At 41.4% G+C, this 121896-nt stretch overlaps 1 protein-coding gene across 2 annotated transcripts; it reads left to right on the plus strand.

Moving 5' to 3' along the window:
- Window positions 1-30536: 30536 nt before the first annotated feature.
- On the plus strand, window positions 30537-121379 carry PRKAR2B (protein kinase cAMP-dependent type II regulatory subunit beta). Of its 2 annotated transcripts, XM_032304099.1 has the most exons (12): window positions 30537-31018; window positions 56268-56303; window positions 89797-89849; window positions 97893-97976; window positions 104641-104747; window positions 107545-107698; window positions 112763-112864; window positions 114552-114626; window positions 116973-117038; window positions 117169-117307; window positions 117759-117898; window positions 119371-119528. In XM_032304099.1, the coding sequence occupies exons 1-12, from the start codon at window positions 30709-30711 to the stop codon at window positions 119422-119424; spliced, it is 1320 nt and encodes a 439-aa protein (XP_032159990.1). In that variant the 5' UTR covers window positions 30537-30708; the 3' UTR covers window positions 119425-119528. The 2 variants fall into 2 exon arrangements, with proteins under 2 accessions (XP_032159990.1, XP_032159991.1); XM_032304100.1 differs by lacking the exon at window positions 117759-117898 and having other exon boundaries at window positions 30560-31018; window positions 119371-121379.
- Window positions 121380-121896: the final 517 nt, after the last annotated feature.

Here is a 121896-nt window from a genome sequence, read left to right on the forward strand (position 1 = left end):
CAACAAAAACAACACGTGCCAACTGGTGTCAATACAGAAGCAGATTGTTGAAACCAACTGCCTTTTGTTAGGCCAGACATCAAAGAGATTGCAAAATGGAAAACAATGCCATTCTTCCCACCTAATGTGTTTTGTCTTTGCAAAATACTGTTATCTGTCAAAAAGTATGTATTTATGTTAATATGTTACAGGTCTTTATTGTTACTTTAAAATGAAATAGTATTTTTTAAATTTCTTTTTTTTAAGATTTTTTGTTTATTTATTTGACAGAGATCACAAGTAGGCAGAGAGGCAGGCAGAGAGAAAGGAAGGGAAGCAGGCTTCCCGCTGAGCAGAGAGCCCGGTGCAGTGCGATGTGGGCCTCCATCCCAGGACCCTGGGAACATGACCCGAGCTGAAGGCAGAGGCTTTAACCCACTGAGCCACCCAGGTGCCTTCATTTTTTAAACTTCTAATATGGCAAGCAGCAATAGATAAAATTCATATACCCAAAAGCTCTTCAGAATCCTCGATGAATTTTTTAAAGGAATCTTGACACTAAAAATTTGAGATTTGGGTGAAAGAATAAAGCCTTCATTAGAAAAGCAAGTCAAATCATATTATTAAAAGAATAATAAGGATGGATTTGAAATTAAAATGAAGATCACTGTTGTAGTTCACTGTTACCAAATTTTTTAAAAAAAGATATTTTCAATAAAAGTAAGAAAGAAAATAATGTTTTAGGCAAAAGATCCATATGCAAGGACCAAGGAATATGGAAAAACAAAAATCAGACAAGGGCACTCTACACCTGAGACTTTCATAACAACTTGTTTTTGAAGGGGAATTTGGGTGTATTTGCACTATGAACTAATAGCAAAATCACTGGGAAAGAAGAGAGTTGTTAGCAATGGAAGTATTATGGATAGATCAAAATATAGGTCTAAATCTGTCAGCTAAATTAACATGAGACCTCAGGCTCATACACAAATCGATTTTAATTAAAAAAACAAGTCAGGATACAACCTGTTTACTAATTATGAATTGGTTAAATAAAGTGATACATCCTTATGGTACATATTTAGCCAATTATGTTCTAGAAAGAACATTTAATAACTTAGAAAAATGTTCACAAATATAAAGAGCAGGTTACAAAACAATATTTAGAAAAATATAAGTAGGAAAAGAGGAGCGCCTGGGTTGCTCGGTCGGTTAAGTGTCTCTTTTTTTCAGCTCAGGTCATGATCTCATGGGTCATGAGATTGAGCCCCACATGAGGCTCCAAGAGAGTCTGCTTGAAGATTCCCTCTGCCCCTCCCCCATTCTCTCTCACTTTCTCAAATAAGTAAGTTTATAAAGAAATTATTTATTTCAGAGAGAGAGAGGGAACAGAAGCGGGGGGGCGCAGAGGGAGAGGGACAAGCAGACTCCTCACAGAGCAAGGGAGCCTAATGAGGGGCGGATCCCAGGACCCCGAGATCATGACCCAAACTGAAGTCAGATGCTTAACTGATGGAACCACCAGGTACCCCAATAAATAAATCTTAAAAAAAAAAAAGAGAGAGAGAGAGAGACAGACAGACAGACAGGAAGGCTATATACCAAAATGTTAAAATACATTATCTCTGAATGATGATGTGATTTTCATTAGTTTTTTTGTATTTTATTGTATATTTAAATTTCCCCCCAAATAATAATAACAGCAGTGATAATCCAACAACACATTTGTTTTTACAGAGCTATCTAACTTTCTTGTTTTCTTCGTGCACTGGGCAAGCCGGAGCCATCTCTCCCCAGGCAGGGCACACCCACTGACTCCTCCCTGGTTTTAATAAATAGCCCCAGGAAGTCAGTCCCTTCCTTCCCCTTCCAAGGGCCATAGGAGCACTCTGTTCTGCTTTTGAATTCAGCCACTCCAGCATGTGCTAATTGATTTTATTCTACGAATTTAGAATCAGGTAGTTGGGAGCCTCATGAACTCTCCCTGAAATAATGAATGCAAATTAATGTGAAAGTATATCCCCAGGATTTCCTGTAAGAATCTTTTATTACAGTGACAGTGAGGAGTTTTTACAAGTACTTATCATAAATAATGTATTGCCTCTGGTGGCAGGCTAGATCCCTTACGTGACTGTTACTATGGGAACATCAATGTCCATATACAGTTTAATTCTATTCCCAGAAGCTGAAGTGAAAGTCGGCATTATCTTAATGTTGCAGATGTGAGAATTTAGGCATTCAAAAGCTAAGTAGCCAGCCCGGAACCAACAACAAATCAGAGGAAGAAGAGCTGGAAAGAGTCTGCTGACATCGAACCCAGGACACTTTTGGCCAAAGCTGGGAGTCTTCACGTCATGTGTGTGGTGGGCTCGGTTTCCATGGACTCTCCTGTCCTAGTGTGACTCCAGGGGAGCCTCTCACAAGCCTAGGGTGGGCACCAACAGTCTTGTTACCTGGAGGCAGTTTATAGGAGGAAGAGGCTGCCCCTCCAAGGCTCTGAATTACCCAGAGGGGTGAAAATCAACAGACAAAGGCACTCACCCTTTACCCTTGCTTTGCCCAAGTAGGAGAAGCCAGGGCAAGCAGGAAGCAAAGAGATTTATGTGTGCATGAAAGAGAATGTCGCTAAGAAGCATTTAGACAAGTCAAAGAAAGGCTATTTCATTTTAAATAAATGTGGCCCAGGGAAGAAAGGCGGGGTTCATTTAGATGGAAGGCTAAGAGGTTTTTAAAATTGTCACAGAGCTGGAGTGACAACAGAGTAACTTTTCTCCTGCTGTCCCCATTTGTCACAGGGGAATGATGACCCTTCCCCAGCTCATCTTCTGATCCTCTGTTTTGGGCACAAAGGAAAAAAAAAAAAAAAAACTTTGAAAGACCCTAGAAAATCTACATAGGGAAGGTCCTCATTTTATGTGGAAGTGATAGTCTAGGAAAACAAATTTATTACAGTCATATGACTTAACAAAAGAGAATTACTCTCTTACAAAATTGATATAAAAATCTACCCTCTCGTCCCATCACTTTTCATCCCTTAATGTTGTTTAGCAATCCCAATAAATAATACTTCATAATACTTTACATAAATAACAAATTATTAATAAAAAAGACTCTAATACTTACACCATGACACTTTTTACTTCTGGCCTTAATGAAAGAATTATAGGTCACTCAAAACCTGGGGTCAATGAATATTTTCTTTAAAGGGCCAGATGGCAAATATTTTAGGCTTTGCAGGTTATACTGAAAGACCCGCGGGTCCCCTTACCCAAGAATCCAACACTGCCACTGGATGCAAACAGCAAGACGTTTATTGGGATGCAGGTACCGGCGGGTGGTCGGCAGCTCCAGCTAACCGAGCACACCGACTGAGGGGAAAGCGGGGTTTTTATAGACAGGTACAAACAAGTTTTGGGTGGGGACGGCGCTGATTGATTGATCCTTTGAACAGGCATACTTGGCGTCAGTGGATTGGGTCAGGGGACCCCGCGCGAAAAGCAGACAAAGCAATCTTACAGAAGCAGAACTGGCCGGTTAGCCCACGCATGCGGAAAAAAAAGCACTACCAGGATATTGAAGGCCTGGTTACTTATCAAGTAAAGACAATTGGGAGTCTCCTGGTGGAATGTTACATTCCTGCCATCAAGCATCCTTGTTAATGAGATTTAGGTTTAGAAGAAATTCAACTTTATTTACTTTTCCTTCCACTTCCACCTCCTTCGGTTTTTATGGAGGGGAGGGTGACATTAGGGCTATTGATAAGGTAACTTCTTTGTTCTAAATCTCAAGGACATTTGCAAACCAAAGGAGACTCCTACCTTGCAGGACTGTGATCTCTGCAAGATAACCATTTGCCCTTCTTTTAGGGCAGTCAGGGGTGCCTGAGGAATGCCACACACATGGAGGGGAGCGGATGAAGGGGGGGGGTGCAAGGCGCCAGCTTTTGCTTTGTCTTCAGCCAGCCTCCTGCTCCCTCATCATTCCCCCCTGAACAATTTTGACCCTTAAATCTTTAAGGTGGTTGAAGGTGGAAGGTCTCATCTTCTGTAACTTCTTCGTGCTGAATAGGGGCGTAGAGCTGTCCCTACCTGCTCGGGTCAATATTGATCAGGGTAGGAACGTATAGGGGAGTTACAAAAGGTGGAGGCAGCTGAATCCGGCGCTGACAGTGAAGAGGCGTCCTCGCGTGCGATAAGGATCGTCTGTCATGGTGTAGTCATTGTAACAATGGAGTCTTGGCACCAAGTAGAGAAACATGGAACAAAGCAACATATTAAGGTTAATAGGGCGATAAGAATGAGAAGCCCGAAAAGGAGATTCGGCCATAGTCCTCCTTCAAACCAGGAACTTAACCATTCGCTGAGAGAGAGAAGAATCTTGTAGGGCCTTAGTTTGGGTATTCATATCTTTTATTAGTCCTGTGACATTTTTGTGATAGTCTGGGATGTACACACAACATTCTGTCTTGATAATTGCACATGTGCCACCCTGGGCTGCTGTCAGGACATCTAAAGCCATCCTATTTATCTCTTAAGGGAGGGGACTCTCCAGGGCAGGGGTCTTTCAATACAGGATCTCTTTAAAAATGTAAAAATCATACTTAGCTGAGATGTACAAAAATGTAATTTGCCATCCCCACCCTAAGCTATGGCAGTCAATGTAAGAGCCATAAAGGGCAGGAGACCAGAGTGGACAGGCCACCCATATCCACCTCCATCATTTCCACAGACTTAGTCTGTCCTGTTCTCATTGTAGCTCCAGCCCCTCAAATGGTGCCTAGTGGCCATTAGTCCTAAATATGTGGTTGCTGATTCAGTAAATGATGGCTGGGCTCAGAGGGCTGGAGTTGCAACGTGTTGAAAGTCTGCCATTGGCGTTGATTCTTTTCTACTAGGAATCTGAGTGTTGAGAGTCCATCATATTGTGTCTTTGCTCTCTCCTGGCCAACAGGAGTATTATCAATAATGAAACAACTAAATATTATGACTTACAGCACAATAGGTCCTACATGTATGAGCATCTCAGTGGAAAATGGTATAAAAAGGGAGTTATGTAACAGAGGCCTCTCTTACGTACAAATCATCCTGGATAGAGGAACACAGGTATTTCCTGATGGAGTGGAAGGAAACTAACAGTTCCTGAGCCAACTTTATGTTAATGTGTTTAACACATTATTTCATATTATCCTCATACGTCATTGCAAGGTAGAGGATGTTACATTTATGGGTAGAAAACTGAGCTCAAGGGGGCAAAATAACTTGTTCAGGCTCCAAAAATAAATATGTACCAAACCAGGATTCAAATCCAAGCCTGCCTGGCCCCAAACTTCAGGCTCCTTCTACTCTACCTGACTATGGTAGGGGTAGTATTTTTAGTTCTACCAACAATTTGCCTTGGGACCTTTGAGATGATCACGTCACCTCATTCATTAAACACAAATGTAAGTAGCTACCCATCTCTCAGTGAGTCGAAAGAATTCATGAATGTTGCAAAACCAAGCACACAGCACTACCTTGCACCCAATAAATACCTGCCTAATTTGAATTACGTTGAACATCTGAATTGGCTGACACCCAGGAGAAAGGAGAGAAGACTATGGGGAGGAAATGTCTGATTTATCACCCGAGAGGGAGGAGGAAAAAAGTATGAAATGTAATTCAATGATTATGTAGACGGGGTTATAGGTTCAGGCAAAGTAGGTGCAAGGCAGGATCTAGAGAGTAGAAGAACTTGAGTTTCTAGGAGAGCTAATGTAGGCATTGCACTGATTTTCAAAGGATTTTTGTTAGGAACAGAGCCTTTCTTCTGAAACCTTATTTTGAAGCCCAGTATAGAAAACAAATACAGAGCTATTCTTAGCCCTGCTTTCTGGTTTCCATGGTGTCCCCTAAGGAACTTTTATAGAACCCCTCAGGCCAGCTCAGGGCATGGTTTGAAACTTCCTGGTCTTCTATCTGCCTTCTCGCTCAACGCCCAATCAAATATAGTATTTACAATTGACGGAGGGTGGCTGTTCCCTTTATCCTAATAATGGTACAAGAGATCTACTCTGGAGAGTGTCGCTGCTGGTTGTAACATTCAGGGGTGGGGGTTACCGTAGCCTGGTCTGATTCAGGTTTCCAACTATGGAGTCAGGAATATGTCTCTCTCTGTTTTTCGATACCGTGTTCTCTGTGAAGATGCCAGTTCTTTCTACTCAGGACAGAGATGGCCACCAACAGTTTCAGACCTCTATCATCCCTGTTATCTACAGTCTCAGGAAAAAACAACTCTTGGTTAATAGCACAAGACCTCTTGAAGGATCCATCACCGTCAGTCATGTGCTCATCCTGACAGTGCAGTTACTATGGGTGGAGCCATTCAGAATTATGATCAGCCAGGCCTGGCTGATGCTCCCACCTCTAGAGTCAGGAGGGAGGCCAGTGCCACCAGCACACATGGATCAAGAAGAATGGGAGTGAAGGGTGATGCCCCAAAGTGATACTGAGCACAGAAAAACATAGGCCCCGTCCAGTGATCAGAGACATGATCATGATGGTAAGCAAGCCCAGGATGGGGGAGATTGGATTGACGGGGTTGACTGAAGTACTGATATAAGAAAAAGGTAGAAGTAGAATTCAGGCACAAGCAAGCTAAGAGAAAAGGCGAGAGATGTGTCCCGTTAATGTGGACCTGCATTTCCACAGGGGAAGAAAGATGTCTTCAGTCCCTGAAGGAAAGGCAAGTCGACTGTGAAGCCATCCAGAAGACTATTTGTCATCAGGCTAAGATGAAAAGTGGTCAACAAGTGTCTGCATGAGGAGGTTGTGTGGGAACTCAGATTATAAAGTCACTGGGGAAGACTTCAAGAGACATTTTTGCAGTGATTCAGTTGCCAAGGGTGAGAGGGCGGAAAAGAGCAAGACTCAAGCCTCAGGAGTAGAGCGATTTCTTATTTATTTTGGACACAGTATCCACAGTGAAAGATTTTGAGTGTTGACTGGACACAAATAGCACTGAGTCAACCAAAGAGAAAGACGCATCTGTGGTAGTGTGGCCCAGCAGTTAGATGTTCCAGTTCTGGAATCAAGTAGATCTGGGTTTAAATATTGACTCCTCCCCCGTGGGTGGTATGACCTAGACACATCACGTATTCTCTCTGGACCAAGGCTTCCTTATCTGGAAAATAAGGATGTTATTCGCTTCTAGTTCATGGGCTTTTGTGATTTAGTATTAACAGAGATAACATTTGCAGAGAACTTTGTACAGTGGCCAGCATATAAGTGTACATAAATGGTGGTGTTCACAGGATATAGAAACAAAATGGCTGCTGGACACAATGCAGATATTGTATAAATGGTACAAAACATGTAGCCTAAATCAACTGAGTGAAAAATTGAATTGCCTCAGAGGAAAAAAGCTGGAAAGAGAAGGGAGAGCAGAGCACTGCAAAGAATTATCCAGGATACCTGATTTTTTTTTTACTTGAAATAGATAAGTTATTGCAGTTTATTTTTTCATGCATGCATTCCGGAACTTTTCGATAAGAGCCATTAAGTGTTAGGCACTTAATGTGCAAGCTGCCAGGGATATAAAGGAGAGGTTAAAACTCCCAGCCTTAAAGAGCTCACAGTCTAGAAGAGGAGAGAGAGAAGAACATAAATGGTGTTAGGACAGCATGATGAGAACGATGTAGGTTTGCTCAGAGTGTGTGAGGGGAGCAGGGCAATGAGCAGCCAGTTCCATAGGACCTTCTCTGGCTCCAGAGGGCATTCAACTATGATCTGTTGTATACGTTCATACTGGAGGTGGAGCTCAGTAATATATAGCCTTAGAAGGTCATATTTACAAACAAAATTGTCAAATGTTAATAATCGTTGAAGCTGGGTGATAGGAATTCTTTCCACTGTTCTCCCTACTTTTGAAAATATGCATTGTAGAACTTTTTTCTTTTTTTCCTGAAGTATCACTGATACACAACATTACATAATTTCCAGTGTTCGACAGAATACTTCAACAAGTCTCTATGTTACGTTGTGCTGTGCTCATCACAAGTATAGCTACCTTGTGTTGTCATACAACCCTGTTACCATACCATTGACTCTATTCCCTGTGCTGTACCTTTCAATCTTGCAACTTATTCCATAATTGGAGGCCGGTACCTCCCACTCCCTTCACCCATTTTGCCTATCCCCCCATCTCCCTAGAGCTTTTTGAAATGGCACATGAGACCTAAATTCTCAGAGCCAGAAAAGAACAGTTAGGCGAAGGAGCCCTTGGCAGCAGCCATAACCAGGAACTTACAAACTTTTTGAGAAAAGAGGAAAGTTGTGCTTCACCTGCTGTGGATGGAGGAGTAAATGGAACAAAGCAAGGGGCAGGAAGCTGGGAAAGACAGTGATAGCAAGGGGAAAGGCATAGAGATGGAAAGACAAATTGGAGCAAAAAGGGAAAACGTATAAAAACCAGGAACTCTGAATACCCACTTACCAAAATAAATAAATAAATACAAGGAAAGAAGGAAAGAAGAAAATGTGCTGAAAATAGGTTGGGGTGAAAGAATTATAGAGAAACTGAATGACAAAGGCTAATGCACAAGTAAAAATATTATCAGAGATAGAAAGGGATTAGGATTCTGTTCCAAAAGAGGAATCGTGAAAACAGAAGACAGAAGGACGCCCCATGAGGACACCAAGCACAGTGGGAGAGCCAGAGTTCCAAATGAGCTAGCCAGCAGGATGTTGACATAAGGTGCTGCAGTTTAAAGAAAATTTTCAGAGTGAGGTTAGGGGGCTTTGGGGAACATCCACATATATAAGTTCATTCTTTTTTTTTTTTTTTTTTAAGATTTTATTTATTTATTTGACAGAGAAAGATCACAAGTAGGCAGAGAGAGAGAGAGAGAGGGAAGCAGGCTCCCCGCTGAGCAGAGAGCCCGATGCGGGACTCGATCCCAGGACCCCAAGATCATGACCTGAGCCGAAGGCAGCGGCTTAACCCACTGAGCCACCCAGGTGCCCCATAAGTTCATTCTTGACAAGTTCATACATTCATTTATTCGTTCGTTCATTCATTTCAACAAATAGTTATTAATCTTGTTTTCTGGCAATAAACTGACCTGTCAGTCACGTTCCCTAGAGCCTAACAATGGAGACGAACAATGAAACAAGCAATTCTACATTATAATGAAATGTGACCAATGCCAACAAAGGTCAGGCCCTCATGGGGTGCCTTCATTCCCATGCAGGGTGTTTCCCCAATTCCGGGGTTGGCCCTTGGGATGTTGTAGGTACAGAACCATGATCTGCTTCCACACCTACATGCATCTCTTGGGGATGGACATACCCTAAGCAAGCTCACAAAGGCATAACCACCAGAAGGCCAATTTACTGACTTAGAGTAAGAAAGATAAAGATGAACGATTTGGGTATTTGCATTCTCTGATGAGCACATTCTTTCATGATAGACATATCAAAGTGAGAGTCAGATTACCAGTCCAAGATTACTCAAAGAGAATGGATTACAGCAAAGGAGGGGTGAGCTGGATGACCTTAATGCCCAGTGTCACTTCTAAGTCATTTTCTGCCTCACAGAAGATATTGGTATTCATGGGTCAGGATACATCCCTCCGGTCACTGCTAGAGGACTTGTCATATTCTATCTTTTTCAATTTCTTTTTCATAGACTCCCCTACTTTTGTGTATACATTCATTCTCCAGACATGGTACAATATAATTAACTGAATGTAATCTTTCTTAGATATAATCACAATCCAGTCCTGTCCCCGTTAATGTGATACACAGATTACTCAAATTCTATCTGGGCACTCAAAATCTATTGGGTCATCTCTATGTAAGTCTGATTTTACCAATAATGTTTTAATTATTCCTAACTTCTTATTCAAAGTGTAATTTAATCTCATTTTGTGCTGCCTATTTTCCATTCATTAGATCTATCCTCTAGCCAGCTAAAGTTGGGTTTGTCCAATAAATGGGCCATCAAAGATCAGAGGGAAGGAGGGAAAGGAAGTAGCGGTATTTGATTCCTCAGCTCTCTTCTTATGGGGTCACTGCAAATAGCCTACTTCTCCAGACCAATGATCACAGCTTTTGTCGCAAGAGTCCTCTCTGTTTCTGAGTTTTGGTAATAGCTCTCATCCTTTTTTTGGCCTTGGGGTGGTAACAATTCCCCAGTGTTGCTAGCCCCAACATAACTCACTAGACCTGGTTGGTTTCCCTAAATCCTGCCCACACCATTGTAACAGTCTCTTTATTAAACTTTCCTAATTTTCTCCTTTGGACATGCCATCTCTTTCCTCTTGGGACCCTGATAGGGGTTGGTATTGACTTTAAACTCATATGTTACCAATGGACGGTAAAGGCTGGAGCAAATATATGTAGCCAACTAATTATTTAGTGATAAAGACCCAAAGAACTAGGAATTTAATCTTTGGGGCTCTGAAAGAAGAAATGTTATATATTACTTTCTTGAAAAATAAATGAATGAAATTAAATAGAATGTTGAGTTAAAAAACAACCTTAAAGAGTGTCAGGTTTCTAGACAGTGCATAAAACCCAGGCAAGTAAGATTCAGTGGCTCGGGGCGCCTGGGTGGCTCAGTGGGTTGAGGCCTCTGCCTTCGGCTCAGGTCATGATCCCAGGGTCCTGGGATCGAGCCCCACATCAGGCTCTCTGCCTGGCGGGGAGTCTGCTTCCTCCTCTCCCTCTCTGCCTGCCTCTCTGCCTACGTGTGATCTCTGTCTGCCAAATAAATAAATAAATAAATAAAATATTTAAAAAAAAAAAAAAAAGATTCAGTGGCTCACCCACAATCACAAAGTCCCTTAACTACAGAATTGAGAATAAATTTGGCTTTCTGGTTCCTAGACCTCTGCTACTCCTTTTCGCCTGGGCATACTATTTTGATTCCCTGAAGAAGAAAGCAACATGGGTGTCCTACAAACAAGAGTTCTAAAAAGAAAGGAAGAAGGTGGTAGGTGTGGTAATTTTAAAACATGCTCACAGGGGCACCTGGTGGCTCAGTCTTTGAGTGTCTGCCTTTGGCTTGGGTCATGATTCCAGTGTCCTGGGATCAAGCCCCCATTGGGATCCTTGCTCCACGGGAGGCCTGCTTCTCCCTCTCCCATTGTGTTCTTTCCCTGGCTGTTTCTCTGTCAAAGAAATAAATAAAATCTTAAAAAAAATAAAATATGCCCATAATTTCTTAGATAATTCTCTATTCAAGAAGTGGATCTAGGTTCCTGTTCTCTTGAGTGTAGACTGGATTTCCTGACTTGCTTCTAACTAACAGAATACGGTAGAAGAGATGGTGTATTTTTTCCAAGACTAGGTCATAAAAGGAAATATGACTTCCTCCTTGCTCTCTCCCTTGGACACTTGCTCTGGGGGTCAGCCGCTGCCACGTTGTGTGGCAACTCAAGCAACCTTATGGAGAGGAAGCAAGACCAACCGTCAATAGCCCTTCAAGTACACCATCTTAGAAGCAGATTCTCTAACCCCAGTCTAGACTTCAGATGATTACAGCCCCTAAACTTCAGTCCAGACCCAGAACCACCCCTCTAAGCTTTTCCTGAATTCCTAACCTAGAGAAACTATGAAATAATAAATGTTTGGTGTTTTAAGCTGCTAAGCTTGAAGGCAATTTGTTACATAGCAATAGTTGACTAATAAAGACAGGAAGATGAAAGAAGGCAGAAAAGAGAAAGAAGGAAGATAAAGTAGTCAGAAAAAAATTCTGCTTGTAAAATATTCTTGCATAGCACAGCCAAAAATTGTTCAGAGAACCACTACATTAAACACAGAAGGCTGATGATTTGGAGAGTTACTGACTCAACATATTTGGAGCATGGAATGTCATGGTTTCTGTATGAATACCAAAAAAAAGTTTCACAATTTAAAAACTTGCAAAGTGTCACTTTGGTCAGATCATGGTCTGTATGAGCCCAATGTTCTATTTATGATGGCGGAACAAGATGTGGGAAAACATGAGTATTTTTTATGGCTTCGATCTCTAAAATCACAATAATGTATTCAACTAATGTCAATATATGTATGTATACAGAAAGAACTTTCTTTCTTTCTTTTTTTTTTTTTAAGACTTTATTTATTTATTTGCCAGAGAGAGAGTACTTGTACAAGCAGCAGAGGGACAGGGAGAACCAGGCTCTTCGCTGATCAAGGATCCCAATGTGGGACTCCATTCCAGGACCCTGGGATCATGACCTGAGCCAAAGGCAGACACTTAACCAACTGACCCACCCAGTTGTCCCAAGACCCTTTTAAAAATATTATTTTCTATCCTTTTTTTTTTTTTCCTCTAACACTTCCTCCAAGCTCTGAGGGTTGATCCCTCCATCTAAAATTCCTGTGACAGTCTTTGCTGGAAGATCTGGAAACCTAGAGGCTAGAGGAAACTCTGTTAATTCAATGTTAATATTTGGGGAGGGAATGGCTAGCTGAAACTATTAAGGCCACAATAAAACAACCAAAGTTACAGTCATTACCCATCTCAACAATAGATTCAATCTCCTTGAAGATAAGTTGTTTATCTTGTCAATTCTATGGTTTGGGTCTTCACAAAAAACACAAGGGTTTTTTGTTTGTTTTTTAACTTTGTTTTTAGTAATCTATACACTGGGTGTGGGGCTCAAACTCCAGACTCTGAGATCAAGAGTCACATGCTCTTCCGACTGAGCTGGCCAGGCACCCCTCTATGAAGTTCTTCTTGCTACATATATATCTGATCTCTCTTTCTGTGGCTTTCTGTTACATCTAATATTACGTTACATCTAATTACATCGAATTTAGAGAACGAGTGGTCCTCTAAACTTTCTGCTGCAAGGCCCCCAATTGTTGCATCTGATATTTCGTGGATGTTGTTCATCCTCAATGTGGATTATTTCTTTTACAATCCTTGATTCCTTTTCCATTCAGCTTTCATCTTCTCAGACTCAACAATGGACAGACATTAAAGGAAGAAAGCAAAAATAAAGACGTAGGAATATCATAAAAAGTAAAGCTGAATGCTTGTGATGAGCATAGCATTGATGAGGGAGCAGGAGGCTGGCTGAGGACAAAGCAAAAGCTGGCACCTTGCACCCCGTCTCCACCCACTCCCCTCGGTAATACGTGTGACATTCCTCAGGCACCTCTGGCTGCCCTAAAAGAAAAACAAATAGTTAACTTGCAGAGATCACACTCCTGCAAGACAGAAGTCTCCTTTGGTTTACAACAAAGAAGCTATCTAACAATAGCACAATTTCCAGAGGCAAATAACTCAGTTCCTCAAGCCCTAAATAAAGTTAAATTTCTTCTAAACCCAAATCTCACTAACAAGGACACTTGATAGGAGAAATGTGAAACTTTATCTCTAAATCTCCAAGATAGTGTCGAGAATCATTCCCAAGCATATGGCCCACTGATATACATCTAAAGGGTCTCACAAGAAGATTTTTACTACTAGTAATGAATAACCTTTCTCCGAACAATAGCTAGCCCCTCAAGGTCCTGGAGACCTTGCTTCCAAAATTCCTTAGAAACTAACATCACCCCTTTTGTCCTCACCTACCCAACTCCTGTGTATATAATCAGCCACTCCTCAGGATAACGGTGCAGCATCTCCGTCTGCCCACGGGTCCTGTCCCCGTGCTCTAATAAACCATGTTTTTGCATCAAAGACGTCTTAAGAATTCTTTCTTAGCCATCGGATCCAAACCTCACCCCATTGAACCTCACCTAGGTTCAAGAATTTCATCAGCATATGGCTGAGTTGTGCCATCACTATGTTGTACACCTGTAACTAATGTAGCAATGCGTGTCAATGATGCTTCAATAAAACAAGAAAGGGGAAGTTGAATTTTTCTGAAAGGTGTAGCGTAAAAGCTAATGATTTGCTCCTTAACATGCAAGGATGTGTGGTAAGAGAGTAGCTGTGCTTCAGGCTTGGAATCAGAAGAGCAGGTGAGTAAAATGCCGAGGCTATCATAGATGAGATTGGGGAGCAATGTCAGATGCTGGTATAGAATGGCAAGGAGAAGGCAGGCAGGCTGGGGAGGGGGGATCTGTGTGTGACACCAAGGAGGCAGTCAGCCGAGTGGGAATCCATCAAGGAGAAGAAGAAATCCCTGAAAGTAAGGAAGACATAAGCAAGCAAGTTTAAGAAAGCTGAAGGAGGGTGTGGACTCCGGCAAGTTTCATTGAGGAACATTCTAACCTAAGTAAGTCAGATAAAGGAGAAAACAGTCCAAGGTTTGACAGACAGCTGCATAGTTATCTAGCTAAGTGAGAAAATAAATAAGCACATAAATACGTATCAGTAAAAAGAAAAGAGGAATAGAGGGTAATAGAGTTCATCGCATGCTGTCTGTTTTCCCCAGAGAAAGGAGAAGTCTGTAATACCTTGTGAGTGACAGCGAGGATGACCATCCACGTGGCCCAGCTCTGAAAAGAGAACCTCTCCTGATTATGCAAGTCTTTGGGGCCAAAACAGGACTCTGCCTAATGCTCTGGGGTTACACAGTTTATTTTCCTAATGGGAGACTGGATTTTCAGTGGCAGAGGCAAATGTCTGAGAGCTGGAAAGCATAATAAAGTTCAGGAGGGAAAAGAGAGTTCCTGGAACAGATTGGCTTACCACTGCATTTGCAAATAATTCCCCTGCCGTTAAAATCAGCCTTTGGCAGATATACTTGGTTTGATTCCGGAGAAAAGGGAAATAATAAATTCCATGACACCTGTGCTTTGGACTCTCTCATTTAAGGAAGCTAGCAAAAGAATAGCGATAATTGGAGGTACTCAACATCTTTGGATGCAGATTAAAATTTTTTTTCATAATCTCATTGCAAAGGCTAGGAGTGGCAAGTGACCAGAATAATAGTTCTGGCCTAAAATTATGCTACATAAAGATGACAGACTTGACCTTCCAGTATGTTCAGAGGGACCCAAAAGGGTCTGAACAGTGCCTTTGTCCCTGGAGACAGTCGTCAATACAATGAAGCATAAATCTTTTAAAAATAGAGCCAGCATATGGGTTGCCTTCTAACTGTGTGAAGTATATAAAAATGCTAGGGAAATGTGATTAGAATTCCAATACATTATGGATAAAGCTTGAAATAAGGCAAGAATATTCATGCACCCCTCTGTGATATGCATAACAATAGAAACTGAAAATACACTGCATGAGAAAATGCTAATGAAACATTAATAAGCAAAAATTTCTGTGCATAATCAGGGAAAGTAGAGGGTTATTAAAGATTGGAAATCCACTGTTTAGGGAAAAGTGAAGCTATGTAAATAAAGAGGACAGAATTAGAAACGGTAGAAGCAATCTGTTTTGTGTATCAAAGGATCAAGAGAAAATAATATATAATGTATGATCCCAAATCTCTTTTTAAAAAATGCCAGCTGCTGGCTCTGGATATTGGGAATATGGGAATTTCTAATTTTTTCTTCAGGCTTTCTTGTTTTTCAAATCATCTCATGTCTTACTATTTAAAAATATTACTTTTAAAAATTGTGATGCAGGGGCACCTGGGTGGCTCAGTGGGTTGGAGCCTCTGCCTTCAGCTCAGGTCATGATCCCAGGGTCCTGGGATCGAGCCCGGCATCGGGCTCTCTGCTCCGTGGATAAGCCTGCTTCCTCCTCTCTCTCTCTGCCTGCCTCTCCGCCTACTTGTGATACCTCTCTCTGTCAAATAGATAAATAAAATCTTTAAAAAAAAAATTGTGATGCAGATTTAAGGCCATATATCATTATGAGATTGACACAAATGAATGGATTCTGTTTTCATTTTGGTAACAAATACGTAGGTCTAGATTCAATGTAAACAACTATAGAAAGATTGAGGCAGAGAAGAGGAAAACAGATAAAAAGAATAAGAAAAGAAGAAATATCTTCGTTAGAATTTTAAGTCAGTCTTTAAAAGACAAAAGGATGGGGTGCCTGGGTGGCTCAGTGGGTTAAAGCCTCTGCCTTTGGCCCAGGTCATGATCTCAGGGTCCTGGGATTGAGCCCCCACATCGGGCTCTCTGCTCAGCAGGGAGCCTGCTTCCTCCTCTCTCTAACTGCCTCTCTGCCTACTTGTGATCTCTCTCTCTCTCTCTCTCTGTCAAATAAATAAATAAAATCTTAAAAAAAAAGGTAAAAGGATGCAAGACAATACTTGGAAGAGATATTAAATAAAAAGAATATTCATCAGAGTTGCTTTCCTATAGTATACAAATGTAAAATGTATGTGCGTTGTATAGCGTGTTGTTTCTTTTGAGACATCCACGGAATCATAGAACTCTAGCCTTAAAGAGAACCTTAGAGATTATCTAGTATCAATTCCTGCATTTTATAGAAAAAAACTGAGACCCAAAAAGTCAAAGTGAGCCCAGCCTAGTTAGAGGGAGTTTGGGATCTGAACATAGAATTCAGCATTTGGGGCTCCCTTAACCTGTTTTGACTGTAGTTTTAGGCTGCCTGTGAGCACTGCAGTCTTCCTCTTACAACATCCAGAAGAGGAACATTCATTAGGGTAGGCCATGACATGATAAAGGCATATTTTAAAGAGATATGTTCAACTTCACAAAACTGGAAAGGACTGGATAACTAACCAGGAACTAAAAGAAAGAGAAATTGCTTCCAGACTGAAATGGAGAGAGTGGGGCTTGGGGGCCACGAGGGGTGTCAATGAACTCAAACTTAGAAAGTATGAGTAAGAGAGCCTAACCAAACCAGTAAGACTGGTCTTGAATCAAGGGAGGGAATGGATAAAACGGCGGTAGCCCTCTATAGAAAATTGATGGCTGATGAAAACAATGACTTTTGAGGTGTTTGGGGTCTCTGTTGGTAGAAAGATGGCTAATCATCAATAATTTTTTATGAATAGCCAAATAGCAAAGTGTTCTGAAAGTCATAAGTGGAAAACAGAAGGTTAATGGAATTCTTCTGTTCAGAGAAGTATCACTTGAATGCAAAATAGGAAGTAGAAAGAGGGTAGAACAATTAGGAGAAGTGTGACAGAGGACACTGAACACAAGACCCAGAACTAAGTCGGATTTTCAAGGAATTATTTGACCTGAAATAGTGCATCCAAGCCTTAGGAAGAAAATTCTCTCTAAATGAGTGGAAATAAAAATGTACAAACGACAACAAAAATGTATGACGAGATGGGGATATTTAAATTCAGGGTTCTGTTTTATTAACAATGAATAAACCTGAACCATAAAAATGAATAGAAGCTCATCAAGATAGAAACAACAACGAAAGGAGAAAAGATCGTCTCTCGATAAATATGATTGTGCGAGTTTCAAGTTTCCTCTCTTTTTATATCAGCCAGAAAAAGCGTTTTAAATTAAAAATATTTATGAGGTTTTGTGACTAAAGCATTGGCAGCTGAAAGTTTAAAAAAAAAAAAATAGACTGTCAAGTATTTTCTTCCTGACTGGCGCTAACCTGCCTGTCCCACTTCCCAGGAGAACCGGAGGCTCCTGCAATTACATAGTCAAGCTGGCTGGGGAGGACCGCACAGGAGCCCCGCTCACTGCGGGAGGACGCGTTTTCGGGGAGGTAGTCCTAGGGAAGATGGCTACCTTTTGCCAACTGCTGTCTCTGGAGCTTTGGCTCTGAGCCAGGGATCTGCATCATGCTCTCCTTGCTTGGGCAGCCCAGCTAACATTCTCTGGCTCTATTCAGCAGCAAAACATGGCGTGTCTATACCCAATATACATACCCAGCAGTCAACAGAGGACGCTCACCTCCAAATTTATTAGGTTTCCTCATCTATACTCTCGTAGACCTTCGTATATTTCTGCATGATTGTGCAATCTGTTTTCTATTTATTTGTTTAACATCAGCCCCCTCCCCCACTGCTGTCCCCTCCTCTCCCCCCACCCCCAACCAGAATGTAAAGACAGGACCGTTTTACTTCTCTCCTAACTGTCCCTTTGTGTAACTGTAACTCCTCGACTCGTGCCTGTGCACAGAAGAGTTGCCACAAATAATGGAGACCTCATGGATGCATTCCTTCTGGGATGACCACCACCGTGACTAAGGAAACGTTCCTTAATCTATGTCAAACAGGTAACTTTCTGTATTTTTGAATCCTGGAAAATGGTTGCATTACAAAGATCTTTCAAGGCTTCTTCTTATTCATTTTGCTTCATGCAACTCTCAGCATTAATATTTTTGATTCTTTGGGATGCGCTCCAAAAATAGGAAATCAGATCTAAACACATCAATTGGCTCAGGAAGCGGCATCCTGAACATGTTATTATTCTTATTGATGATGAACTCTCTTGCCAATAGCTTCCCATCCTCCCCGGATTATCGCATGCCAAAAAAGGCATGCTTCACAGAGCTCTTAGTTCTTTAAGTGGCAGCTTCTATTTAAATACATAGATAAGGCTTGTCAGGCTGAGCTGCTCTTGAAGCATGAACTACTACTGTAAAGTCACATTGCAATGGAAACAATACTTCTGGTAGCTTTCCATGTTCCTTTAATCCTTTCTCATTTTTCAGAAACCTTGGGAACTTAAAGGCCTGGTTTAAAAGAAATTTCAATGGAAAAAAAAATCAAATACTAAGCAATAGCTAGAAATGAAATTATAATCTTACCATCAGACGTGCCAGCAAGCACGAGTAGCAAATGAATTCGGTATTCTAACGACTGCGTGATCTACTTCGATCTAGTCTCTGAGATATTATGGGGAATACTATATGCTCAAATTTTCACTCAATACTTACATTTTGTGGAGTTTGTATGATTTGTAGCTTGTGTCCAACACTTTAAGACAACCGGCTTATGCTATTAGATCTGTGGTGAACAACACATTTCCTTAGAAAACAAAATCTTTCATAGTCTTGAAGTACCAGACAGTGCCTGGAAGAAATGATTTAACAAGATTTAACCTTAGGTGCCCTCACTGAGTTACTATGATTCATTTCAGATGTTATCTTAATTTTCCCAACAGCAGGGTAATGTCTTAAAGGATGAGGTCGCTAAGCTGCTCTACAAATAAGTCTTTCCGATGGATACAGTTTATATATATCTTGCTGATTCTGTTTCTGCTACTAAATAGTTGGGAAACCTTGGGAATGTCATTTTTTAATCTCCATCTGGCCTCGTTTTTCTCATTTACAGAAGGAAGGAGTTGAATGAGATCAATGGTTTCAAGTATTTGGCAACAAAACCCTTTCTTCAAATAAAATATTTTGTCAAAGCCTGAGGTATGGTATAGAATATGGCTCCAATTAACATAGCTTGAAAATCACTAATCTAAATGTTATCTTATGTCAATTTGACTATGAAAGATTATAATTCCCATTAATAGATTCATGGTTCATAGCAACAAGTAGTCACTGAATGTTCTCAGGTGTCAGGTTCAAGGGACTCTGCTATACTCTGTACAAGCCAGGCCATTACCCATTTTTGCCAGCAGACCATTTTCCAGAGGGAGACCCCAAAATCCCACAAATAAAAAATAAAGTATGAAATGATACACAAAATAGGGATTGATTACTTTTGGCCAGGGCATCAAAGAAGTGTTCATGAGAAGGTGGCAGCCTTTGGCCAAGAGGCAGGACTTTTGTCCTGGTGAATATGAGTGATTCCAAGTGGGGCAAATATAGTAAGCAAAGGTTTGGAGGCAGGAAATTGAAAGACATGTTGAGAAAGGCAGTGTTTCAGTTGGTTGTGTTATTAATGGTATGATGGGGACTCTGAGTTACAACTGCGAAATTAGGTTAGAATCAGATTATCAGAGACCTTGAATTTCAAGTTAATGAGGTTTGCCTTTATTCTCTGGGAAACAAAAAGTCATTGGAGGTAGGGATTTTTTTTTTTTAAAGTAGGAAGTGACATAAACAGAAATGTAGCTAGAAAAAGATTTCTCAGAATAATATGTAACTAGAAGTGGGAAAAATTGGAGACAAGAAGGTGAATTGGAAGACAACAGTCCAGCAAGAAGTGATTGGAGACCCAGCCTGGTGCAGTGCTAGGAACCGAAATGTCTCATCCTAAAATGTGTATGTTGAAGCCCCATCCCACAATGTGACTGCCTTTGGAGATAGGGTTTTGGGAAGGTTATCAAGGTTAAATGAGGTCATAAAGGTTGGCTTCTAATCCCATCAAATTAGTGTCCTATAAGAAAAAGGAGAGTGATCAGTCTTTCCAAGTGCATGGACTGAGGGAAGGCTACATGAGACTCAGAGAGAAGGGGGCTATATCTACAAGCCAGGATGAGAGTCCTCACCTCACCTGACCATGCCGGCATTCTGATCTGACTTCCAGCCTTCAGAACTGTGAGAAAACAAATTGCTGTCGTTCAAGTCACCAAGTCCATGGTAGTTTGTTATGGTGGCCATGAGCAGACTAAGACAGACAGTGACATTAGGAATGGCAGGGACAGGACAAGTGTCAGCAAGTCACCATGGAAATAGAATCAACAGGATTTGACGACAAGCCCACTTGGGAATGTGAGAGGCAAAGGTCAACAGTGGCTGTGAGTCCAAGTCAGTGACTTAGACTGCCATTTGCAGATTCAGAGAACAGAGGGAGAAGAACAATTCTGCGGGAGAAGAGCTTAATTTTTGTTTCTGAAAAATTTGGTGAACGAATTAGAGGTGTTGGCAACATAAACACGCAGAGTCTTTCAGCAGCCAGCAAACAGAACTATGGATTTGGTGGTTAAGAGAGAAGACGGAACTAAAAATATAATTGATTTTGGAGTCATCTGCAGAAGGATACCACCAAGGGCTGGTCACGGGTGAACAAAAATATTCATGCACAAAAAGATCTACATGAGCCTGAGACTACCGAGAATGATACCTATCTCTATGTTTGCTACCTAGGCCTGGGTTACATGTGATTTTTACAAATTCTAGAACTTGTGCTATAAAACAGCATTGGGGATGTAGAAGATCTACCTTTGAAATGGTAAATAAAATGTAGTGTAAACACCCCAAGTATCCCCCTCTGCTTTGATACGTGTGTAATTTGTTTCTGTTGGTAAGAGGACCAAACAGAATTTATGAGGCCGTACAGTTCAACAAACAAGATACCATGACCCTGAAGCAGGGTAAAGGGCCAACTGTTCTTCAGATAAAGTACACACTAGCTCTAAGAGGACTAAAAGCAAAAATGGAACATTCCATTCCATAGGGATGTGGATTAGCAAGAGAATTCGACACCAGGGAATCCTGGTTCTTGAATTTCACAAGTGATGATGGAGTAACTAACTTGGAGAGAGACAATAAGGAACAAAAAAAGAAAATAAAGGGGTGCCTGGGTGGCTCAGTCAGTTAAGCTTCTGCCTTCGGCTCAGGTCATGATCCCAGCTCCTGGGATCGAGTCCTGCATCCGGCTCCCTGCTTAGGGGGAAGCCTGTTTCTCCCTCTTCCTCTCCTGCTCCCCCTGCTTGTGCGCCTGCGCTCTCTCTCTCTCTCTGTCAAATAAATAAATAAATAAAATCTTAAACAAAAAAAAGGAAGAAAAGAAAGTAGAACAAGATTACTATAATAAAACAAAAGAAAGTTTCACAAATATTTAAGGTATTGCTAGCTTGAGGAAGTAAGCAGCCATGTGAAATGCTTTCTTCACTTCCTTTATAAATATACCTTTAAGGTCCTTCTTGTAAAAAGTGGTCACCTGTCTTAAGCACAACTTTTTTTTAAATATTTTTTTAAATTTATTCATTTGAGAGAGAGAGAGAGAGAGTGAGAAGGAACATGAGAGGGAGGAGTCAAGGGAGAAGCAGACTCCCCATTGAGCTGTGAGCCCGATGTGGGGCTCGATCCCAGGACTCCAGGATCATGACCTGAGCTGAAGGCAGAGGCTTTAACCCCCTGAGCCACCCAGATGCCCCAAGCACAACTGATTTCTAAAATTCATGGAACTTGAAGATGCAGGCTTAGGACTTCCCATTAGATGGGCCACTAAACAGGAACTAGAAAATCTTAGCCATGTGGTCTCTTGAGCCAAGAAATAGAGTTCCATGAAACATGGGGATTCCTTTAACTTAATACCTGCTGTAGAAATCCATAGTCTTTAACAAATATGTGTATATCATTCCCATTTCCCAGAAGCAATGGCTTTCAATTATCTAAGCTATTTCTTTTGCTAGTTAGTGACATATTTCTAAATTATATATATATGTTACTATTTCTGGACTCTCCAACTTAAACATTTCTGTTGACTTCCTGCTATGGAACGTCAGGATTTAGTGCTCTTATTCTATCCTCCTGCAACAGAGACACACAGACAGACACAGACACACATTGTTCTCTTTCTCTTTTTCTGCCCAACTTGGTCAAACCATACCTTATGGTCATATCAGTTCTCATTGTTCTCATTGTTATGACTCCATAAATCCTGCTCAGGGCTGAGCCTTCTAGGCTTCTTTGATTTTATTTCCTTGCCTATTCTACCTCCTGTTTTCCCTGGAGTGGTTTGTGCTGCTGTTTTCTTTAATTGTCTGATTTTCTCTGAAACTATCCTTTATTCATTTCCCAAGCTCTCTGCCAAAGGTGTTGTATTTCTCAGTATAATCAAACACATTAGATAATTGACCAGTGCCTTTCTTTTGCCTTGGCAATCTCCCTCTGCATGTCTTTGATTTCCTGCTTCATTTGGACCTGGTTGATCTCCAGATCTGCAAACAGCTGCTGGCCCAGGTCCTTGTTCACATTGATCCTAAGAACTGCCTTAGTCTTTCTTCTGCATGCATTGCCCTCCCCCACAACTTTTTTCTTTCTTTTCCCCCTCCTTCGTTCTTTTTACTCAATAATACTGAGTGCCCACTATGTTCCAGGCATCGTTCTCAGCGCTGTGGATAGAGCAGAGCTAGTAATAAAGATTTCAGGTTTGGGCATGCTGAGCCAGAGGTACCTTTTAAACAATTCGAGGCAGTTGGACGTGGAATTATGGAGTTCAGGGAGGAGGTTAGGGCTGGAGGCATTCATTTGAGAATCATGCACATATAAATGGTATTTAAAGCCAGTGCACTTGATGAGGGCACCCAGGGAGTGAGCGTGAAAAAAGGAGCTATCTGGAATGCATCAACGTTTAGAGGCAGAAAGGAGGATAAGGAATATCCAGTAAAAGAGAATGAGAAGTGGTCAGGGAGGTAGAAAAACAAAGAAAAAGTGGTGAAGTGAAGAAAGCATTTCACATGGCTGCTTACTTCCTCAAGCTAGCAAGGAAACTCCCTGCCTATCAGGGAGGCCCCAGTTCCTTCTTACAGAGTTTTCAGCTGATTACATCAAGCCTTGGATAAACTCCTTGATTGACTCAAAACCAACTGCTTTGGGACCTTAATTCATGTGCAAAATTCCCTCACTCTTGCCAGATGATAATTGCCTAGAAGGAAGCAAGAAGGGCCACTCACACTCAGGGAAGAGGATTCTACAGGGCTTGAAAAACAGGGGTCCAGAATCAGGGGTCCCCTAGAGTCTGTTCACCACTGAGCGGTTCAGTGGAAAGGGAAACAATGATGACTGACAAGAGAGGTGGCCATTGCAGAAGCAATTTACTTGCATCGGTCAGAGGGAACAGGATAGAGCACAGTTAGAGCTCAGCCCTCTGAGTTATCAGGCAGAAGGTAGAATATGTGAGTCCAGGTGCAAATAGGCCGGTTGACATGGTGGTGGGGGCTGATGTTAGTTCCTGTCCCTTGCTGGATCCTCTATATTCCTACTCCTCAGGCGGTCTCCTTGTTTTCATAAAACTTACTCCAATTCTTTCTTTTCTTTTCTTTTCTTTTAAGATTTTATTTGTCAGAGAGAAGAGCATGCACAAGCAGGGAGAGTGGCAGGTGGAGGGAGAAGCAGGCTGAGCACGGGCCTGATGTGGGGCTCTATCCCAGGATCCTAGAATCATGACCTGAGCCAAAGGCAAACACCTGACTGAGCCACCCGGGTGTCCCTTATTCCAATTCTTGAGAAAGGATAATAGGAGTCTATATTTTCTGAAACTTGACATATCTGCAAATACCCTTATTCTACCTTGCATTTGCTGGATACAGAATTCTGGGTAGGAAATAACTTTCCCTTAGTGTTTTCAAGATATTGTTCCATTGTCTCCTAGCTTCCAGTGCCACTGCTAAAAAGTCTGATGATAGTCTAAGCTTTTATACTCTTCTGTGTTCTGAAATACTGAAATGTTAGTATTATAAGCCTGCTGAGGGTGTTTTTCTTTATTGTCTTATGGGCCTGTGCATGGGATCCTCCAGTCTAGAAACTCACATCCTTCAATTCTGAGGAAAATTCCTGTATGATTTTTTTAACAATTTTCTCCATTTATCCTTGTCTTGTTTTCTTTCTTGAACGCCTATCATTAGATATCATGCTTTCTGAGTCAATTCTGATTTTCTTATTTTCTATTTCATTTTCTAGATTTTTCTCTTTTATTTTCTGCTAAGTGTCCTCACCTTTATCTTGATCCATTTTATGGATTATATTTTTCCTTTCAAAGTTTTAATTCCTGGGAGTTCTTATTCCTTTCATTTATAGAATATTGGCTATAGAGCCAGACTGCCTGGGGTCTCATCCCAATACCATTTACAAACTGTGTGATCTTGGACAAATTACTTCATCTCTGTGTCTCCGTTTATTCATGTGCATTGTTGTAGTACACACATCATAGGGTTGTTGTGAACAATGAGTTAATAGATACAAAGTGCTTAGTATCTATTCATGTTTACATGAATAAATGTTAACATAAATAAATGTTAACAATTACTTTTGTTGTTATTATTGTATATCTGAGGATAGTAAAGTGCTTTCAGAATTTTTCTTCTCTTCACTACAGTCTTTACTTCTCTGAGTTTATCTTTTCAGTTCATTTCTTTTGGTCCCAGTGTGTCATACTAAAAGTTTTTCTTGGAAATCTGATGATTCCTGCTGAATTCATGTTTGTGAGGTATGTGGGGGTGGTAGAGGGTGTTGACTGGTGAACTTCAAAATAGGGTGAAGAGACAGAGAACCGGGCTCTCGAATGTCAGCATCTGTATGTCTTGACTCCTGAGCTGGTCAGTTCCCTCAAGAGGAATCCTCCGATTTCCTGCCTGGAAGGGTGTACTTTAGGGAGTCCATAGGGGGAAAGAGGCCACTGATCAGTAGTTCACCAAATTAGAATCAATCCCTTCTCCTCCGTGCCACATCTGATACCCCACAATCAGCTGTGCAAATCTCAAGTGAGCCCCTCCACCTCCAGCTGGGAATGAAGGAGCACAGTTGCTTGCTTACATAGGGCAGAGGAGGGCCAGAGGTGTTACCAGGCCAGCTGGTAACAGTGTTACCAGCTCCTTCTACAAACATTTCATTAATCCTTGCTCCTTATTGCTTTTCAGAGGCACCTGGTGTCTCCAGATTCCGAGCTTTTGCGCTCTGTGATACAAATGTGATCTTGCTACTCACTGGCTTCCTTCACTGAGCCCTCACCCAAGCTTAGGCTCCAGTGTTCTCCACACTTCGCTAAGTTAGTTCCAAAATTTTAGTAGACAACTCTCATCTGCTCTTGTCTCTTTTCCTGTTCCTTTTCCCTTTTTTTTACATCTTATTTATTTATTTGAGAGAGGGAACGAGCACGAGCAGGGAGAGAGGCAGAGGGAGAGAGATACATAGATATCCCACTCAATGGGGAGTCGACACTGGGCTCTGTCCCAGGACCCCAAGATCAGAACCGAAGTCAGATGCTTAACCAACCGAGCCACCCAGGTGCCCCTTCCTGTTCCTTTTCTAAAAATTAAATAATTAAACAAATTTTTAGTTGTGGTAAATTACATATAACAAAGTTTATCATCTTAACCATTTTTCAGTCTATAGTTCAAGTTCAGTAGTGTGAAGTACACTCATATTCACAACAAACCTCAGAAGTTTTTCATCTTGCAAAACTGAAACTCTTTGCCCATTAAACAGCTCCCCATTTCCCCCTCCCCTCAGCTCCCGACAGCCACCATTCTACTTTCTGTTTCTATGACTCTGACTACTCATTTGAGTGGAGTCATACAGTGTTTGTCTGTTTTGACTGGCTTATTTAACGTTTTGACTGGCTTATTTAACTTATCATAATGTCCTCAAGGTTCAGCCATATTGCAGTGTACGCCAGAATTCCCCTCCTTTTTAAGGCTAAGTAATTTAAATTTTTTATTATCATTTAAAATTTTTATTATAGTTCTCTTGTTCTTTTGTCCTTATAAGTTTATAATTTTGTTTTATCTCCCCCATTCCTTTAGTCATGGTTTCAGTGCAGCTTTAGGAAGCAGAGATAAACTTGTGAGCCCGACCTCGTCCTTAAGAGGAAACCCATATTCTATTTATGAATTGTAGCATTTAAGAATATATTCTCTGTTACTTCTGAGAATCTCTTTAGCTGTATAAGACTTCTTAAAGGAGAACAGAATAATGAAGTTGCATTTAGGTTCCATTTAGCCAGAGAAAAACTCATGCTTTGATGTTAAGCAGAAAAGTTACTTCAAGCAGTTGTCTTCTCAGTATGAGTATAAGGTCCCTGTTGGGAGAATCGAGTGTAGTGGGTCCCCAAGTGTGGTCCCCAGACCTGCAGCAGAAGCATCCCCTAGGAGTTTGACAGAAAGGCAAATCCTCAGGTCCCACTTCTGACCTACTGAATCTGAAAGTTGGGGGTACACACCTGCATCTAGACATGAATCATTTTATTTAGTCTTAGCCCAAACATTTCCAAGATTTCCGGGCTATGAAGTGGCCATCTTTCCTAAGTCATGAAGGTACCTATGCCACCAGCAGTGTCCATGTTTGGGACTTTTTGCTGAAGACGTAGGTGTTGGTATGTGTTTATTTATGCTACCCAGCCCCTTCTTTATCCTGCATGTCACTGGCCACATGGACTGAATCAGGAGAGAAACTCTCATGCAAGGCCAGCCCATCCACTGGATGGTCAAGACCAAATTAACTGGATTCCCTCTCTTCCGGATATGAACTAGAGACACCGAAACCATAGCTGGTACTGAACTGGTAAAGGTATATAAAACTAAGAGAGACAGCTAGCATGGGCTCTGTGTAGGCACAACCCCCCAAGTCCTTTCCATTTGTCTTTTTGCCTCGAACAGGTATATATTTCTTTAGCCAAAGAGACATGGTCACAATACCTAGTAACTATTGGCAAGAAATGCTGTCTGATTGATTGCTCACAGTTACGATTCTCCATCATAACCTATGGCTTGTCGTCCTGTGTTGGTGGCTGCATATAAACAAATTGATGTCTCTGTCCAATATCTTAATTTATGTTCCATGAGTGAACACAAATTTGGTAGCATTCTTATTTGATTCCAATGCTGAACTCTAAGAGTTCTTTTGCAATTGCTTCAGCTTCTCTGAGAAACTAGTGAAAATTGCTTGGTAAATCAACAACCAAAGAATCAATTTCAGTGATGTTTTTTGAGAATCCAAAGATAAATATTCCCCATAGGCCACTGTTACTGCCCTCCAAGGTTTGGAAGGACATATTCCGAAAATGAAAGCAAAGGAAATCACACCATATTAACCCAAATAGATACGGGGTAGGGAATAAAAGCCAGAATAGGAGTTTAGAAGTGAACGTTGGTTCTGAGAACAATATTAACATAATAGGACTTACCAGGATCAAGCTTTAATTTTTTTTTAAAGATTTTATTTATTTATTTGACAGAGAGAGATCACAAGTAGGCAGAGAGGCAGGCAGAGAGAGAGAGAGGAGGAAGCAGACTCCCTGCTGAGCAGAGAGCCTGATGCGGGACTCGATCCCAGGACCCTGAGATCATGACCTGAGCCGAAGGCAGCGGCTTAACCCACTGAGCCACCCAGGCACCCTCAAGCTTTAATTTTTCAGGTCATGTTTACTGATTTACGAACTGACGCAAATAAAACTTGTTATCAGAGAGCTGTTTGCAAAGATGTTTTAAATCCCACATGTCTTCTTTTAATATTATACTGTTGTAGAATATCCCAGGATGGGAGAGACCACATAGGTCATCTAATCCCATTACGCATTTCATGCCTGACTCACTTCTAAACCCCTAAAGAAATGACAGCCGTATGCCCCTAGCATTGCCATTGATGACAGAGCCATGCACCTTGCCTTATATAGTAAATCTACAAAAACAAAACAACAACAACAACAATAAACTACTCTGAAACACAGAATATGCTACTTTGAAATACGGTTTTGTAAATGTTTGGAAAAGTAGCTCTTATTTTCCCCTGTCATTCCTGGAGGAGAGTGTTAACCATTTGGCAGACACTGGTTATTGTCCCCAGAACAGGTTCTCAATTTCCAAATGTTTGCTTGGCCCATGGCTGTTCAAAATAAAGACTACATTCCCAAGCTTTCCTTTTGGCTACGTGTTTCAGTCCTATTGCTGTGTTACAAATTATCCCAAAACTCTGAGGCTTAAAACAACCTTTTTGTTATGCTCACAGGTTCTGTGGGTTAGGATTTGGGGCACGGTATCACAGAACAGGCTACTTCTTGTCATCCTGACATGATTTCTTTCAAAGCAGTCACAGACCCATCCAGATTCAAGAGGAGGGGAGTTAAGGTTTCAACCCTTGATGGGGGAGTGGCAAGGCCACACTCTAGAAGAACACAAGGGACAGGAGATATTTTTGGAGTCACCTTTGGAAAATGCAATCCAGCATCCATCACAATGTGGCCATCTTGACTAAGTTCTGGCCAAGAATATACGAGGAATTGGTGTGTTTAACTTCCTGAAAGCATTCTGAGAGGTGTATGTGTGTGTGTGTGTGTGTGTGTGTGTGTATGGGAGATGTGGGAAAGGAGGAGAGGGTGGAATCCCTTTCTTTCCCGCTTTTCTCCCGGCTTAAACATGAATAAGATGACTGAAGGTAGGGCAACAATTTTGGACCACAATCTGAGGATTACAGAGCCATGAGCTAGAAGGAGCCTGCATACCTGAAGATCATGAAACCACCATACACCAGTCCTGCTTACCTTTACATTACAGAAAAATAAGCTTCTATCTTGCTTAAGCTACTGTAGTTGGCATTTTCTGCCACATGTGAGCAAAGCTAATCTTAATAAAAACATCATCATAAATGAAGGCAGACAATGAAAATCCACTTTAATTACTGGATCTATAAAGATAATAATGCTTATATGGTTTATAGAACACTTACATGATAAAGAGTTGGACTAATATTATCCTCTATGAGGATCATGATATTTAATAAAAACTTACTGCTTACAGTGCCTGGCATTGTAGAAGTACTTTACTATAATTAAAAACAATATACTATTATGAGGTTGATTAAGAAACAGAAATCAAGAAATACATTCACTAATGGAGCAGTTACAAGCTGGATTATAAGCAAAGGATTACTACGAAGATGAATTTTTATAAATGTGATATCTCGATTTCTAGGCTTTGAATTTCCTGAGTCATGTATGTACTCTTTTTTTTTTTTTTCAAGATTGGAAAGATAAATCAGAATAATTGAGCTTGTTCTTTACAATTTTATTTATTTATTTTATGACCATTTATTTTATGGTCATTGTAGAAAATGAAATACTTGTTTTAAAAAACCATTTACTTGGTAAAAAGCAATCTAATTCAAAACTGTAAATATTTGCAGAATAAGCCTCATTTTAAAAACAAGGACGTCTACACTAATGGCACACGTCTCTAGTTCCATTTCTCTTTATGTTAAGTAACCTATTTTGGAGATACAATTCGATTAGCTCCAAGTGTAATGTAAAGTTTTAAAATAAATAATAAGAGCCTCATCAGGCAAAGCGTTTTTTACTATCGGACCGTCCGTCTTGACTCTGACATTTTATTCAAATTGCTGCACTATCATGTTTGAAGGGCCTCATAATAAATGGTGCATTTGTCTTAATAAATAGTAGTAAGTGCATCGCATTAGTACCAGTAAAGCAAAACATCATAAACAGGATGTATGGAGAAAGGCTGGGTAAAATGCAGCGAAGGAGAAAGAAAGGTGTCACAAGGATGGGCTATTATTTTTTTGTCCAAAACAAAACCGGTAGCACAGAGGACTTTCAACAAAAGACACTGCCAACACTTAACAATGCAACTAGATTCCCGGAGGAAAAGAAAATGCCGCTACCGAGGTGGAGGCTGAAGTTTGGGGCCAATCGCGTGGCAGCAGCTCCGCGCGGCTCGCCGTGCTGACTGACTTGTGGAATTCGGCCGGGCGACCCGCCCGCCCCCAGGCGCGGACAGGTGGACGGCAGGGCGCGCCTGGGGCCCCCTGGGGCAGCGCCTAGCGGGGCCCGGGCCCCGCGCGCGCGGAGGCGCGGCTCCCGTCAGCCAGCCGCCGCCCGCCGGCGTCTTCAGCACCGCAACCTTCCCAGAGGCGGTGCGCGGCGCCCGCCGGCGGAGGTTGCCATGGTTTCCGGGGGTCACGTGGGCGCGCTCCGACGCCCCCTCCCGCGCGGCGCGGCGGGGCGGGGGCGGGGCGGCCCCGGCGCGGGGGAGGGGTGGGGAGAGGAGCGGCCGCGGCGGGAGCGGGAGGAGCCGGAGATGCTGCCAGCCCTCCCGGGGCCGCGCTCGCTCAGCCGTCGCCGCCGCACGGAGCAGCCGCGCGCCGGGAGCCGCGGGCCGGGCCAGCCGGGCCGCCGGGGCCCACAGCGCCGCGCTAGCAGCGGGTAGCGCCTCCAGCGCCGTCCACGCTCGCTTGGCGGCCGCGGGGCCGCAGGCCGGTCCAGGGAGGCGGCGAGGGCGGCGCCCAGGCGCCCGCCGCCGGGCAGGCAGGATGAGCATCGAGATCCCCGCGGGACTGACGGAGCTGCTGCAGGGCTTCACGGTGGAGGTGCTGAGGCACCAGCCCGCGGACCTGCTGGAGTTCGCGCTGCAGCACTTCACGCGCCTGCAGCAGGAGAACGAGCGCAAAGGCGCCGCGCGCTTCGGCCATGAGGGCAGGACCTGGGGGGACGCGGGCGCCGCCGCCGGGGGCGGCACCCCCAGTAAGGGGGTCAACTTCGCGGAGGAGCCCATGCACACCGACTCCGAGAACGGGGAGGAGGAGGAGGAGGAGGCGCCCGCGGACGCCGGGGCGTTCAACGGTGAGGACCCGACCCCCTGCGCGCCCCCGCTCGCCCGCGCCGTTGCCCCTTTGCTCTAGAACCCCCAGCTTTGTTCACCCGCTTCTCCCCGCGTTCGCCACCTTCCCTACCTTCCCATCTCGCCCACCTCCTCAGCATCCATTTCTGTCTCTCCCACTCGCCCACCTTCCTACTCTGCTTTCGTGTCGTGCCCTCCCCCTCTTTCCCTCCTCTGGAGGTGGGGCGCCGAGAGGTTAAGGCTCTCGGTCCCCGTGCACCCCTCTGGTCCTGGACAGGCCGACAGAGGACCAGCGGTGTGGGGTGGGCATCCAAGACAGCTGTCACTGTGGGTGGACAGATTTCGCGGCTCGGATACCATTGTGCGTAAAGGAAACTGGCCCACTTGGCATCCTCTTGCCGCTCTTGTATTTATTAATGGAGTGTCCAAAGAGAAAAGGCGAAGGGTATTCAGTTGGATTGGCTTTGCTGTCGTTAGGACTGTATATTCACTAAAAGGAGCATGAAATTGGACTCCTTGGGGCAGAACAAAATTTATGGCAATAACTTTGACGTTCTTGGAAGCAGAGTAATCTGTTATTTTCCAATTTACCAATACCGCGTTGTGTTATTTTTGGACATACAACAAAGGATCGTGTTTAGCCTGCAACTCATGGGGTCTTTGGAATGAGGAAACGGGCTAATGGTTTGCTTTTTATTTAAAACAAATAGTCAATGATTTGGTGCCTTAAAAAAAAAAAAGTATGTGAAAACCCCTGTAGGAAGTTCTGAAAGCTTGTTGGTTGTCTTTAGAATGAAAAGTCAGTGAGTAATTGTAAGGATTGTGCCAGACACAAGCTAAAAAGAATGAATGAGAAAGAAAAAGGAATTTTCTGCAATAGTTGATCTTGGCAAGTCCCACCCCTTCTGCTTACAACCCTCTTTCCCCAACACACACAGACACACACACACAGTCACAGCCTCCTGTATTTACACCACATGCCTAAATCCCATCTTTATGGCATCCCAAGCTAAAATACCATGGTGTGCAAGTGTTTTCTCTTTGTGGTGGAAGACAAACAAGCATTTCAGCATTGCACCAGTCTGTATTTATTTACACTGCTTGTGGTTTGTGTGTCTGCAGTGTATTCCATATAATGAAAACGTTTTAAGGTGTCATTTCTTTGAGTAGGTTCCTAGGAAGGTGTTTTCTTTGCAAATTTGTTGAAATATGCTTTAAAATTAATGTATTTTTAGCTTGTCTGAAACAATCACAAAAACCCTGGACATCAGTGTTCAATGAAGATAAAAAGGAAAACCGTTACTTAAAAAATGTTTATTTTAGACTTTTTAGTGTTTCCAGGGATAAGATGGTCATAGTCTTACTCGTTCCTTTTGCACAAGAATTTAATCAAATGCTTTCCTTGCTAGAACTAAGAAAAAGGGAAAAGAAGGCATACTTTAAATAGAGGGGAAGGAGAAGCCATTAACAGATGACACAGAAAGGGCAGAAGCATCTAATACTTCTTTTATGCTCCTGGCACGTCCACGCACACTTACGTACATGCACTTGCACACACACAAAGGAAAAAAAAAAGACTTGTTTCCCAGATGGGAGGAAACTAGGAACTAAGGGAGGTGGTTAAAAAAAAAAAACCCAAAAAACCCTATAAGTGTTTGATATGATTTATTGTTAGTATAACTATTTTCTTTGTAGTAGAATGCTTTGGAAGTACTTTGCATTGATGATTCCATTTTCTCCTTACAACAGTGTAGATTGTACACAAAACAGATTTTATTTCCATTTTGTAATGAATAAGCCATTAACTTCTAAACAGCAGGGATCATTTTATATGGTTTTATGTTCTCCAAGGCACCTTTATTGTAAAAATTACTCCATGTGAGTTTTAATGAATACTCATTAGCCAATTGCGCTATTTATTTCCCACCCCTACCCACAAGGACTTTAAAACTTTCTGACTACAGCCAAATACAATTTGATCATTATCCAATACACATATATGCGTATATAAAAGACTTTGTTAATGGTACGTCCCTCTATTATGTGCATTAGAAAATATCTATTGAGTCTCTCCTATTTTAATTAATTCTCACTTATTATCACTATTTTTTAAGTATGTAAATTGTGTTGAGACTTGCAGTTTCAAAAAAGTATAGGCTACCGGGGGTTGACACACGTTTTTGTAAAGGACTAGATAGTAAATATTTTAGGCTTTGTGAACGATATATGGTCTTCATTGAATATTCCTTTTTTTTTTTTTTTTTTTTAACATTTTAAACACGTATTTCCTCTGGAAGTTGGGGTTGTGCAAAATTGGCCAAACCAAGGCCATAGTTTGCTGGCTCCTGGCTAGAGGGAGGAAAAGTCAGAATAGAGCTGTTGGGGGAAAAAATTATAAGTGAGCCTGTCAGTTTAATGTTTAGATGCAAAAATAGCCAAAATAGGAAAACATCAGATCCTGGGTAATTCTCCTAGCGTAGCATAGTAAAGAGTAAGTACTACAAGACAAATCTTAATTTACTGTGACCCAGCATAAAACCAACTGGGTCCCTAATTTCTAAAATTTTAGAATGCATCTCAAGGAAGTCTGATTTAGAAATGAGTATTACCTGGCACTGCTCTTGAAGAGCTTTTTTGAATAGGTTGGGAAGGTGGGACATGGGGTCTTTTTTTTTTTTTTTTAATGTATTTATTTAATTGACAGAGAGAAACACAGCAAGAGAGGGAACACAGCAGGGTAAGTGAGAGAGGGAGAAGCAGGCTTCCCACCAAGCAGGCAGCCCCATGTGGGGCTTGATCCCAGGACCATGGGATTGTGACCTGAGTTGAGGGCAGACACTTAACAAGTGAGCCACCCAGGTGGCCCCCCCTTTTTTAAACAGACATCCTAGGTCATTCTGATATTCATAGTTCTCTGATCACACCGTGAGAAACACTGATCGACAGATAGTGATGATAGTAATGTCTTTGTCTTACCAACATTTAAAAAACATTTGCCATGTGCTAGGCATTACCTAAATGCTCTTATTCATTATCCCAGCTGTGTGAGAAGGACGAGGCTGTCACTTGCCCAGTGTTTCATAGCTAGTGTGTTTCCAAACTGGGATTGAAACACAGGTGTGTTCCAGAGCCTGGCTCTGGCCCTCAGCTCTTAACTCCCAGGTTTTATGTCTGGGAGGGGCTGGGGCCAACATTACTTGAGCATCCCTTTTGTGTCAAACTCTACCTGAGACCTTTGATGTGTTTTATCTATAAGACTCTGAAAAATGAACTTGTCCAGGATTACACATGGGACTAGTAAGTAGCAGAGCATAGTTTCTTTTTTCTTTTCTTTCTTTCTTTCTTTCTTTCTTTTTTTTTTTTTAAGATTTTATTTATATATTTGACAGAGAGACACAGTGAGAGGGGGAACACAAGCAGGGGGAGTGGGAGGAGGAGAAGCAGGGTTCCCGCAGAGCAGGGAGCCTGATGTGGGACTCGATCCCAAGACCCTGGGATCATGACCTGAGCGGAAGGCAGACTCATTAATGACTGAGCCACCCTGGTGCCCCCAGAAAGTAGTTTCTTACTCACATCTGACCAACTCAGGGCCATCAGAGTGTTCATCCTAAATGAAATTTGTCCAATGGACTGACTCACAAATCGGGTTTTCCTGGTTATTTTTCCAGCAATGGTGATGAATTTGCATGGATTGGTTTGTATTCACTTTCATGAATCCCTTTAGGACAACTGATGGTATTTATGAAAGGTTGGGCAAATTTTTCACCATGAGACTGCTGTCCATTTGACTCACGTGGGGATCCAGCATATGACCTTGATCTCAGTGTAGTGGTGGAATCAAATAAGTGAACTAGGGTCTGGTAGCATGGCCATTGATAGCACTGGGCCAAATGGGCAGAGAATCCCTTTTTCCACGGGTAGCTGTCCTATCTCTCTCCTGTTTTCTAATTTTATTAATTCTGTTCATTTCAGTTTGCTATCAGTTCTGGTTAAAAGGGCTGCCTTTAGGTATTAGAATGATAATGACGTATGGCAATAACCCTTCCAGGGAACTGTTTAAGTTTTGAAAGAAACTACAGTGGAGATTGCCTCCCTCATCCCCATCCAAGGGAAAGCAAGTAAAGCATGACATGTTGCAGACGTGTAGTGTCCCCAGGCTTAGAATATATTCAAAGGGTTAACTGCAGGCCAAAGAGTTGGATCAGTACTAATTTGGAGTGGAATTGTAATTAATGGTTTCATGCAGGCATCATTGTGAGATCTTGTGTTGCTCAGTAATTTCTTTAGTGAAATTGCTGAAATTATAAAACGAAGTAAATAAAATTCCAAATTACCCCTATAAATTGACAAGTGGTCAGAAAAAAATTAAATTACATGTGGGTACATGAAGAGCAATCAAACTGGAAGAAAAAGAAGCTACTGTATATAAAATACAGAAGAACTAATTTTCCATATTGTGGGAAAAAAGACATCCAGAGTTCAAAGTGGATACATCCGAAATTCAGAATACCTTATAAGGCAAGCATGTCAAGATAAAGTTATAGAAATTCACCATGTACACACTGTGACTCAATCCTCTTAATTCTGACCTATGTCAAACCTTGATTTTTTTTTTTTACAATTTAAAGGGAATACGGGGAATTTATAAGAGATCCTTAAAATCACACAAAATATTGGAAAGTTGGAGCTGGTGGGGGTAGTCGGGGGAGATTGAGAGAAAAAAATTTCTTTCATGAGAAGACTAGGTTGCTTTAGGAGCAATTGGAAGAATAGTCACCTGTCTAAGACGTTTTCTTAGAGGATTATGAGCAAAATATTCTTTATCTCTCTATCTCTGTTGCAGCATCAGAAGAACTAAGCTTCATTGGAACTTGAAGCATAGGGCTCAGAAGTTGAGCTGTCTGAAGTGGTTTATGTGGTCTTCCTGAAATGAGTTGGCCAAAGGAGTCCCAGCAGTAGATATATTGGCTCCCAAAGAACCTGCTGTGCGAATGTTCTTCACCGTGCCCAAACCGGGAGTATGAAACACTTTGGCCAATTGACTTTTTGGGCAGTAATCCCAGCTCTAATGAAGTGCTCCTTTGGCTGATTTATTAGGCTCCCTGTTATCTCTGCATTCTTCCTTAAGGACCTGCTCTCTTGGTGCCTACTAGAGATGATGAGGAGACAAAGCAGCCAATTTTTAGCTCTTCATTCCCCTCTTCAGTACACTTCATTGGCTTGAAAATGTTCGTGAAAGTCAGACAACGTTCATTTCCCTTCATGTATGAAACGCTGTGCTTGGCATATTGACGTATTATCATACTAATAATCCTTACCTCGTAAGGTTGTTAGTGGATAAATGGATTAATATTTATAAGGGCCTCAGGACCAGTGCACATAGCCAGCATTGTTTCCGTGTAAGACAAATGATCTCATTAACACGAAACGTTTCAGAAGTGTAAACTTCTTGCAGAATAGCAATTTCATTGTTATTTTGTGGAAATGAATCTCGTGTTTGCACTTTTTAGAGAAATGAAGTAGGAAATGAGCTTACGTGGCATTTCCCACTTAGGATTTAATGTGAAGTTATGTTGCATGGTAATAAAACCCACATCCTTTCAGCTTGTAATTTGTAGCTAAGAGCTGCAGAATTTTATAATTAATGAGGCTTTATGGTCTTTGGCTATTAGAAATTTATATTGTAAGTTTTAAATTTATATTGTACTTTTGAATCCTTTGAACCGGAATCCCATCATTCATGACAATGGCTAAAATATTGAAGCCACTATTTTAATTATGAGCATAAAACAATAATAGAGAAGATTTTAGAAATACTGAGTTTAGATGGTAATTGTGATTTTCAGAGTAGAACAGTGAAGAACATTATTCATTTTAATAGTAGTATTAAGTGAATAACTTAGGGAAATCAAAGGACTTGAAATAGTGTCCTTTCTCAAACTCTTACCCATCAGTTAGCCTTAGGCTTGGGGAAGAGGGAGGGAGGGAGGAAGGAAGAGAGGGGTAACATCAGTTGGGACGTGTGGAAGGTTCTTTGACTAACTTATACTTTGAAGAGTTCATAGAATAAAAACACGTGAACAAAAAGTGAAGGATACTTTAATTTGTCTACCTTCTTAAAAATCAAACCGTTTTGCCATTATTTAATGTAAGACAGTGATAAGCTTTCCATTTGAGGTTGAACCTACAGTGATGTGCTGTGTCTGGGTGGGATGGAGTAAATATTTAATGGTGGTTATTGTTGCAAATCTCATTCCTTGGGTTCCAGTAAATTTCCAGCTGTCAAGATTTTGTTCCTAGCTGCCTCAAGAAAAGCAAATGTGTTTCTTTTTCAGCTGTGTAAATACCAACAAGAGACCTTTGAATTCCTCAATGAGAAGCTTATTTGTGACCCATTAAGGAAGTCATTTAATGAGGGTAGTAGCAATTAGAGAAAAGCCTGTGGTGGAGGTTGGGATTCAGTGAAGGAGTTTGGCCGTCTGCAGGGTCCCCTGAGTGGTGTCTACACTCGTTGATACCAGGACGGGGCTGGGACCTGGGGTGGCCTGTTAGCAGAAGGGATGTATGAAAAGTTGAAGGGAGAATGCTTCGCTCATTCACTCACTCATTTATTCACTGCAGAAATATCGACTGGGTGCCAACTCCTTCCTTCCTTCCTTTTTTTTTTTTTTTTAAATTTAAAGAAAAAAATTATTATTCTCTTAAGTTTACCATCTCTGGACTTAGGAAACGATAGTTTTGTCAGGTACTGTCTTCTAGATAGTATATGTAATCTCTTTCATTTAGTAGGTGGGTCAGCTGAGAGCCCTGGAAGCTCCTTGCCCCAGTTTAGTTGATTTTGGTCTTTGTTCATAGCACTAACCCTTACATTATTGATATTAACTTACATATAAGTTCTCTCTGTCTTCCATCAAGGTGGTAGTTACAGTTTGAAAGCCTAGGCTAATGAGAAGTACTTTTGTACTCTTACCTTTGGAATTACCACTTTTTTTGTTCTTTGATTTATTTTTGTTGTTGTAGTGAAATATAATACAGGCTTTATTTTTATGTCAATTGCTTAAGGATGGACAATGGGAAAGAAAACAGAGTGCAGTGATTTTTCTGAGTTGAACGGATTATCACTATGTTCTTGGTCCTATTCTTACAGTCCTCTCAGTTTTATCCATACTATTTAGGTATGGTTGAAATAGTAAAAAACAAAAACAGAAAACCATATAGAAACCTCGCTATGATGCTGATCACTATCTTTATTTTATGGGAGCAAGTTTTGTATTTCAGAAACTCAAAATGACTCAGATTGTTCCATTATGTAATTATTTTGTGGAAAGAATTTGAGCTAAATTTTTTAGGTCATGGCTTATATGAAAACAAAACAATCTAAAAAAAATCAGAACTATAAACACAGTTGGTGTAACATTTATAAATGTTTCAGCAATGGGCACTGCCATGTGTAACTTAATATGTTTGGAAACTTAAAAAAAAGCCATTCCAGTTGCTGCTGTTTAAAAATGTCTCTGCATTAAAAAAAAAAGACAAAAGGTCAAAATGTAAACACATGTTCCTCATGAAAGTGAAGCCAAGAAGATATACTGTATACAGTTATTCCCGTATCCGTTTGGCTAGGGCCTGACATTGTTTAATTTACATTAGCTGTTCCAAGACCAAATAGTTCATGGGAGTGATATTGAGGGAATTTTTTTAATACAAAAAAGAAGGCAAAAAGCTTCCATGTGTTTAAATACATTTCAGTTGGACCCAAAAAGCATCTTTCCAAAAGGTGAAGCCGAATTAAAACATGGCTCTGCTGTTTCATTTCAGTTTCTGTAGAAAGCTAGTTTTTAAATGATGCTCCTTTTATTTAATAATAATGATCAACATTTTTGGCAGCTTAAGTGCCAGACACTGAACAAGGCCATTTATAAATGCGCCATTTAGCCCTCCCCAAGTAGGGGATGGAGTCAGGATATGAACCTGACCTTGGGTTCAGAGCCCATCTCCTTAATCGTGGTACACTTCATTTTCAGTAACTCTCATAGCAGGAATATGGTTAAAAAGAACCACATAGCAAAAAATGAGCTCTCTACTTTTGTCTATAAAAATGTAGAGCCCAGGGACGCCTGGGTGGCTCAGTTGGTTGGACGACTGCCTTCGGCTCAGGTCATGATCCCGGAGTCCCGGGATCGAGTCCCGCATCGGGCTCCCAGCTCCGTGGGGAGTCTGCTTCTCCCTCTGACCTTCTCCTCGCTCATGCTCTCTCTCACTGTCTCTCTCTCAAATAAATAAAATCTTTAAAAAAAAAAAATGTATAGCCCAGCCTAATACTGATCTGTCCCTTTTACAATTTGTTTTCTCTGTTTCACTCAAATTAGCCCTTCGTATACTTTAGAAACTTGATAAAGTATTTATTTTTAGAAATTAACACCTGATATACTGAGCTGTTTAATTCTCAAAACTTTTTAAATTCTGTACCCTCACTGGCAGAAGGTATCTGAGTATGCACTCCTTTATGAGTATGCACTTTAAAGACATACTGAGTATGTCTTTAAAAATGTTATACATGTACCCTTCTACTTTTGTGTGTTAGAGCACCCCACTGTATAAACTTTGAAAGAAAGAAGTAAAAAGTAATTGTAAGCAAGTTCTGATTTTTTCCTGCATGCCAAAGATTGCTTTATGCTCTGCCTTAGGGTACGTGAGCCATTTTGGAGACCACAGCTTTACTTGATAGTCTGTTAATACGTAAAATACGTCTGCTCAATTTTGCTTTCCTGATTTAAGCTGCTAGATTATAAAGGACCTGCAGGTACGTAGGGTCGTGCGCGTGCACGTGTGTGCGTGTTTTAATAGACATTCATTAGGTAAGTTAATTGACTCAACAGAAGTTTGGCTGCATAAAGAGGAAAATCCTATCTTATAAAAAGGAAATAAGGTAAGATCCAGGCTTTTTCTTTTAAACCTGTATTCCTGTCCGCATCTCGAAGTCCAGCCGAGATTGTAGAGTACTTGTTTTTTGGGGGGATGTGACCAAGAGAAGCCTATCCTGTTACAGGTGCTTAGTTAGGAATCACTAAATCATGGAAACACCAATCAGAATTAGAAGAAAAAGTTTAAACAGTTTACAGAAATGTGGTTTTTTTTTTTTAATTTTTATTTATTTATTTGACAGAGATCACAAGTAGATGGAGAGGCAGGCAAAGAGAGAGAGGAGGATGCAGGCCCCCTTTTGAGGAGAGAGGCCGATGCGGGGCTCGATCCCAGGAACCTGGGAACATGACCTGAGCTGAAGGCAGAGGCCCTAACCCACTGAGCCACCCAGGTGCCCCCAGAAATGTGGTTTTATAGAGTATCTCAGGAGGGGCAGCTGGAGAGATGATAGTTGGTCAGGAGGGAGACTTTTCAAGATCTCCTTTTTGGTAACTTTTGAAAAAATGTTTATGATATACTTGTATTGCCTACTAAATAAATTTTAACTAGAAAAATATGTGAAAGGAAGGCAAGTCCCTTACAGGGATTCATCACGTGAAACAGAGCCCTGAGAGGCACGAGGCAGGGTGCTCAGTGGATTTAATCTTCAGAAATACTCCTGTGTGAGTTATCTTCTTGGTTCTTAGTGCCCAGTCCTCTTTCCTTAACGTTCTGCCAAATCCCACTCTTTCTTCAGAGGTTAACTTGCATATTTCACCCTCCCAGTAATCTTCACAAAGTTCTGGTTGGCACTAATGCCATCCGTCGGGCAGGATGAATATGCCGTATGCATCAGCGTAAGCTTTGCAGACGGAGGTGTCCTCACTCCAGGCGGGCGGGAATAGGTAGGCACGGGCTCTCTCCCTCCAAGACTTTCCCTGCCCATAGTAGGTGCTCCAGTTGAATACTAATTGTGTCATAATTGTAAATGTCCACACATGTATATTTCTGGAGTGATTGAAGCCTTCTGAAGGCATGTAAACATTTAAAATAGTCTTCTAATAACCCGTTCCATTAATGCATTTTAAAACGTTTTCATGAAATGGAAACGCCTTAGCCTATTTTCAGTTTCATAGATTTATACCGCATTATATTAAAAATGAGGCTTTATCTGATATTGGCCTGATATTTGGTCATTCTGCAGAATGCAAAAGCGCACAGGCACAGAGGATTTCTAATAGAGTGTTTCTTGTTTTTTTTTAAAGATTTGTTCTAGAGAGAGAGAGAGTGGGGTGCGGGGGAGCAGAGGGAAAGGCTCTCAGGCAGACTGAGAGTCATGATGGTGGGATCATGACCTGAGCGGAAATCAAGGGGCGGCAGCTTAACTGACAGAGCCACCCAGGTGCCCCTCTGATGGAAGGTTTCTCATCGAGGACACATTCTGACCCACCCAGACTTCATGTAGCTGCTTCTGCTTTATATGAGCCCCATGCTAAATCCAAAACTTGTCTGTGGCCCTGAACCTGCTTTGTCCTTTCTTTTTTTTAATCTCTTGGCCTTCCGTTGTCATTCCTACCGCCTTTATTGCATGAGTCCTGCCCACCTCTCAAGGCTTGTTTGCCCTTTGGCTTTCCCCCCAGCACCAGCCCAGACCTCCCGTCTTTGAGATTCAGACCCATGTGTCTGTCTGCCTCCCAGCCCTCTCCACTTAAAGGCTCCAGATAGTTTCGTCCTCAGCTGAAAATGTGATCTCCTGCCTCAGCGCCTCCCTGTACTACCACATCATTCTCTCTCTCTCTCTCTCTCTCTCTCTCTCTTTTTTTTTGTCCCTCCACTGATGTGAGAAACATGGTCGTAGAGCCCCTTGTGCTCTGCCTCACATTGGTTAAACCCAGTAGTTTGTGGAAAACACATAGATTGTGTTTAGTTGCTGAAACACATAGATTGTGTTTTTCATGTCAAGTAGTGACATGAAAAATCAGAAACAATGGAAATTAAAAAAAAAAAAATAGGACTGACTTTGGCACGGATTCTGGATCTGAATCCTGGCTCTGCCACTGATAACTTCTGGCACTCTGAGCAAGTTCCTTTGCCATCTGTGTCTCAGTTTCTTTCTCCATGAAATGGGAATAACAGTAGTACCTACCAGAGAGGGTTGTTGTGAGTATAAAGTGAGATGACAGTGTTACTAAGCGTTATATTTAAGTATGTTAAAGAGAGGGAGGATGAATGAAAGGGAGAATGGGAGAACTTTACAAGTCAGTGAGAGGGACCCCCGGGTGGCTCAGCTGGTTAAGCGTCTGCCTTCAGCTCTGCTCGTGATTCTGGGGTCCTGGGATGGATACCCGTATGGGGCTTCCTTCTTATTAGGGAGCCTGCTTCTCCCTCTGCCTGCTTCTCGCCCTGCCTGCTTCTCGTCCTGCTGGTGCTCTCTGTTGCTCTCTCTCTCTCTCTGACAAAATTAAAAATCTCAAAAAAAAAAAAAGTCAGAAAAATGAAAGTTTTTAAAAATAAAGTTTGATTGGAAATATAAGAATCTAGAGATTGCTTTCAAGGCAGTATCATGGTGGTACTTGAAAAAAAAGTTATTAATGAAAAGTATAAAAGTAAAGTCTTTAGATCATTTAGCTAAGTGTTTCATACTTTAACAAGCTCGTGCTCCTTTAAATCTCAAGCCTTCTTGAATTCCATTTGAAATGCAAGGTAAATAGTCCAACTTAAAAAAAAAAATTTAAAAAAGCAATGGTATGAAGCTTTGCTCTGTTTTCACACCTTCCCTTCCCTTGAGAACCCATGTTTAACTGGCAGAATAAATAAGTTCGTGTGTGTAGAAGCTCCCATGTTTATGGTTTCATTAAAGTATTCACAAGTCATTTTAAAACATCTTAGTAAAATGTAGGTAGGAGTCTTGAAAATAGTCACTTTATTTAAATGAGGCAGATGCTTATAGTAAAAATAGGAATATGTGCCTAAAATATAAATTAATTGGAGAAAATTTGTTGTATTAAATTGATAGCTTGTTGCCATTTCCTCTTGTCATAATATTTGTGAAAGTAAGCTTGTGGTGGGACAGATCTCTACCTCCCGAAGTTTTACATTACAATGCAGTTTTATGCTGAAAACTCAGAGTTCTCTGCTTGCTCCACTACACATTGCTATCTGTATATATTTTAGAAGGAAAAAAAGACCATCCTCTTGGATATCTTTGTCCCTGGAGTTGTTCACAGGACTTTGATTTCTTTGACTGTCACTAATGACCATTTACGACAAAGCAGTATTAGGACTTTTGATTCATAAAAAGTCTTAAAATTATTTCATTGTAATCCCTTAAAAAGAACTCAGAAGGTATGTCAGTATTTGAATTCTAATAAAAACTCATTTGTAAAAAGAGTGTTTTGTGAAAAATATTTTAAGAGTACATTTAGCATCAAAAGGGTACAAAGTTTCAGTTAACACAAGATGAAAGGGTTCTGGAGATCTGCCTCACGGCATCCTGATACTAGAGCTGCCAGTACTGTGTCATATACTTGAAATTGGCTCGGAGGATAGGTGTTAAGTTAAATTTGCGCGCACACACACACACACACACACACACACACACAAGGGTAGCTACACAGAGGTGATGGCAAAGTTATTTAGCTTAACTGGAGTGATCTTTTCAAGACATATATCAAAACATCAAGTTGTATATCTTAAATATCTAGTTTTTCCATGTCAAAGATAAAGTTAAAAATTCACAGTGTGAATTAATTCTGGTAGTGTTAGAGCATATTTGAGAGATTTTTTTCTGCCAACGCTAATTAGACCAGACCTTTTATTCCCCTTTGTTTATTGTGAGATATTTCCACTCTACAGAAAGGAACAGACACTGAGGAACTCTCACACAAGTCATCTCCTGGCTTTTACAAATTTTAACATTTTTTAATGTTTATTTTAATCTTTCTGAGAGAGAGAGAGAGAGTGAGGGAGCATGCATACAAAGGTTGGGAGAGGCAGAGGGAGACAGAGAGAGAATCCCAAGCAGGCTTCACACCCAGCACGGAGCCCATCGCAGGGCTCTGTCTCAAGACCCTGAGATCATGACCTGAGCTGAAATCAAGAGTCAGATGCTTAACTGACTGAGCCACCCAGGCGTCCCTGTTTTTCATATTTTCAAAGCTTGTATGAATTACGTCACTTAACAGAAGTTTCATTTATGTAAATTATAATTTTCCACTTTATTTTTTTTCCCAAAGATTTTATGATTTATTTGACAGGGATCACAAGTAGGCAGAGAGGCTGGCAGAGAGAGAGAGAGAGGGAAGCAGGCTGAGCAGAGAGCCCGATATGGGGCTCGATCCCAGGACCCCGGGATCATGACCTGAGTCGAAGGCAGAAGATTTAACCCACTGAGCCACCCAGGGGCCCCCACTTTATTTTTGAGAACAGTTTTTGAGATGATGTTCCATTGATTCATGTAGCTTTAGTTCATTTATTTTAGACTGCTATGTAGTATGCCTTTGTGTAAATGGAAGCTTTATCTACTCTTTGACAAATACTTTGGGTATTTCCAATTTGTTGGAAACAAATTATAGTGCTGTAGTGAACTGTGTGTGTGTGTGTGTGTGTGTGTGTGTGTGTGTGTGTGTGTATGTGTGTGTGTGTTATGCACATGTACTAGAATTTTAAAGATGGTTTTCAAAGTGTGATCTGGGGACCCCTTGAAGGATCATTCCCTCCCAATCCTAGACTTTTTCAGGGAGTCTGTAGGGTGAAAGCTATAACAACAACAATGTTCTTTGCCGTTTTCCCCTTCTCATTCTGTCGTGTGAATGGTGGAGTTTTTTAGAGGGTACATGATATGTGATATTGTAACACATCTGAAAGTGGAAGCAGATGTGAGAACCCAGTTTTCTCCCATTATATGCGATTTGCAAAAAAGTAAAACAAAGTCATTCTTTTTACAAAATTTTGCTTGTTTTGGGAAGTATAGTTATTTTCCCTAAAAATATGTTATTTATAATACCATGCATTGTTTTGTTGTTGGTAGTTTTAAGTGAAATACTGTTCTAATTTAGCAGTTTTAATTTCTAGTACAACAAATTGCAGTGGATAGGACCCATAAAAGCAAATAATTTTTAAGAGTGGACAGAGGTTTTGAGACCAAAAAGTTTGAGAACTGCTACCCGAGGATATATACGTAGGTGTGGAGAGGGTGGTTGTAAGTCATGCATAGCCGTAACTACCCCCTCACACTGGCATTTTGTGGCGTAGAGTTGTTAAACTACTTCGCATTCTCAGCAGAGTGGAAGAGTTCCTGGTTCTCCACGTTCAAGCTGACATTTGCTTTTGTTGGATTTTAACAAGCTTTGCCAGTAGCCGGATGTTAGATGGAATCCCATCGTGAATTTAATTTGCTTTTTCCTGATTACTAGTAACACGGAGTATCTTTTTATGTTTGTTGACCATATTTGTAGGTTGTCTTCTGTGGAAAACTTTTTCGTTCTGTGCCATTTTTCTTATCCAACTGATGATGTTTTTCTTCCTGATTTGTAGGAGGATTTCTTTCCTTCCCTCCTTTCTTTCTTTTTCTTTCTTCATATTAATATTCTGGTTATTAATCCTTTGTTGGTAACATGCAGTGGAAGAATCTTCCTCCAGTCTTGCGTTTTTTTTCATTTCGTTTATGGTAATTTTGGTTGAACAGAATTTTTTAATATTAAGTTTCTTAATTTCTAAATTTTAAGTTAAGTTTCATACTTAAGATTTTAATCCTTTGATAATATATTTCAGTGTATGGTTTGAGAAGGGAATTTCATTTTATTTTTTAAAATAGGCATCATTTATTACCTTTTCCCCCACTGATTTTTAAATATCAATTTTCCATATATTTTGTGAATGTACTTAACATCTCTAGTCTATTCTGTTGTTTTTTCTTTTATCACTACCTCTTTACCTAATTAAGATTAATATGACTTTATATGGTCTTCATATGGTAAAGAGGGTAAGTCTCACCTTGTTTTGTTTTGTTTTTGGTCCCAGAATTGTTTATTCATAGGTTCTTCTTATTCCATAGATCTTTTAGGATAAGCTTAAAATTTTGGAAAATTTTATTGGGAGTTTTACTGGAATTGAACTTATAAACAAATTTGGAGAGAAAAGACATTTTAATAGTATTGAGTCTTGAACTTTCCATGAACATGGAAATTTTATTTCTAAGTAATTTATCATTTCTAAGTTTTCTTTCTTTCTTTTTTTTTTTTTTTTAAAGATTTTATTTATTTATTTGACAGGCAGAGATCACGAGTAGGTAGAGAGGCAGGCAGAGAGAGAGAGAGAAGGAAGCAGGCTCCCTGCTGAGCAGAGAGCCCGATGCGGGACTCGATCCCAGGACCCTGAGATCATGACCTGAGCCGAAGGCAGCGGCTTAACCCACTGAGCCACCCAGGCGCCCCCTGAGTTTTATTTCTAAGTAACTTATCATTTTTCTTCCTACAAATTAGGATTTTTTTCTATTTTATATTCTATCATTGTCATTACTGAAAAAGGAACTGTTAAAACTCAATAATGAAAAGCTCCAATCAAACTGAGTAAAAGACTTGAATAGTTCAATGAAAAAGACATCAAAATGGCCAGTAAGACAGAGGCTGGTGCTCAGTATTTTTAGTTATCAAGGATATGAAAATGAAAACCACAATGAGACACTGTTCAGCACACACAAGAATGACTAAAATAAGAACATTCCCGACCTTGTCAAGGAATAACTAGAACTCTCATATATTGCCTGTGAGAATGGTACAAACGCTTAGGAAAACTGTGGGTTTTTATAAAGTTAAACATTTCCCACCTATGACCCAGCAATCCCACTCTAGGCATTTACTCAAGAGAAATAAACACATATGTTCACAAAAAGGCTTATATATAAATATTTATAGACACTTTATTCAAAATAACTCCAACTGGAAACAACCCAAATGCCCATCAACAAGAGAGTGGGTAAATAAATTGTGATGTATTTATGCGATGGAATACCCTTAGCAATAAAAAAGAACAAACTATTGATCCTCTCAACAGCTGGAATGAATCTCAGTCTATATGAAATTCAAAGGAAGGCAAAGCTTAACTGTGGTCATAGAGATCCTAACAGTAGCTTCCTGTGGGATAGCGGGGATTGACTGTGTCAGGGGGCTCAGGGCACCATCTCAGGGTGTTGGCAATGTTTATATCTTTTTTTTTTAAGATTTTATTTTTGAATAATCTCTATACCGAACGTGGGGCATGAATTTTCAACCCCAAGATTAAGAGCTGTACATTCTACTGACTGAGCCAGGCAGGCAAAATGTTTATATCTTGATGGGAGTGTTGGTTACGTAGATGTATAAATTGTCAAAATCCTTCATACTGTGCGTTTCATTGTATATCAAGTTCACCTTGATTTTTAAAAAAGTTGGACACCTGGATCTTTTGAAGTGCTCTTTTCCACATTTTAAGTAAGAAGTACCATTGTTTTCTGCACTGATTATCTTGTGAAATTTTTTATTATTTCTCTTGGACACTAACATCTGGGTTATATTTTCATAATTATGAAGCATAAATGGGATTGCTTTTTGCTACTTGTACAAAAAGCCAAAGGTTAGTTAAGCTCTACTATTTCTAAGTATATTTTATATTTTCACCCAATACTGTATTTTAACTTACAGGTTTCATGAATTTAACACTTCTATGAATATTATATTTGTCCATATAATCACTGTCAGGAAGCACCCCTATTGTATTAATTGCCATTAGCACTACTCATTTGGTATTAATTGAACCTAATATATTTCAAGCAGTGTTTTAGACACCGGGGAGACAGTAGTGAAGCCGACAGACAAGAAAGGACCCTTCCCTCACAGAGTTTGCAGAGTCAGGGGCCGGGGAGAAGGAAGCTGACAATAAACATAATGCCTTTAATCCCTTGAGACACCACTTACAGCGCTGCAGGGAACTCTTTTTTTTTAAAGGTTTTATTTATCTATTTGAGCGAGAAAGAGAGCACAAGTTAGGAGGTGAGGAGGGGCAGAGGGCGAGGGAGAAGCAGACTTCCCGCTGAGTAGGGAGCTGGGTGCCTATGCCGCTCGGGGTTCCATCCCAGGACCCGACCCGAGATCATGACTGATCCAAAGGCAGACGCTTGAAGGACTGAGCCCCCCAGGTGCCCCTGGGAGGAGCTCTTGAGGGGAACTGGAGGGAGCTACTTTCAATCTTGCTTTCACAGAGAGGCTTCAGACGGGGCATCTGAGGGGAGACTAGAATAGCAGGAAAGTCTCTTCCTTCTGTGAAGTTATGGAGAGGATCTGAATGTAGGTATTTGCTCTAACTGACCTTTATGATTAGACCAACCTTAATCATATACCCGAATTTTTCCTTAGCTGTTCTCCATTTCAGAGCCCTTCTATTTTTCTTAATTATGTTTTCTGAGTCTGTTTTGTTGTGACTTTATGAATGTGTGACACTTTGAACCCTTACAACTCTGGGCTCTCCTGATGGCAGTAGTAGTGCAGTCTGGATGGTCAGCTCTTACCAGCAGGCCATTCATCTCCACGAATATGCCCTTTGCACACATTTGACACCTAGGTTCAGAAGAGACAGTCCGCGGACCTTGGGTGGCTCAGTTGGCTGAGCATCCCGATCTGGATTTCAGCTCAGGCTAGCTCCGCGTGTGAGATGGAGCCCTGGGTGAGGGTTCCGGCTGTGTGGGGAGCCTGCTGAGATTTTAATTCTCCTCCTCCCCTTCCTTGCCTTGCTTTCACACATGCGCATGTTTGCTCTCAAAAAAAAAGAAAAAAAAAAAAAAAAGGAAAAAGGAAGGAAAAAAAAGCTGTTAGAAGAGACCGTTTCAATATGCGCAGAAGCAGAGATGGAATTTAGGAACCTTTGACAGTGGCCCTTCTTATATCTTACTTCTCTTCTGAGCCAAGATTTTAGAATCCTGAAAGTACTTGGGATCCTCTCTCTCAGCACTGTAACTGCATCCACTCTCCGAGTTCTGTAAGTTCGGCAACCTCAGAACTCTCCTAGCCAAAACTATGTTTTTCTTTTCCTTAGAGGACATTTTGAGTGAAGTTCTCATGAATTAAAAAGTTGAGAATCAAGTTCATTTATAAGCAAAAACAAGTGGGTGTAGTTTTTTATTCCTAGTGTAATAATTATACTTTATTGGTATTTTATTTTATTTTTATTTTTTTAAAGATTTTATTAATTTATCTGACACAGAGAGATCACTAGTAATCAGAGGCAGGCAGAGAGAGAGGGGGAAGCAGGCTCCCCGCAGAGCAGAGAGCCCGATGCGGGGCTCGATCCCACCACCCCGAGACCATGACCTGAGCTGAAGGCAGAGGCTTAACCCACTGAGCCACCCAGGTGCCCCTATATTTTATTGGTATTTTAAAATATCAGTTATATTTTGAGGACTTTAGTTCATGAATAGAAAGAATGAAAATGCGCATCTTTTTAGTGGTCCTGCAAGCTGGTACTTTCTTTCTTTTTTTTTTTTTTTTTTTAAAGATTTTATTTATTTATTTGACAGAGAGAGATCACAAGTAGACAGAGAGGCAGGCAGAGAGAGAGAGGGAAGCAGGCTCCCCGCTGAGCAGAGAGCCCGATGCGGGCCTCGATCCCAGGACCCTGAGATCATGACCTGAGCCAAAGGCAGCGGCTTAACCCACTGAGCCACCCAGGCGCCCAAGCTGGTACTTTCTAAAAGCTTGAGTGTCTGTATTTCATCGGACTCTGCCAGACTCCATCCGTGCCCCCTATGTCTAGGTGGTTGGACCCCTGACCTCAGGCTGTATAATCAGAAGGGAAGAAGCAAATTGGTTCCCCAATGCCTGCCTTTCCAACAGTTCCCATTATGTCTGGTCACAAGTACTTTGAGGGTACACAGCTTATAATCTGTGTCTCCTTGGAGCCAAGACTGGGACACTCTGGAGAGTACCCCCCAACTGTAGCTCTTTCCTAGTCCCCCACAGCTCCTCTAGGGGCCAAATCCCAGTGCAGTCTTGGGCACCATGCGTCCACCTGGAAACGAACTCAGAGGCTCACAGGGACAGTGGCAACAGCAAGAGTAATCAGAGTGTCTCTGACTACCTACAAAGGTGGTCAAGTCTCCTCATCCTTTAATAAAAATAACTGGTCCTTTTCAGTGTCAGGAATTAAATTTGTATAAGAAAGTTTGCAATGGTGCTTTTTAGGTTAATGAACAATATATTTCAGGTTTTGTTGTTTATTTGCTGTCTCCTAAAAGAGGTGATTCTTCCTTGGTTCAAGGGTGAAGCTTACTTCATTTTTAATTTTCAAAACACAAGCGTAAGAGAATTTAATTCATTCTGAGCTAAGTGTTTACTGTGTCAAAAATAATTAGCTAACATGGTCTCAATTTACATAATTTCTAGAATCTTTTATTTAGACATTTAACAGATTCAGAAAGTGTTTACTGCTAGAAAAAGCAACTAATAGTAGAATAGGGATGCTAATTATTTGGTCGACTCCAAGATTACTCTGTACATCTCACTTCGGGGTATAGGAACACTTCTGCCAAAGGGCTATGTCACCAATGCAGTTTCAGTATAGACATGGTGAGAGTGTGTGTGTGTGTGTGTGTGTGTGTGTGTGTGTGTGTGTGTGTGTTGACCAAACACACAACTCAGGGCTCTTACTTCTTTAACCTGGAGCTTCTTTCCCAGTATTATGCTCAAAGATGCAAACTCTGTGCATTGCTGTCAGTGGGTATAGCTTTTTTGAAGACCAGACTCATTGGATCATGCTTTCAATTGACTGCTTTTGTTTTTTAGTGTTTTTTTTTGTTTTTGTTTTTTGGTAGGCAGCAAATCGAAGTTTCTTGAGCAATACTACAGAGTTTATTGAGTGGTAGTACAAAGCTCCCAAAAAGGGATGCCTGGGTGGCTCAGTGGGTTAAGTGTCTGCCTTTGGCTCAGGCCATGATTCTAGGGTCCTGGGATCGAGCCCCGCATCGGGCTCCCTGCTCAGCGGGAAGCCTGCTTCTCCCTCTCCTCCCAGCTTTTGCTGTCTCTCACTCTCTCTGTCTCTCAAATAAATAAATCAGATCTTCAAACAAAACAAAGCTTCTGAAGAGGAAGGGGGGAGAGTTGTCCCGACTGCTTTTATTTTTATAGAATTTAAGTTGTTTTAGTCTTCTGTAGAATTTCTAATTTACCCAAATTTTTTGGTTAGGTAGCTTCTTGGCGTGGTGTAAGCCATTGTATTTGGAAATACAACTAGACTTGGTCAAACTCTTCAGGGACTCTTAGCTGTCCAGGGCCCCACGTCCAACCTCAGTAAAGCAAGTAAAATGACCGGGACAGGGAGACTTGCTCTATTGATTTCACAGTTTATTGATTAATGATGAGGTGTTCACTTAGCAGCACTTGTCTGCCAGGCATAAAGAGGTGAGAAGATAAGCAGGTCTTGCTGGTACCAGTGAGGGCCCAAGTTACAGGTGTGGGAAGGTCCTTTCGCTGCCGGGAATAGAGAAGCTCATTCAAGCTACATCACCTTGTGGAGCATTTTTCTTGTAAGGATGCTCTGACATGACGGAAGGCTTGAATCAGTTCTACTTCTGGGTCTCCTGGGAGCAGAGGAATTAAGACTAATCTGGTGGAATATAGTTTGGGAAGGGAGCGGATCTCTGGTTAGACAAGCATGTAGATATTCGGAGGAACACAGGCCTCTCAGTAATCCCCTGGGATGGCATTTGGGAGAAAGTCAAACCTGTATAAATTATTTCTGTATTTTTCCTTCGGGATTCACTAAGATCTGAGGAGTCACTAAGATCTAAAAATGTTAGGAGTTTAGTATACTCTTAAATCATATTTGCTTGGTTTTTTCAGGCAGATAATACATTTCCTATTTATTTCCTTCTTTATTATCCTAGTCTCCAGTATTTGTGTGTGTGTGTTTGTGTGTGTGTGTGCGTGTGCATAAGTAAATACACACAGCATACCCACAGGATAGGAAAATCTGAAGGTGGAAACCGAGAGTCTGGGAAAACTAAATTTGACTTGTCACATTTGAAAACATCATCTGTTAACCTTTTTTGTGTGTGATTTTATACTGCTGCTTAGTGTATTTTGAAAGTGGTAATATTAAAACTGATCATATTAGCTCACAATAAATAAACATCAACCTCTCACATTTGAATAGGAATTTATAGCTTATGGGCATGTTCAAAGATTTTTTTTCTTTTTTTTTAACTTATTCAGTGTTTTGGGATTTTGGGGGGGGGTTGGTTCTTTTCTGAAGTTCTTTTAAAATTCTTTCCTAAAACCTCCCTGAAAGGAGGCAGGCAGGTCTTAACTTTTCCTATTTTCAAAGTTGAGAATTTAAGTCAACAGTGTGACTCCATGCATCCCAGGGCCCCTGACTCCAGTTGGTAGCCCTGCCCATGTGGCAGGCTCTCCGGGGTACAGAATGTCGGCAGTGTCCTTTCTCGCCTTCTGCCTATTCCCCTTCTCTCTACTTAGTTCCTGAGAATCAGAGAAGCAGGCACACCAGAGCCGGATGTTCATTACTTGCTTCAGCAGCAAGGCTTCCACAACCTTCTTCCCTATTTCGGCAGCTAGACTAAAAAAATCTAGAGAGACTGTGTAGGTTACTGTTAGCTTGCCAAAAGTTTGTGCAGGGAACACCTGTGCTTCATATCTGCACGTGAGTACGGAGGGTTGTGGGTATAAGGGATTGAGTTCTTGGTAATTGTCATCCAAACCCAGTGTTGACTTGGGCACCAGGGTGGCTCAGTTGGCTAAGCATTGGCTTTCGGCTCAGGTCATGATCCCAGGGTCCTGGGATCGAGTTCTGCATCGGGTTCCCTGCTCAGCGGGGAGCCTGCTTCTCCCTCTCCCTCTGTCTGGTGCTCCCTCTGCTTGTGCTGTCTCTCTTTAATAAATAAATAACATCTTAAAAAAAGAAAGAAAGAAAGAAAGAAAGAAAGAAAGAAAACTAACACAAAACCCAGTGTTTACCTTGACTGCTGCAAATCACTTGCCTGGTGCTTCCCTGTTCCTAACTGCCCCATCGCAAACCCCATTCACTACTGGGAGGTGGAAACCATAGTTGTATAAGCTGTCGACTCACATAAATTGTGGACTCAATTTAAACACTGAGACAGTTTCTAGCAAAAGTATAAAGGAGGCATAAAGGAAAGTAATCTACTTTCAGTAAAGTGAGGGCATTTTTACAGTCAAGCTAAGATCCTGATTTGCTTTAGATCAGTGTATCAGCAGGTGTGCACCCAAGTATGTTCATGGAAGACATAATGTAGTTAGGATTCTCCCCCTTACGGTGTGGTACCACGAAGAATATAAAAGCTGCAGATGTCATCCGACCAGGTGTATCATACTGGTTGATTCAGACACCTTAAGTGGCTTTGCAGCAATGCCCTGATCTTTTGAAATGCTGAATATCTATTAGTAAAATTCCAAGCAAAACAAAATACACAAAACACCCCAGAAAACTCTTTGGATTAATGTTGTAGCTGTTCTGTGGAAAATTCAATGCAAAACTGTGTAAAATAACTGTGTTTATATATAAACACTGTTAGGATCTAGGATCTGATGGTTATAAGCCGACTCTGGCCAACCTGAATGTCCAGATGTCTGGTGAGATACTTGAAAGCAGTGCAGGATACAGGAGTGGGGTTTCAGGAGGTCCAGATGCCAGCAACCTCCTGTGAATTACTGTGACAATTGAAAAGATTGCCCCCCCTCAAATTAGAATACACCTTCGAGATGGTGATGGCACTTGGTGTTGCAAAGCTCTGCCTTACATAGGTCAGAAAGACCTGGAAACCTAAGGGATCCCAAGGGAACAAAGACTGCCCACCATTTCGGATCAGAAGCTCCTCATGCTGTAATTTCATTGTCTCGAGAGGTTGGAGAGGGCAGGAGGAGAATGTCTGCTCTAATTTTTCTCCAAGGCTGACAGGTTTTCTGCCTTCCTCTGCCTTTGTCAGCCTGCACTATCTCCTCTGCCTGCGTTCTTGCCGGGAAGTGCTTTGCACCGTCTCCATTCCCTGTCCTTGGAGCTTGCTGGGGAGCCTTTCTTCAGGCTCGGTTCCCGAGGAACTGTGAAGAAGGGGTTTGAAAGCGTTCAAGAAAACTGGTGGAAAGTTGTTTGTTTTTTTTTCTTTTTCCTCTTATGTGGTGAATGTACATACCATACAGGTTACCCGTTTCAAGGTTTTCAATAAGTAATTTGTCACTTTGCAAGTATATGTCTAAAGTATTCTGGTATATAAATAACAGTTTTATCTTGCTTGGTCAGTTTGAAAGATACGATTTTCTATAAACCATAGCATTTTATTTTAAGATTTTATTTATTTGACAGAGAGAGAGAGATCACAAGTAGGCAGAGAGGCAGGCAGAGAGGGGGGAAGCAGGCTCTCTGCTGAGCAGAGAGCCTGATGTGGGGCTCGATTCCAGGACCCTGGGATCATGACCTGAGCTGAAGGCAGAAGCTTAACCCACTGAGCCACTCAGGCGCCCCAACCATAGCATTTTAATAATAATTGAGCTTGTGACTCACGTTAACAAATGAATCGTTGATAACAGTGGGAATCAATATGGAAGGATGTATTTACTTGTCGCAGTGTAACTTCAGAAGTCAGTAGTTTTGCTTCCTGTTCTCTGTGAGGCAGCATTTTGGTACTAGCGGTGTCTAGGTTCAAGTCCTCCAGCTCTGCCGCAGAGTGGCTTTGTGATCTGGAGCAAATCAGAATCTTGGAGCTTTATCATAAAAATGTCCTCATCGGTAATGTGATGTCGGTGTTTAATACAGTGGTTGCAAGGATTAATGTCGAACATTGACACAGTCCTCTTCTAATACTCATTCCTATGCATCCACTTTTTTTCGTTTTCTAGCCACAGTGCATGTAAAATCTTTGTCTTCCTTTTTCACTTGACCTAGTGTAAACAATTTTTATAATTACCATTTTCAAAGTATTAAAATTCAGTATTATGGTATATAATGACATTCTGCCACTAACTATACTGTGGACATGTTGTGCTCTCTGTGTATAATATGAACCTTAAATTTACCTGCTTACTTCAAGAAATAAAGTTTTTCAAAACCTCCCTTCTTGACTTAAGGGTAAGCAAAACTGGGAGGAGACAACAACCTGAGTTGAGTCTGGGCCGTGGCCCATGGGAGGCTTCCCAGGTGAGGGACGGTAGGCTTCCACACGCCACCTTGAAATTGCAGCCTTCAGTATACAGATCTGGAGGCCTTGACCTCTGGGTTGCACAGAAATGATTAAAACTATAACTATTAAATCTGAGAATATCAAGGATATACTCAATAATGATTTCAGTACACACAAGCATTTTTCATTTTGTTTCCTTTTTTTTTTTTTTATTGTAAAAATCATGCTGCTGAATAGAAGTATACTGTTGACCAGGAAAGAATGAAAATTTAAGCAAACAGGTGTTTTTTGGGGCAATTAGAATTGCAGTTCAGGAGACACAGACACAGGTAGGAGCCTGAATCTGAGGAAGCCAAAGAGAGGGCAGGGTTAGAGAGTCAAAGGGCTGAGAGTGTAGTTCTCGTTCAGGTCTTCCGTGCGAGAGAGAGAGAGAGAGAGAGAGAGAGGGGAAAGAAGTGAGTGGGTATTGGTTGGGGTAATGTGCCGATGAGGGGTTGAAGCTTTGCTAAACTGCTTTGGCTCCTTTTGAAGTGAAGAGTGAGGAGGATTCAGGTGTCCTGATGAGAAGAAAGGAAGTCCCAGCTGAGAGCTTGCAGCTGGCTGAAGGGGTCTTCAGAAAAATTTGTGGTTTTCCCGGTGAGGGTGTGAATAAATTCCTCTACCTTTATGGCCTCCCGATCCCATTTTAAGCGACTCTGTTAGCTAGGGTTACTAGCTGTGTTTTGAAATCTCCTTTGACAAGACATACTGATTTTTCTTTCTCTAGTAGTATTTCTGTAGCATAAATCTCTAAAAGTAGAATTACTTTATTAGAGGACACAAGAACCTTGTATGGCCCACGATGTGATTGCCAAATTGTTTCCAAAGATATTACATGGATTTACATACACAGATCCTCAGTTAAGTAGTTTCAGCTGTATATAAGGCGAGCTTTTTTTTTTTTAAATTTCAGGTGCTTTAAAAAAAGAAATTTCAGGTGCTTTGTGGGGGACTAATTTACCAGGTGAAATACTGATTTTAATTTCTCTTTCTTGGCTACTGGTGAATTTAAACAATCTTCACATATTTGTGATATTTCCTCTTGCATTTCTTACTCATTCGTTTTTTTCCTCTTTTTAGCTTAAGTAATATGTATAATAATGTGTAACCATATTCTGCTTTTTCTCTTTTAGCTCCGGTAATAAACCGATTCACAAGGCGTGCCTCGGGTAAGTCAGATCATATTATGGATTTTGCTTATTAATGGTGACATTTCTTAAGTAATAATTGCTGTAGAGTAATGATGTATTTGTCGGTCGTTTTCCCGGAGAACCAACCATCGGATATAATCAAGGATGAGGCCGTAATTGGAAACAACCTCTGTGTGGCTGAACTTAAACCCACCCTGTGCACTGAGACTGATGCACCTTTTAATTTTTTTTATTTTTATTTATTTACTTTTAAAGATTTTATTTATTTATTTGACGGAGATCACAAGTAGGCAGAGAGGCAGGCAGGAGGGGGTGCGGGGAAGCAGGCTCCCACCTGAGCAGAGAGCCCGATTCGGGTCTCGATTCCAGGACCCTGGGATCATGACCTACGCTGAAGGCAGCGGCTTTAACCCACTGAGCCACCCAGGTGCCCCTGATGCACCTTTTTAAATGGAACCTCTCACCCCGATTTGTGTATTCTTGCTCTTGATCAGTTATTATCTGCCCGGTTCCTGGATGTGTCAGGCACGGTTCAGAAGCAGTGATGTAGAAGATCGGCTAAGGACATCCTAGAAACGGTGGTGAATGAGCGATAGGAAAAGGGACAAGGAACAGGGAACGAGGATAAGGGACAGTGGATAAGGGACAGGAAAACTCTGAAAATGTACGTACAGGAACCTGTCTTCATGGTGCCCTTTGAAAGAGGAGGGAATTGCTCTGCCTTTGTTAATGGCCCTGAGGCTCTTGCTCTCTTCAAGATAGCGCAGTAACCTAACATATGTTCACTGTGAGAGATCGCAGGCACTAACAGATGCTTGAGTTAGATTCACAAATACTGTACCACCTGCATTGGTGGGGAGTACCGGCCACAGCCGAGAACAGTTCTGTCCACAGTGGTTTAAGTAAAGTGAGCTTGGGCATTGAAGTGGATGAAATTTACTTCTGTGGAATGCCTTCCTCTCTGAACATAGAGGACAAATGAAGTGTTAACTGTGTTTGATGTGAGAAAATTACTCTTTCTTTTAAGTACTCTAGAATTTTTTGTTGTTGATGAACATTTTGACTAGATCATTTCTGACGTCTATATGATACAATTGAGTAATTTAATCGAATTACCTTGTTTCCATTGTGCTAGATTATTAAAGATGTTTTAAAGATTAAAGATTATTAAAGATGTTTTAAGGTTAAGTTTTATTTTTAATTTGTCGGCAGTTACTGATACAATTTATTCTTATTATGTAGTGACTGGCTATAAGAGGAAAAAGACCAGGATTGAGAAAATGTGCTATATTGGGATAGTGTCTACTTTATCCTGCTGAGCTTTTTGTAATCTGAAGACATTTATTTTGTTTTATTTTTTAATTTTTTTTTAAAGATTTATTTTTTATTTATTTGACAGAGAGAGAGATCACAAGTAGGCAGAGAGGCAGGCAGAGAGAGAGAGAGAGAGAGGCAGAAGCAGGCTCCCTGCCGAGCAGAAAACCCGATGCGGGGCTCGATCCCAGGACCTTGAGATCATGACCTGAGCTGAAGGCAGAGGCTTAACCCACTGAGCCACCCAGGCGCCCCAAGACATATTTATTTTAAATGGTGCAAACAAAGAGTGGATTGTAGTGACTTCAGTGGAATGAGGAATCATGTTTATGTCAGCAAGACATCAGATGATATCCCAAAGCAGAGCCATTGAGCATTGGTGTTGTAGTTTAGGGATATGGTCTTTTGTGAGCAGTGGTGGGAATAAGAGAGGAGCAGTAAGAGAGTCCGTCGTGTGGTATCTTGTCTTCATGGTATAAAATTCTCTCCATGGCTGCATAGTTAGGAGTCTTAGAATAGATCATCTCTCTTTCTGTCTCAAACTGTAGACATGAGACACATGTATCTGGGCAAGTTGCATTAGCATTTGTTGTAGGATCAACTTAACCTCAATCAATGGGTTAGAGGCTCTAGTGTGTAGGGTAGCTTTGAAACATCATTATTTTAGTTTCTCCACCACCACTAAATCTGTGTCCAGTGTATCTCAGTAAGACTTGGCTGGAAATGTAGGGAAGATGGAATGCCAGCAAAGAAGCCCACAGTAAAGTCAGATGTTGTGTTTATTTCTAGAATGACAGGCATAGGAAATGTCGATGAAAAAAGAGGAAACAATTTGATTTAAAGAAAAAGAAACAAGGTGATATCAAGTTCAGGAGTTGTGTTATATCTAGCAATAAGCCTTAAAAGGAGTGAAAATTGTTACCGTAGGAATATAACACACTGGAATCCATTATGAGAATGAATTTTGACATTGATTATTTTATGTGCATCTTCAGTCTTTCAGGCAAGGGAAATAAAATTATATTTACTACCTTAGATACAAAGAGCAGTGGTATAGGAAGGAAAAAAAGAAATGAGACCTATTAATCATCTACCTATCTGTAATTTATTTGACCTTCTTATTTTTTATAAAAGTTTCTCTAAAACTTTTCTGGCAAAGGAGAATACAGAAACAGTCTTAAGCCATCTTGAGGAGGAAATCCTATAGTTCTCTTTGTTAACTCAGTGGCCAGAAGGAATTTAATTTAGTAGTAGAGATACACATCAATTTATTTGGAAGTATCATTTCCTGAAAATAATAAATGTTTACTTAAAATGTAGAAATTCATATTTGATAGTTAATATTTTTTAGCATGTCTTTTTCTTTTCTTTTTTTTTAAAGATTTTTTTATTTATTGTCAGAGAGAGCACAAGTAGGCAGAGTCGCAGGCAGAGGCAGAGAGAGAAAGCAGGCTCCCTGTTGGGACAAGGAGCCTGATGAGGGACTTGACCGCAGGACCCTGGGATCATGACCCAAGCCGAAGGCAGCAGCTTAACCGACCAAGCCACCCAGGTGTCCCAGTATGTCTTTTTCTAATGGAGTTTTATTTCAGAAAAACTTTTTTCTTTTCTGAAATGAACTACATAAAACCTGTCATTTCGGGGAAAAAAAAAGTCAGGTAAAATCAACCAGAAGTTTATGTGATATGACAGTTTGTTTCCTTTTTTTTTTTTTTTTTTTTTAAAGATTTTTATTTATTTGAGAGAGAGAGAAAGAGAGGTCACAAGTAGGCAGAGAGGCAGAAGCAGGCTCCCCACTGAGCAGAGAGCCCGATGCAGGCCTCGATCCCAGGACCCCGAGATCATGACCTGAGCCAAAGGCAGAGGCCCAACCCACTGAGCCACCCAGGAGCCTGACAGTTTGTTTCTTATTCGTCTATTTTTTAATAATGATTTCAACAACAAAAGCTGTGTAATATACAATAATATACTACCTGTGGTGCGCGGTAATCAGTCACTGTTGATGGAATGAAAGTGGAAAAGAATATGTTACAATGAATTTCTAAATCTTTGAGGTTTTGTCTTTTGCTATTCCTACTGTATCTTAGAAAAATAAATACTACAACTGTAGTGATTTAAACAAAACATTTCTTTTATTATACTTCTGGAGGATGAGGGGATGTTTACATTAAGAAAGTGTTTAACAAATACATTACTTTGGATCATTTTTACACCTTCCGCCACACTTTCTGTGAAACTCTCTTCATGTGCTCTCAGTGCCTGCCTACAAACCTGTCATTTTTCATTTCTGTAAGTAGACGTGTCACTCAGCATTTTCAAATGGATTTCAAATGGAGTTTGTGGAGGTTTCAGGGTTTCCTAAGCTCATTTTCCACTAGGTGGAGGAATGAAAGGCATACAGTAGGGGATGACTTATGGCAGCAAACACAGGTGGGCGTTAAATTGGTTACGTTCTACAACACAGGATCGAAACTGTCAGGTGTATTCTGAAATCTAGATGAGGAGGTATCTTTGGATATCTTCCTGACAGCACCCCATAGCCTTAATTTTATCACTTTTTTTTTTTAATATTTATTGTTCATTGAGCTGTAGTTGACATAGAACACTGTGCGGTGTGTTGGTTTCACACATTTATATAATGCAGTGTCACTATCCACAGCCTTATTTTTAAGCAGCACCCCATAATCTTCTTTTGAACAAATGAAGTACTACTTTTGTTTTTTTTTTTAACTCATTTCTACTCTCAGTATATCAATATGTCTTTTTTAAATACACAGAAGCCACACATAATCTATTCTGTAATCACATAAGCTATATTGTGATTATATATAACATACATAAAATTAACAGAAAATACACATACTGTCTTGGAATGTTGATGGAATTAGAATTAACATGGACAGTTTGGAGTATTTTGGAAGGTTATTTTTCTTGGTGGAATAATGGAGATATACCATTTATTATAATTATTATTAAAAATTAATGGTAGGGGCATCTGGGTGGCTCAGTGGGTTAAAGCCTCTGCCTTCGGCTCGGGTCATGATCCTGGGGTCCTGGGATTGATCCCCGCATCGGGCTCTCTGCTCTATGGGGAGCCTGCTTCCTCCTCTCTCTCTGTCTGCCTCTCTGCCTACTTGTGATCTCTGTCTGTCAAATAAATAAATACAATCTTTAATTAAAAAAAATTAATGGTAGTGGTAGACATAGTCATTGGATAAATTTTTGAAGAGTAAAACATGACAACAGTCCTGTTGCTTCTCTGTTCCTCTAGTACATTATGTAGGAAAGACTCCCGAGTGTGGGGTTTCAAAGACTTGAGGTCATACCACCCATACTGTGCAAATTTGCTTGTAAGTAATTTTGCACATTGAGTTTTACTTTCTTATTTTCACTTTCTTTCATTTTGGGATCATAAGAGCTATAATCCCTCTTGTTCTTATGGTTAAGCTAGATGGTTTTTATAAAGCAGAGTGGCTAGGCTCTCAGAAATGTTAGTGGTCAACCATCTTCTGAACACAGTTTAAAACAAAACAAAACAGTAAGACCCTCACTGCTGTGCCTTAGCCTTTCATGAATAAGCCTGAGGGAGTCATAATACTCTTTGATACCATCCTTTAATATGGGGCATCTCCTTTTACTGTTTGCATGTTACGGTTTTTAGAAAGATCATAATGGTTTTCCTCTGTGGTTTTGTCTCTGAATTGGAAAAAAGAAAAAGTAAAAGAAATTTCTTGTTAACTCTTGAGACAGTGCCTTGCAGTATGAACTCGGACCACACTCTCTGATTTTGTTTTAAACCCAGGATTTTATTTTGGAATAAGTCAAGCTTATAGAAAAGTTTGAAGAATTGTTCAGTGATCACTTTTCTCTGGATTTTCTGGTTCATATTTTGCCACATTTGTAGACACCCCCCCTCCCCCGTCCTTCCTTGCGCCCGCTCATATACACACTTCATTTTTTCACTGGGTTTTTAGGAATTCTGAATACTTCATTTGTGTCTCCTAAGAACAAGGTCATTCTTTTGCATAATATTACCCTTAAGGAATTTAACCTTGATACAGTGCTGTTATCTACATAGAGTCTAATGTCCTTTGTTGTCTTGGTGAAGCCTCTGTTCCTCTCTTTATCTAAGCTGATTCAAGGATTTTTAGATTGCATTTAATTTTCATGGCTCCATTTTTCTAATCTTTCATAAACCGACTCCCTAAAATTTTTGAAGTCTGCTTCTCTTGACGTTCTGAAGTTTCTCCTTCCCAATGAAACCATTCCCATTATCACCGGTTATGAATTCTTAGTTCGCTTGGGCGTAGCCGCTGTCTGGTCACCGTGCCCCGCTGGGTGTTGGTGAAGCCTTAGCATTTAGCATTGCTTTATTTAGTACTGCTTTCCCGGACTGCTGTTGAGCGTTACTTGCTCTAATGCATAATTATTTCTTATAATAGAAGTGAAAATGGAACTCCAAATTATGAATTTGGTAATTTTCTTTTCTCATGTAGATAATTAGCCACACTTCAATTTTTAGCCATAATGTGAGCATTGAATTTTATAGTATATTTTTAACAGAGCTAAAATTTTATAATTTTCCCTACATTAGCATTTGGAGTAATTCAGAGGTGAAATTAAGTCTTTAAATTTCACACACCCACTGTGTAAAATGATATATTAAAAATTGAGTAAAATCACCCAAACCAGAAAATGATTAGTCCCCAAGATAGTAGTGAAACAACAGAAGTTCAGATCTTTTATTGACTCCAATTCAGGGAACATATGCTTCCTTGATTCAGGGAACATATGCTTCCTTTTGTTTTGTCATGGAAATATTTTGTAGCATTGGTGTTCATTGTTTTTTTCTTTAAAGTTTTTTGATGAGAGCTTTTAACCTTCCCATTTTTTTTTTTTCCCAAGATGTCATTCTCATGTCAGGCCAGTTTGCTGGAGTGATTATATTTACATTTGTACTTTATTTTTGAAATGAGCTTCAGTTTGAAAACTCATTTGAAGCTTGGTCATGACCAACACCAGATGACAGCCACCGGGAGCATATTCCTTGAACTGATTTCCTAATTCATTCTGCCGACATTTACTGCAGCCCTACTGTGTGCCAGATACAGGGCGAGGCATGCAAGAGGAGTAGGACACGGCCCTCCAGAAGTTCACAATCTAGCAGGGGAGCTGGCTGTGACTGACTTGGTATGGTGAACACTGTAATGTCCACAAACAAAACAAAACAAAAAACAAATCCTACAATTGTTGCAGGGCATGGTTCACAGAAAGGGGGCTAGTCATTAGGGCTTATAAGGTGGGTTTCAACAGAAGAACAAGGTGCGTGGTTGTGCCTTATCACGAATATCCAGCTGTTTTTATCATGACGTCCCCGTGTGCTGCTCTGCACCTTGCCCCAGCATTGAGACCTGTGGCACGGAGTAAGCAGATGCCCACGGCCATGGGCTGCAGGGGCTTAAAGCCAGGATTTGCTTCTGCCTTTAACTTACCATTCCTTCCCAACCTTAGGGTCTCTGATGTCAGAGGAGGCAGGAGAGGCTCTGGCCTCCGAGAGACTTGTGCTGGAATGCAGCTCTGCTACTCCTGTATCCACTTACTAAAAGTGTGGGGGGGCCCCGGGGCTTCGTCATCTTGCTGAGGCTCGGTTTCTTCAGGTGTAAAATGGGAATAGTCCATACCTCACGAGATTATCGTAGTGATCAGACAGTGGGTGATACGTGAAAAACACGACACAGTGTTCTCTCCGGTTCAGTTTCCCGGTGTGAGCCTGTTGTCCAGTTGTGTCTCCTGCATAACAGGGCTGCCAGGAGCCGGGCCGGGACGGAAAGGCGGGTCCGAAGTAGCTGAGAAGGCTTGACATGGATACTTGTTAGAAGGGGGACCCCCCCAGGATTAGGCCAAAAGCAAGGGGCAGACGGTTCAGCTGAGGCAGCAGGATGAACCCAGAGGGCCCGGCCCTGGTCAGGTGGACCGAGTCTCGAGGGTGGAGGGTGGAGCTGGAGAGCTGCTCTGAGATGCCAAGTGTAGCCCCCAGGCCGCTCCCTCGGGGGGACTGGAAGTGGTTCCAGGCCGCTTTATGCACCTGTTGGCTCTTTGTGCCCAGACTAGCTCTCCCCTGTGGTTCTCCACAAATAAAACCAAGTGAGCAGAGGAAGCTGCTCCCGTCTCGGCCCATCCTCTTCCCTCCCCTCCTGTCATCCCCTGGCAGCACTGATTTCCTGGCCCTTGTAAGCGTGGCCGTTCTTGGGTGCATTAGCGTGCTGTGAGGAAGAGAGCCTCGTGCAATCCGTGGGCAGTGTTGAGTCCCTGGTTTTGTTTTTGTTTTTGTTTTTTAATAAGGATTTTATTTATGTATTTGACAGACAGAGATCGCAAGTAGGCAGAGAGGCACACAGAGAGAGAGGGGGAAGCAGGGTCCTCACTGAGCAGAGAGCCCGATGGGGCTCGATCCCAGAACCCTGGAATCATGACCTAAGCCGAAGGCAGAAGCTTTTTTTTTTTTTTTTTTTTTAAAGATTTCATTCATCCACCTGACAGAGAGATCACAAGCAGGCAGAGAGGCAGGCAGAGAGAGAGGGAAGCAGAGAGCTTGATGGGGGCTTGATCCCAGGACGCTGAGATCATGACCTGAGCCGAAGGCAGAGGTTTAATTCACTGAGCCACCCAGGCACCCCAACCGAAGGCAGAAGCTTGAATCCACTAAGCCACCCAGGTGACCAAGTCCCTGATTCTTTTTTGTTAGGCCCAGGAATGCTGATAGGCATTCTCAAGGCCAGTGAGAAATTCAGTTTTCTTGAACTTAACTGCATTTTCTTCAAAGTTCTCTTTGAGTCCCCCAGGGAGTGGGGAAAGGAAGGAGGTAGTAGAAACATGCTCAGCAGTTCAGGGCAGAGGTGGGGCGCAGGACAGGTTCTCTTCTCCTGCTCCCAGGGTGGTGTCCTGTGTCCTCAGACTCTTCACATCTGCAGTGGGAGAGGGGCTTGGCAGATGGCCCGCTGGGGTCCTTGTGCATCCTGGTTACTGGACACTGCCCTGTAGAGCAGATGTGAGTAGATAGAAGGCGGCACGGCCATTCTCTGATTATGATCAGAGTTCAGGTCCCTGTTCCACAAACCGAATGAAGGATCAGCCTCTCTGCCCCCGAATCCGTGGCAGACCAGTACTTTTATACAGTAGGATAAGATTGCCGCTGCTGTAGCCACATGCTGCAGTGGCCCCAAAGCTCTCTCACTCTCAGGTCTCTCCCTGTGGACTGCTGTGCATTCGTGGTCTTGACTGGTGTGCTCTGTGGGAGATCGGAATCTTCTCATAAAGGAAAATTACCATTCATCCCCAGATAACTGACTATTAAACCAAAACCAGAACCCTTATTTTACTACTTTGGCATCTTGTAAGAACAGACGGCAGTGTGAGTGGTGTCCTCTGGAGAGGGAGAATGGTGGCAGGTGGCCGCCCGGCCCAGGCCCCGGGGACACATGTTGCTGCCACTGCCTGGTACCTGCCTGTTCACCCTAGGAGCGCTCTGGAGGCTTCGCTTCTCTGCCTCCCTGCCGCTCACCCCCAGCCACGTCCCCTTGCCCCTCAGCATCCTTCCTGTCTCTCTTCGTGCCCCCTATGTATAGAGGGGGTACTCAGGCTGCTGTTACTGTTCACACAGCACTTAATGCCGTGGTTGTTTGTTCATACATCTCGTTCCCTCCTAAACTGTGTGCATTGTAGTTAACAGACTGAGGAGAAAGAAGGGGCAGGATGAACAGTAAGGAAGTGGGAGTCCTAAAAGAACCGGGAGATTTGGCCAGATATGCGCAGTGGGGTTTAAGATTCCTGAGGGAAGGACCAGCTGGTGTGTGGTTACAGGTGAGGCTGAGGCTAAGGAGACGGGGTGGGCTTGGACCCCAGAGTTGTCTCTGGGGATGGCGGAAGTGGAATGTGAAGAGCACGGAGCTGGAGACGTGTGAGGAGGGGCGCCTGCACCCGTGAATCTCAGATATGCCCCCGCGTAGCGTGAGGGTACCAGGTAGAGGTGTGGGTGCCCATGTGGGGAGCCACAAGGGTCCCTCGCTGTCTTACGGGTCCTGCTGTGTGCACGGAGCCGGGGATATGTTGGGAGTGCTTTGTAACCGCACGCGAGGGTGTGGGGAAAGCGTTGGGAAGGAAGGTGGGAAAGGACGGGAGGATCCTGCAGGTCAGAAGTTCAGTTGAGCAGGTTTTTATTGAGCAGTTACTGTTGCCAGGCACTGTACAGGGACCGTTGCCCTGGGAAGGGTAGCAGCAAATGCTCCCTGACCTTGAGATGCTGCAGTCCAGTGGGAGAAGTTTGAAGGAGTGTGGACATGAACTTGGGGAGAAGGTGGTTCTCTGGAGCCTTGCCTGTTGTGGATGACCGAGGTGAGAGAGCAAAGCGGGCATGGCCGGATCAGGGGTCTTCAGGGAATAATGGACTCACTCTGGATACGTGTTTAAACTTTCTTTAAAGCTAATTCTATCAGGTTTACAATGAGAGACTTCTACTGCCTGATGTTTTATCTTAATTACAATGGACAGTATGGCGTAGAAGTGAAGAGCTTGGATTTGAGGTCATTCTGTCATTTCTTGATCAAATAGCCAGTGAGGGCCTGTGATGATGGGTTTGGTGTGGTGCCCAGGCAGACGACATTGTTTAGGATTTGGCTACACAATGTATCAGCTGTGTGACCTTCAGCAATGTACTTAAACCCAAGCCTTCTGTAGAACTGGGTTGTTGTAATTCATGAAGTGAATTCAGGCAAAGCTTTTTTTTTTTCTTTTTTTTCTTTTTTTTAATCACAATGCCTGGCATAGAGGGAATGCTAAATCAACATTTCCATATCCTTAGGCTCAATTTGTTATATTTTACTCTAGCAAAAATACTGTAATATTAGTATCTCTGCTATTTTCTCCTGTAATTTATGGCACTGACTTTTAATTGGCCAGAGTACATAATTCTGTGTGTCTCCTCCAGCAAATTCTCCTACCCTAAACTTGGATTTGATATAACATTGTATCAGCATTTGACGGAGAAGGGAAAGATTTCTCTCAGATGTAACATCCTTTGGATATTTAGATAAAGTCAGAAAAACAACTTTAGTCTCCTCTAGATTGTAAACTGTATTCTTAGACTTTTATTTTGAAGATAGATTGATCTGACTTTTTAAATTTAACCTTTAATTTTAATCAGGTCTGTGTAGATGCAGGTGCCCCCTCCACCCCCCCCCCCCACCCCCCCCCGCCCCGTCGCCACTAGATTTGGACCAGCTGTGCCCAGGAGCTGATTGCTAGGAGTGTTACTATTACTGGGTTCTGAGTCTCTGAGAGCCAGCAGTGTGTTTTATACAGCTAATCATTTGATCATGTTTTCTCATATTTAAAAAATTAATGACACAACTGAAAACCAAAAAGTGAATCTCAATCTTCTCTTTCTTTTACCATCTTCAGCCTCGAATTACTAAAACTGCAGAACACTGATTTCATAGTTGTTTTACTAAGGCAATATAATTAAACTCCTAAAAAACTAAAATACAGATTAATGGTATATTGTTTTCAAAATGTTGGAAAAAAGGAGCCTTTCATTTGAAAAACCAAATAGCTTAAATAATTGTGGTGTTAGACTTGTTTCAAGGAATGATGAATATTATCTTTACTGACCTCAATCAGAAAAGGTAGAGCTGCCCCTCCTCTCTTTAGGTATTTTAAAACAATTCCAAGTTGTAGCTCCCATTTAAAAGCAAACCTAGGTAGTTTAATATGCTCTGCTCATTGCATAACATAAAATAACACGGTACCAGACAAGGTATTTCAGAAAAGGAACATGGCTTTCTGCTGTGAGGTCATTTTCAGAACTGAGTTTCCACAGGTTGCTGGGTAATACTTGTAGTAGAAACTAAAAACTTAAACTTACCATGGTACTCAGGTGGCTTTCTAAAATAAACTGCTACTTTTGGGGCTCCTGGCTGGTTCAGTTGGAGGAACATGCGACTCTTGATCTCATGGCTGTGAGTTCGAGCCTCACTTTGGGTGTAGAGATTACTAAGAAAAATAAACTTAAAAAAAAATTAAAAATAGGGGCGCATGGGTGGCTCAATCGTTAAGCTTCTGCCTTGGGCTCAGGTCATGATCCCAGGGTCCTGGGATCGAGCCCCGCCTCCGGCTCCCTGCTCTGCGGAAAGCCTGTTCTGTTCTCCCTCTCCCACTCCCTCTGCTTGTGTTCCCTCTCTCTGTGTGTGTCTCTCTGTCAAAAAAAAAAAAAGAAAGAAAGAAACTTTAAGAAATTAAAAATAAAAATAAACTGCTGCTTTCAAGTTACCTTTTTATTTGGTCTTTTCACTTTTTTCGGTTCTTTTGGCCCTATTAAAGTATTGCTTTTCTTTCTTCAGTGCCTTACCATGAAGGGGAGAGTTTAATTTAGGTATATTTCTTAGATTAAGAGCTGTTCTTAGAATTAGAATAATGAGAAAGTTTATAATCCCGGATTATATTTTTAGGGATTAAAAAATAAATATTTATGTCCTATCACAAAGACAGAGAAGTGTGAAGTTAAATGAAAGCAAATTTTTTCTTTAGTAAAATTGTGTTTTAGAAAGGACTGTTGATGTTAAACTATATAGTTGGTGGGACTGAAATCTCTTGGATGGTTTTCTTAGCTGTAGGAGAGTCACACTGCATATCTCATCCTGGACAGTCACACTGCGTGTCCCACCCTGGGCAGTGTCACATGGTGTGTCCCGCAACTGGACAGAGTCACACTGCATGTTCCATCCTGGACAGAGTCACACTCCATGTCCTGCTCTGGACAGAAATTCTGAGGCAGAGGTCATTATATGTTTTAAAGGCAGCCTGTAAGTCCTGTTAAAAGCTAAACTGAGGCATATTAAAAATTTGAAGAGTTTATTTTATGAGCAAAAATCTATTCAAATCACGCAGCATCCAGTCTAACAGATAGAAAGGAGCTCCGAGGAGCTATACAAAAAAATAGAGACTTGTAGGCAGAAGGGAGCGGAAACAAGGAAGTTATGTGTGGCAGAAAAGTAGATTGGTTACTGCGGGGTCACTTTTTTATAGGGAATGACAGGGGTTTGCCTCACTGGTGCTGACTAGGCAATTCCTGACTGGCATAAGAGTCCATCGCAGGGGCAGCTGAAACTGTCATCAAGTCTCGGTTTGGTGACATGGGACTTAGCATAAGTGACTCCATTTTGGGCCTTTTGTTTTTCACAATCCCAAATGTTTCTCGTGAAGTTGTAATTCCCAGAGCTTTTTTCCCTCACTTTTGTCAAAGAATAAATTTCTCTAACAAGAGAAGTAGTTCAAAAGTGTGACTAAGGATCAGTTATTTTGATTATGAACCTTAGCAGTCTCATCTGTGAAAGCAGATGATGGTGGTGGTAAAATGTGCTCAGGGTCGCCTGTGTGCCGGGCCCTGTTGCTCAGCTTTGCTTTCCCCGAGATAATCTATGACAGTCACGACCACCATCTTTGAAAGGACGTTTTCTTAGTGTCTTGAAAAGGGACGGGGGATAATACTTAAATTTAGATCAAAATTAATCTGATTAGTGATGTCGAGGGGCAGGGAATGTACAAGTCACACCAGAAACTGCTTATTATACATTTTTGCACAGGCTGAAATCAAGAGTCCAACACTCAACTGACTGAGATACCCACACGCTCATATTTAAAGACTTTTTTAAGGAATGCCAGCATGACTCAGTCAGTTAAGTGACTGCCTTCAGCTCAGGTCATGATCCCAGGGTCCTGGGATTGAGTCCTCCATCGGGCTCCTTGCTCAGTGGGGAGCCTGCTTCTCCCTCTCCCTCTGCCTGCCGCTCGCCCTGCTTGTGCACACATATTCTCTATCTCTGACAAATAAATAAATAGACACAGTCTTTAAAAAAATTTTTTTTAATGATAAAATGTGTGTATGTTCATGATAAAAGTCAAATATTATAATAAAATGAAAATTAAAGGTGCTTTTTTCTCCTGCTGTTCCCAGTTCCAGCCCTAGAGATCGCCACAGTTAACACTTTCTTGAGTATTTTCCTGGACATCTTAGGCACATGCATATTTAGTTGGAATTTAAATGATATCCAACTTTCCACGTTGTCTTTTTTACCTAAGAGCATATCCTGGACTACTTTTCATGTCTTTGCATCTAGAGGTGCCTCATTCTTACTGGAATGCTTGAATTCCATTGAATTCCATTATATGGCTGTGTTTAAATTTATGTAACAGGGGTGTCTAAAAATTTCAGGTACGTGTAGTTTTGCATAACTGTGCCAGTAAAACTATAAATGGGATTGCATAGTCAATGGTATGAGCATGTACAAGTGGACAATTCTTGTCAAACTGTCCCCTGTGATGGCATTACCCATTGATACTCTCATCTTTAACATAGTGTGAAACACGCAGTACTACAGAATTTTTAAATGTTTATCAATTGACTAGGTCCATTATGTTTTTAGTTGGCATTTTTAAAGATTTGTGAGTGAGGCTTAGTATTTTTTCATCACCATTGACCATTTGTTTTTGTTGTTGTTGTTTGTTTTGTTTTTTGGTGAAGCGCCTGTTCAGTTTTTTACCCTTCCTGATTTGGTAAGTGTTTGAGGTTGGAGGTCAGATGGCTTTGTGTTCATATCTGGTCTTTGCTACTCACTAGTTGTTTAACCTTGAGAGGGTTATTTTGTCTCTTTGAACTTTAGTTCTCTGTAAAATTGGTGGTTAATGTACTTAACTCATAGGGTATTGTTAAGTGATTAATGAGCTGATCAGTGTAAAATGCTTAACACATTTCCTAAAGTACAGTAAGAGTATAGATTTATTAGTAGCATTACTAATACTACTGAGATCTTTTAAAAATAAGAGTGGTATTTGTCAAATGCCTTCATACAGTCATATGATCATTTGGTTTTTGTCTTTTAACATAAGGATATGGTATTGTGTTAATGGACTTTTTTTTTTTTTAAGATTTTATTTATTTATTTGACAGAGAGAGAAATCACAAGTAGGCAGAGGCAGGTAGAGAGAGAGGGAGAAGCAGGCTCCCCACTGAGTGAGGCTTGATCCCAGGACCCCGAGATCATGACCTGAGCTGAAGGCAGAGGCTTAACCCACTGAGCCACCCAGGTGCCCCTTAATGGACTTTCTAATACTCAACTGTTCTTTACACTGCTAGGATGAATCCGCTTGGTCATAATATTAATGATTAATCTTGTTCTTGAAATGTCATTAACACATACCAACTATTATTTTAGCGCAAATCAAAACATGTTTTGTAACACAGAATCAGGCTCTGAATTTGAGGTGTATTTCAGAGACCGTTGCTGAGTGTGCTTTCCTGATTTAGGGGAGTAATTAGGGATCAGAGCTGGGAGTGAGCTGTTTAGGAACCATTGGTTGAAACACCTGCTGATCGATCACAAGAGGCATTTATCATGGTTTGGATGTACTTTCCAGGTCTTGGTTCCTCTGTCACCTCCTGGGAGAGGCATTCTCCCCCATGTAACAAGGTGTCATTTGTCCACTCACAGAAGAACCGAGTCACCTGCTAGATTCCCCTTCAGGTTGGCATCCCACTGGTGGAACGTTAGCTCCTGAAAGAATAGGTGCTGAGAAGGGCATAGCCATAGGGAAACTTGCTGGGTTCACACTTTGCACTCCAGGTGGGCTGAGGGACTTTGGAGTAGTTATATAACTTCTCTGGGCCTCAGTTTTCTTGTCTGTAAAATGGAGACAATTAATGGTGCCTTACACAGTTGATGGGAAGATTACATGATATATTACAAGTCAGAGAATATTAAGACAGTAGGCAGCCACAGTGTCATTGGTTGGGAAGGTTTGTGAGAGGGCTGGCGGAAGATAGGGTCCCAGACCAAGGAAGAACAGGGTGGGGGGCCGGGAGGTGGGCTTTTGGTGGGAATTTGTGTGCAGAGGCCTGGAGCTTGTTCTCCTTCATTGGCTAGTTTGAATGTTTATTCTACTTCATCCTGATCTTTTTTGATAGCTTAGAACCAGATATATCAATCTACTTTTCAAGGTTTACTTCTCATGGAATGCCTATGCAGGTGACATTTATTTATTTAATCACACCAGTTCTCTGAGGTAGGTCTTAATAGCCACATTTAAAGATGAGAAAAATCTCATTTAATAATGCTTAGTAATGTACAAGGGTCACGCAGTTAATAAATGGCAGGAAGAAAACAGCAGAGCTGGGATGTGCTTTGGTCTGTCTGAATCATGTCCTCTTTCTCCACGCTGTAAATCAGTACTTCTGTCTAATCACAGATAATAACTTATATTCCTACCTTAACAGATGAATTCATCTCCCTAAGCAGCTGGTAGAGGGCAGGGGACCCTGTTTAGTGCTTCCATCATCGTAAACACCAGACGCAGCTTTACAAATGAGTCAGTAAAGAAGAATGGTTTTCTGTGTATTGGCTTTGCTAAAACTAGAGGCATTTTATATTTGGTAAAACAAAAGTTTAACAACTCATTTTTTAACTATTAAACAAATGAGTTGTTTGCCAGGTGCATCTGTCATTTTCATCAAAATGCTAAAATGGTTTTGAAATCCGTGAAAAGTAAAACTAAGTTGAAGACCCAAGGCCAGGTTTGTTCTGCCACAACAGCAAAATTTGGTGGAAGAGAATAATTTCAGTTTTGCAGAATACCTTTATCACTTAAGATCTCTGGTTAATATCCCAGATGAGCAAGGATGGTACTCCTGTCTGAGCCACCCATGGGCTCTGAATTAGATGTCACTGACTTTTGTTGTTAGAATTTCGTTGAGTTTGAACCTGTTGTCTTGTAAATACGACTTTCCTATCAAGGACTGCTGTGTGGGTTTTTGGTGTTTTTTTGGTTGTTGTTTTGTTTTTTTTTTAAGATTTATTTATTTATTTATTTGAGAGAGAGAGAGAGATCACAAGTAGGCAGAGAGGCAGGCAAAGAGAGAGAGGAGGAAGCAAGCTCCCGCCGAGCAGAGAGCCCGATGTGAGAGGCTTGATCCCAGGACCCCGTGATCGGGACCTGAACCGAAGGCAGAGGCTTTAACCCACTGAGCCACCCAGGCACCCCCGACTACTCTGTGGTTTTATTCTGTTACTTCTGGCAGCTGGTTGGACCTTTGTTACCTTGTTTTCCTTGCCCCAACCTTTTTAAACCAGGGTTCCCCTTCATTTCTGATGTTTCCTTGGTTGTCAGTAACTGAAACACACATTGAAATCCATCATGAGACTATGGGAAATTTATTGAAATAATGGTCTGGGCGGGGTGCTCCAAAAATCACCAAGCTGCGGGGAAGGCAGGCCTGTAGCCAGGCCTTGGGAGGAGCTGGAACCTGGGTTTCCAAAACTATTGAGAATCTGCTCGTCTGCTGCTGCCTCCTTGAGGTGGGCAGAGGACACCACAGCTCCACACTTGGCAGTGATAGCCACCAGAAAGAGACTGACCTGGTATTCTCTGTGATTCTCTCCCCCTAACCCCAGGAAAGCTTTCTGATGAATCAAGCCACCCATCTTGGATTGATCTGGAAGCTATCTCATTTGCCACTCTGGAATCCACTAGGACAGAGGGCTCAGAAACCCCAACCTCACCTGGGACTGATTTCAGCTGACCCATTTTGGGTTACTAGAATCGTGTCTGCGAGCTGATTGTTAGGTTGGACTGGCTGCCCTGAGGAAGTGCTCTTGTCTTCCCTCGTCCAGGGCAGCTTCTCTGCTGGCCCACGGAGCTTCCTCTGCAGCCTTAGAGGACATCTGCCTGAGACCCTCTACTTTTGCAAGTCAGAGACAGTCCACACCCCTGAACTCTCTCCTTGGGAAGCTCAAGTCACTTGTTTCACCACCAGCTTATAAGGCTGCAGGTGACCCATTTGGATGTGTCTTTTTTTCTGTTGAGAAACATTACCGTTTCACGAGAGCATAATACTTTACACAAACAATGGCAGTAAATAACAATCCAGACAAATGTCACTTCTTTTTAAAAGAATGGAACTATTATCTTGCATATCAGTTCATCTAGTTACTAAAGGAAAAAAGCCCTAAGGAAGAAATCATACTTCACATTTAAACACCATGTTTTCAAAGAGAAAAAGTGGGAGGCTAAAGGTCACTGTAATTTTCTTCTTACAGACTCTCTTTTTGATGTTCTTTTCTTCAGAACAGTAGAACAGCCAACCACCTGGTTCCCTCCTATTATGCAAAATTATTGCATTTTAAGATCAGATTGCTTTTTTTTCCCCTGGACTTGCAAGGGTTTGTCATTTGTGAGGGGACAACATTTTTGTATGCATAAATGTTTGTTTTTGAAATGTTTATACTCTGGTAACTATAGAAGAGGTTGGCTTCAGGGTTGGTTGTGTTTGTTGTCTCTTCACTTAAATTAAGAAACACTTATCTTTCACTATTTACAAGACTGTGTTCTGTGCACACTGTAAGATTGCTGGAGCTAAGATTTAGCCCTCCGGAGGAGCTGACCACGTAACCATGAACTTGGGCGCACTGATGTGGGGTGGGAGGCAGTCAAGAAAGAATTCTTGAGACCTTTTCTGTTTAAACAGGTGCTTATTTTTAATACCACAGAGACAGGTTCCCATGGGCAAAAAAGAGCTGCCCTTTTCCTCTATGAAGCTGGTGCTTATATGCTTGGTGCTCGGGGGGGGGAGGGGACATACAGCGAGTATTAGATCATAAAGTTTCTTTCAGTTTCTACTCGTGAAACTACTTTGGCAAGATTTCTCTGGTGCTGCTTCTTTAGATCACTATTAACTATCGGTGAGATGTACAGGCAGTCAGTCATGAGACCCTTTAAGAATGTAGCAGCTGGTACGTATTTGATTCTTATCAGAGCTTTGCAGGCTATAGTTCTGCGTTCTGGGCTAATTGTGACCGTTTTCTGCATCTGCCCTTCATCACTATGAGCCACTTGGAGGACAGCACAGCAGAGTTGGGTCATGGTGAATTCCACTCTGATTTCACTGTACACATTCTGCAGAGAGCATGAGCCCGATGGAACAGCTAGATGTTCCACTCTGAGTTTGTGCCCTCAATGGGTGCGGGTGTGGGTGTGGGGGAGATGTGATTCTACCCCTCCCACTGGCTTGCTCCATTCCTGCATACCTTGGAGTATGAGCATTTCTAGGGTTTAAAGATATCAATTTTTCATATAAGTAGCTTCTAAATGTAAGCCAGCAATAACTTCGAGTGCTCAACAGAAGTAAAAGGAGTCAGTTTTAATGCTGGAGGGAAAACCCCACTGCTCACTGTGGGACCATATGACCATCTTGAGCAGTGGCTTCCTTTGGGGTTTTCAACAATGACATTGACTGTCAGAGATGTTTCCCTCTTATATTTAGAACTTAGCCCCCACATGATGTATGATTCCACCGAAATAAGGACACAAATAAGGTGCATTCCTTTTCCCTGCATTGAAGGGAGCATTTAGTCCTAACTTGTGTGCTTAGGGAAAGTGACAGGGAGGAGGTGGCATTTGTGTAGTTTTGAGGGAAGAGTAGGCTTTCGATAGGTGGGAATGGAAGAAATGAATTTCTAGTTGAGCAAACCATGTGAAATAAGTAATACTGAATATTCTAATCAGGTTAGCAATTTATGGATTTTGCTAAGAATTTGGGCTGTTCTGTATGTTGTGGGAGGCATTATACATTGGGCCAGAGATACGTCATGCCCATGGATGGTCAAGTTGTGATCCTGAAGTTTCAGAATGGGTCCATACTAGCCTCTTCACCTCTTTCACCTAGATCACTACCCAGGAACAAACTGAGAAGAGGTGGTGACTTCCTGGGGATGGCCACCTGTGATCATCAGGCTGCCTTACCAAGGCGCATGAACTGGGAGGAACTGAGGGAGGGAGTAGACTGTCAGCCCATAGTGCTGTTACTGACATGTGCACTGTATATGTTATAAACCCAGCAGTGCAGTGTTATAAGTATTACTAGACCATGTCTTTTAAAGTAAAAATCAAGAGAAAAAACACAGCAAAAGTATGTTTATACAGTCTTCCATATTTACTCACATGTTTACCTTTTCCAGCACTCTTCACTTCTTCCTGCCAATCTGAGTCAGCATCTGATGTCATGTCCTTTTAGTCCTTTCTTGTAGGTCACAGCTGTTAGCAACATGTTTTCTCAGTCTTCGTTTAACTGAGAATGGATTCATGTCATCTTAATTTTTAAAGGATAGTTTTGCTGGGTACAGAATTCTTTGGGAAACAGTTTCTTTCAGCAGTTTAAATATGGCATGGGTGCCTTCTGATACTTATTGTTTCTGATGAGAAATTATTCATTACTTTATTGTTTCCTTTTATATGATAATTTTTTGCAGTTTTGAAGATTTCATTTTTGATTTTTATTTTTTAAAAAATATTTTTTTTAATTATTTGACAGAGATCAGAAGTAGGCAGAAAGGCAGGCAGAGACAGAGAGGGGGAAGCAGGCTCCCTCCTGAGCAGAGAGCCCAGTGGAGGGCTTTATCCCAGGACCCTGAAACCATGACCTGAGCCGAAGGCAGAGGCTTACCCCATGGAGCCACCCAGTGACCCCTCGTTTTTGATTTTTAAACAGTTTACTAAAATGTGTCTAGGTATGGATTTTTGTGTGCATGTTTACTCTAGGCTAAGTTTCATTAAGATGCTCAGACTGTTAATGTTTTTCATAAAATTTGGGAATTTGGGGGCCATTATATCTTCCTTTTTTCTTGCCTCCTACTCTTTTATTTTTTGGAACTGCCATTATGTATAGGTTAGCATGCTTGATGTTCTCTCAAGGGTTTCCAAGGCTGTCTTAATTTTTATTTGTTCATTTTTTGGTCTGTTCTGCAGATTGAGTAGTTTCTGTTACTGTGTCTTCAAATTCCTTGATTCTCCGTCTTATCAAATCCAGCCTGGTGAGCTGATCTAGTGAATTTTCTGTCTCAGTTAGTAAGCTTTTCAACTCCAGAATTTGATTCTTTTTCATAATTTCTACCTCTTTATTGAGGTAGAGGTATTTGTTGGGTCATTGTTGTCATACTTTAATTCTTTAAACCTGGTTTCTTTTAGTTCTTTGAACAATAGCTGCTTTGAAGTCTTTGTCTGTGAAGTCCAACAGCTGGACCCCCTCAGAGACAATATCTATTGAGTGTTTTTTTCCTGACTGTGGATCACATTTTCTCATTTCTTTACTGTTCTTTCCCATTCTTACAAGTTTGTGGAGAACTGGCATTTTAGATCCTATTTTTTAGCAACCCTGAATTCTGATTTCTTCTGTCTCAGGGTTGTTGCTGTTTTTTGCTCAGTAACTTTCCCATGGTAAATGTACAGACTCTGTCTCCACCGAATATATGGCTGCTAATGTCCTTCCTTTTTTTAAAATAAAAAACAAATTAACTCTGGCTTTCCCCCTTTAGTCCCTGTGTGTGAATGGCTTAGTGGTCTGTCATTGATGGTTAGAGGTTATACTCAAATGCCTTGAGCTGATGGATTTGTGTTTGAGTTGGGAAGCATGTTCAAATTATAGAGAGTTTTAAAGGGTTCCCGACTTGTAAATACCATCTTGGTCTTCTCTACATGTGCTGCGTCCTTAAGACAGCCAGGGAGATGTGGATGGCCTGTGTCCTGTCTAGTTTCTCCAGGATGCCCACACAGCCTTCCAGTCAGCCACAGACATTTGAAGAGCTTATGAAACTTCTCTTTGCTGACTCATTTTTTGGTTTACTTTCTAGTTAGTCTGTTGATCTGTTGCGTTCTGCAGCCAGAACCACAACCTAGGCTAGGCAAGCTACTAGTCCTCCCATTTGTCCACCACCAGGGCCACCATTACCAACCTTGCTGGTGGGCATTGGTTCCTTTGTGCACTTCCCTCAATCAGGTTAGCCTCCTGCAGCAGCAGAGCTGGTAGAGCTGCTCTGGTGACTGAGCTGGGGATGGGGGATCTGGGGTAGCAGCTCCAGGCAAGAATGCTGTGAACTTCCTGTGGAAGAATGGAAATCATATATAGCTCTCTGTCCCCAGTTCCTGGCACAGAGCTTCTAAATGCCCCTTGTAGTTTCCTAAGTGATAAGAGCACTGGGAGCATCTTTTGTGCTAATACTTGGTTTTCGATTTGGGCTCCTCACACAGAGCTCCTAAATCCTTTGGAATTTCCCGGGCGATAAGAGTGTCTTTTGTTCTGGTGAGGTGACTTTTAGTGGGCTTCTGGATGGTCACCATCCAGATGGGGGCTAGTCACCGGAGTGACCAAACCATGATTAGAAATTTAGAACTTTCGGCTCTTACATCCTCTGGGAAGAGGAAAGGGTAGGCTAGGGATTGGGTTATGATCAATTATGCCTATTTGATGAAAGCTCCATAAAAATCCCCAAAGTATAGGGTTTGGTGAACACATCTACATGCTGGAAGAGTAGCACACTCTGACTCAATAGGGACCCTTCCAGACCTTTCCCTATGCATCTCTTCACCTGGCTGTTAAACTTTATCCTTTATTATATCCTTTATCATGTGATAAACTGCTAAACAGTTTTCCTGGGTTCTGTGATGGACCCTAAGGAGGGGGTCATGGCAAACTGCACTCTGCAAGACAGACAAGTTGTGGGTAACCTTTGTACATCCTACTTGCACTGGGCGTCTGCTTTAGAGGGGTCAGTCTTGGGAGACTGAACCTTTGCTTTGTGCCATCTGATGTTAACTCCAGGGAGATAGTGGCAGAACTGAAGTGAATTGTAGGACACCTAGCTGGTGTTGGAGAATTAATCATTGTGGAAATAAACCCACATTTTTGGTGTCAGGTGTGTTTTGAGTGTGGTAGTAGTGTAGGTAAGGGAACACACATGTGTTTTCCTGTGTGCTTCCACTGTTGTAACTCGAGGCTCACTAGTTTTATATGAATAAATGTCTCTCCACTTGTTGTATGCCTTTAATCGATCCCCAGAGTCCTACAATGATTTTGGGTTTTTTGTGAATATCTTGTCTTGTTTGATCATTGCTTTTGAGGTAAGGATTTGCATACTCTTCACTCTCCTGGTACTGGTCCTCTGAGGGTGGTTTTTTAAGCATTCAGGGTTTAGAGTAGGCCCTATTGTTGTGAGACTGAGATAGACATTAAGCCAGTGTTCTCCTTTTATGTGAAAAGGTTAGAAAGAAAGCTTTCAGTGATAAAACAGTCTGTTGATGAGATTATTTTTCATGACTACTTTCGAATAAGTTTTAGTAGGTTGATTCTGCCAGTTGTAGAAGCTTATGTTTTTAAGAGGTATTAAATTATAAAAGTGATTCTGACAGGGGATCGGATCCCTTTAAAAGACAGACTGATTATTAGCAGGATAACCTGTTCCTAGGTTTTTAAGCCCTTTTTATGTTTGAGATGTGAACGGGAGTTTTATGATCATCTCTTTTTTAAAAAATTCTTTATTTCTGATTGTAAGTACAGTGTTTTCTGTGTTGAAAATGAGGAGAACCTAAGAAAGTACAAAATAAGAGTGATCACAACCATACCACCAAGAAACAACAGAGTTCAATGTCTGCCTTACCAGATCAATGCACCCTTTACATGGGCTCAAACCATGCGCCTGTCTTGAAACTTGCTTTAAAAAACAAAACCAAGGGGCACCTGGGTGGCTCAGTGGGTTAAGCCTCTGCCTTCAGCTCAGGTCGTGATCCTTGGGGTCCTGGGATCGAGCCCCGCATCAGGCTCTCTGTTCAGTGGGGGGTCTGCTTCTTCCTCTCTCTCTGCATGCCTCAGTGCCTACTTGTGATCTCTCTATCAAATAAATAAATAAAATCTTAAAAAGAAAAAAGGATTTCTTTTTTGACTTTAATGAATAAGCTACACTCAGTTGCATGTATTTGTAAATATAGATCATATACTTTAAGTCTTTGGGTATTGATATGTACTGTTTTGTTACAGTTTGGTCATATTTTTCTAAAATAGCATTGAAATTCTTATTAGACTTCTGATAATGACCAGAGAGACTTGATTGAAGGACATTCCCCTAATGCTCACATTTGGTAGTTTTATTACTAAACCTGGAGGCTGGGGATTGACCAAACTCCTTTTCCATAATTCTGGCTATATTTAGTCCCAACTTCACATCCTAGAACCATCTGGTTAAATGGTTCTGATTCTGAAAATTTATTAATAATGAGAAGAATCCCTTAGTGTTTCTCTTCCTATAATTTTTTCATAGGTACATGTTAGGCAGCATTAGTCTCAAAAACAATAAACAGATAAAATTATTCAGAAGCTTTAAGTAGCCCCAGCTGTTCTGCATCTGAAAGGCAAAATTGTGTTTTGATATATGTGGGCATATCATCCACTATCAACTAGCATTTATATTCATATTTCCTTGATGTAATCCAAGTTCTCAGACCAAAATAAAATACAAGAGTTGGGCATTTTGCAGATTCTTGGGAAGCTGTTTGTTGACTTTTTTTTTTTTAAAGATTTATTTATTTATTTGACACACAGAGAGAGATCACAATTAGGCAGAGAGGCAGGCAGAGAGAGAGGGGGAAGCAGGCTCCCCGCTGAGCAGAGAGCCTGATGTGGGGCTCGATGCCAGGACCCTGAGATTGTGACCTGAGCCGAAGGCAGAGTCTTAACCCACTGAGCCACCCAGGCGCCCTGTTTGTTGACTTTTAATCAAAGCATGAGAATTCTTTTTTGATATCTCCTTGGCTATTAATTTCTGGAAACTCATAATAGTCATCAAATATAGTGCTCAGAAGTTCTCATTAGATTGTTTTAACAAAACACAAATGTAAGTTCTATTATAGTGCTGTCCTCTAAAACAAATGGATCTACCTACCATCACTACTCAGTAGTTCTGGAGAATATCATTGAGAATTATGGTGATTAATAGTAAACACATACATGGACTTTCAAATATTAATCGTTATCAGAATTATTCTTCAGGCCCTTTCTATGGTATCTCTGTATCTTACTCACCGTCATTTGTAAGTTTTTATTCTTTCTCTTAAAGAAAATTCACTTGGAATGTATTATTTGGAAAATACCCATATGTTGGGTCCTTAGATTACACGTACGCACCATTTCCTGGATCTTGCACATTGTTAAGTTTCCTTCCGTCCTTAACTAATGAAAGGAGCATTAATAGCTATAGGGGGACCACTGTTCCACGTGAGAGGAAGTGGGGGCTCACGTGGTTCTCCTCCATTCTCTGAGTCCCACAGGCTTCGCACAGGGTATGAACAGTGGTATTACGTAGAATATTCGGAAACATACCATGTTGACATGATTCTTTTTATAAACCTGTTGAATGCTTTGTCCTCTTAATTGTACTGTCCTTATAAATGAATTGATTTTATAATAAAAGAGGTGATGGATTCAGGGACTGAATACATACGTGTAGAGCATGTAGTGGAAAGACAGTGGATTGGGATGGATCCAATGATTGAACCCACATACTTTATAACTAAAGTTTTAAAATATTTTGGAGCCCAAGCCTAGAATAAAAACTCATCTACCATATGTATACAGGTTCTAATATAGTTAGGACTTTGTTGTTCCTTTGGAGTTATTTTTTGAAGAAAAATTCATACATATTTTGAACAGATTAAGGAGTGTTTTGGTTTCCATAGCTTTAATCATAGGGAAATGGCAAACGATGGACAAATTCTCATTTGTTTGAAGCTCTCTATTGTGCTCATCTATGTATCTCAGTGACACTGTTCCCCTGGTGTCCAGTGCACGATGGTTTATTTGTGGGTGTGAATAGTTCTTGATTTACAGTCACTTAAAGAGGAGTGGTATACAGATGGGGGAATTGTTTTTAGAAACAAAAACATAGAAATGAATTGGTAAGTTATGAAGTCTTACTCTAAATATCTCTCTGGGTTTTTTCCTTAAGATTTTTTTTTTTTAGAGAGAACACATGCTGGAAAGGGGCGGCAAAGGGAGACGGAGAGAATCTTTTTTTTTTTTTTCCAAGGGAGAGAGAGTCTTAAGCAGAGTCCGTGCTTGTGGAGCCTTCTGTGGAGTTCGATCTCACAACCCTGATACCTTGACCGTGAGATCATGACCTGATCTGAAATCAAGAGTCAGGTGCTTAACCAACTGAACCACCCACCTGCCCCTAAATATCTCTCTTGTTAAAGGGCAACAAAATCAGTGGGTTTGTAATGAATCAGGGCAGTTGAGTAAAATATATGGCATAGCTAAAGTGCTTTTGTGACAATAGGCTATTTCATAGTAAAAATAACAGGAAAACATTTATAGCCATTTTTTAGGATTGGTAGTTATACGTTGGGGGTGATTCAGGAACCTACCTGAACAAAGGTTTATATTGCTCTTTTTGTAGCTGAAATGTAGGCAGTAATGGTAGATTATAATAATTTAATATTTCGATGCAGCAAATCATAAAATATTAAGTGAAATGTTCAGTGACTAAATATTCAATGAATTATTTGGAAGGCAGTTTTAAGGAAATTTTAATGATTCTGTTCAGAGTTTATGAGCCTTAGTCTGTAGATTTTTTTTTTAATTTTTTATTTTTTATAAACATGTATTTTTATCCCCAGGGGTACAGGTCTGTGAATCAGCACTCACCAAAGAGTCTGTAGATTTTTAAACTAAGTACATTTTCCCTATTTTTAGGTAAATCATATGGTCGAATTCAGTACTCTCCATTCTGCTTATAAGCCCCTGGTAGAGAGGACTGTTTGAGCTTAGGGCCATCAGGTGGTTGTGTTGGTCATTAGGACTCTTTACAATATTCTGGTTTTCTCTCCTCTGAACACCTGCTGAGATACATGTCCCTCTGTCCTTAAAGTTAGGAATGGCCATATCACTTGTCCTATGAACTGTGATTATATGTTCCTTCTTGGCAGAGTGGACACATACCGCTTGCCAGCAGAGGCTTTAGGGGTCCAGGGGAGGAAAAATTCTCCTGCACCGTCTTTGGCTCTCTGGTTGGGTCTAAGAAACTGACATAAGAATAACAAAATAACTTACACACATTTTATGGAATTTTTACCTGTTTATGGGGTCCTTCACAAGAAAATGAAGACCCAAACAAGTGACTAGAGCAGGAGGCTTTTATATCTCTTGGGCAACAACAAATCTGTGAAGGATTGATACGACAAAGGGGTTTGGGCTCGTGGCAGTAAGTGGTAAGTGTTGTTTATACAGCCTTGTCGGCCCTAACTTCTTGTCCCTGGTGTTAAGGATGTCCCCTTCCTCCTGGTACAGAGACGGTGTCTTTCCCATGGGAGACGACTGGGATAGAGGGCAGGGTACAGGAGGTCAGAGTGACCTTCCTTCTTCTGCTGATTTGTGGGTGGTCAACATGAGGTGCGGTGTTTTGGGGTGCTCTATCTTGAACCCATCAGGGGCCAGTGAGCAATTTGCTGCTGTCTTGGGGACTGGCGACACTCCAGATGGTGGCAGCTCTTTCAGCCTGCTGCCCTTGCAAAGACGACATGGAGCAAAGTGCCACTGTCCTGTGACGGACATACCTTGTGAGCAAGAGGTACACTTCTGTTTGAAGTTCCTGCGATCCGGGGATGCTTGTTACTGTAGTAAGAGCCAGCCTCCCCGACACAGGCAGTTTCCCTAGGTCCAAGATCAAAAGAAAGTCATACTTTTCTCACCACTACAATGACTGTTCCTTTCCTCCACCATTTTTGCTAATGATTTACTGTGTGCCAGTCATGGTTCTACCCCTGGAAATACCGCAACGGACAAAGCCGTCTGCTCTCAGACTTGTTCCCGGTGCTTCTTAGCTGCCTGCGGGTTTCTCTCTCTGTGCAGCTTTCTCTGTCCTCTGAGCCGTTGCTCACTGCTTTCTCCTTTGTGCTTCTCCAGCATTCTTTCATGCTGCATCATCTCCCAAATTCCACAAACTTTTTTTTTTTTTTTAAATGGTAAGTAAGGATTCCAATGGGTCCTTTGGCTTGAATGTGATTTGGGATCAAAATGTGAACTTCTCTATTGGGGTCATGTCCAAAGGCTTTTGCTCTGTGAGTTCGAAGTTAGGATCGTCACCAGTGTGTCAGAGCAGACGTACAGCACACTTCCTGGACAGATGTGTGGATGAGGCAGGGGAGGGGACAGCCTCTTGACTGTCACTGTGTCGTCTTTTCCCTTTACTTCGCTGGAACTAGTGCATCGTATCCCAGTGTTTCTTGGTCTTACTTTTATTATTGGCTCTCCCCCAGGTCTTTTCAGGCTCTTTCTCCTCATCCCTCTCACCCCCGCAGTGAGATTTTAATGCCACATATGTACTGTGTATCTGTTTCTGTACTGTGTACATATATGTGCTTTATCCCCCCCTAAAAAAAGAGAGAGACCAAGTTTTTGTTGCCTCCTCCAACTGATTTTGCTTGAGAATGCATGCCTTAAACTCGTATTTGTAAAGGTAAATTTTTTTTTCCCTTTGTAGGCGGGCATTTCCACTTCAATAAGCCAAGTTTAACCGTATTGAAGCAGAACTCTGTTGTCTAATACACCTGTGCTTTTATCATAGCTTTCTTTTTAGCTGATTACCATTTAAATAAGTATGCTAAAATCTTAGTGTATCGAGAACATTAGAAATTTTATATACTTTCCAGAAGTCAGGTTTTTTTTTTCCCCCTAGGTTAAAAGCCTATAAACCATGCAGCTTTTCTGTACAGGCCACGTTTGCTTTTTGCTCCTTCGGCAAATATTTATTGAGGGTGTACTGTGCACAAGGCTCTGTGCCAGGTGCTGAAGCCCAGTGGAGTGGCTGGTGGAGTTCAGGCTGGTTCCTTTATGCTCTGTTAGCCCGAGAGCTAGCATGGGTTATGTAAAGTGGTCCAGGGCAGAGCTGTTTGTACTAGTTTTTATACGTTACCAACAAAGTATAGTGCCCCTGGGAGTTGCTGTAACCCCTGCATGGTGTAATAAGAAGGGTACTTGGTCTTTGTCCTGGGTCCCTAAATCTCCTGAAACCCTTAGATTCTCCTGAGTGTGAGAATTTCTTTGGTGCTCAATAACTCTTGGCCGAGGGGCTTCTAGATAGCATCAGAATGGGGGCTGGTTCCCAGAAAGGCCAAACTTTGATTAGAAGCTTGGAACTTTTCTGCCCTATCCCCTCTAGCCCCGGGAAAGGGAGGGAGGATGGAGATTGGGTTAATTGTCATTGGCCAATGATTTAATCAGTTGTGCCTCTGTAAACCCTAGAGGAGAGGGTTAGGAGAGCTTCCAGATTGGTGATCACATTGGGGTACTGGGAGGTACACGGAGAGAGGACTTGGAGACTCTCTGCCCCTCCCCCATGCCTCATCCTGTGTCTCTCTTCCATTGACTTTTCTTGTGTTGTTACCTTTAGGGTAAACCTGTAAGAGCAAGGAAGGTACTTTCCTGAGTTCTGTGAGTCATTCTAGTGAATTATGGAACCAGAGGGAAGGGGTCATGAGAACCCTCAGTGCTGGTTGTTCAGGTGTGTGGATGGCCTGGGATTTGAGATTGGCATCTGAAGTGGAGGCGGTCCTGCCAGCCTGAGCCCTTTGACTTGTGGGACCTGACACTAACTTCAGGTAGATCGTGTCAATTACACAGAATTGTGAGCCAGCCCATTGGGTGTCAGAGAGTCGGAGGAGTGCTGTTGGGAAAAAACCAGCATGTATTTGGTGTCCTGATAGGAAAAAAATCCCTTACCCTTGCCCATCACTGCAGTGGACCCTCAAGCAACATACTTTGAACTGCACAGGTCCACTTATATGTGGATTTTTTTTTTCAGTAGGCACCGTATAGTACTGTAAATACATTTTCTCTTCCTTAAGATTTTCTCAGTAACATTTTTTCCTCTAGGCTTTTTCATTACAAGACTACAGTATGTAACACATATAACATACAAAACGTGTTAGCTGTTTATGTTATCAGTAAGACTTCCGATCCGCAGTAGGCTCTTTGTAGTTAAGTCCTCAGAGGGTCAAAAGTTACATGTGGATTTTCAGCTATGTAGGGGGTCTGCACACCCTAACTCTACATTGTACAAGTGTGCAGGGGTCAACAGCTGTGTGTGTGTTTCCCGCACGCGCACATGCACACACACTTACTGTATGAAAACATCGAGGCCTAAGCCCCGGAAAATGCAGAGTCAATATGGTTCTCCCTTCCCTGTTCTTTCCTGCCAACTGTGACAGGATTCTGGCCACACAGTGCATGCCTGTCGCAGAACAGTGTGGGAATTGACTTAAATTCTTGGACCATTCTAGATGACTGATGTATTGTCAAATAGATACATGCAAACATAACAGGGAAACCTCAATATAGGGTTCCCTCAAAGAATAAGGCTCTGTCCTTCACTACTGTGTTATTGCCAAACCAAGAAGGGGGTATATAGTTTCAGGCTCAATTTCACATTGCTCAGGAGGGACTGGGTAAATACATTTTAGAAAGAATACAAAGCAGCTCATATTCTCTGGAGGCTTTCGTTTGAGGGTCCTTCCGGGGATAGAACATCTCATGCATTCGTTCCTTGTACAGAGAGTTATGGAGCTTCCAGGCTTTGTGCCAGGCTCCTTGGTGCAACAAGACAAAAGGTTCTCATTTCACTCTGTTCCTGTTTCTTGGACAAATGGTGTTAGACAACTTTTTATTCATTCAACTTGTGATTCAGAGTCCATCATCCAGGTAGACTGTCAGGAGGTATTTAAACAAGATACCATCTCTGCCCTCAAGGACCTTGCAGGCCTGTTTGTTCATTAATCAGGCATTCATTCAAAAAGTGTGCACCGAGCCAGGTCAGTGGTAGGGAAACAGAGGACCAGGAGCGCACAGTTAGTCCCTGAAGGGCTGTGAGTCTTAGCCTGGAGGGCGAACACACAGTAACCACTTCGAGGGAGTGCAGTGTGGGGAGAGACAAGAACGAGCTCTGCCCACGGCACTGGGAGCACAGAGGCAAGGGGAGCACAGAAAGTGGGATTTCCTAACTTAGCTCTGAGGAGGTGAGGCTCTTGTCCTGACTTTCTAGTTGGGGCTGGAGAGAAGGGATGGCTTGGAAAGGAGGCTGCGGCAGGAGTTCCAACCCGAGGGAAGACGGCAGTGTCCAAGCCTGCAGGTGCTGTATTTTGCTCTCGCTGTCGGAGGTGGCGCTAGACAGACTGGAAGGTAGTGAAACGCTGCACCTGCTTGCCAGGAACTAAATCCTGGTAATCCCGGCACAGTAGTAGCTCAATGAAATGGGGCACCGAGAAACAAGTAAGTAATACCGTGGACACCACACATGAGAAAGGTGTTAAGGAACAAATAACACTGGGACATTGATAAGTTACTCAGAAAAACAATAGAGTCTTACTCCTCGTGATTTTTAGTCAGAGTATAGGAGCTTAGAACTTAGAGCAGTGAAGGTTTCCCTCTGTGAATTAAAATTTAAGATCAACACTCAAGTGTCTTACTTACTCTAACACCTCGTTGAATATGTTGATCCTATTAGCAGGGCTGTCGTCCTGGGCCCCCCGTTCACAAGGGCCCCGAGTTTGGTCCTAATGTTCTCTTGGTGCCCTCTTGAAATTCTGAATTTTTGAACATGGGGCTGGGTTTTCATTCTGCACCGAGCCCTGATAATTAGGTAGCCGTCCCGCCCATGAGACTGGTCATCTACGGAAACCAAGTCACGGAGCCAAGCTTTAAAGAAGTACATGTCCTCATGCTTTCTGGGAAGTTGGAGCCAACAGGATTAAAGTATCTGGGCCCCATGAGCAGGACCATCTGTATGGTGTGTGTGGCAGGCTCAAGCTGTCCCAGACTGATGCCACCTAACATTCGTTTTATTAGACAAATAATCTCTTCCTCCCACCTCTTTCTCAGCAGGCAACCCTTTAATTGTGACTTGGCTTCATGCGTGGTCTTCCTGCGGGGAGAGAGCTGCTCATGCTGACTCCATACTTGATTCAGGGAGTTAGTTACTAAATTGGCATTCTGGTGATATTCCTCAGTGAGGTTCTTTAACGGGATCCTGCCCATGGGAGACATGTCTCCTTCTGCTCGGTTCTGAGCCTGACGGCTGAAGTCCAGCCTTGATGCTGGTGAATTCACCAGAGTCAAGGGCACAACAGGAGTTAAGAACAAGGGCTCTGGGTTCAGCCAGACCCTGCTGGGATCCGATACTGGTCCTGTCCTCCTAGAATGTGTGATCCGGGCCAAGATACGTAAGCTCTGGTCTTTCATCTGTCAGGTACTGAAAGGAAACCTGTCTGTCTTAGGGTTGTTGTGAGACTGAATGAGGAAATAGACAGTAGGTTAGTGTTTCTCACCCTCAGCACTGTGGACATTTTGAGCCAGTGGTCGTAGGTTGCCGGGACGGGAGCTGCCCCCGGCATTGTAGGATGTTCGTCAGAATCGTTGACGTAACCAGTGGCTTCCCCATCAGTCCCACAGCTGTAACAATTGAAATGTCCTCAGATGTTGTCATTTGTCCACTGGGGGCCAAAATTGGCCCTGGTTAAGAGTCCCTCACTCACTGGCCACGAGTGTGTGTGGATACACAGGAGTGTGTGTGGAGTGTGTAGATAGAGCAGCGCCTGGAGACAAGAAAGCCAATGTCAGGTTTTATAATCTTAATGGCAGTACTAGTACTAATGATAGTACTCTTCGTGCCATTCTGAGGCTTCTGGAAAGACATTTGTCAGCTTGTCGCTGATCCCTCTTCCTTAAATTTCTACATCCCTGGCAGAGTACAGTCCATATGAATTAAAGGGTAAGTGTTTAAAAAAAAAAATCTACTTCTAAAAAAATGAAAGAGAAGGAATCTTTAGATTTGCAAAGAAGGAGCTTCCTAGCTCAAAACCAGTGGTGTTTTTGTGATGTTTACTTTTGAGTTTAAATCATATTGGGGAATTTTCTTCCTTGATCTCATTGCATTAAAAATTAGCATGTATAACCTATAACAACTCGGTAGTTGTAGTGAAAAAGGAAACTGGATAAAATGATCATGAGAAATACAACAAAGTACTGTTAGGAAACTGGTATAAACCAAAAAGAAAATCAAATGCATACTGAGATTCCTCACAAAGACAAAGAAATACAGCCAGTTTATAAACAGTGGAACATAGTTCAAATTCAAAATAATTTTTTAAAATTTCGATAATTTTTTTCATCTAAATTGGCAAAGATTTAAGCAGTAACATCCATTTCTGTTGTTTAATTTAGAGGAATCTTTATTTATTTATTTATTTATTTATTTTTATTTTTTTTTTTAAGATTTTATTTATTTATTTGACAGAAATCACAAGTAGACGGAGAGGCAGGCAGAGAGAGAGAGAGAGAGAGAGAGGGAAGCAGGCTCCCCGCTGAGCAGAGAGCCTGATGCGGGACTCGATCCCAGGACCCTGAGATCATGACCTGAGCCGAAGGCAGCGGCTTAACCCACTGAGCCAGCCAGGCGCCCTAGAGGAATCTTTTTACACATTTTTTGTAGGACAGTGGATGGGTGTAGTTCTTCTAGAAGGAAGCTTGGTAATAAGTACACCTTAAAACTTGTCATATCTGTTAGCCCCCAAAAATAACATTTGGAAATAATTCCTGTAGCATAATCTGAAATGTAGACAAATATTTATGCATGAAGATGTTTATTGCAAGCTTATCTTAATAGAAGCCAGCCAAGTGTCTAGCATTAAGGGAGTGGTTAATTCCAGCTTATGGTAAACAATCAGCCGTCCTTAAAACAATTTTTGCAAAATGTTTCTAATGCCACGTGAAATTCTTACAGTGTTAAATGAAAAAAGCAAGTTTTAACATTATATATGCTGTATGAAATCCACTCAAAATAAAGGCCAGGAAGAAATATGAACACATTTAACCTATTTGCTCTTGGAAGATTGGCTTAGGAATAATATATGAAAGGTGCTCATAATTATGATTAAACTGATCATTTCATAGCAAACTTAGGCTTTTTGGTCCGTTCTTGAAGTAATTTTTGGATGTCATGCATTTCTATAGCTTAGAAACGAAGGTAGAGGAGGTGAAGCTATGTTTATAACAGAAAGCAGAAAGCAATTGTCGTGGTCTTAAAGTGCAGCTTTATATTTTAAATAAAGTCATTATAAATTCCAATAGGGAATCATCTTTTGAGCGTAGATGCCTTGCCCTGGATGAAATGAATTAATGTTTTATACCATGGTTCTCTTTTTGTTTATCAATTTTTAAGGTATATTTATTTTAGTATATTTCTTGATGGAATAATCTTTTAAATGTCCATTTTTATTTTTATAGTATGTGCAGAAGCTTATAATCCTGATGAAGAAGAAGATGATGCAGAGTCCAGGGTATGTAAATTCCTTAATAAATTAATTTTAAATTATACTCCCGTATCAGACTAGGAATATGATTTTAGAAAGAGGTTAACAGGCATATAGATTGACAAGAAGCATAATGGATTATTTTGACTGTTTCTTTTCTACTCTTCTCTCTGATAGCTTCCTTCTACTTCAAGTTCTATAGAATTACTTTTCTCCAAAGAGAAAGATCTTGTTCTTTAGATAAAAGGAAAGATGAACATAAAAACTCACTGTAGTTGTGGTTTTATTTCTTTTACAAAAATACAGCCTGGTGATGGAAAATGTTGTTAGCTATCTTTCTCGTAGCATTAATGCTATTTTTCTGACAGAGTTTCTAGTAAAGAAAAATACTAGGGAAAGCCTTCTTTCTGTTCCTACTAATTTATAACAAAAGAAGCTTATTCTGAAACAAACAAAAATCACAGTAGAATTATATCTAAAGTACCAGTATAAAAGTTCTAACTCTTTGATATCGATGAATCTAATAGTTTGCTCAGAAACTGATTTCTTGAAGGTCATAATGTTTTTGTAAGAATTTGTCCAGTGTTGTTTGAAGCAGTTTTTAAACTATGTCCTCCCTTCACCTATTATTTATTTAGTAAAAAGTAAACTAAATTAAGAGATAACTGTGCCTGAAAAGGGAAAGTAATAATTTACCTTTTTTTTTTTTTTTTTTTTTTGAGTACTTTCTTGGCAAAAGCGCCTGTTTTCTGTTTGGACTCAAATGATAAACAAAAATTTATTTCCATAGCTCTGACAAATACTTAACTAAGATTGAGTTCTAATATGGAAAAGCGAATACTGTGTCCCTAAGTCATTACATCATGAAGCTGCCTGAAATTGATATAAAATCCAGTGGTTGAAAGATCAGGAGTCTTATCTTGAAGGTCTGGAAGGAAATCCCATTTCAGTTCCCATACCTGTGGGGATTCCCACCAGCAGTGTGGGGGGAGCTCACTGTTTGCTACCAGAACAGAAATTAATTTGATAATGTCTGTAAATTCTGGCCTGAAATTATGTTTCCTTAGGATTAAGTTTTTACTAACGTATAGCATGCTGTTAGTACTTGGTGTAGTCGTAAAAACTAGGCTGTCCCCATTGTGTCTTTGATTTATGTATCTAGCAGAAACAAAAATGGGTGACTTTGAAGAGTATATTTGCATATTAAGGTATACATGGTAAAACTTAGTAATTGAGATGTATGATGGGCTGGGTTTAATTTAGTGAGAATCTAAATTGAATAACATTTCAAAAGTGCGGTTTAAAAACAATACACTGTATCTCCTAGACTCAGACTATTAGCTACCATTTTGATCGATGTGATAGGTAAAGTGATTGGCTGGGTCACTCCAGTTAATTCCTAACTGTCTTGTTGGGGAGGTGATACTTGTTAAGATTCATTTAGCTATGTCAAAGAACCCAATCACAGTGAGATAAAAATTAAAAAAAAGAAAATACTGAAGAAAATTCTTGGACATATCCTTTGAAATCTTATAGAATTCCAGAAAGAATTGGGAAAAAACCAAAATAACCCAAGCTGTGGCTGGTGGGCCAGAGCAAGCCCACCTCTGGGGACCTTCCACAGCCGTGGTGCAGTACTTAGAGTGTTGTCTTGGAAAGACACTTGGCTGCCAATGGTTCTTCATGCTGGGACTCTCAGCTGGAAGTCTTAGTTTCCCTGGGAGAGGTTCTCATGGACCCAGCTTTGGGAGGACCAAGGACAAGGGCAACCTTTGGCTACCAGACATCACTTTTAAATGAAGGCAGTTCCTAGAGAAGGATGAATCTTTATGAGCTGGACATTCACTGCAGGAGCTGTCCCCTCTAATACCCTCCATGTTACTTTTAATAGTTTTTTTTCCAATTTATTTATTATAATTATTAAGTGCTTCAGGTTCTCCATTAGTTTGACAGAACAGTCATACTAACAGTCTAAACATGTTACCAAAAACTGCACTATTTTTTTGGTCATAGATACTACACGGCAAATTGTACCATAGCCCTTGGAAATTATTCTTACAGATTTCAGAATTAATTGGCTCTAAGCATATATTAGAAAATGTCTGTAAGGAAAACATACATTTTGATAAAGTGCCATTTCATTTGAACATTTTGTATTTCACAGACCATGTATCAAATCCTTAAGTCTCAGATTAATATAAGTAAGTATTCTTTGTTACGAATTCGAAGAAAATTTTTAATACTTAAGATGGATTTTGGGGGCGCCTGGGTGGCTCAGTGGGTTAAGCCTCTGCCTTCCGTTCAGGTCATGGTCTCCGGGTCCTGGGATCAAGCCCCGCATCATGCTCTCTGCTCAGCGGGGAGCCTGCTTCCTCCTCTCTCTCTGCCTGCCTCTCTGCCTACTGTGATCTCTCTCTCTCTCTCTGTCAAATAAATAAATAAATAAAATCTTTAAAAATAAAAGATGGATTTTGGAAAAATCACAAATTAGATTTTACCTTTAATAAATGAAGATATAGGGGTGCCTGGCTGTGTCAGTCAGTGGAGCATGCAACTTTCCATTTCAGGTTTGTGAGTTCAGGCCTTGTGTTGAGTGTAGAGATTACTTTAAAAAAAAATCTTTAAAAAAATAAATGAAAATATAAGAATTATAGGGGCGCCTGGGTGGCTCAGTGGGTTAAGCCGCTGCCTTCGGCTCAGGTCATGATCTCAGGGTCCTGGGATCGAGTCCCGCATCGGGCTCTCTGCTCAGCAGGGAGCCTGCTTCCCTCTCTCTCCCTCTCTGCCTGCCTCTCCATCTGCTTGTGATATCTCTGTCAAATAAATAAATAAAATCTTTTAAAAATATATATAAGAATTATATATACACATCTAACATGTAGCTCTTCTGGTAGAGAAGAGCTGGTAATTTTAAGAACAGATCATTTTTTTGTGATGTTACTCCTCAGATTTTGGGAGGAGTGCCTTCTGTATGCCTGGCCGGGTGCTAGGAATTTCAGGGGTGAGTACTGTAGGAAAAGTCCCTACCATCTTGGGGCACAGAGACTAATAGCAGAATTAAACAACAAGCCAGTAAATTAATGAGCAGGTATAAGATATGAAGTGCCCACAGGATAGTAAAATAAAACCAAACCCCACATCGACAGGGTCCCTAATTAGATGGACTAGTTGCAAGATGTCTCCTTGAGGTGGGACCAGAAGGTGGCGAAGGGGAACCTTGCCACAAAGCCCAGGAGCCGGTTTCGGCTTGGCCCCAGCGCCCCAGCGTGGGAGCCCTTGGCAGTTCTGAGTGCAGGCAGGTGTGGCTGTGGACTGCGTGGCTGAGGTGATGGTGACGAAGGAAGGACGGGCATTTCATGCGCAGTAAATGCAATGGAATCCATCCAGGTGTTCTGATTTGAAATTTTTAAAGGCTACCTTCAGCTCTGTGTGGACAAATAGGAAACTATCTTGTACAGATATGCCTTGCTTAGCAGAATAGATTTGCGGTGTTTTCTTTGGAGAAAATGTCTATATAAATTTTATTTATGAATTGGTTTTCTAATTTTTTTAAATGAAAGACACCAGAGCTTTAGAGCAGGAGCTGGCAAACTTTTTCTGTAAACCTTTTTTTCTTAAAACTGAAAAATTTGCTCTTTCTAGGTAATAAATATTTTAGTCTTTGAGGGGCCGTACATTTTCTGTCCAAGCTACTTCCTCTGCTGTTGTAGCTTGAAAACAGCCGTGGATAATACATAAATGGATGAGTGTGGCTATGTTCCGTTAAAACTTTATTTCTGGGGGCACCTGGCTGGCTCATTCAGCTGCATGTGCAACTCTTGATCTCGGGGTCATGAGTTCAAGCCTCATGTTGGGTGTAGAGCTTACTTTAAGGAAAAAAAAAAAAGAAAGAAAACCAAAATCAAAAACCCAAAAAACTTTATTATAGACACTTGAATTTGAATTTATTATATTCACATGTCAAGAAGTATTAATTCTTCTGCTTTTTTTCTCCAAGTCATTCTTAGCTTAAGGGCCATGCAGAAAGAAACTTGGCCTTCAGGCCACAATTTGCTGACCTTGGTTGAGACCATAAATACTATAGCCAGCCTGGCTCGGATGAATCCTAGCTCTGCAGCTCTGAACTTTCTGACACCGAAGAAATGACTTGGGCAAGTTCGTTTTAACGTATGAGATCATACAGGATTTTTCTTTCTGTCCGACTGATTTTACTTAGCATAAATTATTACTCGCTTCATGGGGTCAGTTCCTAGGATAAAAGGATATTTTTAAAGCCCTTAAACCAGTGCCTGGCACATAATAAATGCTGCATAATTACTGGTTTAACAAATAAGATTTTTACCCTGAAATCATAAATAAAATTTAATTTAAAAAAACAGAGTGACTTCTACTGTAATGAAAATCACATATGGGTGTACTGTTTGGTCACACCCTTAGTTATCCAGGTGCAGACCTATGTGGGATCCCACCAAATCAAACAGAAAAAAACGAGAGTCTTAGAAGTGGGAGAGCATCTTTTGAGCACTTGGTTACAGGGCAGAAGCATTAAAGCCTCGAGGAGTCACCTGGTTTCTGACTCTTTGCTCTCCCGAACACAGAGCAGGATTTTAATGCAGGGTCTGTAAAAGATAGAAGGCTCTGGGCACCAAGGAGTAAGGCTGGGGAGAGGGGACAGAGGGAGAATGGAAAGCAGGGGGAGCCAGAGACCACAGCAGCTGTGGCATGATTGAGAACCAACATTGAAAAGGGTTAATGCATTCGCATGCCCAGTAGTAGGAGAGAGAGAAGAGGAAAAGCTGTTGTGTGAGGGGTTCCCACAGAGTGAAGACTTAAATTGTTAACAAGAGTAAAGCAGGTGCAAGATGGCGCTAAGAATGATTAAAGATAGAGGGGCGCCTGGATGGCTCAGTGGGTTAAGCTTCTGCCTTTGGCTCAGGTCATGATCTCAGGGTCCTGGGATAGAGCCCCGCATGGGGCTCTCTGCTCTGCAGGGAGCCTGCTTCCCCCATCTTTCTCTGACTGCCTCTCTGCCTACTTGTGATCTCTTTCTCTCTGTGTCAAATCAATAAATAAAATATTTTAAATTAAAAAAAAAAAGAAGAAGAAGAATGATTAAAGAAGACTAGGTGATCCCGACAAGCCCTGGCACTTCCTGAAGTGGATTCGCAAGGGTCCAGAGACATGTGAGACCGGGTGGAAGGCAGGAAGGTTCATGGAATAAGGGGTAAGGGACGAGAAATAAGTATGGAGCCTAGAGTTGGCTTGGCTTTGGGGCTTGGCTAACTGGCTATGCCACGTTTCTGGCGCATTCATGGGGACACGAAGGCTGTCTGAATTGTGGTTTGCTGACACGGCTCCCTGGGCTGGAGCACCTCCGTCTTAGGCCTAGAATGTTTAATGTTTTTTTTCCCCAACGATGCCGTGGTATCCCAAACTTTTTCTCTCTGAGGACAGAGCTTCTCAACAGGCAAGCTTTTTTTTTTTCTTTTTCTTTTTAAGATTTTATTTATTTGGGAGAGTGAGAGAAAACCGGGGAGGGGCAGAGGAGGGAGAGAAAGCATCTCCAGCAGGCTCCACACTCAGCGCAGAGCCCGATGTGGGGCCCAATCCCACAACCCTGAGATCACTGCCTGAAACCGAGAGACAGCCGCTCGACCAACTGCGCCGGCCAGGTGCCCCTCAGCAGGCAGACGCTTTATGATTGCTTCAGTTTGAAATTCTCCTTGGAGGGAGAAGTGTCTTTTTGTTTTGTTTATTGTGTTAATCTTCTTCATGTGCAGTAGGGAGATAGGAGTTTTGCATGTATGGTTTCTTCAGTGCCCTAATTTAAAAAGTCTCTTGTATAGTAAGCAGGGAGTTAGTAGGTACCAGGGTCTGCTTTTTCTGGGTCCATATGTCATCTTAAAATCTGGATTGAGGTTAATATTGAATAGATAGAAAATAAAAGTTTGCATATATCTTACCCATATGGGAAAAAAATGCAGTGATATCCTCTCCCACTGGCTAATACTCTTCTGTATAGTGTATAAATAGTACACATACAAGCATACCTTGCTTTCAGACCACTGAAATGAATCAAATAATTGCAGTAAAATCAGTCAAATGAATTGTTTTCCCAGGGCATATAAAAGTTATGTGTGTACTCTGTTTTCATCTGTTTAACATACAATAAATAGCATTATGTCTAAAAAAACAATGGACATGCCTTAATTAAAAATATACTTTACTGGGGCACCTGGGTGGCTCAGTGGGTTAATAAGCCTCTGCCTTTGGCTCAGGTCATTGTCTCAGGGTCCTGGAATCGAGCCCCACATCAGGTTCTCTGCTCAGCAGGGAGCCTGCTTCCCCCCTCTCTCTCTGCCTGCCTCTCTGCCTACTTGTGATCTCTGTCTGTCAAATAAATGAATAAAACCTTTAAAAAATATATGTATATATATATATATTTATACACACACACATATACACACTTTATTGCTAAAAAATGCTAACCATCATGTGAGCTTTCAGCAAGTCCTGATAACTGATCACAGATCACCATAACCAGCACAGTCATAATGGAAAGGTCTGAAATATTGCAAGAATTACCAAGATGTAACACAGAGAGGTGAAGTGAGCAAATGCTGCTGGAAAAATGGCCCTTCCTCAGCACAGTGTTGCCACTTACCTCCGATTCACAAACACATCCCAGCTGTGAGGCTCGCTAAGGTGACATCAGTAAAACAAGGTGTACACCTGAATACTATCAGTTTCCTTTATTCATCTTGGGCCTATGATTTTCATTAATTTTTAGCCACCTGAGATGGGTTTGAAATGCTGATTCTAATTTCCCATTGTGGGTCCTGGTATATTCATGGGCACAGAACCCCCCCCAGCCCAATTCCAGCTGCTCTGATGGTGGGGCCAGGGACAGAGGAGCTGGGACACATGCTGGCAGCAGCCACAGCTGCGCTCGGAACATCCAGGATGTTCCACGCTCGGCGGTCCAGGAGGGTAGCTGTCTCTTGCCTCTCAACTCTTTTATAGTTACGGACTACTAGTGTTCGCAAAAGAATGGGCCTTTTGGCTCAAGTGGGTTGTACCATCTGCTGGTCAAAGGGGACTCTGGAGAGGTGACACACCACACTTACGGAGGGCATTCGGTTGGTCTTCACTCTCCTTGAATGACACTTTAGGAAGAAGAGACTACTCTGGTTTTCTTCGAGCTCATTCTAAATTGAGCACACCAGTACTGTTGGGTTCATCTTTCCTCAAATCCACACTCTCTTAGTACGTCACCCCGTGTTGACTCGCTCCCTTCAGAAAACCGCCCTCCGTGGGGATGGTGTCGTACGTAAAAATGTATTTAACATCTAGTGCCCTATATGTGTAAGAATTTACTGGCTTCGAGAGCCTGTCACGTTTCAAAGGAAAGAGCCCCCTCCTGAAAGACTGTCCCACTCAGTGGCAGAGTACGGAACAGTATGAGAAAGTATCAGGAGAGTATTAAACAGAATGAAGGTTGGGGCACCAGGGTGGCTCAGTGGGTTAAAGCCTCTGCCTTCAGCTCAGCTCAGGTCAGGATCCTGGGGTCCTGGGATCAAGCCCCGCATCAGGCTCTCTGCTCAGCGGGGAGCCTGCTTCCTCCTCTCTCTCTCTCTTTCTCTCTGCCTACTTGTGATCTCTCTCTGTGTGTGAAATAAATAAAAAACCTTTTAAAAAACAAAACAAAACAGAATGAAGACAGTCCTTCAGACCGTCAGCATAGCGGTTGCAGCCGGTTGTCCTGTATGTTCCCACCAGCCAGGGGTCTTAGGGTCTTCAGTGAATAGGTGATCACAGACCTTTACAAAATGAACTTGCTAACCCGGGGGAGCACTCGATGGAAAAGCTGTCAGGCATGCTGCGGATAAGGCTGCACCTCCGCCCCAGAGAAAGCTGCACGACTTTCCCTCACTCAGGGGGCTGAGAGCTCGCGTCTGCTCCCCCAAAGCGGACCTCAGCACTGACAGTTCTTCCCTCCGACGTCCTGCGGGGAAGTTTTATGCCTATCATAAGACAAGTAGACTGATGTGTTTGTTAATTTGGTTTTAGATTATACATCCCAAAACTGATGATCAAAGAAATCGATTGCAAGAGGCTTGCAAGGACATCCTGCTGTTTAAGAACCTCGATCCGGTAAGCGACACCGCAGTGACCAGCGACGGTTTTTTTGTTTCAGCATCACAGAGTGAAAAATGGTGCAGGGTCTTGACAAGCTAATGTCACCCTGGATGATGTAACCCCCTGCCCCCCAAGCAGCGCTAAGCTTGGGAGAAGCAGTGTCCTTGCAGCCTGGAGCACACAGGCCGGCCAGCCTGCCCCCTTGTCCGCGGAAGACATTATCTCATCCCTCCAGGTTACAAGTGTAGCCTGAGAAACGGCCCGCATGAAGGGAGGGCAGGACCTCAAGTTCTTTGTATATCCAGCGGGAATGTGAAGGGTGGATTGCCGCTCTCTTGGGCTAGTGATAATAACGATATTTTAGTGTATAACTTTTGTGTTCTACTTATTTTGAAAAGAACATTTTACTTCACTTTAAAGGTAGAGGGATTTTTTTCCTTTATAAGGATTGTGAAATCTCTTGTTTTTAAAAGGTTCTGGGTGCATTTTTAGAAACCCCTCTATCAGTAGGCCTGAGGTTCACATCTTGCCCTGTACTCAGACCTGAATGTTCTCTTTCTTCATCTCATGTTATGCTTCTTCATTGCTGTGTGGTCATTCGGGTTGCCATGGTCCTGCTGCCATGACCCAAATGTGGAAACGGAGTCAACTTTTATAGGTTACCCCAACTTTTTAAAAATATATATATTTAATTTTTTATTTTTATTTATTTTTTTTTTTGAGAGAGTATGAGGGAGCATGAGCAGGAAGTAGGGCCAGAGGGAGAGGGAGAGGAAGAAGCAGGCTCCCCATTGAGCAAGGAGCCCAATGCGGGGCTCCATCCCAGTACCCAAGCTGAAGGCAGATGCTTAACCAACTGAGCCAGCCAGGCGTCCCAATACCTGTATTTTAAAGGCCAGTTCATGGCCAGGGGAGAAAGAAAAAACCAGTTCACGAAATTATGAAATTCACGAATTATCATTATTAAATATTTTGTAGGGCAAGAAGCTAATATATTTACATAGTTGCTTCCAATAGATGTTTTTTTAAAAAAATGTGAGCTCAAGCTGTCTTGATTTATTTGCCCTACTATCCCCAATCCTTCTGGGAATGATGCAAAATACAGATGAGTAAAACTTTATTTTTCTCAATAAATTACCACCTGGAACAAAAAACAAACAAAAAACCCTCCCCAAGCATGGCAGATTGAAGATTTTAGGTTAAGCTCATGTTTTAAACAGTCTTCTAGTTTTTCATGATACACATTTTTTTTTTTTTTTACAATAACCCAGATGCATTTAAAGTGAATTACATATTCAACTCTGATCACCTGCTTATACAACAGCTTTCATTCAGTTCAATGCCCTGACTGATCATTGTGCTCCAGAGCCCATGTAAGCCTTTTTAGGGACGCTGCAGAAATACTGAGACATGGCTTTTGTCTTCTTGGAACATATGATTTGATGAGGGATTCAGAAGTAGTTTGGTACCTCACCAGCGCTGTGATAGAGTCAGGACACTGTGTGAGGAGAGGGTCTCTCAGCCCCACATGGGGATTTGGGAAGCTGGGGAGGCTGCCTGAGCTGAGCCTCAGAAAGTGAGTAGGAAGGGGGTCGCCCATGGAAGGAAAGGGAAGGGAGTGTTCTCACAGGAGCCTGCGTCAGCAGACGCAGTGGCGAGTGCTTAGGTACATGTGTGCCGTGTCCTCCAGGACCCTTCTTGAGTGCCCCCTGTAGTGTCAGCCACATACTGTAGGCAGTGGAAAGTCACCATGGAAACATTTTAAGCAGAGAAAGTAACAATCAAATGTGTCTGAGGTCACTGTTATGGCAGGATGGAGAGTAGAAAGGCAGGAACTGAGCTTAGGGAAGGGAATAAGAGGATGGGTTTCATAAGATATTCAGGGTTAGCAGAAGTTGGCACTTTTTAGGGACCAAATGATTGACCTGATGGAAAGGGTTTAGGATGACTCCCACTGTCTTGCTGGGAATGAACATGAGCTGGTATCTTTTTCTGAAGTGGGAGAATTTGGAGGAGGAAGGGCACGCAGTAACTGCGGACTAAAAGGAAGAATGATCTTGGCCTTTTACCTACTGTCTCACCTGACCTCCCTGAAGTCACTGTTTAGCTTGGAAGTCTTGCTCCTCCTGGGCCTCTGGACATTTTTCCTGGGAGGGCTGTATATTCATATGTTGGGCACAGCATTTATAATTATTAATCTCTTTGAAGATATCCTTTTCATGAATATTTAATGCTCGACTCAGTAGGCCATTTTTCTTCTGAAATATTTCTAATTTGAGGCAAACAGAAATAATTTTCCTATGCTCCGTGATAGGTTCTTTGGTTAATGGAGAGTAAATTGTTATTTTTGAAGTTAGAGAACTTTCATCGAGCTTGAATTTGCTTTCTGTAGAATAAGATGTGGATTTCCTACTGTAGTTGTCAGTCACTGGGATAAGCCTCTGCCTATTAAATATTTCCTAAGTTCTTTTCACTCTGTGCATAATTATGGGGAAATTGCATTTTGATTGATTAGAACTGACACATGTCACAGTGACAAGTTCTAGAAGAAATGATTGTTCTGTATTTTACCAGGAATTACTTTTTTATATATCCATGTATGAATTCCTAAGCTTTATAATGTTTTAAAATGCAGCTAAATACCAAGGCAACAAAAAAATTTATTAGAGCACTGGATTTCATTTTTTCCCCCTCCATTTGACATTTAGAGAAAGAGCTAATCAATAAAGCTGATATTTTCTCTCCATCTGGACTAAATATAAATAGTAAGAGCTACAAAATATTAGTAAACCATTTAATCAAACCATAATTTTGATAGGTGACCATATGCTGCCTGGTTGATGAACTCATTTGGATAAAATGGTCCCTGTGGGGCCAATTAGCAGCACATCCAGACAGCACTGCTTGTTGGCCACACTGGCTTCATCTTCCACAGGGGCTCCTGTTTCATAAGTAGGTGTCACAGCTCACGCAGGGACCCAGGGAGGGGACGAAAACCCCTTCCTACAGGACCCAGCCCCATCATTCCTCCAGAAGCTTCGTTAGCCCCGTGAAGATGTATGTTCTCTGTTCCAATGGAGAGCTTGGGTTTTTAATGACAAGTTCTAAGTCTGTGTGCATATACAATTTATAAAAATTCAAAAAGATCAAGAGAGTAGTCAGGGAGAAGAGTAGTCAGGGAGAGTAGTCTGGGAGAACTACAGGGGAAGTAGTCCCCTCGTAACCCAGCTTCCCAGGAGCCCTGTGCTCTGAGCATTTCCATGGGTATTTCTCCAGGGTTATGCCCTATACAGAGCAGTATATTGTTTTTTTAAATTTCATTGGCAGCAAACTCTCCACAGTGTCCTGCCCTGTTCTTTTTACTTGACAATATATCTTATTTGTAGAGGTTCTGTATTTTTTTAAATTATTTGTATCAAAAAAAATTACTTGTTTCAATATGATTTTATAAAAGCTTAAATTGGTAGCATTTACGTATTTTAAAGCTAAACCAGGAAAACACATTAATATTTTGCTGTTGTCTTTTTTATTAAACTTGTATAGATAGCCAAGGAGGGCCCACATCGTCAAAATAATATTGCAAAAGAAGAGCAAAGTGGAGGGACTCACACTTGCAGTTTTAAAACTTTTACTACAGGGAAACCTGGGTGGCTCAGTCTTTTAAGCACCTGACTCCTGGTTTTAGCTCCGGTCACGATCTCAGAGTCATGAGATCGAGCCCCACTCGGGCTCCACACTCAACGGGGAGTCTGCTTGAAATTCTCTCTCTGACTCTGCCTCTCTCCCCTTTTCTCTCTAAAATAAATAAATAAATCTTAAAAACAAAACAAAACAACAACTCACCTGTACTACAGAGCTCCAAGAATAAAAACAATGTGTTACTGGCCTGGGTATACACATCGAACAGTTGAATAGAATTGAGAGTCTAGAAACAAACCTGTACATTTGATTTATACATTTGATTTGAAGACCATTTGATTTTTGATGAGAGTGCCAAGACCATTCAGTGGGGAAAGAATAATCCCTTCCACAAATGGTGCTGGGACCATTGGATATCCACACACAAAGGAACCAAGTTGGACCCCCTCCTTTATACTTTACAAAAAAATTAACTCAGAATGGATCCAGGACCTAAATATAAGCTCCCAAACTGTAAAAACTCCTAGAAGAAAACACAAGGGTTTGGGACACCTGGGTGGCTCAGTGGGTTAAGGCCTCTGCCTTCAGCTCGGGTCATGATCCCAGGGTCCTGGAATCGAGCCCCACATCGGGCTCTCTGCTCAGCAGGGAGCCTACCTCCCCCTGCCTCTCTGCCTGCCTCTCTGCCTACTTGTGATTTCTGTCTGTCAAATAAATAAAATCTTAAAAAAAAAAGAAAACACAAGGATTCATCTTCATGACCTTGGATTTAGCAGTGGATTCCAAAAATAGGAATATGAAAAGAAAAGAAAGAAACTGGGCTTTATAAAAAATAAAAAATTTTGGGGCGCCTGGGTTGCTCAGTGGTTTGGGCTGCTGCCTTCGGCTCGGGTCATGATCTCAGGGTCCTGGGATCGAGCCCCGCATCGGGCTCCCTGCTCCGCAGGAAGCCTGCTTCCCTCTCTCTCTCTCTCTCTCTCTCTGCCTGCCTCTCTGCCTACTTGTGATCTCTGTCTGTCAAATAAATAAATAAAATCTTTAAAAACAAACAAATAAATAAATAAAATAAAAAAATTTGTGCATCGAATGACATTATTGAAAAAAATGAAAGACATTCTACAAAATGGGAGAAAATAATTACAGATCATCTATATATATAAAGGCCTAGTAGCCAAAATATATAAAGAACTCTTACAGCTCAACAGCAAAATAACAACCCTACTTAAAATTAGGCAAAATACTTGAATAGACATTCTCCAAAAAAGATATACAAATGACCAATAAACACATGAAAAGATTCTCAGCATGGCTAGTCATGAGGGAAAGGCCAATTCTGAAACCATAATGAAATACCAGCCCAGTGCTCCTAGTTGTGTGTCTATAGACCATTTTTTTAAGAAGGGAAAATAACAAGTTGGCGAGGATGTGGAGAAGTTAGAACTTCATTGCGGGTGGGAGAGAAAGTGGTTTACAGACTGTGGAATATGGTTTGGCAGTTGCTCAAAAGGTTAAACCTAGAATTACCATAGGACTCGGTAGTTCCACTCCTCAGTATAACCCAGAAGAATGGATGTAAATATTCAGACAAATCCTTGAATATGACTGTTCCATAGCTGCACTATTCACAGTAGCAAAAAGGTGGAAACAATCCAAGTGTCCATTGGCAGGTGAATGGGTAAACGAAGTGTGGTATATTTACAGCAGAATACTATTCATCTATAAAAAGGAATAAAATAGGATTATCCAGAACAAGGATGAACCTTGAAAACCTTATGCTGAGTGAAATAAGGCAGAAGGAAAAGGTCACACTGTATGATTGCATTGTAGGAAATACCAGATTAGGGGGATCATAGAGACAGAAAACAGTGGGTGTTGCCAGGGGGAGAGAAGAGCAAAGTGACAGCGTAGTGGGCACAGGCCTACTTTTTGGAGTGATGAAGATGTGTTTAGAAACTAAGAAGTGGTGGTTGCACAACTTTGTGGCCACTGAATTGTTCATTTAACCATGGTTGATTTTATGAGAAACTTAACCTCACACACAAAAAAACATGTATATATAATTCATCTGAGCATTTAATGTCAGTATTTAGTGTCAATATAAAGTGACATTAGTGTCACTTTAAGGAGGCATTTAAATCAACAGTTTACAGAATCAGTTACTGCGGCACCTCCACAAAATCCCTGGGTTCCACAAAAACCCAGTTTGAGAAACATTGAGCTCTTTTGTCTGTCTTGGGGGGGGGTCTTTGAATGGTTCCTGTATTTGTTCTAAGGAAAGGTTTCTTCACCTTTTAGTTTATGCTCACTAGCTGGTTTACCCTTAAGCCTTGTCAATCACACTTGAGCAGAACAAAAATTTTATGTAGTGTAAGTAGTTGTTGAAGAATAGGTTTGACGTTTCTGACTTCCGTTTTAATAAATCTGCCCTAGGGAGGTAAATGGTTGCTTCTTGAAGAGAACTAGCGTGATGAGGAACCATGATCACAAATCTCCCATTGTCATTTTGGGGTTTGCCTTTCATCTTGTTTTTCAGTTCTGTTGTTTTGTTTTTGGTGCTAAACCAAACAGGATTGGAGTCAGAATTCACTAAGTGTTTAGGTAATCTCTACATAAATTCTAGTGATGACTAAACATAAGGAAGTTTTAAGAACAGATAATCTTTAAAAGACATTTGCAGTCATTCTTTATGAATCTGGTCATTTTAATTGCCAAGATTCTATTTCATTTATACGTTGTGGTTCGCAGGTTCATTTTTCAATATATCAAAGTGGTGGTTGTTGCACTGAAATATTCTGAAATAAGCTAATTATAATTTCATTGAGGTACCGAATATGAAAGGAAGGCAATGTATAGTCATCTCATTTGTTAGGTGGTACGAACTACTGTGCTCTGTGTGTGTGTGTTTGACAAGATTTAATGGCAGTGGTGATATTTCTGTGTCTTCGAGCTGGTTCCCAGAAATATAAAGCCGGTTATGGTTAGTTAAGTGAAGGTACTGTAGACAAACGTAAGAATTGTATCTTTTCTTTTGAAAAAATAGGAGCAGATGTCTCAAGTATTAGATGCCATGTTTGAAAAACTGGTCAAAGAAGGGGAGCATGTAATTGATCAAGGAGATGATGGTGACAACTTCTACGTGATCGATAGGTAAGTTTTGTGTAACCTCCCTGCTGAAATGTAATGAACCTTCCGTATAAAACCTCAGCGGTTCTAGTAACGACTGGCAAATTAATATTTGATAGTTGCTATTACCTCTTTATTCTTGGAAGCCTACTGTGAATGAGTGTGGTGCAACTACATTAGATCACAAAAAAAGGCCTCGTTCATAGAAGAACGGGTGATTTGGGTCAGTTAAATCTATAAATCTCAGGCATTTACTGTGAGCCGCCTCATTTATTAACTTTGTCTTGAGAGGAGGCCTTTTACACTTAGAAGGGACAACATCTGGGGTGCTGAGTCACATAACTCAATCTGTTCTTTTTTTATTAACAATAAAGTAGAACATGCACATGGTGGAGAGGGTAGTTTATGTTCTTTCCAGAAATTGTGTATGCATTCTTGTGCATTAAAAACCTTGTAGAAAAGTTATTTTAAAACATTGCAGAGAAGGGCATCTGGGTGGCTCAGTTGGTTGAGCGCCTGCATTTCAGCTCAGGTCATGATCCCAGAGTCCCAGGATCAAGTCCCAGGATCAAGTCCCACATCAGGCTCCCAACTCCATGGGGAATCTGCTTCTCTCTCTGACCCTCCCCCTTCTCATGCTCTATCTCCCATTCTCTTTCTCAAATGAATAAAATCTTAAAAAAAAAAAAAAGTGCAGAGAGATTATCATATTAAATGGGGGAGACGGGCATTCATATTGAAAATGTAATTTTGGACAGTTGTGCTTTACTTCGCTAAAGAACAGCGTGCTTCAAGCGGTCGTTAGATAGGAGCCCTAAACTATGAGGGGGGAGCGGTCTGAACAGAGGCTGTGTTTCTCCACCCTGGTAAAGTGGTGCTGAAGTGTCGGCATCCCCAGTCCCTCCTGGTCTGGGGGCCACGCACGTCCTCTCCCAGCGTGGCCGAAATCATCGGGGGCATTGCTTCTCCGGGCTGAGTTGTGCTCAGCGCAGAGCCTTGCGGAAAATCCCACCCCGCCTGTGCAGCCCGTGTCTTGACTTGGCTCTGGGGTTGGCATGTCCCTGACCCCAGCAGTGATGCACACCCCCCGCAGGCAGGTTCTCACCGATTCCTCCGTTCCCTCCTCTGGATGCCGTGGTGACCTGGAGAACCATTGGCAAGGGCTGGGGTGAGCTCTCTGATTTTAGAACACACCCAGTTATTCCATAGGTAAATTTAAATTCTTGATTTTTGTATCCTTAACAGCTTTCATCAGTGACGCGCCTCAAGTTCACTCAGCTGTTACGCTGTATTTAACTTTGGGGGTATAGATGGGAAACCCAGATATGACAAGAACTCCCTCACGTTTCCCTGGTCAGTTAGATCCTCATCACCCATTTGACAGGCGAAAGGTCCCAGGCACGCAGAAGTGACAGGAGTCGGTGAAGGTCCGCCAGCCCGGCATCCGGGTCCGTTGGTCCTCGTTTGTGGTCTTCCTGTGGCTCTGCTCTGCCCCGATGCCTCACATTATCAAGGAAGAAATGTGTGTGAGGAGGTGGTAGGGGCGGTAGATAGTGAGCTGGCAGCTGGCCTCGGGGCTCATTTTACTTCTCATCAGCACGTTTGTCACGTAGTTTATTCTGTTCAAAGTAGAAAATGCATAAAATGGTTTTAGTGCCAAAGTGTAAATAGTGTTAATAGAAGAATTAGTCTATACTTGAAAAATAGTCATGAAACCGCTTCTAGAAGGTGTCCTTGAAAAGCCTTTCTAACCGCGAACATCAGACTCGTTATTCTCCTCCTCGTTAATGTTTGTGTAGTGCCTTGTGCTTTTTGCTTTTGTTGTATCTTTACCACTCATAATCCTTTCCTAATCTTAAAAGCTCTCCCTTTTTTGTCTTTGTTAGAGGCTTAGCCCACAGAATAAAGCCAAAGAATTTTCGCTGGCTTTCCTCTCAGGTGTTTCAGCAAGCCTCAAAGCCATGTTCTCTGGCAAAGCGCAGTGTGTGGGAAGACAGTTGTCCAAGGAAGAAATTAGTGCCATAGACACAGGGTCCGTGATACATGGAGGACAGTGCTGGGCACACGGAGTGCTGCCTGCCTAGAAGACGAACCCAAATAAAAGATAAGCACAGAATAAAAAGACCTACAGAAAGACCAGGATCAGATATTGAGTCTGGATTTCTACCACTTTTTGCTTTGGCTTAGGGGTCAGTCTGCGGTAAAGCCCCAGATGATGTGTAAAGGGCCAGAGTACACTCTTCAGGCTTTGAGGCCCTGGGGTCCCAGCCACTCAGCTCTGCGCGTGCAGATCAGCTGTCAGGAAGGCGCAGGCGAACCCATGTGTTTGTGTCCTAGGAAAACTTTATTGCGGAAGGCAGGCTGTGGGTCCCTGGGCCGTGCTTCGCTGGCCCCTTCCTTAAATGATACAAGAGCCTTGTATTTGCTGTACAGTAGGACCGACCAAATTCTTAGAGCTGTGTTCTTTAAAAAAAAAAAAAAATGTTATTTTCTTCTGATTACAAAAGTAATACATGTTCTCTTTAGACACAAAACTCCTAACGTATCCTTCACGTTTGTAATGCTCGGAGATGACTGCAGTCGGCTTTTTCAGAAGAATGTCTGTGCCTATTCTGTACAGTTGGCTCTTATTTTTTTATCACTTGTTATTATAAACTTTTATTTGGTCTCATTTTTCCCTGGCAGGCACATGTCCGGTCAGAAGAGAAAGGGAATCTGGAAAGGAGATTTCGTCGAACATGGCTCTTCTCTGAAATGATGATTTATTTTCAGGAGATTTGACTTGAGTTACTTTTACCTCTTGTTTTTCATCTGCCAACAGAGGCACATTTGACATCTACGTGAAATGCGATGGTGTCGGAAGGTGTGTGGGCAACTACGACAACCGCGGGAGCTTCGGTGAACTGGCCTTAATGTACAATACGCCCAGAGCGGCCACAATCACTGCTACCTCTCCTGGTGCTCTGTGGGGTTTGGTGAGTGGAACCTGTATTTGACCTGAGTGTTACTTGTGAAATCATTATGACAGAAGCCGGGCAGGTAGAGTCTTCTGGTTCTAAAAGGTGGATGTCTTTGTGATCCTCATCGGTCATTTTGAGGGTATTTATTAAGCACCTACTGGATGCTGTACTTCTCGGTGGTGAGTGAAATCTTCATGTTCTTTTTCCAGTGAAGTCAGGAGCTTAACCTACTGGGCCAGATCCGAACTGCTGCTCTTTTACCCACCCTTAGAAAGCAGCCACCCAGACCAGTGAGCAAGGCCTCTGGGGCTGTTTTCTCAGGTAGCTTTCTTGTGGTGTGGTTGGATCTGCGCTTCCCCAGGTGTGGTCCCCTGACCGGGAGCATCTGTATTACTGGGGCACTTTGCTAGAAATGCTCGTTCTGGGCCCCTTCCCCTTACTGATTCAGGTCCATGAATCAGAGGCTCTGGAGGTGGGATGCGGTGATCTGTGCTTGAGCAAGCCCACCACGAGACTCAGACGCATGCTGGAGTTTGAGAAGCCCCTGTAAGCAGGTTCCCTTGACATGCTTTAAAATTGGAACAAGTTTGGGGCACCTGGGTGGCTCAGTGGGTTAAAGCCTCTGCCTTCGGATCAGGGGCAGGTCATGATCCCAGGATCCTGGGATCGAGCCCCACATTGGGCTCTCTGCTCAGCGGGGAGCCTGCTTCCTCCTCTCTCTCTCTTTGACTGTCTCTCTGCCCACTTGTGATCTCTGTCTGTCAAATAAATAAATAAAATCTTAAAAAAAAAATAAATTGGAACAAGTTTGCATTGAAAAGCAGCTGGGTAGCATCCAAATTCTGGAAGCCCACGTTTCTCACCCAAATGCACATCAGAATTACTTGAAGGCAGGCAGGGCAAGGGGAGGGGATATTTAAGAAAAAAAAATCCTCTTGCTGAGGATCCACCGAGACCAGTATAATCAGACTGCAGGGGTGGGAGCTGGGCTTTTAAAATAAGTTTGTTAATGGTGGTATTTCTACAAGACTTAAAAGTTGGTTTAAAGACCTTTGGAAGAGGTGGGAGGAGGATACTTTCCATACCCGATACCAGGGTTCAGACTGGCCGGTTCTGGAAGCCTGTCTTTAAGCTGGAGCTTCTCAGACTCCGAGCTACTTACGGGTCACGTGGGAGCATAGTTTGCAGCTCCTGATTCACAGGATCTGCGATGAGGCCTGTGGTCCTGCATTTCCCATGAGCTCCCAGGAGACCCCGGTGTCGCTGTGCCCAGAGCACACTTCAAGCAATGCTGATTTTTAGGGCATGTTTGCAATGCTTGTATTTCCTTTCAAATTGTTGAAAATGGCCCACTCTCTGGTTTCGAGTGTGTATTTTATTTTATTAGATTAGTTCCCTCAATAATCATTTTGTGGAAGGAGAAGAGGTTGAGAGCATAGAAGGTCCCTTTGCAGTCTGGGTCCAAGAACCATCTGTAGCTTTGCAGAAGTAACCTGTCACTTCGTGTGGACTCAGCCCTTGAACTCTGAAGTCGAGTCAGCTGATAAAAAATCTCTTGCTCAGAGAAACCATACATACTCTATGTTTCTTCTTATTAGAATCAGACGGTTACTGTTGCTGTGATGAGTCTCTCTGACTCATTTTAAGTTGAACAAGAAACAAGAGGAAACTCATCATGGTCTGGCGTGGATAAAGGACTGTTAAAGATTTGAGCACCCAAAGCCAGCAAAACAGAAACCACAAACTGGACCAGGCTAGGTCCATAGGACATGTTTGCCAGGTATCAGAGTGGTTGGCTCCATCTAGAGTCGGCCATCACCTGTTAAGGAAGGTATCTGCTGAAGGTTCAGTTGTTGGTTTGAGGTTGCCGGCCAGAGTCAGAGGGTCTGGAAGCCCCCTGCACACCCTTGGAGCAACATCACTCGTAGCGGCCTGGCCCCTCTGAGTCCTCCTAATTTGCAGCCCCAGTAGAAACCTTAAGCTGGGTACCAAGGCCCAGCATTCCCAGTGTGTACGATACTTAAGCCGTCAAGAAGGATTAAGCATTTTCAGAGATTTTACTTATCTCTCCACGTTATTCAGGTGGGCAGTTTATGATGATTACCTTAGGATATGTGCCTAAGTGCAGGAACTTTTCTAAAAATTAGAATTAGCCTGTCACTTAATCCTTCAAATACGTTTTTTAAGAGCCACTTACTGAACTTTTCAGGAAGAGTTGAGTAGGAAAGATGTTTTCCTTTAAGACCCGCAGATTGGAGCTCTGCCCTATAAATGCAGGTAGAAACATAAGCAGATCCTGAGAGAAAAGCCCTTAGTTAGACTAGCCTAAGTTTGTAAATAGTACTTGGTCACTGTGAGCCCTAGGGGATTAACTGACACACGTGACCCTGCCAGTGATTCAGGAAGGCGATTATTGAAGTGACTAGGATGAAAACATTTGAAATGGGACTTAGTGGATTTTAATTATATGTCACAGTGGGTGTGAAGAAGTGGGCCACTAACAAAATTTTCATGGGACCAGTACCTTATTGTGGTTAATTTTTAATCCCTAAACTATTTCTCATCTGCTCTGTTTTGCAATAAACTCTGTCCGTAAAAGGGGGTTGCAGCTGGTTCCCAAACCTGATTATGTATCAGAATCACTTGGGGTAGCTTTTATGACCTATAGGTTAGTGAGCCCTACACGCAGACGTTGTTCGAGTCATTCAAGTCTTCATACCGCAGTGATTCTGATGCAGACCCGAGCTTGGAAATTATTTCTATAGTTTTAATAATTATCTTGCACATTTTTCTATTTTAAAAAAGTTAATTAGGATTACAACTCCAAATTATTGCCCTTGTCAAATTGTAATAAACGAAATTGGGGAATAGGATATTTGCTTTCCTGGAGACTTACATCCACAATGGTGTTTTCCTCCATCCTGCCAATTCGGTTAAATTCATCCTCACTGTGTCAGCATAGTAATTTAATAATTAATGAACATATCACAGTTTTACTGGATATTAAAATGGTATAATTGTATATTGGTGTGTGTGTGACAAACCAACATAATTCTGGGGGCTCTTGACTAAGAACCATTATAAATAATGTTTTGTAGGGAGTTTTTCAAAATAAAGTTTGTAGGAAAATAATTTTTTGAGCTGTTATCTTTAAAATTTTTCCTAGTTTCCTAGTTTCCTAATTGAATTCTGTATCTTTGAGGTTAAGTAGTATAAACAGAGGAAAGTTTGAGAACCCTGAGAATGGTAAACACTGGCATTTGACTCTGATATTCAAGAAGGTTATAGTTCTCTGTGCACATTTTTTAAAAAAGAAAAACTCTGACATTATGTGGATGTGACAACCTAGCATACATAATTTTTTCAAGATCTCATAATTGCTTTATGATTAAAAAAATTTCTAATAACGTGGGGCGCCTAGGTGGCTCAGTGGGTTAAACTGCTGCCTTCAGCTCGGGTCATGATCTCGGGGTCCTGGGATCCAGCCCCACATCCGGCTCTCTCCTTGGCAGGGAGCTTGCTTCCCTTCCTGTCTCTCTGCCTGCCTTTCTGCCTACTTGTGATCTCTGTCAAATAAATAAATAAAAAATCTTAAAAAAAAAATTTCTAATAGTGTTTTCATGCATTTTCTTTTCTACAACCCACATGAAGATTTACATTCAGAAAGATCACAACCAGTATATTTACCAGTATATTACTGTATTTACTGATGTATGTCTTTGTATAGAACTGAATTAAATTAAATAACTAAACAACACTTAACTATAAGGTGTGCATGCTGAGATTTTCTATACGTTATTTTTTATAAAAATGCTGGTCATGGGTGAAGGAGGTCAGAAGGTACAAACTTCCAGTTATAAAATAAATAAGACCTGGGGATGTCCTGTCCACCACAGCCACTGCAGTCTGCAGGCTATATCTGTTGCTAAGAGTATAGATCTTAAAAGTTCTCACCTCTAGGGTGCCTGGGTGGCTCAGTGGGTTAAGCCGCTGCCTTCGGCTCAGGTCATGATCTCAGGGTCCTGGGATTGAGTCCCGCATCGGGCTCTCTGCTCAGCGGGGAGCCTGCTTCCTCCTCTCTCTCTCTCTGCCTGCCTCTCTGCCTACTTGTGATTTCTCTCTGTCAAATAAATAAATAAAAATATATATAAAAAAAAAAGTTCTTACCGCTAGAAAAGGGAATTTGTAACTATGTATGGTGATGATGTTAACCAGACTTATTCTGATCATTTCTCAATATATGTGAGTATCAAATCATTATATTGTACATTCTAAATTAATATTATAGGTCCATTATAAGTCAGCTTTTAAAAAAAAGGGGGTGGTCATGTTCCACGGCTTGATTTTGGACATCCAAGGGCTGTCATCCACAGTAGAGAACTTGTGTTCTTCTGTTTGAACTCAGAGACGATGAGTGCTGAGGTCGCTTCAGGGGGCTGAGGGTGGAGGAGATGGGGAGATGGTGGTCAAAGGTTGGAAACTTCCAGTTACAAGGTGAATGAGTTCTGGGGATTGAATGAACAGCATGGTAATTATGGTTAACACTGTATTGTACCTTTGAAAGTTGCAAAGGGAGTCTCAGATGTTCTCATTACAATAAAGAAAGGGTAATTATGTGAGGTGATACCAGTATTAACCAGCCCTATTGTGGTAATCATTTCATAATATATAAGTGTATCAAAGCAAAGGGTTGAATACCTTGAACTCTTACACAATGTTACAGATCAGTTCTATGTCAGTAAAGCTGGAGGAAAACAAAGACAGAGCAGGTGCCTTTTTTTCTAATGGTGCAATAGCACCACCTTGTGGATTTATCACCATTACATGTTGGCCAGTTCTGTTCTGAATAAAAGGAAACTTTCCTTTTTCAGAAAAAGGAAAGTAATATTTTATATGGGTCTATATTTTATGCCTGAAGAAATGAAACAACCTGAAAAAATATAACATTAACCTTTTATTTGAGAATCTTCAGTTATTGTTTGTTTTTTATTGGGACTAAAATGAGACTATCTCTTCAAACTTTTTTTCCTAATAAAATCTGCCTCTTAACTGTCTTTGTATCTGCTATTTTGCCTTTAGGACAGGGTAACCTTCAGGAGAATAATTGTAAAAAATAATGCCAAAAAGAGAAAAATGTATGAAAGCTTTATCGAGTCACTGCCATTCCTTAAATCATTGGAAGTAAGTACATGTTTATGCTTTTGTTTTATTTTGCTTTAAAAGTTTGTTTTGTGTGGAACATTAAGTTCTGTAGGAAAGTTTCTCTGAATATTTTTATTTGAAAAGATTGAACGATGGTGTTTGTCTAACATAGTATTTCTTATACTACCTGTAGCTGCAGATGTTTTGTTTTGCTTTGTTTTACAAGTAACAGACTCATGTGAGTGTCTAGAACAGATTTATATGTGATCTTTATCTAAAAGCAGACTTCAGAGATATTTACCAAAAGAATACAAACATACTAATTCAAAGGGATACACATGTCACAATGTTTATAGCAGCATTATTTACCATAACCGAATTATGGGAACAGCCCACGTGCCCATCAACTGATGAATGGATAAAGAAGAGGTGGTATATGTGCGCATGTAAACATACACACAATGGAATATTACTCAACCATAAAAAAGAATGAAACCTTGCCATTTATGACATGGGTGGAGCTGCGGAGTATAATGCTGAGTGAAGTAAGTCAGTCAGAGAAAGACAGATACCTTTGATTTTACTCATGTGTAATTGAAGAAGCAAAACAGATGAGCCCAGGGAAGATAGAGGCAAACCAAGAAACAGACTCAACTCGAGAGAACACACTGATGGTCACGGGGCGGGGGGAGATGGGGGTGAAGGAGAGCACTTACAGGGAGCACTGCGGTCGAATCCCTATATCAACCACCTGAAAACTAATATAAGACTGTATGTTAACTGACTGGGATTTAAATAAAAACTTAGAAAAAGTAAAAGCAAACTTGAAGTAATGGCAGAAATGTGGGCAGGGGCGCTAGTTACGCCTTCACAGGGAGAGCTTCTCTAAAGAGTCTTTTCCTTCCCAGTCAACCTTGCTGTTTACCCCCCTTCCCCTTTCTTCTTCAGATTGGCCTTCCAGGGTCTCTTCTGTTTTTAGGCTACGCTTACTCACCTGGCGAACTTGTCAAATGCCCTGGCTTTAAACACTGCTTATACGTTATCTCCTAAAATGGCCATCGCCAGGCAAGGTCCCTCTGTCGAATGGCCAACGCGTTTATCCAACTGCATAATTGACATTAGTGCTCACGGGTCTAATCGACGTCTCGAACCTAGCGTGTTCCCGATCTCCTTCTGCCGTGCCTTCCCCGCCTTCCTGCGTCCCGGCCACGAGCCTTGGAATTAGCACTGACTCATCTCCTGAAATTTCCCTCTGTTGGGTTGTTGGTACATGCCTGGTAAAGTTTTTGGCCACGTTACAGAATGCATAAGAGGCACACTGATTGTGTCTCGTGGCATCTCTTTTAAAAATGAAAGATTGGGGGCTGGAAATCCACATGCCTTCAGAGTTAGGCAGGTAAGGCACAGGAGCAGAGGAAGCCAGAGTGGGACGGAGGCTGGGCTTGGGCTCCAGCTCCAGAACGTTGCTGAACCACAGCCCATTGTTGGCCGCGCACCATCAATGTGGCCTGGGTATTTCTGAGTCCCCTGATTTTTCAAGAGAAGCTGAGAATTCAGATTTTCCTGAGAAACCTATTTTTTTAAAAATGCTGGCAGTTAATTAATACAACACATACACAGACAAACCTGTTCTATTTGGCCTCGAGACTACCGATTTTAACGTTCTGAAATAGAAGTTTAGTCTGTTTAATTTAGTCCATTTAATCATATGTTTTTTCCATTGAAGGTTTCCGAACGCCTGAAAGTGGTAGATGTGATAGGCACCAAAGTATACAACGACGGAGAACAGATTATTGCTCAGGTATAGTGCTTTTTAGGTAATTCTGCTTAGGGTTTTATTCCAAAAGGCTCTTTCACAAGGCCGATCTTGATGAATTTTTCATATGTGTCTATAATCAGCATATAGTGGTGGATTAAATGACTATCACTTCCACCAAAAGACCTGTTGAAAGTGGTTTAATTTACAGCCATTAAGTTATTTGAATATTTTTATTTATATAATTAACTCCTGATGAATATGTATTAAATCATCAGATGGATTTCTGGATAATTGTCTATTTGTACATGACATGAAATTCAAACGTATCTATGGTAAGTTGTCGTTAATAATCAGAAAAAACAGGTCAGCACATTCCTTGTGATAACATGCACCCAGAAAGCACACCGGGAGTTCCCGCAGAGTTTTGCATGATCAGTTCGGGATGAAGCCTCCTGGGGATGCTCCCTGATAAAGTTAATCAAGAAGGGAACACGCTGTACCATGTTCTGTATCAGCTTCCGGGAATGAAATGGGGGCTGACGTGCCATTTCACCCCTAATGCTTCTCCGAGATCCCAGTTGGATCAGGTAGGAATACACACCTTCATTACGACAGAGCTGCCGAGAAGTAGGATTTATGAAGACAGTCAGGGTTCACAGATAAAGCAGACTGATGATAGTGCCCATATTTCTTAGCTACAGTTCTAAGCACTACGTGAACGATTTCAACAGATTTTAAGGTTCTTTAATTTTTGTATCACATTTAAGTATTGTCTTTTAGTATATGTGGAATGAGACGCAAGGTCTGTGAGCTTGAGGCACGAATAATTGTGTTAGGAGGCAAATACACAAGTAAATCAGTCTCTCCTGTCCACATGCATGCACACACCGATTATAGTCAGGGGTTGGAAGGAGGTGGAGTCAAATTAGAGAACAAGACCAAGGTTCTCCTATGGAAGTTGAAAAATAACCAAGCACAGAGCACTTTTGACATGATTTTTTTTAGCCTTTTATTTTGAAATAGTTACAGATTCATGGTAAGTTGCAGTGATCATACAGAGGTCCTGTGCCCTTCCCCCCACCTTCTCCCGGTGCCTCTGGTGTCCCTACACTTCACACCATCACCCCTATGATCCAACATTGGCACAGCCCACCAGCCCTGTGTTGTCACTTCTTTGTGCCTTTAGAGCATGTTTTGGGAAAACAAAATTATCAGGCACCAGCTCACTTGGTCAGTGGAACATGTGACTCTTGATCTCAGGGTTATGAGTTCTAGCCCTACATTGGGCTTAGAGGTTATTTAAAAACAAAATCTGAAAAAACAATAATATAGCAGTCAACAGATGTATTATGATTTTAAACACTTGAAAATGTAATAGGACGCCCCTATGATACAAAGTAAGAGAGGATTATAGATATATTATACTTAGGGTTTATTGAAGGTATTTTTAGGTATTATCTCTGAAGCATTTATAAATATGTTACATAAATCTAGACTCCACATTTTTGTGATGTAATCTGACACTGTGTTTCTTGAATTGTATGTACAATTGTATGTGTTTCTATGAATCGTTTCTTGAAATGTATGTAAAGAGTTTTGAAATTCCCAAGTTTCTCTAGAATCACTTTGGAGGCTCAGAAAAGTCAGTATTTGCTGTCATCTATACTACACTACTTCCTTCAGGAGGCATCACTGAAAATCAGGGCAGAGTTCACCCAAAAAGGAAAAGTAGAGAAAGCAGGGGTGTGGTTAGAAATGGCAACACTTTCAGAAGCCTTTTTGAGGCCCCAGGGTAGGATAGAGCATCAGTAACAACATCAGGGCCCACGTGGGCTGCCTCCCAATATGTCCGGTTGTTTTTTCCTCCTTGAGAGTTTCTCCTCTCTGGGCCCCATGCTGATGCTTCTCATCAGAGTATGACACAGGGTGCGCATCTGAGCGCTTCTTGGGAAGCACAGGATTGGCCTGCAGAGCAGGACGTGCTGGGACATGGCACTGCTATCTGGGACTGTAGACATTGTCATCCAGGCGGCCGTTGGGGCTTAATTCTCACCTCTGTATTTGCCATGTCTCCTTGGCTAGCTTTAGCCAGAAGTGCCATGGGGAAGAGTTTATTATTTGAAATAGTTTTACATGAAAGAAATAACTGAACAGTACCAAATCATTATATTGTACATTCTAAACTGAAGGTGAGCTTGTTACTTTAGAATTGCTGATCATGGCCTCTCAATGTAGACAGCGAGATGGTCTGTTCCTCTGGCCCCTCACTGTCCTGGCAGACCGTCTGTACCATGGAGCTGGGTCGATCTCAGGGCTGCAAGAGGCCAACAGGATTGCTGGCATTGAAATCTGCATTTCCCCCACTCTGTTTTTGTTTCCTTCTTACAGGGAGATTTGGCGGATTCTTTTTTCATCGTGGAGTCTGGCGAAGTGAAAATCACTATGAAAAGGAAGGTGAGTGTTGGCAAGTCCTGAAAAGCCATGTTAGCCACAGAGCACCAGGTTTCCTTTCTGATGCTCACCCTACGATTAACGGAGATTTCATGAGCTGAGTCATGGCTCACACTCTTCCTTCCCTTGTCAGGGTAAGTCAGAAGTGGAAGAGAACGGTGCCGTGGAAATCGCTCGCTGTTCTCGGGGTCAGTACTTCGGAGAGCTGGCTCTGGTCACCAACAAACCTCGGGCCGCTTCCGCGCACGCCATCGGGACCGTCAAATGTTTAGGTAGGGGTCACAGGGGTGGACGTGCCTCTACTTGCAGTCATGAGACCTGCATTCTGTGTTCATGAGCCTGTGCCGACGATCTCACTGGGTCCCCAACTTTCACCGTCCCCACAAAAGAGAACAAGGTCACGATTCATTGCTTTAGGGAATCCATTTGTGAGAGCCTTTCTTTTTTTCTTTATGGATCGTCCCATCCCTATTTTGTTCTTCCGTACAGGCACGAAAAAACATCTTGTTTTAGTAAAGAATTCGGAGTATGAAGCTTTAGGTCTCATCTTTCAAGTAAAGTTTGTGTTCCTCCAAAAAAAAAAAAAAAAAAAAAAAAAAGAAAGCCAGCTAGAATAGTATTTTTATAGCATTCATCCAGGTCTGTGGGCAAAGCCGGAGGGTCTGTGGGAGTACTTCCTCATCCTAGTCCCATGAAACGAAGGTTTGTGTTTGTCAAACACAGGACGGTTTTGTTGTCTAGCTGTTAACGATAAGTCATCACAGATGCCACCTTCAGCTGGAAGACCTCCCTCTGACCTAAGAGACAGAATTTACTTTAAGAGTGAGGAACGGAAGCCAGGAGGTGTCCACATAGCGGACACTGTAAGAAAATTGATTACACAGTGATTATCCACTCTGTTCTCACACGCAGTTCTGTAGAATAAACGTAGCGTCCTCAGATCTGCAGGCATCTTCAGAATTAACTCCTTAGAGAAGTCACTTTTTGAAGGGCTTTCAGGAAGTATAATAGTAATCAAGTGTTACATTTGGATGAAAGAGGAGGTAGGTAGGCACTAATGGGTAATTTTCCTCAGTACAGACAGGAGGAAAAGTAAAAGTGAAGTGAGTGAAACCCCATTAATTTTTTTCTGTAACAGTTATTCCCATTAAAGAAAACCTGAGAAATACAGAAAAGGATGGGAAAAACTAGGAGTCACCCATACTAACCCCCCCCAATTCTGTTCTAATTCCTTCTCATCTTTTTTTTTTTTTTTTGCGGGGGTTTTCTGGTTTTAAGATTTTGTCAATTACTTTTTTTCCATTCACTGTAGCTTAATCAGGTACTTGCTCATTTTATTTCTAGTTGATCAAATTGTAACGTGTGAAGTAAAATACACATTGTAAGTCATGCAGGCATTTCCCACTGGCAAATATTTTGGGCGTTTGGGCCCCATATATTGGGGGTGGGGGAGATTTTTGTGTCTGTGGGCGCAGATAACTTTCCCATATATAGGATTTTTCCTTAGGAATGTTCTCAGGATACACTTTCTTTTCATGCCGTTCGAGGTATACTGCCAGCTCTCTCGGTCTGTACTAATTTACATGCTACCACAGTACAACAATGTCCACTTTCTCTGTTCTTGCAAACATTGTCTTTTGTACCTTTGCAAATTTGAGAGGGAAAAAAAATATATGTATATATGTATATATGTATGTGTTTCTTAAATCTGTATTTCTATGGTGGTGTGATATTTTCCACACGTATATTATAAATAGAGTTTTTAAAAGTGTAGGAGACAAGCAGGAAAGGGGACATAAAGCATATACTTAGAAGCAGACAAAAGCACTTGGGCTGCCATTTAGAATTGACTAGACAATAGGATAAAAGAGCAAAACATTACAAAAGGTAACATTGGGTCTTTACAGCATAGCATTGGGCAAAGAGTAGAGAAAAAAAAGGAAACAGTAGAGAAGAAAAACAAAGGGAAAACAATAGAGAAAAAAAATCCCTTGCCACCTTTAAGGAGTTCATATTACTGAGGTGATGACATCAAAACTAATTTATTTTTTAAAATTCCAAGGCCTTGCCATAACAGCCCCTCATTTTTTTCTTACCATAGACCAGGAGCCTCCCAGCCACCCTAGAAATGCACAGATTATCAGAGGAATACTGGCTGTTTACTTTCTGAAGCGAACATTTTTATTCTTACGCCCTTTCCTTACGTTTGATATATATCTAAAAATGCCATTGCATTATTGATAGCTGCAGAATGGGCATAGTAAATAACTTGGGAATTTTTCAAATTTGCAAAGGATGTTAAATTTGTTTTTCTTTTATTCTCCCCTTTCCTTAGCTATGGATGTGCAGGCGTTTGAAAGGCTTTTGGGACCTTGCATGGAAATTATGAAAAGGAACATTGCCACCTATGAAGAACAGTTAGTTGCTCTGTTTGGAACTAACATGGATATTGTTGAACCCACTGCATGAAGCAAAAGTATGGACAAGACCCGTAGTGACAAAATTCCGCAGTAGTGGTTAGTCCACTGAGAATGTGTTTGTGTAGATGCCAAGCATTTTCTGTGATTTCAGGTTTTTTTCCTTTTTTTTTTTTTTAAACCTTTACAGTGTATCTGTAAACAGAGTAGTGATTTAATACTCAATAGGCTTTACCATCACTTTCTAAAGAATAGGTCAGAAGAATACTGACATACTGATAAGATGACTTTGTACTCCACAAAATTATGATTTGAGTGAAAGTTTCATTCAGATGATTGTGATATACCAAAAGTATTTGTGTGTAAGAAGATAATTAAAGGACACTGCCGTGGGTGATATGTGTTCGTTTGGACTTCTCGGGTTGCTGTGTTAGTGACTGTGCCCATGGAAAGAGACCTTGGCAGTGACTCATGCTGGACAGCATGACATCACATTCTTTTTACAACTCACTATATATAGTAAGTACAGTTTTAATCATTTTTGTTTTCTCAAGTTTTTCAGGCTTGATAAGTTATGTGCTGGCCTTGGACTACGGTGAAATGGTAGAAAACATCATATGCAATTTTCAGACCTTTTATATTTTTGCAATAAAGTACATTTTGACTTCTTTGGCATAATGTCAGTAACTTCCATACCCCAGTGGTTTTAAGGATGAGAATGTAGTCATTATGATAATAGGGAAGAGTCTTTGAGATGAGAGATCATTAACACACAGTTTCCTCATAAAGCATATATCTGCTTCTTTTTTCCATTTTGTAGTTCTCTGTACTCTTTAAAAGTTTGAGTTCAACATTTAATGTCACAAATGGTTTTTGGTTTTTTTTTAAATGCTATTTAGACTTGTCTTCTAGAAGCTGGAGATCTTAACATATGCTAAAAAAAAAAAGAAAAAAGAAAAAAGAAAAAAGAAAGAAAGAAAGAAAAAAGAAAAAAAAGAAAAGGAAAAAAGCGACCTCTCCTATACCAAAAATATTTTGGGGTCCTCATCAGCATGCCCCAGGGATATAGTTCTGTTCTTCACTAGGTGTACATAATACGATCCTTGGCAGACATCTCCCATGGGTTTCCTTTAAAGGTGGTGGGAATAAATTTTTTTAAGCAAAACCAGATATAAATATAAAAGGAATTTCTGCCCCATCCAAATGTCCTTGCCATTTGTGTTACTGTAGACTCAAAAGTGCAGGATGGACTTAATACGTTTTCGTTGATAATATGCCTATTATTCTGCCACATAAGATGAATTACATTCAACCAAAGCAGTATTAACATGGTTTCTATGTCCATGTGACCCCAGTGTCTGGAGAGGTTAGTTCTAATCAGTTGTTCACTTTTAAATGAACAATTACATTTTGGGAAACAGGTTTTAAAGAAATATATATACCTGGGTAAAAATAGTCTGTGGCTCTTACAGTGTGATGTTATTAGAGAACGTTTATGGTCTTACATATATAATGAAAATATGGTTTAAAATGTGTTAATCAAATAATGTACATATAAAAAGTATGTAAAGTATAACTTAGCCACATTTTAGAACATCATTTAACAATTTTGCAAACTTTCTTGTAGGAAGGGAGCTTATGACATGAAGATGACTTGTTTTCTATTTCAGATTTTATTTTAAAAGCCAGTTCTGTTAAACAAGGAAAAACCACAGAGAACCCCCAGATTCCTAGTTCATCATTCTGTACTCTTTATCCACTTTTTCAAAATACCTTGTTGCATCAGCTGATTGTTAACTATTCATGGAATAACAAACAAATGCCTGTTTAATAAAGAACTCTGACCAAGGCTGTAAATGCCAGTTACATTATTTTCAGTATTGTTGGTTATATTTAAATTTACCTTATAATAAAGCACACTTTTATAATAAAATGTTTTTAATGAAGTTTTTTTTTGTTTGTTTTGTGTTGTGTTGTGTTTCTGTCCTGGGAATTGGATGGTGCATATTGTGCCATGTGAGAAACAGGACAGACAGGGTACATGTGAAAGGCATTGCCACCCCACACACACCCTGGACCTAATGCAAGAAAAGAGTATAGTTCTTTATGGCAATAGGGATTTACAGATTTTAACTATTAGTCATATGTGATCTAAACAATCGCAGTGTGCTCCAGACTAGCTTGGCTGTGTAGGCTCACCAGAGATGTGTCACTAACTAGGGAATTTACAAGTTGAAGCATCTAATAAAAACATTTGACTCACACTTGACGTGTGGATGGGATGTCATCATTCAGTCACAAACCAAGATTCTTTACTCTTGGAAGATCCTCCATTGAAATTTCATTCAAGGATACACTCTGTGTAGTTACGAATTATTCTGGAAGAACATTGTAATAACGCAAGTGCTTCTCCTTGTTTCATATAGTGTGTGTGTGGGTGTGTG

The sequence above is a fragment of the Mustela erminea genome, chromosome 11 (genome assembly GCF_009829155.1).
Source record: "Mustela erminea isolate mMusErm1 chromosome 11, mMusErm1.Pri, whole genome shotgun sequence".
Lineage (NCBI taxonomy): Eukaryota > Metazoa > Chordata > Mammalia > Carnivora > Mustelidae > Mustela > Mustela erminea.

Coding starts and splice junctions, on each gene's coding strand:
- PRKAR2B (XM_032304099.1), top strand. CDS start 30,709: ATGAGCATCGAGATCCCCGCGGGACTGACGGAGCTGCTGCAGGGCTTC. Junction 97,977..104,640: donor TGTTTAAGAACCTCGATCCG/GTAAGCGACACC, acceptor TTGAAAAAATAG/GAGCAGATGTCTCAAGTATT. Junction 117,039..117,168: donor AAATCACTATGAAAAGGAAG/GTGAGTGTTGGC, acceptor TTCCCTTGTCAG/GGTAAGTCAGAAGTGGAAGA.